This window comes from Haemaphysalis longicornis, unplaced genomic scaffold (assembly GCF_048455015.1).
Source record: "Haemaphysalis longicornis isolate Haplotype H1 unplaced genomic scaffold, Haemaphysalis longicornis Haplotype H1 scaffold_4, whole genome shotgun sequence".
NCBI lineage: Eukaryota > Metazoa > Arthropoda > Arachnida > Ixodida > Ixodidae > Haemaphysalis > Haemaphysalis longicornis.
The window spans coordinates 36,238,256-36,382,434 of NW_027526361.1; the positions used below are offsets into that span (position 1 = coordinate 36,238,256).

Consider the following 144,179-nt stretch of genomic DNA (forward strand, 5'->3'; position numbering starts at 1 on the left):
AGTACGCGTTACGTTCTAGGGCGTGACGCAAACGAGTGTCTCGGTACTTTGGTACCGCGACTACATGAGATGTTGACAGCCCGAGCCCCTAAGGGGCTTCGGCCCTAAAATCGCTAGGGTAAGGGGCAGAGGAAACGACACCGTAATTTATAAACAATTTTTTCTCGGCAAAGATACCTACCGATTAGACTTCGCCCCCCCCCCCCCCTTCCAAAGCAGAGAAAAGAATCTTATGGTGTGCGTTACAATGCAACCTTTAGCGTGACCAAATGATTACACAATGTTCGCATACTCTCTTCCGTGTCCCTCTCACTAGCCATGAAATCAAAGGAGAGCAGCGTACGCTAGCTTGAAAATAAATACATCACGCGTAAAAATGTTTTCGTGTTGTGTGTCATTATGGCTATAGCAGAAACAAAAGCAACCGCCTATGAACGAGCAGAAGCCTTAAATGCTGAATTCCCAAATCGGTCAGGGCTTCCAGAGTGTTACATTAAAGAGATTTTCTACCAATTTGCCCCATTGGAATTTAACGCATCCTTTGTTTGTATATCCGCCGATTGCGTGCGCCTTTGCGTGTTACGCTTGTCGAGTTCGTATTTTGCACTTTGAACAAACGGTAATAGTATGACAACGCTTTGAAAGGTGTCTTTCTGGAAATTTGTTTCGAGGGTCGATTAGAGACCGTATATGAGGCATCAAAAAATCAATTATGTCACTGGTGTAGAAGCACCAATTGCATGGGCTACGGCGAGGCAAAATGGTCTTCGTTGACTTCGTTTTTCGTTGTTTGTGGAGGAGGAGGGTAGCATTCACTGTTTTTAGTTCATTGTTCGTGTTCTTTATATTAGACTCCGCTACACAAAGCGTATTAGTGGCATGACCGGGACCCTCATGAGTGTCGACGCGAAGTTTCTTAGCGTGTTTACTACAGTCGCAATTGCGAATTGCGCCGTCGAGTACTGAAGCGCCAGCCGCTTGCGTTTATCCTATTTTTGTCTGCTAGTTTTGTCATCTTTTCCTGGGTCGTCTTCGGTACGAGAACAGGAGCCAGGACACCTTGAGCGAGCGTAATCGGCGGTCATGACTCGCGCAATGCGGAGAGTCCGATCGGCGAGGAGGGAGCGCTCGGACGTTGCCATACGACGCCTCGGCGCAGCAGCTGCCATCGTCCACCGCCGTCGCCGACGACGGAAGACTCCGGAAAAACAAAGCCGGCCAGCGACTTATTTTTTCTTTCTTACTTCTTGGTCTGCCCATCTCCCGCTCTGCTCCCCCAATCGGACCGGCTCTGGCGGCCTACGTCCGCCGAGGCCAATGGCGGCCGCGTGGCGCTCCGTGCCGCTCGGCGTACCTGCGCGGCCTCTCGATTCGCCGGCGTCCGCCGCGGCGGGCCAATGGAGCGAGCGGGCAGGTGGGCCGGCGCACCTTTAACGACCTTGGGGTACCGCCCGGACGCCTCCTTTCAGGCAGGTCCTTCCCCTCCCCGCAGTTCCTTACCGTTGCCACCACCTGTCTTGGCAGTCGAGACACGCCAACTTTCACTCGAGCCAGACTGCACGCCGTCGGCCAGCATGACACTCCCGGCAGGATTATGGGGCGCGTCCTCCCTCCGTGCGGCCGCTGCAGGTCTCGTGTGGTAGATCTCACGCGTGCTGTGTCGTCGCCACCTCCTCGTTGCGCGGAAACGTGAGCAAGAGACGCGGTGTGCCTCGCCGGGGCTCTGTGCGGAACGATGGAGACGTTCGTTCTGATCCCCAAGGAGCTCAGTTTGGTGCTCAGTGACAGACCGGCGTCCACGACGACCGATGACGCGACGACGCACGATCACCACCGACCGGCCAGGGAAGTGACCGCAGCCGTGTGGAGCAACAGCCGCATATCCCGCGGCACCAGGTTCCTGCCTTTCCAAGGAACCGTGCGCCTCGACAAGCTCGACATCTTCGGCACGCTCGACCGGCAGGATGTAAGTGTGCTGCTCCGTTTCGCCCCTGCTCCGCTCGCGCGTCGCGCAGGCGAGCACGTGGTTTCGCCGTGACGCTATTGACACCGGCTTCACTATTACTGATGTCTCTTTCTTGGTTGTTTTGCAATAGTTGACTTCTTGACACACCATGGTTAGGACCTGCTCTAAACGCCTGTACTGGTAACTTGTGGCCTTTTCTTGGAAAGCACAGAAGTCATGGCACTTGCGTAAGCAAGTAAGCGGAATTTTAAAGGTTTTGTATCCTATCTACGCGACACGCCATTGAGATAATAAAAGGAATTAGACAAAAAATAGAAATTGGCGTTAGTTTCCTCTGAATCCTCTCAACAGCACGAGAATTCACACATACGCATATTTTATTCGCTATCTTACGAAGCAAGCAGCTCGCCCACGTTTCACGATACAGACCTAACGGCTTGGGAAAAGCAGCTAAGCCGATATAATGTGTTATGCGTGGACGGCAGTGTAGTAAAACCATTTGTTTTCGACAAACGTTCGTCCTGTACGTAATGATAGGTAGCGGGCCTTGTTTAGGTTTTGCTCTCAACGATTTAGCGGCATATGTTTTGTTTGAAGGTTTCTGATTTGGCATTTCGTGCTGATCGTTGACAGGAACAGGGTTCACAGCTTGAATGTTGGGGTAAACTAAGTACTATCACTGTTGTACATGTACACATCTGTACATACATGCAGCCTGCCTTTATCTTTCCGTTTCTGTGAAATCCTACAACATGCAAAGGTTTGTTTAAATCACACAAGCTGACCAACTGATTTCGTACAATTACTCAAATATATACCCGACTCTATACTTCTGAAGACCGCACTATAGGCGCCGAAGTTTCCCAACACGTAAGGCCCTTGTGTGTGCACGTACTAAAAGCTGTGTTTTAGTGCGGGCGCATAAAAAAAAAAAAAGAACCAGTCCCGTGGTATTGGCTAGAAACCACTTAAAATGTAAAGTCTGCTCGGCAGACGCACCCAGTCCCATTAGATATACCTCTCACTCTCTCTCCCTCTCAACTAAGGATCAACAACACGGACGACGAGTTGGACACCGCTTTGGACAGTTTAATGTCTGCGGTGTTACGTACCACAAAGCTTCATTCATGAGTTGCAGTACTTTCATTAGACCATAGGTTGGAGCAATGTGTTCATGAGTGTGGTTATACTACTGACGTCTGAAACATTATAGCCGATACTTGAGCAACCAATTCACCGAATAATGACCAACAATAACCAACATAGGGCAAAACTGCACCAACACGTCACCCCCTACTTACAAAGCATTGTTCCACGGTGCTTATGAAGCGATCATTGATTGCTTCGGACATATGTGCATATCATAATTATAATAACTGAGAAACCGTACTGATAATTTATAAGCATTATCTTGCTTTAGCACCTTTGTATATACAGGCCTTTGTTTGACATGAATATTTGCACTCTATATGACAAGCCCTTATTCTCTACCTTCTGTTTTACCAAAGTTAGACACTTGACTATAGGTTAGTTGCATTAGGCCCGATCAATAAGCCAACTAGAAAGCAGTGCATGAAGGCTTGCTTTAAAATAACGAGATTTTGTGTGAAATTCTTTTTACATTGAATGATCAAGAGTACAGAGGGAAAAAAGCTACAAAATTATTCAATAAAATTACATCAGTCCCAATTAACAGAAAGGAAAAAAAAACCATTAATGAACATTCTTAGATCCTGTTTCACCAGGTACACTTGTATTTTTGTAACTTCCGTGCAAACTTTAAAGAGCTGTCAACAGTTCGTACCCATGCTTCCTCAACGCGGTTCATAAGCGACATAGTGTGCACTCTTGCATTGAAGAGAAGAGTCACTGGTTGCCTAAAAAGCGCGTATTTCAGTAACATTCTCGACCTGTTATAACACGAGGCCAAGCTTCACGTTTTTAGCAGCATGAACATAACACAACATAACACAAAGCGACGGTCAAACAGACGTGAAGCCGTAACAGAACAACCTAATGAACAAAGTATGAGCAGGACCTTTGCCCACCCTAAAAGCAAGCTAGAACGTCAGGCATTTGCACTGCTCTGAGCAGTGCAGCTATGTTTTCCCCGAAGTGCACGGATGCTCGGCAAGGAAGAAATACTAATCTTTTTTAAAGGGACCCTGCAACACTTTCGATAAACGCTTTAACTCTTTCCTTCGAGTCTGGAAGCACTGCGAAAGCTATAGTTATCGCCAGCACGGAGCGGCACTGAATGATTTGCTCGTCGCACCGTTTCTGCTTTGTTCTTGTGGCTTTATTTTTAAAGTTGCGATCGAAAAGCGTTCATTGCTGCAACTGAAGGAAAATCGGCCAACAGCCGCTACATGGCCCCAGTGACGTAATTCGACCGTTGAAGCACGCCAAGACCGGGAAAGAGAGAAAAATCTATTGAGCGAGTTCACAAGTTATCTGGTGGGCACCGAGCACTAATTTATGGCTGAGGTACTTTGCGACCCCCTAATCTAAGTACTGGGTGTGTTGGGTGACTACGTTCTGCAAGAATTTAAGATTTCAAGAAAAATTGAAAAAAAAAAAAATGTTGCAGGGTCCCTTTAGAATCGGAAGCAATGGAGTTTCCTCGTAGTCTTCGTTTTCGTCAGGTGGACGTGTTGGGGAGTCCTCACGACTAACCGTACGCCAGTAGGGTTAGTAGGGTTAAGAGCGAAACCAACTCTTCTATCGTCGTGAGGGTAAACTCCGGGGTTACGTCACCACACTCGGACGGAGACACTGACACGTGTCTTAAGTTCAACCCAGTAGCGGTACTCGTCAATAAAAAAGAATGCAATTGGTTTTCGAATTTGTTTCGAAGCCACTATTAAACTTAGTTTTCCCCTTCCGTGGGCCCTGATGGCTTTGCTTGCAGCCATTAGGGTCTACGGAAGAGGCAAACTAATTTTAATAGTTAGTCTGCTCCTTCATTTTGCTTTAATAGTTAGTTAGATAGCAGTTGCATATCCCTTCGTGCAAGGAAACGCCATAGGTGTCGCTTTTATGCTCTTCCTTGCATATCGATGTGAAAGGCGACCAACAACGCCTTTCAGGTAAAATTGTGGATGAGTTAAAATCTGTTCTAAATAAAACTAAAAATACTATGGGAATAGAGGAATTGCCTGGTAGCACGCCGGCAGTTTTTCCATACAGCTCGATGGGAGACGCAATACACCTCTACACTCTATTCGTGATAGTAGGAAATCCTGCCCCCCCCCCCCCCCCTCTCCATTCTTAATTTAAAAATGCTTGAGCTGGTGACGTGGCCCAACTTTTCGTAAGTGCGCGAAGTCGTTGCTCTGAAGTTAACTAATGGCATACATTGCTTGTCGCTCGTGTACACTAAAATCAACTATAGCCTGAGGTCTAGGAGTCTAGAAAGAAGCAAGACAAAGTAAAATATTTAAGCTGTTCGTCTTTTCAGATTGAGAGACGTACACAAAGAAACAATCGTTTCTCAACATTTATTAACATTGATTGTATCAGGTGTTTTATGGATCGTTCTGCCACTACGAGATTTTAAAGCAGAAAGTGTGCAAGTTGTGTTTTATGGATTGTTGAGCCACTCTGAGCTTTTATAACAGAACATGTATAAGGTGCTTTATGGGTTATTTTACTGCTGTGAGCTTTTGAAACACTCGTTGAAGCCAGAATTGGGCAGACTGCAGCAGTTATTTAGGATACGTGAAAGGTATCTAACACAAACCAACCCCGACAGCATAACCCGTTGGAAACTTCCAGCTTCTTCATGACCTAATGCCATCTGCTGCTCCAATACAATACGATTCCCTGTAAGCAATTTACGCGCTCATTTTCCATCACCCAGTGCGTTCCACCAGACTCAGTTCTTTACAGCGAAGCTGCTTACTTCTAGCCGCTGTATGCATGCCCCGCATGCAATCTCAAGGACCGTTTACCCGCGAAAACCAGCGAAATTATAGTCAACTTCCATTACTCAGCGACAGGAACTATAGCAGCGGCTCAATGTGTGTACGCGACTCGTTGAAGCCGTTCTAAAGCTATTAAGACGGATTGTAAATGATAGTGTCCCAAGCAGAAAGGTCACAAAACCTTTCTACTGCGCGAGGCGGAAGCAAGGCGTCTTAGGCGTTCAAATGGACATACGTGCTTCCCCGCCGCATAACATGCGCTTATAAGTGTCCTCGAACTTTTTGTTTCGTGAATGTGTGAAACGCATGGGATGAAACCAAAGCAGCTTTGCTCGCTAATCCGCCACCATATATGAATGGTTCGGCATTTGAATTTTTACCGCTAGGACAAAACCTGGTTGCTACCACGATTCGTCAAACTAGATCGCTAACTAGAGGTAATTGCGTTTAATTTGTTGGAGTTGTTTGGGCAGTACCCAGTTCAACATGCTCGTAAAAAGTGGAAATAATCGAATACAATCCAATCCAAAGCAGGTAAGAGATGTGTAATCTCCTACTTCCCTCCTTTTATTTGGGCTAAAAAGGATTTACTTTGGCTGCGGAAGAGAGAGAGCAAAAATGCTAACTTGCAGGGCGTAAAGTCAAGATCTATATCCAAGTCATTAACCGGAAGACGATCAACACGCCACCACCGGTTTACGACAATGCTTGGGGAGTAGCCTGATACTGGGGCTCTTTGATTTACACTCTCGCACTCACCGCGACTCCGCAAGAAGAAGTGCGGCATTCGATTTTCCCGTGTATCCTTATGGCTTACGTAAGCATTGCTCAAGAGGCTCAGGATGTTTTATAACAGTGATGTCGTCATTATGTGCCTAAAGACAGATTCAGGACCAAATACAATGCGACACGCTTTAGCCTTTTAGTATACAATGGCAGAGTGCACCATATACCAAGATATGGATTCGGCCAAAAGGGGCTTACAGTTGTTTAGTGTGAACACTAGTTTTCTACAGCTTCATCTCTGCCGATTTGGCGACTGCTTATTGAAACCGACTTCTTTTACGGTAGCAATGAGAGAAGACTTGAATTATGAACAGACGTGTTCTTCTATCTGCCCCTGTTTGGGAAGATCAGCCAAAGGTGAGGGAAGGCAATTCAAAGATTGTCCTTTGAACGATGTTAAACATATAAACTAGGAAATTCAAAGATTGCCAATGGAATGGTGTTGAGCAAGCAAACGAGGAAATTCAAAGATTTCCCTTTGAACTGTGTTACATATATAAACAAGATAATTCAAATATTTTCCTTTTAACGCTGGTAAATATATAACCAAATAAATTCAAAGATTGTCCTTTGAACGACCTTAAGTAAATAAACGAATGACTCACCTATTGTTAAAACGAGCACCCGTGAAAGCTGCCCATGCCCAGCATTTCAGGACATGGCATTATTTCACCACGAATTACTCTAAAAATTTCGAGTCTCGAGTTATATACACGCTTTGATCACACATTCAGTTTTCTCTGGAGTAGTTTGGCACAACATAACAATGCAGGACGAAACGTGCTGTGTGTTCGATACCACGCTGAAGTGGTTTTAGTATACTACGTTACATATATGAAAGCCCGCAAGCATATAACTCAGAGGACCAGGCTCTTGTGGAACTTATTAGTACAAATGCCGTGGAGGCACAAAGTTGTCACGCTAGGTTAAGTATTTCAGTTACGGTAGTATTTCAGGCGAACGGTTGTTGTGTGCAGAATACCGTCTTTACCCAATGGTTTTATAAGGATCCCTAAAGAAATACTCACGTTCAAAATTCCTCAGCGGGAAATTCTTCACTACACTTCTCAGCCCGGTAAAGCTAAGCTAATTGGGGAGGGACATTAGTATTTTGGGACTCCTCAAAAAAGCCTCAAATATATGTACCGTCACTGAGTTCTGATAATACTTGCATACTGCGTCATATGAACATTACACTTGGCAGAGAAGCCACGAAAATAAGTTTTAGTAAACCCACAGGAGTATTCACTTCTTCAATTCCAACAGTTAGCTTGCTTTGGAATTTGTAGATCCACTTCCCTTCGTTTATTTAGGAGGAAAAGAAATATTACTTTCGCCCATAAAAAAATCAGCACGTAAACAGCTCTTTTGGCTGTAGAGACAGCCATTCTGGTCGTTAAGTACACACGTTCCGAACCAGCTAACGGGCGAATACGAAACAGCTGCAGACCCGTTTACTGAGTTCGCATATGCATGCAACGCATTATCGGGCGCATTGGGGCGTGAAGGTCATTCTGAATGCCACGTCCAGCTTTATGGCATTCGAAATGGCCTTCCCGATAAGCCAGACTGCTAGGGACGTATAGTTAGGTTAATATGTAAAACAAAAACAAATACAACGGCAATCTCGCCTCAACTGCACTTTTGTTTTCGATTTGCCGCAACGGTGGGACCGTCACTATTGCTCGGCGTCACTGCAATCGAGTTCAGTTGGCTTCTGCTGAGCTATAATAGGCTATCCCATAATGGTTGAAAGGATTTCGCAGCTATGTACTCTTCACAAAGTTGACGTTGGGAAGAAGCGCTAGGTGTAAATTTGCAGCACCTGGGGATCTTTGACATGCGCCGTAATCTTTTACACACAGACGTCTTCGTTTTTCGCCTTCAACAGCAACAACAACAAAATAATAGAACAAAAAACGCTCCGCGGTAAGGTACCCCATGGTGCACGACCTCGCGCTCAGCAATGCGACGCCTTCACCACCCAGCCGCCAACTCAGTGGATTTGCAGCTACGCGTTCGCTTCATGTTGCGCTGTGCAGCTTAACATTATCCTAAAGAAGCAAAGGATATGATATAATCATAACAAATTGTGCTCCCCAAATCATGGCAACCAAATAAAACACAACGGTTGATCGAAACTTTTCGACACGGGAAAGGACACGGCACACCATTCCACAAAATAACTGTTACAACTGATATCACATTGAGTGTTGCGGAAGTTAAGTCTCTGTATATTGACTACTTCCTTTAATTTCTGTGATGTCGCTATCTGCTATTCAGATTTCCCGTAATGATGCCAGAAATAACAGCTCAGAGAGGCACTTAATTTACTATCGCTATGGTTTGGTAGGTGCTGCGAGGATAGTTGCGAAAAACCACGAACACTCCTATTCGTGCTGTCAGCCCCGACTCGAGCGCCAAGGGCACGCCGATACCCTATTAATCAATTGGTTTAATCAAATGGCAGAGGCGCGCTTAGAAAACCTACGTCAATGGGGCTGCGTCTTTTACACCCTCCTTCACCTCCCACACTGACTTAAAACAAACGCTTAACTTCCGTTCAAAAAAGCACGCATAAGACCAGCAGGGACGGCAGCATGCGTGTTTTTCGAGGTCTGGTGAGAAATATTGGCTGGTACCAGCTTGACAGCGACCTACACGTTGCGCCCCTATTTGAAATCCGTCTCCATTGTGTGTGGGCAAGCCGCAAGGAAACATAAACACAGAAGAGGGCTCCATCGTTGAGAGCAGTCAGATATGCATGTGGGTGCAACGCAGAAGCCGGCATTGAAAGCGAAGTCGGGGGTCCTTTTTACCTATGCCGCGTTTCTGGAATGCCTCGATGACGTGAGCCGGGCTCGCGACAGCCGAGTGAGCGCCACAACCTGCCAGCAGGAAGATCTCAGCGCGGCGGCATCCGCGGGACTTTGACAATGCGGTGTCGTAATGAATCGACAACGCTTCTGCTGAGTCCGAGCGTCCGCTGCGGGTCTCATTGAACAAAAACACGCGGTGGGCGTTGCTCGAGTATCATGTCAGGCAGAAAGAAGGCGTGAAATAAAGTCTGCCCGTTAAAAAATGCTCGGACATGTGTCCCGTACCTTTGATATCGAAATAATTGGCGCGAAGTACAGAAAAGAAAAGCATAGTAACATGAAAGGACGCAGTATATGTGTTGCGAGGTGCTCACTCTCCGTGTAATCACTTGTTAACTTACACTATCAACGAAATCAACAGAACAAAAACGAATTAATTGGCAAATGTTTGTGTCATCTTTGGTAATATCGCTAAAAGTTGCTGACAGCAGAGCGCGGGTTTCCGGCAGCGAAGAACTGGCATCTTGTGACAGGCAGGGGTTTATCATCTGGATCATCACAGTGGAGAGTAACGTATGGGGCTCGATCGTGCGTGGGTCATTCTTAGAGGAATTCTGCCTATTCATCCTCGGGGTGATTAACGAGAGGTGTACGAGAGTGCAGTCACCATAACGCTGCTCGTGCAGGGCAGAAGTGTAGAGACGCAAAACGCTGATTATTCGCCGCAGTTAAAGCTTGGGGGAGTTGGTGTAAATTGATCATTACGCTGAATTGTAAGTCGATCAGCCTTTCTGTTCGGAGCCTATTTCCTCCTGCCTCGTCTTTACCACGTCTGCGAGATAAAATTATTCCTTTATTTAATTGCATTTCATTCATTGGCACTTTAAGCCTAATTTCTGGATATTAGAGGACTGGGATGCGATAACACAAGAAACAATGTGGTTTCTTGCAAAACAACAACAACAATGCAAGAATAATGCCAAAAGAAGTACAATAGAGAAATACATTGATCCCAATACAAAGCCAAACGCGGCAGGTAATACAAGACCCAAGTGGTGACAGTATTGACGTTTAACCAAATCAATGTATGCGCACACGTGCGGTCTTGTTGATTTCTAGAACAGCGTTCTTAGGTGTCGTCATTGCTGTGGTGCCTGATATTAGGTTATATTCTTGTATTGCTCTCGGAAAGAAGCTATATTAGAAACAATTATTGCGAGTACTAGGAGGCTGGATAAACATGCTACGACGATGATGAAAATAATTATTAGGATAAATGCGAAAATACTCACCTTTATTAATTTGAATATGACCACGGATAATAACAAACAAAATCTTCAATCGCTGTTTCTCAGTTCTGGATTATGTGGGGAAAGGTTCGCCAAGTTTGTATAAATGGGTATGGGAGCGACAACGGCGATGTTTATTAAAAATACGTTTTGCAGCAAGTCAGTGAATTGTATTCAGTCTAGATGGATTGTAGGAAATCTGCATGAGGGTTCACAACATTTTTGCATACTCCATAATTGGCTCCAGTGAAGTTTGATGTGCTGGTCATTTTACTGCAGCATTCATTATACACGTTTGCTCTAAGCGTTCCGGGACTTGGTACATAAGTAAACGATCAGTTCATTATAATTCAGATCGTACGTAAGCTTTCAATAAAAGTATGTAGATGTTGAGACTCATTTTAACTCAATTGGATACGCATAAGTAATAATACTTCGTTTTCTAAAGACTGGCATGAGTCCCGTTTCCCGGTGTTTCATACCATTTTTCAGCTGTCAGTTTTTTTTTTTAATTTTTGGAAGCCAAAATTTAATTCGGTCTCAACGGTCTCATCGGTCGGCGTTTCAATGCATAGTCATTTGAAAAAAAAAAGTCTTATGGGAACTGCAATATTTTGCGGCATGTCATTGCTATTAATAAATATAACAGCAGACCAAACACTCTTCCCTCGGGTACACCATACCCTACAACTGACAAGGAAGTCTTGTATCTCTCACGTACAACAAATGGCCTCTATTGCTTTTATAGGGGGAAAACCGTTCGAACAAGCAGGATTTTTAACGATCTTAATTTTTAAAGGCAACTTGGGGTTTCGATACTCCATCGAGGGCCTTGGCAAACCTAGGCCTCGGCTGTTAATTGTACATGAGAGATCATGAACAGTAGAAACACTCTGACTGAACTTGTGTTGGCATTTCTGTAGGATATGATCATAATTAAGGTAGTCTAACAGTTGCTTGGGCACTTCATAACTGCCACGCGGGCGCGAACAATTGGGGGTTGTCAATGCCTATTCATCGGCGAATGCCCGGTATGCCCTTAATGGTTATGACAAACCCCATTAGACTCACCTAGCTGGGTGTTTTGCTTTAAGGTGGTAATCTTGGAAAACTTTAGCTGTCAATTTCTTCGCTTGGCAACACTGAAAACGGCCACAGACATGGCCCATGCGCCACGGACATGGCGCGGCTTAGGCCACTGCGCGCGCACGCCGAAGAAAAAAAAAAAAAAAGAACCCCAGCGTGCGTCGTCTGCCTGTTTCAATCCGATCAACGATGGTGTCAATAGAGATGTTATTAATCGCACTCACATTGGACCCAAGACAATACTGCGCGTTCGGTGAGGTAGAGTTTGTAACGTGCAACACAGTCATGTGATTAGCACGGACAAGTACCGCCATCCAGCGGAGCCCGGCGTAACGAGTGACGGCGCACTCACACCGTTACTTGCAAGCGCGCTTCGCCAGTGAATACACTGAGCTGTGCCAAAATTTCCCAGATTTGTGAGCGGCGAGGTAGACGTTGTTTTGGCTGCAAAGGCATCATTGCTTCTCCCCAGAACCACTCAACTAGTTAGCGCATGAGCAATAGGTTTGGTATGTCGCCAAAAGATTGCGCCGTCGATCCGTGGACTGAGGGGCAAAAGAACAAAACGAGAGAGCGTGTGCAGAGAGGGGTGACGTCAAGCTTAGCCCCGAGCTGGCGGTGGCACTGGCTGCAGCGGCGCCGCTTTCGCCGCCCCTACGCGCCCGTCATGCGGCTTCCCGGCGCTTCCCAAGCCAGCTTCGACGATTGATACAATAGAGTGCGAAATGTGTGCGGCACTGAGTAGGCGCCAAAAATGCCGGAATTCGAATGGCGGCTACGAAATGCTAATTCTTGTGAACAACGAAAGTAGCGACAGCTAGGCCAATACCACTCCTTAAGCGAGCAAACATGATCACTGAGACGTTAGAACGCAAAGCACCGTTGGCACGGTGTGCCAGGAAAGTGCGAGGGACGCCTTATTGCGAGCTCCTAAAGGCGGCGCAAGGCGCTCGCATCGGGCTGAGCCTTAAGCTTGCCAATGATCCACCAGAGTATCTTAATAGCAAGGGTATACCTCCTCTTCACGTGAATAACCTGAGGTTGTTTCTTGTACGGCGACAGTGTTAGTGAAGACGTACTATACAGTTAAGTCGTGCAGGTAGCGTCCATGCCGAAAACAGTCGCCACAATGCCTGTAAAATCTTTCACTGCAATCACATCCTAATGAGGAAAAGCGAACTTCATGAAAGATCAAATGCAATTCATTTCAATTTCATTTTCAGGGCTATCGCTTCGGCGCTGACATAAAGATTCTCTAACTCGTTCTAAGCCCCCATAACGGTCCTATAACAAATTGCAATTTCGTAGATACAATATGGAAGGACACCGCCCGTGTGTATACAGTTTATCCTGACACCGGAATAGTATGTAATTCCTTCTAAATTCACGAAGCTGTACTCCGTTTGTTTCTGACTACACCTGTATTCGCCGCTATTGATTGCAGGGTTTAACGCGCTGCCGCAACGCAGGCGATGAAGCGCGCCGTAGTGGAGGGCTCCTGATTAACTTTGATAACCTGTGGATCTTAAACGTGCGCCGAAATCTCTTACACACGGGAGTTTTTGCTTTTCGCCTCCATGAGAAAAGCAGCCACCGCGGTCGGGAATCGAACCCGCGTCCTTGTGCCCAGCAGACAATGCCTTAGCCACTGAGCCACCGCGGCGGGTCGTATTCGCCGATATGAAGCAGCGCTGTTTGAGCCGCAGCGCTTCACACCATGCTCGGTCTTATTAGCTGCTTCTCAAAATCCACATCCTCTGTTTGGTACCGTGTAGCCATGCCCAGCAAAGCTGCAAATCAAGGCGCTCATCATTTACTTCTCTTTGTGCTTCTTTTGGGAGGTGCAGCAATGCAGCCCCGTCGCATAAATACCGGGGACGTTACTGCTGCAAGCTTCATGCAGCGACGTTCTTGTATAACATAGCATTCCAGAGATGAGGTACATTACAACCCCTTCAAACGGGCGCCAGCAGAGCGCTGCCGCGCGAAAGCCACTGCGTCCTGCACCGTGGTCGCGTCGTGTCATGTGACTGCTGCACGACTAATTTCCATGATTAATAGGCTCCGGGCGCTAGAACAATGGGGCATATACCTTTCGTCTTCCCACGCTGGGAGGAGTTACCACAGCGACGCTTACGCGGATACTTACCTCGGCGCCTGAAACTGTCACGCACGGCTTCGAAGCGAACGGGAGCCACCACCGCAAGTGAGAGTTGGGTCTGAAGGCATCAGCGTCTCCAGGCTGGCTGCTCCGGGCAGATGTGTGAAGCGAGAAAAAAAAAAGAAAAGAAAAACAGTGCAAAGAATGACTCGGGCCGCAATCAGAGAAGAACCACCTCTTGATTGTTTTCTGTGAGCGTTCATTCCGCTGCCGGTGGGTTCTCTTTCTCTCTCTCTTCGTTCTCTGAACTTCATCGTTCCTTTTACGAAATAACCGACGGCGAGTGAGAAAACCGCAGAAGGCGTACGGTAGCTCACAACGAGCAGTTCAGGGAGCCGTTTACACCCGTCTCGGCCCCGCAACTAATTATCTGAGCCGGCGATGGGCGGAGACCTGAGGAGTCCCTCATAGAATTCCGCTGCTTCGTGTGTTGTCCTCCGTCTTTCTCTCCCGTTTCCTTCTCGCCCTCCTCTTCCATTTCCTTCGCTTTGCTTTTCGGGCGGACCTTACTTTATCGCTCGCTTCTCGTGCTGGTCTTTCTCGCCGCAATTCCGAGCTGGGAACCAGCGCGGCGAATAGGCAAAGAACAGTGACAGGGTTAATGCCGCCGATGAACTCTCGGCTCTGAGGGGCCTCGGGACGGCCGGAGCATTAGAGGAACACCCAAACGCGGGAGGGGAAAGAAGCTGCTGCCATGGACGAGCGCGCGATGCGCTTGAAAAGGAGAGAAAAAGAGCCAAAGGAAAGACAGACTATGACGAATGGCCTCTGCCTTAGGAGGAAACCGAAATTTGCTCCCCAGTTTTACGTTATGGCGCACACGCAAGTTCGCTTCGGACCTTCTTGTTCAGCGTTCTCTCCTCCCGTTCCTCTCGCCCTATCTGTATTCCCGCTTTGCCGGCCCGGGCTGCGGGTGTCTGAGGTGATTTCGTTTTCGCTAGTGCGTTGCGGCTTCTTTTTCTTTCCTTCGCATCACGGGGCAGGAGGGTGCTTTCTTGTTTGCGTTGCCCCCGAAGAGCGAACCGCGCCGCCAGAGAGGCAGCAATTGCTTTCTCGTGATCTACGCTGGATCGGGCAGGAGAACAATAGAAACCCCCCTGGCTCCGCACTCCGCCCCCCGAACGCCAAGTCCGCCCCTCGGCTTCTGCCTTTTGGGAACAGCCGCACGTGTGGGCCTGAATACGAGCTGTGCTCCGTCAACCTGGCGTTTGTTATTATTGAGAGGAATTAATCAGCCCAGCAGTAGAGACATCCCTTAATAAAGCAAGGTAATCCGTTCAGATTGGAATTTACGTTAGGGAGACGTAGGCCGCGACGTACTGGTGACTTACTCGACATGCAGAGATTTGCTTTTAATCTGTGAGTAACCAATTGCTTGCGAGTCTGGAGATCACGGTGCGTACGAGCAGTAGAAACAGCCGACCTCGGGACAGTCAACTACTTGGGGTGTATTAGCAGCACGTACATTCCGTCTGCTATGGCCCGAACGGGGCTTGGTTTTATACAGGTGTTTTTGATAGTAAGATCAGGCAGAAAAGAAGAAACATAACAAGAACCTTCCAGGCGTTTAAAATGCGCCGAGTGTAATAACTGATATTTAATACTGACTCTTCACAATAATTTTTAAAATTTCGTAATCTGATGTATTATAGTTGTGAATAGGTTCAGATATGGGGTTTCAGAATCACAACCAAAGCTCAATTCGTAAAGCAGAAAAAATCTAAATTTTCAAGTTTACTGGAACAAAAAAAAAAAAAAAAACAGTTGGCCGGAACACGATCAGCTTCCGGAATTATGGAATCCTTGGAACGCAAGCCCTTTTCATTCAAATTCCTATACCTGCCAGAAGTTTTACATCTGTTCCGCGGGGTATCCTAACAACCTACTCAACAGATGTATCAAATCCACCCGTTAATGCAGGCTTGAACCAAGCTTGAATCTTTCCGTCCTCGCTGCTGGCACACCACTCCTGCCCATTTAATGAGCGCTTCGTCGTATCCGCAGCCTGTCCTCTCGAGTTGCTCAGCGCAAGGAGCAAACCATGTCGGGCACGTGATTGCACAGGCTCAAGCGTTTTTCAGTGGACAGGAGACCGGCGCGGGTTTCGAAAGTTTCATTTTCCTTCGACGCGCCATCATAATGCACTCGCCGGAGGTGTCAACCGTGAGGCCGTCGTCTGACAGCTCAATACGCGAGGGCGCGAAATCAAGCGTTGTATCTGCGGCGCGGAGAACGAGTCACGCGTCCTCGAGGTGGTACATAATCGCCGCTGCTGCGCACCTTTCGGACGCTGCCTAGCTTTTTTATGTCCGCCACTTTATTTTGCCACTTCACTTGGCTAAGTCCGCCCCCTTTGTTGCAGCGTATCGTGCGGCGAGCCATTGTTACCACCTCGTATGCAGGCTTGCTACTTTCCAAGGTGTGGTGCGCTGGGATTGTTATCTGTATACCGGGGGCGATTTCCGGAGCACGTTTTCTTGCCTTGATTGCGAGAGGCGTTTAGGTTTCGTACTTGCTGCATGCAGCTGCATACGACGAGCTTATGCAAGAAATCCGTGTTGAAAGAAAGGAAATCAAGGGCGTGCGCAAATATATATATATATATATATATATATATATATATATATATATATATATATATATATATATATATAGTCTGGAAAGATAAGAACTCACACAGGGCGCGAAAAAATAAGGTTAGTAGAGACAGAGACACACGAGAAAGACGTAGAAAATAGAAATAAGTTTACTGACGTTTCAGGAAGAGGACTTCCTTTCTTCAGAGTACCGGTACTGAAGAAAGGAAGTCATCTTCCTGAAACGTCAGTAAACTTATTTCTATTTTCTACGTCTTTCTCGTGTGTCTCTGTCTCTACTAACCTTATATATATATATATATATATATATATATATATATATATATATATATATATATATATATATATATTCTCTGAGTTTATTAGTAGCCCTGAATTCTTTAAATAGAAGGGCATTTAAGATTTTAATGCAGTGTAGACACTGCAGCAGTGTAGTCAACATTGAGAGACGGCAGGGTATACAGGAGACGTGCTTGCATAATGCTCTTGGATGACATTTTCCAGGAATGTACGGGCACGGTAACATTCCATAAGAATAGTGGGAAGTTCCTCATAAGTATAAGCGTCAGTCAATGGAGCACTATTTCCCTAAAAAAAGAGTTTATGGCAGGTCGGGGAGTTTATGCAACGCCCGTCTGTGTATTGTGTTTGCTCCGTTTTTTCAGCGCTATACAAATTTCCTTCAAGATTATGAACCTAGTAACTCTCATAAGTGTCCTTTGGGTATTGAAGAATCTCAACTGGGAGAATTCAGTAGTACAAGTAAACGGACCGTATTTCAGTCGTCGTTAGCGGATGACATCGAGTTGTTGAGTTAATAATAATAAAAAAAGCCCCGCATTTTTTTTTTTACTGTCTGTACTCAATATTCAACTACATTAATTTAGTTTATTCGGGGCAAAAATCTGCCTGTCGGAAGCAAATACACGACAGCAGACAAGCTAGCGATCTCCGCTGCAAATTAAGGAATTGGTGACTTTACACTGGAGCTGAACGAACAGCTCTTCACCGACGCAATGCGCAAATAACTTGCAATCTTGGATGTAGCGTCAATTAAACAATATTGGTAGCAGTGCTACTCCTAGGGCAAGCTTAGCGTTACCGTCCGGGAAAGTGCCGGCAACATGATCTGCTCAGCCATCCCGTCATCACTGATATGCCAGTGGACTTGATTCTGGGGGCTTACGACCTGTAGAAGTCCTTATTAGGCACGGTCATGTCCGTATACGTCCGCCTATAGCTTAGATGAGTCGCCGACTCCCGCTACGGTGTTGCCTCTACTTGAACGTCATTGTGCGCCATTCGCTGCTGACACTGCGATGCTTCCCGCCACTTGCACCACCCTCGCAAAAACTGAGAGCAGCCACTCCACCGGGCGGGTGCCCTAACAACTGCACCTGTTGTTTTAATAAAGATTTGTTTCATTCATTCATTCAGCCACTCCGCGAGTACTCTCTCACCGTAAAAAGCGATGATAGTTGGCAACAGTTTTCTCAAGAAGATATTCTTTTTTTCCTTCCCCGGACTTTCCCGCTAACATCAGCGCTCTGACCACAGCACCGTGGATATGGCGAAGTTTGTCTTTAGACCACGACTCTGGATCAAACACGAGAGCAAGGAGAGCCACCTACCTGATAGCAGTTGCGCCAGAATTGCTCCATCAGATTTTATGCCTACTTCATGTCTTCTACGTTGAAAACCAGATTGGGCAGCGCTATAGTCTTGGATAGGGCAGGAATGCTTTTGGTGGCGGAAAATTCAAAGCCGAATTGCCGACGTAGCCAGCTGCGAGGTTTGCCGGCCCTACAACAAAGATCGTGGGAGTCAATCGTCTGGTATTTTCACCCCAGTTCCACTTCAGAAACCGAATGCGAGTGGTATGGTAGTTCCCGAGCAAGTGGAGGGGGAGGGGAGTAGCGTGCATCGCGGTTTGGTTATGCTCGGTAACAGAAGACGACGCGCTTCGAACGCTCCTGCCTGCAGCGCCACACACCGAGTATCCTGGGTATTGCCTACATCAATGTGTTTTCTTGCTCGCTTGGCATTCTTTCTTGCTATGACCTCAACTGAGAAGCTTCCCTATCCGAGCGTGTGCATTTTCTAGTCGCGCAGCATTATCTCACTCTGTGATTTTGATTGAAAGGCTTCACACCGACAGACGCGATTTTACGAGGTGGGGTGTCGAGCGCTATTGAGGTAAAATGTTTACTGTATCAAACTGCATTGATAATAACAGCTCAAACGTATGCTGCTATACGAAGCTGCGCCCTACATATAAACCTCTGTGGAAGCTGCTGTATACGGCTTTCCCGCTGTGCCAAAGTATTCGAAAGTACCACTGTACATAAATTTCTAACACGATTAGGCCAGATGTCTGGTTCCCGGTGAATTAATGAACGCCCTCTGGAGCGTTCACTCGGGGTGATTGTTCTCCCTGAGGCGCGCGCTTGAAGGGATGGGAGGCTCGGCTGAAAAATGACCACTGAGACCAATCCAGTGCTCCAGTGGGACCGGGTGGGGTGGAAAAGACAAACTCGACACGCCGACCGGAAAACAAACCGACGCCGGTATACACGGCAATGACGCCGACGACGAACGAACCCAGAAAGGGCACTGAATGGGCCTCGTTGTGAAAGGGAATGAGAAATAGAGGGAAACGCAACCCAACAGTCGCCACAGCCACCCGTCGCGAAGGCGAACACATAACTTCGGAGCTGCTCGCCCACTCCCGTATTCAAGCGCGATTGGACATATATTCGCCCTCTCGTCCGTTCCTTCGTCTCGTCCCCCTCGTTGCGTCTGCGGTGTCTCTCGGTGTGTGCTTTGCGCGAGTGTCTTCCTACGCAAGCCCGCACGTCGCGCTGTGGGCCCGTCTCGTGTGCGTGTTAAGCCACAGGTAGATGCTGCGCGGCGCCGATTGCTTCTCCGGCCAAAGTGCCCCCTCCTTTCTCTATTCTTGCTCTCTTCGGGAGCGTGCGCGCGGAAATAAGCGCTCGTGTACACAATAGCCAATATGGTCAAATGGCCCGCGGAGCCGCCGGGCGACCTCCTGCAGTTGCAGCGCAGCTGCAAGCGGCGGGCTGTTGCCACGACGGCCGGCCAAGGGTTCTCGAGACCGTGCAGAGCGCGTGCCCCTTGGCATGTGCGCCAATCCTCGCACGCATGACAGAATTATCAACACCTGCGCGGGGCCTCCACGTTTGATGGCGCAGGTATGCGGAGTGGATCTGCGCTCGGCGCCGGTAAAATAAGAGAAGTGTGGAAGAGACAAGGATGAGAGCGAGAGAGAGGATGGGGAGCGGAAGCGGAGGATGAGGAGAGGAGGCACTAGAGCAAGACGAAGGCGGCGTTTGCAGGGCGACGGAATTGCGTGGCTTCGGGGAACCTTTGTGTGTTCAAGCGCGCATGCGTTCAATAGCTCGCCAGAGGTGGAACACGCGTCGAGCGTCAAAAAAGTGTCGGGACGGCTGCGGGCTGTCGGCCACGCTCTGTGTGCCCGCAATCGCCGGCGAAGAAGATTCCGGTCGCCGCTGTGTGCCCGGTCATGTTTGTGCGGCCCCTTCAGGGCCGAAGAAGAGGCATGTTCGGCTGGTAACACTGCACGGCGGCTATAGTGCGCGTACGCGTGCATGCATGCAGATCTCGGTGCCAGGCCGTTTGAATCGAAGTTGGCCGCTAAACAAACATTTCTCGTTTCAGTGGGCGCTGTTTGTTGCCCCAATGGCACCCGATGTGCTGGCCAACTCTTTTTCCGCTCCTGCCTTCCCCTTTTTTCTTTATGACCATCACTATCTCGATCTCTCCTATTTTGTTCCTGTGTGCGTTATATTGGTGTGGCGGCGCAGTCAATCGATATGCAGTGAACTGTTGTTAATTCACAGGGCGTCAGCCTGGCATTTGAAACAATTCAATGCAAACTGAATGTCTCGTAGTCATGGCCATGCTGCTATGCTGAGCGGAGGTTATTTTAAAGGTATATAGGAAAGCCGCTACAAAATGCGAATATGGCTGATTGCGTCGATGTGAAGCTTCAGAGACGGAGGCATAATCAACAATGTTGTGGGCCGAACGAAGCCTTGCAGGGGTAGATATAAGGACGTGAAAAAAGAAGAGATACCGGTATTGTTGGAGATTCATCATCGTACGAACACACACACACACACACACACACACACACACACACACACACACATATATATATATATATATATATATATATATATATATATATATATATATATATATATATATATATATATATATATATATATATATATATATATATATATATATATATATATATATATATATATATATATGTGTGTGTGTGTGTGTGTGTGTGTGTGTGTGTGTGTGTGTGTGTGTGTGTGAATGAGGTGATAACAGACCTTTCGTCGGCGTTTTTGGATGCTCCGGGCTGATAATGGTAATTTTTGTAAGCCCTGGTTAGTCCAGATTTTAATGTAAGTGTTTTTCCTGTCCCAGCCACATATACAAAAAAAGCATATCATAGACAATTTCTAGGCCTGAGGGTGCACTTTTCTGGGCAAGTTGAGCTATCTACTAAATCAATAAAAAACTGCTGTTTGTCTCTACAGTGTGTATACATGCTGGAGCACCGTCGAAATCTAGAATTATTCTTGAGTACGTAATGCACTTGCGCTATACCGGTAACTATCACCGTCTCTTCCATGTGACGTCGGGCATACTACAACAAGAGGGGTGTCCTAAAGGGTTTCGTACTTGGCCCCTTACTTTTTAACATAGTTGTGGCTCAACTCGCGAGGGCATGGGAGAAAGGAACGTCAACGTAGTTCGCCATACACACCGACAACATTATTATTATGAACAGAAGGCTGCAACTACCACAGTAAACACGACATGATTAAAGAACTACAAGCTATGTTCAACACGCCTGCTGTCTTGCATGACTTATAGGTATAGAACTAGCCCCAGAGAAAGCAGTTATTGGTTGTAAGCGACTGCAAAGCAAGCCCACACACATGAGATGCCATAGGCGGAAAGGTCCCTGAGGGAGCGAGGGATCAGTTTGAATTCTTGGCCTCTCCTTCCGCAGTGGCAGTCCCCAAAACCTGGTCGTCCCAAATAAGACAAAAATGAAAATTCATGCTCGCACTAATTCTTCGCCTTTCCTATAAGTATCACAAAGCTAACCAACTCACATATCTGTCCATATCTCGAACTGTCGCAATTGGCACAACCACATTTGGCGCCCCTTTGAGGGCCCGAATAATATGGACCTCAAAATCTTCTTACTGTATACACAGAAAAACTTCGAGAAAAATTTCCGGGCCTTCCTGAACATGCTCGAATCGCCCGACGCCCTGGAACGTGCAGTCCTGGAGACGAGCTTTCAAATACAACGTGCAGCGGGCAAAAGGCGCCCAGCTACGGCAGCGCACCATCCGACATGGGGCCATTACGACATTCCACATTTTTGAGGCCCCTTCCCAGATAGAATGCAGGTGCGGTGCGTATAGTTGAACTGTTTGCAAAGATCCGTCAACTGCGTTGTGCGCGCCGCGAACGCGTGGTTGTCTTTTCTGAAGCGACAGCGGCATTCCCCACTGTTTTGCCATTCTACCTTCCTTCCTCCCAGCCGTGGTGCGGAGAGCATCGATGCGGTACCTGTCGTCACTTCGCGCCACCATAGGCGCATGCCCGGCCAGCAACATTCCGCAGAGAACGACCCGAACAAAATTGAGGGAGAAGGGAGAGAAAAAGAGCGCGTACGCCAGAGAGGAGGTGTCGCGCCGCATTGCAAGAAAGTAGCAATATAGTGGATGACAGGAGCGAACCGTATACACGTCAGGTGTATTCATCACTGCATGAGGAACTGTTCTCCGAGGGAACCCTGCAGATGCCCCTCGCGCGGGGGGATATGGATGAACGACAGGTGACACTCAGCACGACATCGAGCCCCCGGTGTATACACGCGATGGAATGTCGCAGTTTGACGTGCTCTACGACGACGTTGACGAGGGGACTCACGCGTGGCTGGAAATCGTGCTCAATCGCATGCGTGGTAAAGTTCGAACCCGGTTTGTTTGGTGGATAAGGTAGAAGACGCTTGCAGTAAAACACCGACAGAAATAAGAGAAGTGAGTTGCTCTCTTTGTTTCTTTATTGCACCTCCTTCATGTTACAGGACTCCGTTTGTCGATGAAACGTACATACATGACACCTGCCAGGATGATTTATATCTTCTTTTGCGCACGAGGTACAAAAGGTTTCCGGCCTATATCGGAAGCAAAGGCAAAATGGATATAAAACAACACACGATGGGTAACGTCTTTCTCTGTATGTATGTATGTATGTATGTATGTATGTATGTATGTATGTATGTATGTATGTATGTATGTATGTATGTATGTATGTGTGTGTGTATGTATGTATGTATGTATGTATGTATGTATGTATGTATGTATGTATGTATGTATGTATGTATGTATGTATGTATGTATGTATGTACGACGCGTGGTGTAATTGTCTGGAAGCGAAGTGTGCACAAATAGGCAGCATTACACTTGGCAAATCAGCACGTAAGATTAAGGATACCTCATTTTAGCGGAACGCATAACGCTGAGCAGGAAATTGAGCCTCTATAGCGAAACATCAGACGTGTGCATGTTGTGCTCTTGAACACCGCCTCTACAACGGCATGTACTGTCATGGGCATGCGACCGGGAAAAGAAAGGTGTGCCTCTCAGTTTGGCCACATCTGTACATATACATAAACCCGTCATCTGGCCTTCCTGTCCACTGTATTAAAAAAAGCGCACTCAAGAAACCATAGCTTCCCCATCCATATCACACACGTGGGAATTCTTCACGACGTGTCGTTTCTCACTTAAAAGGGGCGCAACTGAAGAAGAAGTGACCGAGAGCGAGAAAAGCCAATTACAATTGCTTCTGCGCCGAAGAGCTCTGGAATGAGCATCGCCATGCATTGGTTATAGACGGACGGACAGCGGCGCTCCCATAGTTCCCAATTAAGCAGGAGCCATATTTCTTTACAGAGCGGCCACCATACGAACCCAGCAAGCGCGCGGCATTCTTCCCCCTTGCCCGCGCTTGCAAGCGGTAACGAAGGCTCTCGATTCCTCCACGCGCAAAGCAATTACAAACCCATGGCACCGGTGTACATACATCTCGCACCGAGCCGGCCGGTGCGTACACGCCCCTCCCGTACAGACCTCGCTCCCAGCAGTCGTACACACACTCGCGGTCAGCCCGAACCACTTTCTCGTTTCAATGGGAAACCACATTTCAAAAAGAGTGCACGCCTGTGTGAATGCGCCCGTGAGACGATCGTCTTGGTGTACGTATGCGAGTGCAACAGAAACGTATACACGCTCTCTTGGGGAGCCAGCCGAGCCACCGCTCGACGACCCCTGCGTTGTAGGGGGCGAGGTCGGTTGTGTGCTATAGTCTTGTTCAATACCCGCGCTCATGGGGGCATCGACTAGAACTGCGCGCACCTTTCCCGGTTACCGAGAATGATGTTGCCGCTCGGCGGGCGCGCGCATACGGAACAAAACATTACCGTCTTGCTTTGTTCGTTTTTTTTTATTGGTCTATTTTTCGATCGCAGAGACTGCGGCGAAAGCGTGGGGGACGTGATGACGCCACGCTGACTGAGCAATTCAGAGCCGCGCGAAATGAGAGGCGGACTTCCAAGAAAAAAGCGCGGGTCTCGTGTATCCGTGAACGGAAACCGGACGACGCGACCGGTGGCAGACTCGAAAGGTAAAAAAGAAATCCGCAAAGAGTGATTGAGAGCAGCGGCGGAAACCAATATCGTCCCTTCCGCAGAGGCGCGAGACAAACGATGTGATCGCACTATTATTTGGGCTTGTAGAGCGGCTTGACCTTGACATGTTCCGCCCCGACAACCGCATTGAAGTCACTGCCGGAGATTGTGGGAAAGCAGGTCCTCTTGGCTGATTTATGGCCAGCCCGTTTTCCAGAACTGCACTATTGCAGCATAATCGGTTAGAGAGGGAGAGGGGGTATTAATTAATGCACGGCTGTTGTTTCGAAGTCAGGTCAGCAGTGATATGCCCAACAAGTTACTATTAATTATTCTTTTTTAATGAAACAGCCACTGCTGAGTTGTCCTTAATTGCTTGATATGTTTAACGTAGGCAGTGTCCAACTCAGACAGCATATGGGAACGGACTGCCGGTAGAATATCGGAAAAATTATTCTGCCGGCACCAGAAGAATATACACTGTTTATAACATGGCATGTGTATTTTTCCGATACAACGAATTCGGTAAAGTAACTTATCTGCGTAGACATTCACTCAATATTTGCCGCATGACGCGAGCAGCAAAGCAAGCTCTGGCGTTTGGGAGGAACTACGCATCAAAATGTCCCAACCCTTCGTAAAAAAAAAAAAAAAAGAAAAGAAAGAAAGAAACAGCGGACATGCTCAAATTGCAAAACTTGGTGCTTATGTAATAGTGCGTTCCGATTTCCTCTTAGCTTGTTGAGGGCGCCGGGCCATCTCTCTACATAGGGTGTCAAACACGAAGTAACACCAAAGATAAAAAGCCTCCTCCCGACCAAAGTGGTGGCATAGCACGCTATACTCGGATTCACTCTGAGAAAGGAAAGCCGACGATCGCGGCATTCCCTCATCTTTCGCGGTGGTAAAGCCACCAGACGTCGGCGGGACCAGTGAGCACCACAGCCAGCGGCGGTTAATTCGAAGGCGCCTCCAGCGCGTGCATTCTCGCCGTTTGCAGGGGCGGAGATGATGGCGGAGGCGGGGGGAGAAAAGCCTTGCTGGTGCCCTTGTCTGAGTTCGCGCAGAGCGAAGATTCCAGGCTAGAAAGCGGCGGCGGCGGGCATCGCACAAAAGAGCCGCGAATCGATAGAAGCCACTTTGCGTCCGGCCGTGTTTGCCGGCCGTGCGGCATTTGCGCGGGCGCCCGCCCCCTTCAAGTTGTGACCCCCGCCGAGAATATGCGCAAATATGTCTGGGGTGACCACCTCGTGGCGTCTGAAGCACTGCACTCCCCGTTCCACCATCCCTGTCGCGGAGCTTGCCCTGTGGCTCGACGGAGGGAGGTGCGCGCCAACGGAGAGGCCGTCTCGTCAAAGTTCACACTGCTGAAAAGAATAAGAAGTCGTTTTAGAGTCGCAACTTCACAAGAGAATTTGACAAATTGCGGTTTTGAAATCGCTATCTCAAGTATGCGATGATGAACATTCAAGGGGCTGGTGCCGCAAGTATGAAACCGCAGTACATGAGGGAAAAAAACGGCTTGAAGAAGGATAATCTTGCATCGCAAGATGTTTACACCGTTTATTGTTCCTTACTAAGAAAATGCTTTGGATACAAGTTAGGTAAACTTTATTGCTGTCATTTGCTTGGCTTTTGTGTCGTGCAATCCGTGGGTGACAATGTTAACATTAGCCAAGGTGATTTGAGGTAGCATTGTATAAGAAGAGAGCGGAGTGGGTCAGGGAACAAACGCGCGTTAAGGACCGATTAGTATAAATTAAGACGAAGAAGAAGAAGAAATGGGTGTGGGCAGGGCATATAATTAGAAGGCAAGATAACCGTCGGTCATTAACCGATAGCCGTTGGTTGGGATAAAGTGGTCGCAGTTAGCGCAGGACCGGAATAATTGGAGATCTATGGGAGAGGCCTTTGCACGGCAGGGGGCGTAGGTAGGATGATGATGATGATGGTTATGCATAAAACAAAACAAAGTGACCTCGAAGTAGTGTTTTAACAACAACGCCTGGCAATTTTCACTTCAAAACGGAGCCATCTGCACTGCCTTGCGTGAGGAGTTGCACCAACGTCGAGGGAAGTCAACTCCGGAGACGCGTGCATAACAGGCCGTCTTCTGACGCATGCCGCCGCCGCTGTGCCTCTCACAGAGCGATTGTTGTTCTTCGATACGGCGCGCAGGACACTCGAACACCTGTTTCCAACGTGAGACATCGGTACTTACAAGTGCGGTGCGGACTGACAAGATGACGCTGACGAAAATTCGAGCTTAAGCGCTGAGGTTTAGAGGCATGTCACGTTAAGGGCAAGCAGCTGCGTATGTCCTGCGTGCCGAATTCCTTTGCCCTGGTGAGTCAACAAATTTCAGCTATTCACATCCCTGTATGTCCGTATTTGGGAGATAGGTAACTTTGAATCGGCTATTTCTCAGCATTAGTCAGTATGAATTTAGCATGGGGGCAGTTGGTATCACGTGAACATGTATACTGCAAGAATAAAGTAACGTAATAACATAAACAAGGATAAAATAATGCGTTTTTTCACGCCCGTTTTAGCGTCACGGGGACTGTGTACGGTAACTTGTTCGTGCAAGGATGTTATTGCGGCATAAGATGGTCATGGGCTGCTGCATAAGATGGTCATGAACCCCCGCCTTCACCCCGTTATCAAACACCCATATAGCGTCGGTCACATTTGCAACCATCTTGCTAAGAAACGGAGGACTAGATATCGTTCTTTTTCGTAATTTGAGCTATCATATTTTTGGCTGTCTTCTTGTTGGGTGTAAATTTACTGATGCAGTCACGTTCTAGTACGCGACACCTCTGATCATAACACGTGCCAATATACATAGAAAGCGCTTTATTTGAAAGGGAACTGCTATAGTTGTGTCGCCAGGCCGCTGCACACATATTTTACGGCCCGTCTGCATGCACAGAGGTTGGCCTAAAAATTTAAGCGGCAAACACGTTGCAGTAGTTATAACCTCGCTCGTTATCGCCCCGAGTACCCGCCTCACGTATAGAGATATATGCTTGCAAAGTTGTTCACAGCTTGGCCACGACGAGCTGTAAAAAGCTCTGCGCGCCAATAATCCTCTCGCTTGCGCTCCTTGTTCCTGGGCTGTTTTATGTCCGCTTCTGTACTTCCTATCGAGCGTGAGATCAAAGGCACACGAGCCTGAATGCAACATCCGTTTCCTTATGGCTCCTTTCCGCGCCACCACTTGTATTGAGAGCACACACCCTCAAAAAACAACTCGGCAGCTGTTTGCGCTGATCCTGCGTCGATATGAGTTTAAACAATGCATTTGCAAGCATCTCTGACAGAATGTTTTTTTTCGGTGGCAGCGCGCAAGCAGCCACCAGAGAGGAAGACAAAGGGTTAATATTTCGCGTACGGTGTACGTGGTGCTGCAGCGTCTATCTGTAAGCCTTGCGCTCCCTCCTACAGACATATTTACCTGCAGGATAGCGATCACTACATGCACGCTTAGTAAAGTGCCAGATAACGTCCCATTTATAGGCGGTACGCATGTCTCTATTCCTTGATGCAAGAGGCTCTGACAGGCACATTATCCATGAAAATAACCTTAGTGTACCCGCTCAGCTTCTTCGGGTTCGGGTATTTAAACCATTGTAAAAGACTATGTGCTGCAAGTATTTCTCGCTCATACTGTATCCAGTTATCAAAATACCCTACCCGCCACTTTGTTCTTCTTCAACCTTTCAAAAATATTTGCGAGGATAAATTGGTCGCAGTTAGCACAGGACCGGGATAATTGAAGATGTATGGGAGAGGCCTTTGCCCTGCAGTGGGCGTAGACAGGATTACGGCGACGACGACGACGAAGACAAAGATGAAGAAGAAGAACCTTGGCGATGGAGTGAAAAGCGGTTCTTGTGCGTGTGCTTGCGTGCGTGAATGTGTGGGTGTCTGTGTGTGGAGAGTGGGGGGGGGGGGGGGGTGCTGTGGCACATAGCACGTCCTCGATAACGTCTAAATATTAGCCACCTCGCGTCTGCCCCACTGCAGTGCGTGGGGCGACCTCTTGAACCATGAAACGTCGCAAGCTGAGCGCAATCCATGTTTCTAAGCCTGCATATCGAGCACAGCATCATTACCTCGTGTGCGCTGCGTAAATGCAGCAACCGCCTTTTCGGCTCGAGCTGCAAGGAGGGCCTTTCCGTCACGCACATCGAACATTACCGTCCCGACCACCACCCATCTCTACCCAACACCTTTCAGTGTTGAACACGGTAGGATCTCCTCATTGCGTGGTCTTGGCCGGAATTTGGTGTCGATGACCTGGGGGCTACTTCTGCAACCTATATGCTGCATTTTTTTCTCTCACCGGGAGTGGGTGGGATGGTAAGAAGCGTCCGCTCCACACCTGCGCTCACCATGCGATCTTCAGGACGCGCCTCGCAAATGGTTCGCGTGCCCGGTGGCTCCAAGTTGTCCCGCCTATTTCGCGCACCCTAATTTCTGCTCTAATTCTGAGCCAACTCGCGGACACGCACAGGGACACACGAAGAAGGAGTCACCATATACGCAGGCAAGAAAGAGGGTGGAGCACCGCATCACGCAACTTTGTTTTGCCGCACTCTGCCGGCAAGAGGCGAGTGGCGCAAGAAACATTCGCTGCGCCGCTCACACCTGAAGCGCTGCAAGGAAAGCAGCGTACAGATTGAAATCCAGCGGAGACAACTGACATCGCCCGCCTACGGCTGTGGTTGGGTACCGGAAAGGGCTGTTGGGCTGACCTTGCTTGCTTACGCTTACGTGGGACTGTGACGAAGCGACAATGTATATACAACGAGTGCCGGCCACGCCCTTATCTCTTCGAAACACCGGAATGTCAAGCGCTAATTGCTGAGCGCTTTTTTAGGGTAAAACAAGGACAGACAAACGTGGCACGCAGAACGCAGCCCCTTTTTTCATCTTGAGTGATAATTTCTTAGTGTGGAAGCATGGCCAACGGGCACAGACCATAAGAATACTCCCGTAACTGGCCGGACCAACCCCCCCCCCCCCTCAAAAAAATAAATAAAAGGAAACTGGCCGACAGGAGAAAAAAGAAAAAAAGAAGAAAATAATTACGGCTGCTCTAACCTGAAGTTACAAGTTTTTAGAGCGAGAGGATGATCTTCGCGGTATATACTAACTGTGGGTAAAGACCACTCCAAACCATTAAGAAATATCGGGTGAAGGTACGGACGCGTTTTCTAACGAGTACATTTAGGTACATACTGCTAGTGTTTAGCCCCACAGGTGTTAAACGCATGCAAGGCGCATTCTATTATAACATTTGGTTCATTACAAGCAGACATCCCATTTTCATATACCAGCCGCGGTGGCTCAGTGGCTAAGGCGTTGTGTTGCTGAGCACGAGGATGCGGGTTTAATTCCCGGCCGTGGCGGCCGCCTTTCTGATGGAGGCGAAAAGCAAAAACGCCCGTGTGTACGAGATTTCGGCGCACGTACGTTAAAGATCCCCAGGCGGTTAAAATAAATCCGGAGCCCTCCACTACGGCGTGCATCATCGCCTTCGTTGCGTTGGCGCGTTCAACCCTGCAATCAATCAACCCTATTTTCATATATTTTTTAAGCGCATGCAAGAAGGCTAAGGCGAGCAGCACTTGTTACTTTTTCCGATGGCAATTATAACCCTCATGCAGCCCTATGAAATTGCAGTCTCGAATCTAACCATGATTTGAGAGAGACTGAGCTTGCCACTGCCTTAACTGCTGAGCACAGGGTCACTAAACTAAGTTATATATAGCGACATTAGTCAGATCTATCAGCGTAACAAAGCTATCCAACTACACCGTGCCCCGCCCCGTTCATGTATACATTTGCCGGCGACTAGCAGTTATGAAGACCGCGTTTCGCTGATAAATAGTCGCACTTAGAGGCGTGTCGTTTCTTCTGCGATTATTATTGACCCCAAAACGAGGAAACGTTCGCTAACAGAGCACGCTACGTAGTCCCTACACGGCATTCGACGGCACGGATTTGCCTCAGCCGGCCATTGCAACCAGTCTCGTCACATTTGAGAATTGAGACCTTACCTGGGAACATTTTATCTTTACGATCGCACTCGTCTGAACGCGACAAGATAGGCCGCAGGAGCAGCTCGAAGGCAGCGACGAACACAGGAGCTCTGTTGGGCACGATGCGTAAATTACGGGCGCCAGAAGAAACTTGACACTCAGTGGCCTAATTGCGTAATTACGCGTTAGTTGTGTAATGGCTCCCTCAGGTTCCGCGCGTATGCGTTTATAGCGAATTGCGCTGGCGCATGCGATAAAGAGATGAAACCCTGACGTTTATACGGGATCACCGGGCCGGAAAAATGCGCAGGGTGGGGTTCGCTGGTGAGAAGCGCCCCAAATTGCTCTGACCTCGCACAGAAGTGAGTCGCGCGGCGTCATTTGCAGTAAGAGAAACGCACGAAGAGCCTTGGTTGCGTTACTGTTATTGCTTCTCATTGTTAGTGTCTGCTAAAACTGCGCGCAAAAATAATGAAGAAATGAATGCACATTACAAGGGGATATATCCCATCTGCTCGTGGTGGTGTAGTTTGGTAACCAGGGCTGCCTCGATATCGAACTTCTTATGCCAGACTTCAGTCACACCGCGGAAGGAATTCTAATGCAAAAGCATTAGGTGTCTCATCATCCGCGAAAAGTGAGCGTAGTCGTCGGCAATACGAATGGTGCAATGACCACCGCTGTAAAGTGAAAATAAATTGGGTTCGGGGGGGATTCCAACCTCGGTCGCTAAAGCAGCAGCCAGGTGTTCTAACAACAGCGCTGACCCGGCACTCCGCCAAAATGAAACAAAGAATGGACCTTTTTCCAGTGGCGTAGCCCTCTTGCGGCGGCCGCCCGGACCACACTTACACCTGAAGGGATTATAGAAGAACGCGCTCCCTGCCCTGCGCAGTCGAGGAAGCCGTCCCAGGCGCCACGCATGGTTTTGGTGGCAGAGTAATTTTTCGATGGAAGCCGTATAGCGCCTACCTGTCGGCCGCTTTCAGGGCTCAGAAAACAGAGCAGCACTTGGCTGGCTCGGCGTTCGCAACTGGCTAATCCAATATGGCGTCGTTTTGTTCACATTTTGCCCCCAATAATGCGGATCGGTCGCTGGGAGCGAGAGTAGCGCATGCACAGAGGGCTACTGAAAAAAGGTCCATTAGCCCGGTGCGTGCGCCGCTTCAGGTTCACGTGGCGGCACGTGCGTAGAACGGGTGCACGCGGAGGTGAGCCCTGACTGTGGGGAAGTCGCAGCGTGAACTGTGGCCAGTCGGCCTCTCGGTGTAACTCGCGTCAAAGGAAGAACAAACAAAAGCGAAGAAAGAGACGCAAACATAATGTAGCATAAAGAAGTCTATGGTAATCGCTAGGCTTTCGCTTTTAAAGCCCGTAAACAAACTTAAGTGTCCGAGAAATTTTTAAAGACGATAGTCTTTCTTGGGCTCCTTAAACCCAGAAATTTTGGTCTGTCTGTATGTCTGTATGTCTGTCCGTCTGTCTGTCTGTGACTCGATTCAGCCACCCGGCCAAAGCAAAACAATGCCTGCCCATTAGTCTTATATAGTCACAGCTGAATCTACCCGTCTATGTCCGGTGTAAGGTTCATACTTGTCAACATTGTTGAAGAAGAACGAGACATTACGCAAATATGAGACAGCAAATCAATACAGAAGTGATATTTGCAGTGTTCCTTTATAAAAAAATCAAACATGCTTGCTTTTGCGAAATTAAATACTTCATCAACTGCAGAAAAAGAATTCACTTCGCCGTCGCCTACTGTCGCCCGCGCCACTATAGCTTCTTGCGCCATTTTAAGAAATCAACCGGCAACAGTTACGCAAGGTTCCACTAGATAGGTTGCACGTTCTGCTTGCAACGCACGTGGAGTAGGGAAACGCGGTTCTATAAACGTTGAAGTAGGGCGCCTCGATTAACGCGCGTCTCCGCCGTACAGCAGCGTTCGCATCGAGACACCCGGTTTGGAGCAGTGGAACGCGGGAAATTTAAAATGATTTATACAAACCTTTGGCGTCTTTACCTGGGGAGGAGCGCGACGCAAGAGGAACAACATGAGAGGTGAGCGGCAAAGCGAAGGGAGGCATTTAATTCGCAATAGCCGATAAAGACTATCGTCTTTTGACGACATTTGCAACGAAAGGAGCAGATACGCGTTTGCTTGCTTTTTGCCTCAGCGCTTTCAGTAACGGCGAGCGCCATTTTCAAAAGCAGCTGCGGTCATAGGTCACGTCTCGATTCCAGACGACCCGGTGCATGGCCACAGATGACGTCAGGGAGGAGCAATTTCCTGGCGCCGTCCAGCATGCGGGGCTGGTTTATTTCGCCCGGCGCGTTTCTTTCGCCAGCTCGCGCCGGACGTCGAGACGACCGAGTAGAACGACACGAGGCGGGGAGGTCATTTCGAGCGCATCCCATCCGCTGCTCCCGCGGACTTCCTGGAGGCGAACACGGCGCTCTGAAGAGCGACGCGATTGGGGTGTGTGCTCTGACATGCACGGTCGTGACAGCGCGCTGCTAAGACGGCTACGGCTTCGAAACATGGGACCTGAAAAGGGAGCGAGTGGTTCTGAGGAAAGCCGATACGACAAAAGGCATTCGAAACTATAAAGCCGTTCCTTCCAACCGTTCCATATACGATTGGCTGAACACGGTGTATTTTTTGTCCTCTTAGGACGCTGACGTTACTGAAGCCCTTTTTTTATGCCTCCCCAGTTCCCATTCTTCGTCGCATCAAAACCGGGAAAAAAGTATTCATTGCAAATAAAAGGCAACTTTAGGCGAAAGGCAAGTTAGGCGAAGCCAACTTTACAGGCATATCTTTGTGGAGTCATGGACAAATTGAATGCTAACACGAAAATATAAACCAGAACACACAAATAGCGCGATTTCTTTCCATGCAAGTCATATTGACGCATCTATTTTAATTACAGTAATAGTACCGTAAGTTGGGAAATGTCGCTTTGCAAATACGCCAAAGTATGCCCTTACTGAGCCTCTATTAAGCGTATTTTTTTTTAATTTTCGTATTTCGGTTCAGATTTCCGTGGTCGCATTTCATTTGTTTATGACTGTACGTTCGTCCCGTCACCAACGTGCTCATGTAGTGCCATTCATTAGAAAAGAAAATTTTCATAACAGCCAAATTTACGGGTTGCCAAACTTGAGCTAAGGAAAGCCAACCTTACAGGGATGCCTGTGTGCTGTCGTCCCTAACCGATATGCACCTGATTTTTGCTGCTTATTATTTTTCAATGTAACGTAAATGTCGAAGAAGCATGTTTAACTCAGGTCCTCGCCTCGGTGGAGCGGATGCAAAATTATGATATTCTTTTTTAGGCTACCTCTATATATGGGAAGGTTTCCTCCCCTTTTTTTAGGGGTGACCAAAACACGTGGATAGTTAACTTTGCTCGTCACTCCACTATCACTGGCGGGAAAATTCAAATTTGCCTTCCTTAGAGATGATATTCAAAGACTCAAATTAAGCTAGAAAGAAGAAGAAATTATGTAAGGTACAAATCACTATGGGGTTCTTTTTTAATAAATACGACTCCGCATTTCTGAGTTCAGTGACTTCATGTGCAGCGGTATCTACTACAATACCCGCTCTATGCCGAACATACGCGCCGTATGCCTCAAACTGGATAAAGATAATAGAGAGGGTCGATTAGCCATACAAGTGTCTTGTATTGTACCGCGTGTAATCAGACACCTCAAAAGAAAGAAAAGGCATATACAGAGCCAGGCACGAGGCCTCAAGGAATTCCAAGAGGGCGGCGTCGATTGATGCCTGGGCTGCAACAAACAGCTGCGCTTTATTAATTCGCCGGACATGTCGACGCAGTCCCCGCAAGATGTTTGGCTCGCCCCATTAGGTCACGAACGTTTCTTTCCCAGTCAGATTGCAGCAGTCACCTTGCGCGAAATAACACACCGCGAAAGGTGCTGCGATGGCAGCTCCTTCTTATTTCTACGTGCGCTTTACGCGACCGGTCGTACGGAGATGACGACCCTCAGACGCTTCTATCTGCCACGATGGAACGCTAAGTATAGAGTCGCCGAGTCGCCGATCGGTCCGGCTCTCGTCAGCGGCGCATCCTTCAAGGCATCGGCAGCGCCTCGTCTTCTTGTACACGGGAACGCATTACACACGGCTCGGCGGAGAGCCACTGAAGCATGATTAACGAATCGGACGCCGGCGCACAACTTGCGTAATGGTTCCGTTGTGCGCGCCGTTATATATGCAGCGAATCTTCGTCGCGTGCTCCTCACGTTGGTGCTCAGGGCCGCACTTCGCTTCTGTAAGCGATTACAAGCTTTTCTTCGCTGTTCTTGGACCAAGAAGAGAAATGTGACATCAGGGTTGGCATTGGTCAGCGTTCTCGCGACCCAGCAAAGATATATATATATATAGTAGAAGTAAAGAGTAAAGAGTCGGATGCACAGCAAGAAGAATAACTGTACTCTGATGAAGGCAAGTCCCGTTGCCGCTACGTAAGTAAACGTTCTTTGTTATCGTTCATGCTGTGTACTCTTAACTTATACTCTTTCTGCGCGCTTTGTGAGTTTTATCTTCTTTTCTCTCTCTCTCTCTCTCTCTCTCTCTCTCTCTCTCTCTCTCTCTCTCTCTCTCTCTCTCCCTCTCTCTCTCTCTCTCTCTCTCTCTATATATATATATATATATATATATATATATATATATATATATATATATATATATATATATATATATATATATATATATATATTTCCGCTCCCGGAAAAACGGCGGATTTTTTCTCGACTTATATTTTCGCCTTTTAGCACTATATTAAAAAAAAAAAAGAAAACATGACAAACGCACGTCATTCGGCACTACCAAATATCTCGAAAACAGCCGAATAGCACTGGCAATGACGACTGCAACCTTGATATGTGTCCTTACTGAGTCCCTCGTCCCATATCTTTCTGTTCAGCTATATATATATATATATATATATATATATATATATATATATATATATATATATATATATATGAATATATATATATATATATAAATCTAGAGCAAGATAAATTCACAAAGCGCGCAGAAATAGTATAAGTAAAGTGTCGGATACACAGCAAGAACAATAACAATGTTTACTTACGTAGCGGCAACGGGACTTGCCTTCATCAGAGTAAAGTTACATGAAATTTATACTATATATATATATATATATATATATATAGATAAAGGGTCGGCAGCCAAGAATGCCAAGGAAAGCAAAGGGGAGAATGCGGTAGGTAATTAAATCAGATGAAGAATTTTGAAAGACAGAAAGAAAGTGGAGAGAAAATGCCTGCCGGGTGGGATCCTAACTAACTCGAAGAAGGTTCACTTCACCCCGAGTAGACCGAGTGGTGCTGGCTACCACCCCCAAGCGTAGGAAACAATAAATACCTTAACTTAAATATCTGAGAACCTGTCGGGGATACAGCCCCACCGGTAGGGTAGTGGTTATCGCACCAGGCGCGTATTCTGGAGGTCGTGAGTTCGGATCCTACACGGCGGGCATTTTTTCTCCACTTTCTGTTGGTCTTTCAGAATTCTTCATCAGTTTCAATAACCTACCGCATGCATATATAGATATTCTAGAAGCAAACGGAAATTCCAAAGAGCGGACGGGAAAATAGGATTAATAAACAATCGGACACACGGGAAATACAATAACAACGATGTTTACCGACGCACCGACTAGTGGACTAGATGTCATTTTACTCTTATGAACGCTACTCCGCTGGTAGATACACACGCAGCAATCATTTTCATGTGTTCCGCTCTTGACGCCTCCTATGCGTGCGTGCGTCTGCGTGTGTGTTTGTGCGCGTGACTACCCGAAGCGAGCTTTACTGCACAGTGAGGTGGCCATCCACACCTCCCTTCCCTGATGCGCTGAGTGGCGGGGCTCAGAACAGAAGAATATACGGGAAGCAAAACGTGAAAATGGTGCGTCCGTATACGCCGGCCAGCGGGCGAGCGCGCATTCCCCGGTTTTAGCGCTTTCCGCGAAAATGGGAGCGCCGCGGACGCCGAGCAACGCGAGCGGTCGAATAGTTCGCAGAACTGGCGTTGTTTGCTGCGCACGCCTATATAGCGGAGTACGCATGAGCGTGCGCGGCAGGCAAGCGCCGGTGCATGTATCCGAGATTTGTATTACATGCGCCTCATCGGTGAAGCCTCCCTGCGGAGACTAATCAGTGTGCGCGCCCGGAATGCGCCGGCTCGTTAAACTGGCCCAGTTTATGCTTACGTTGCCTTAATATAACTCCGAAAGCCAATTAACGAAAGCAGCGGTATCGCCCAAAGAGTTTCGTTATGTTGCACCAATGCCCCGAGCCTACTCGGTCGGAGCTAACAAGCGATCATTACCTATTTACTGCTGCATACGACAGCAGAGCATGGGTGCTTTTGGATTAATAACCGCTGAGAAGACAGTGTTTATATTCTTTATTCTAATAAACCGTGTTCCTTAAATCCGTTGCGCTTCATTACTCTTGGCCCTGAACATGTTTAACGACCAAGAGTTTATGCGCTCGCTCGGGCTGTGTGGCCTAAGTGAGCACGTATCTTGTAGGGACACGCATACACTCTAAAATCTGCACTACCGATGCTATCGGGGTCATACCTATTTCGTTCCCATAATCTCGTCAATGCTGCAGGCTAACCCAAGTATTTTTTTTTAGCCGACGATGGACCTCCACATTTTCAATCTCTACCGTTTGCAAGGCGCTTTGAATTCTAGTCCTAGCGTTTCTCCCGCATTTTACGTGTAATGCTTGCTTTGTGGATCATTACAGGGTGAATTTACTGGCCTTGTCTATGGGCAGTAACAAGCACACTACCCACTGGCGCCGCACTGTCCAAGCGATAGCAGTGCGGCGTACACCTATTGGCAATCCTCGCGACTGCGGTGCCATATGACCCGCCCCATCTATATTGTTCCCATAATCTCGGATACAAGCTCACAGCCGCGTGCTTCTCGGTATACGCACGCGTCAGCCGAGAACGGAACATTCATTTCGACTCTCCCCCGCACTTTCGCTCTTCCCTTCCGCTGTTTCTCTCAATTCTTATCAGTATATGAGCAGGGCACTCGCCCACGTGACGTCCCACGCTAACAAACAGGACACGATGGGTGCGCTATTCACTTTTTTACAGCACCTACTGTTTGCCCCCTCACTGCTGTCGCGCTCAGACAGTCCCTTATCGCTAATCGCTGCCTAAACTCCCGTGCGCGTACGGCCACACTTTCTTCCGAAGCAAATCCGCGAGGTGCCGTGCAGGCGAGAACCATAAAGCTCTAGCACGACTCGCCGCTCCCCGTTGACCGCTCGAAAGTGTCACAAGACGACGCCGGCTGCTGCGCCCCGATTCGTCATCCTTTACGACAGGTCCTCGGGTTCACGTCGGATCCACTGTCTGTATTTAAAATCCAGTGGGTGCTAAAGACTGCGTATAGCAGGACGTGCGTGTACCCCTTCCGTCGGCAGACACAACCACGCGATTAGCATTCCGTTAACGACGCAGTCTCGTGGTCTCTCCTCGCGTCGGAGGTGACGCCTCAAGCCGGCTCGCAAGAAGAGAAAATAAAGAACTAGGCACCCTTGTCTCGAAGAACCACCCGGAGACCCTAAAACCCGGGTCATCGCGCCCGGCTCGCGATGTGCGACCGACTCTCTGCTTTGCGGAGCGACGAGTATGATTTATGGAAACCAGGCGCGCGGCAACCACATCTTGCTTTAGGAATAGCGCTGATAATGGCTCTCCCCTGGTCCTCTCTCGCGAGAAGGGCTCTGCATACATCGACTATATCAATGCTCGCACCGGCTGGACGCAGTGTGTCTTGGTCCGTATTTCAACTTGACTGGCTTCCTTTAGTCGCCCCGCTGCTCGACTTGTACACGGGTTCGCTTTTGAGCAATATTGTAAACCTCGGTGTCTTTTCACCGAAGGCGGGTTGTTTTTCTCGTGCGCCCAAAGCTTTTCGATAATTCTGTGTGCGTGCATGGAATCGACGCCCGCGAGCCTGCGACAGAAAAGGGAGCTCGTGTGCTCAAAGCTTCGTGTTGTACAGCTTGCTCGGGTCGAGAGATGGCGGACTTATCCGGCCACACACAGAATCAAAACCGCGGCTCAGGTTCGCTTTCCGGAGATGTAAATCATCCAAAGACGCACGCCACGCGTCCTTCCTCACCCTTTCACCATCTTGGCGATGTTGTTGAGTTTATTAATAAGCAGGTTCTACGATGCTTTTTTTTTTTATACATCCCGCAATTGGGTGCTAGTAAATGATCCTCGGGATGTTGCCATAATCTGCTGACCTGAACAGCTGAAAACTCGCTTGCACTCCAGCGAAAGTTATCACAGTCTGGCGGTTATAACACAATTTCTTTGTAGCATAAATACACGCTAAAAATTTATTATCGACAGAAGGGGGTGTTCTCTAGCTGTTCGCAGCATTTGACGACTTATCGATACTGTCCAAAATTAAATAATCTTAGAATATCTTGCCGTTTGAGAACCAGTTGAACTAAATATATTTTTTGTTGTCTTTGAGCGCGCTGTCTCTGACATTTCAAGCTATGGCGTCTGTTGGGATTTTATCTTTGAAACAAATAAATCAGGCATCCACGAAACGTGCTCTGGGAGTTTGAAGTGTTGCACGTCAGTATGTCAATTGTGACTTAGCAACAATATATATATATATAAGGCAGCGAGGTTCTGCTGCGCAACGTCACTTCGCGACGACAGCTCAGCGCGGTTAGGCGTCAGAGGTTTCGCGCCCCACTAAGCGAGTGCCAATTAAAATGCACGAGCCGCTACGCGTTTCGTGGCCGCTTCCGAAGAAATGTTCAAGGCCGAATGTCACCAAGCTGTCTGTCAGCCTGCCAACGTTCAGACACCGGCAATGGCACGTCGCAAAATTGGGTGTTTCTTCATTAGCGCAGTTACATGCTTTGCCGAAATCAACACCTGCCTCTGCAGCTCCTGCCACCGACCGTTACATTAATTGTGGTCGTTAAGATTGGGGCTTGTACAGCAGTAATTTGCGGCTGCAGCAGAAGGATACGTTGTGAAACTGTTGCAAATATTCTCAGTGTAGGCTAAGGCATTGTGGGCTGAGCCCAAGGACGCGGATTCAATACCGACCGAGCGGCCGTTTCTGTGAATGAAGCGAAAAACAAAAAATGTCCGTATGTCGAGATTTCGGCGCGCGTTAAAGATCCACGGGTGACAGATTGCATAATTTATTCCATGGCCTTCTACTACGGCGCATCTTATAGAAGAGATGTAGCTTCGGTTCATTAAACCCCGAAGATAGATTTTAAATTAGTTGAAGATACACCTTCAATTCTAATATTGCGTGCACACACTCTTATATTTGACGTTTGTGTTTCATATTCGAGAACTTAGCATCACATCAATATAAAGTAAACATGACAAAAACTGCAGCATGTGGTTTAAGCACAATACTTAGGCACATCCTTTTCTCAACTTTCAGCCAATCACGACGGGGTACGTGCACGGTTGCCAACCGTTGCTTGCGTGCACAACACGGCGAAACTTGCCTCTATTTTTGCAAATTGCATAAATGTAACACGTAGTTCATGCATTCAGCGCGATGTCTTTTTTCGCCTTTACCTGATACCCGCCATGTGTCTGAGAAAGCTGGCTTACGCATGTTTTAAACTCACAAGTACTCAATAAACAACAACAACAACAACAAAAAACACGGACAGAAACTCCATGCAACACATCTTTATTCGCTGGTTTCTACGGCCTGCCGTGATTCCCACGCTACACCCGCTTCGTGAGGCTGTGAGATGGTCCGAACAAAACCGAACAAAAAAATAAAAAAAGCTCTAAAGCTACCACGGGAACCATAAGATCACGCAATTCGGTTTTCGCGAACTCGTCGTAATCGTCGTCCGTATACGAGCATCACTGCGCCCAGACGCGATGCTATAAACTCCCGCTGCAGCTGAAACGTTTGTCGACTGCACGCATTCAGCATCGCACGCCGGCTTGCCAACAGCCAGCGCACGAAGAGAAGCGTCTTCCGCGTGTGTGTGTGTCGTGCGTGACCGAACTCTTAGTGGCATAAAGTCGATCCCAAAGCGGATAGCGTAGGCCCAATATGGCATATGATCGGCGTGGACCGATCCCTCACGACTCCTCCATCGCCCTCCTCTCGCGAGCTCCACATTTTCTTCGTCGATGCGCCACGCATCTCGCGGGCACGTTTTTCTTTCGGTAGCCAGATTTTATTCGGCACGACGTCGCGGGATCCGTTCTACGCGCCGAGCACGGCACACACTGACGCTGTGCTTAATACGCTCCGACGGTGGCGGCCTTTTTTTTCTTTCTTCGCTCCGATCCCGACCCCGTAGTTCGTGTTTCCGCGGCTTTTGATGCGGCCGGCTCCAACGTGCGAACAAAGCGCCTGGGAGTTGCGGCAGACAGCAAAAAACAACGCATGTGAGGATCCCGAAAGCGACGTGGAATACGTATCGTGAGCGGCGCTTTTTGGGTGCACGGGGTGAGGCCGCAGTGCGACCCGATAATACAATGGCACTGACCACCGTACGACCGATGCAAGACACGACTTGAACCATGCCGTGGGCCTGAGCAGCCACCACAACCGATGACCGGCCGTCTCTATTTCGGCCTGCAGCTGAAGGTTGCTAGACGTGACGCACTGGATAGAAGTGTTCATCACGTGTGACGGTTTCCCATCGGCAATGCCAGTTGGTAATTCCAGGCTGTAGGGCAGGCAAAGGACGCGCAATGCGCGCACGGCTCCTTCGTGGCCGGCGGAGAAACTCGTCGGTCGAAGGAGCGAGAGTGCGAGGAATCTTCCCTGATGCCTATTGTTCCCAGCAGGCGCGGTTTGCTTTCGCAATTCGATACGCCCAGGCATAGACACCCCACCTATTGACGGCACACAAGGATTGCACGGGTATGCAACAGAGTCACTCGCTCGTCCGGCTCGCTTTCGGAGTCGCATTTAGAGGATCGTTATCAATTGTTCTCTGTAACAGGGACACGTAATGCAGTGCTGACGAGATCGGATGTCTTCAGGCGCAGTGGGTGCAATTACTTTGCGCGGTGTCATCCCGCCCATCTTTGAGCTTCATTTAGCGGGGACCGAAGAGGGCACGGGTGAATTCACGATACCATATCGGAGGAAATTGGGGTAAGTGGTAAAGGTGAATTTCGTTTCTGGGAACAATAAATTATTTAAACAAAATTAAGCAAGCCCTAATACTAAAATAAATCTGAACCGTGTTTTAAATCTGTATGCGTCGCCTTTTTTTACTGCTCAGTGCGATTCAAGCACTTTGAAACAAGAAGCATCACAGAACCAATATGTGAATGCAGCTTCAGAGGAGTCCTCAAAAAAATCCCCCCAGAGATTTTTTGTCTGCTGTGGTCGTGAAAAGATCAGTGGCTTTCATGCTGCCTGTTCGTTGTGTTGCAGTAGATGTCGGACATCTTAGTCATCGGATAACCTCATTGCTTACTTTAAACTATACGCCAAGCGCTATACCATGCAACAAATCATCCTCTTAGCCTGGTAGAGACTACGGTCAGCAGTCTTCGCGCACCTAAGGGGGACTCAGCTTTTAACATTCCAATGGAACTTCATGACCAGAACGCTTAAAAGCCATCGTGCAGCAATAAGAAACGCTTTACAATTACATATGAATGTTCACAGCGGACTAGTTTGCTTATGTTAGAGATATATGTCACTTCTGTACTGAAAAAAATAAATAAAACTTGTGCTTGCTAGACAGCTACCGCCATCTAGTGAAAACTGGATAAACCAAACTGCATGTCTTGTTCATTTTTGATCTCAGTAAAGCAATGCTATATTTCTAACAGAAGCAAACTAGGCCGTTAGGAACGTCGCTATGAATTGGTAAGACCTTTCACATCGGCACACGATGCTTTTTAAACCCGTGGGTCATGAACTAGGAAGTCCTATAGGACTATGATCAGACGAGTCCCCCTTAAGCCATTTGGATTGGTGTTGTTTGTGCACATCGGTGTATTTTCTAATATGTATGTTCTTTCTTTGAAGGTCTATATATAGGTGGCGTCATTTTTGGCATTACGTATTTAAAACTCGCTTCTGGTCAAAAGGTTTAGCGTTTTGCGTGCTCGGACGCAGAATGCTTCGTAGGTTGTATACTCTTAAATGGATAATATTTACTCTTCTAGACTAAGTATTCATTGCTCGCCAGATCAGCAGTGTACACACTAACATTTGTTTAAATACGCAAATAAACAGCCATAGCTTCATACGCAAATTCGTCGCGGTAGGGAGGCTTTGTAGTTCCGCGGGCCAGCCCTCGCCATGCTCGTGCATTCGTCACGGTGCGGTGCGCCTCCTCTCCCTTCCCGCGCGCGCAGGCGCAGTTGGGTCCCGGTCAACACGGTAACTACGTAAACGACGGAACAGACGGACTGCTAAAACTCTGTGTCTCTGTCTTGGCCATCGCAGGTACGGCACCGGTTCGGCTGCTACGACGAGATCCAGCAGGAGAAGAGCAAGCAGGTGCGCCACTGCAACTGGGTGCGCTTCGTGCGCCACTCGCCGCAGTTCAGCGCCGAAGTGAACCTGCTCGGGTCGCTGGTGAAGGGAGAGCCCGTGTACGAGACCATCCGCACCGTGGCCTCGAACACGGAGCTGGTGGTCTTTTACGAGGACCCCGACGACGACGCGGCCGCCGCCGACCGGGCGCCCCTCACCTTGGTCGTGGCCAGGGACCTCTCGCTGGCGCAGTACCGCAGCGCCATGGGCATGATCCTCGAAGGTGAGCACGCCTTCGACGCTATCATCACATCGAGCGGTAGCTAGGCGGAGTCAGTAAGGCTTGTCTTTCGGCCATTGGTAACGGTGATGCGTTGCCGGGAACGGCTTCCGACACGCGCTAGAGGGCCGTTTGCTTCATAGAAAGGGTTGATTACAAATGCACCATATAAAATTCCTAACACTATAAGTGTGCACAGGGTAAGTAAGTGCATTATATGAGACCCCAGTTCAACCTAGACTCCAACCTCAACCTCAATAGACGTTAAACTCTGGCTGGCAGCAGTTTTCTCTGCTCCTGATTCTGACCTCAACTCCACCTCGGGCGGTGAGGCTGAGGACGACATAAACTTATGAGATGCATTCTAAATCGAACAAGAGCCCTTGTGTGCGTGCTTGTGTGTGCGGATGTGTGTATTAAAGCCATGTGTGTATTAAAGGATGTGTGTATTAAAGTTGGCGCATTTGATTTTCTCTGTCAGCAGTGCTCGCAGTATACAGTCCGCGGAAAAAGTTAAGGCTCGTACCTTGATCATCAGAATATACTTACGAAGCAACTGAAGTATTGCTTGTTTGCTAAGATTGGAATGAACGCAAAGTCCATACATTAAGAGGCGTTGCCTCAGCGCGCAGCCAGCGAAAACAGATCCAAGCCCTGCGGCGACTGATAGAGCGATGGCATTTTAAATAATTTTTAACACGCAAGCATTGTGCCTAATTTTTGTTGTGCTTGCATCCAACGCGAGCTTGAAAAATTACAGATACGCGGAAGCTCCGGCGAGTGCTCTAATGGCCTTTCAGCGTGTAGCAGGAGGCAAGGGTGGGAGCGCTATTTGACGCAGGGTGTCCACGGAAGGTGGCGGGCCTATAACGGAAGTGAATGACGTCGCACCACTTGACTCCGCAGCTCCACCCACTTCGGGGCTTCCACGAAGCCCAGCGCTTGGCACCCGCGATGCGACCAGCTAAAAAAAGAGAAAGCGCTACGGACGCTGCTCCCATTGTTAGTGCCAGCAGCGGTCGGTCCCTTCTTTTGACCTCACACGCGCGCGGTGGAGTGATGGATCTTTCTCTTGCTTGCTTGGTAGCGGCGAGGCTGCTTTTCTATCAGCCGCCGCCGGCGGAGTGAACAGCTTTCAAAAGTGGTGCGCCCCAATCGGCTTCCGTCGGACCGCAGTTGTCGATACAGCATCCCGCAATAGCAGACATCGCGGAAGTCCTGAGGGATCTCCGGCTCGCGTGTTGCCCGCTCGAAGAGCACGGGTCCGGAGCTGTCGAGACCGTCAGGGGCTCCGCGGCTTTGAATGATGACCGTTCGTAATTATTTCGGCCGCTCATTGTATTAGCAGTCAACGCAGCAGACACGCACACACAGACTTGCACGAGCGAGCCGCTAAGATCTTTTCTTAGCCTTCGTTTGCGCCCGAGGCGTATGTGCTTCCGTGGACAGGGGAGAAATTAACCGGCGCTCAGGTAAACTCGTTTCCTTTGTACGTCTCCGTGAAGAGGGCGAGTGGAAGGGGACGAAAGTGGGGTCTTAAGCGGCGGGATACCTCTGTTTTACGCCGGGGAAACTTGGGGAAACAAAAAAGGTCGGCTCGTTTCTTTTTTAAAACAATTAGACCGATAGCTTATAAGTGACGCTCTCCGCTCAAGTCATTTCCGGCCGCTAAGCGTATTCGTCAAGAAAACTGCCGAATGGCTAGAAATCGAGAATGATGGAAAGCAGTTTGGGGGCCACAGATGCATGGGAGAAGAAATGCTTAGCTTCGAGAAACGAATTCTTAGTGAGAGGGTTTTTTTTTTACATTATTTTACTTTGTTTCTTGAATCTGGACGTCAATGCAACAAAAGTGGACGTGATTCTTGAGAGAAATGGCGCATATCGTGTCGAAAGCTAAGGGTCAACTTTTCCCATTTTAGTTCTAAGTCCACAAGATGCATTGAACTCAACAGGATTGTAAGTGGCAGTGGTCTATGATCATGGTCAATATTTTGGTTGCCATCGAAACGGTCATGTAAAATATAGATACCAGTGTCAGAGGTACTTGGGCTCGCTTAGCAATTTGAAAAGCGTAGGTTCCCCCGAAAGGTGTTGATTGATAGCCACATTTTGATTCGCAGTTACGAGTGAACCAAAACTGTATGATTTATTATCTTGTTTATGCTAGCAGCTACTTCGACTCTGAGCTGTCTAAATACCCCAACTAAAAAGTTCCTAGCTGAATGTATACGTCCTAAATCCCGTAACCAAATACCCTACAACTGTATACGTTGATAAAAAAACGCGAACAAAACCAATGTAGAAGTGCAGGCTGACATTGGCTCCATGCATGCATCCGAGTCATCCTCCGAGACGGGGCTTCGCATTTTAGGGCAGGTACGCAACCCGATCGCTTTCAAACGCCAGCGAACTTCCCAGAAAGCGCAAAAAATAGATCAGTTGACAAGCATGCAGGAGATGACCGCGGATGACTCAAACGACACCTCGTGCAGTGGCTCCTGTTTTCCTTCTTTAGAAAGCCATAGAGGTGGACGATTGCACGCGAGGGGAGGCTCAAGATTACGCTCTTTTTTATGTACCTGCATGGTGTGAGACACAGCCGGACTATTTGAAGCTTACTCAGTAGACACGTTTGCCATGAATAGGTCCGGTCATGAGGCTGAAAGTAAACACTGCAACACATGATGCTGGCGCCTCTCCCCGGCCGTTTCTCTGGTATTCATTGTGCTTCGTAATAAAATACGCGCACGGAAACATTATAAAGACAAGGAGAGCTCAAAAACACAGAATTCATGCTACCGGAGGTACTCAGTACGCCTTTTAAATAGCTGACATTACGCTATGCTCCCAAATGTCCCGCCCATTAAACGAATAAACGCGGATATCCCGCTGCCCCATATTACCCAATGAAAACCAAAAAATGTATGATCAGCAATCTGGAATGGATTACTTGCTCCACAAAGCGCAGACTTAAAAGTCAAGAATGAATAGCAGCATTTGATAGGGATAATCCGTGCAAGCTGAAACGCAATGGTGGCAAGCGCAAAACCGAAACGCAAAGATGGCAAGCAGCCGGCAGCATCATCCCTGGCTTAAATTCTACCTAGGCTGGAGAAGTTTCCTTTACCTCTGATAAATTTAATAATTCCATTCAAGCGTATTCCGCAGGATAGACAAGTACAACTTTTAATACCGTGCTGCTGCTGGTAATATATGCAAATGTGCAGTGCCGCTGGCGTGGCTACGCGGAATATTGTTGCTTAAATCTCATAAGAAAGCCTGTGCATTTCAGTGCAAACACCGTCGTGCGCTTTTTAATTGGAGAGTAGTTCAAGTACTTCATTGAGGCTCCAATGAGCTATATATAACACCCCGCATGTAATGGCGCGGCCACCTATACTGGAAGAGCAATCTCCCGAGTTCGTTTTCGTGAACCTGGCAGCTGTATTTTGATGGTGCTGGAGATGGAAAAACTCCCATATACTGTGGTCTTTAAGATCACGTGAAAGAGATACCAGGCCTCGAAGCGCATGCGCGTGTTTCAAACGCACAATTTCAAAATTCCAAGAGTAAATCAACTATACACGACTGGAGCACCTAACTAATACCAGCTGACCTATTTCGCTCACGCGTAGGGCACGAGAGGTCGCAGTAGAGACGGAATTACGGCCGTGTCATCTGCACATTCACATCCAATATGCTATTCTAGATTTTCCTTGCCGTGGGGTTCTTGGTCGAATGCCCGACACTATATAATACAGGCCGAAATTTAGAGCTGAGTTAAAAATTGTAACGTGCCATTGCTTTAAGTGCCAACAAGGGGGGCGACAAATGACGAAAGGACCCAACGATCTCCCCCTTTCAAAAGAAACAGAAATCATCGGAGCTTGCGCTTTGGGCAAGCCACCGCCCAACTAAAGCCCACTCACTCATGCGAAATAGCTCTGAACGGCCAACTTCCCCTGAGAGGCAGTTGGTCCACTTAAAACGGGGACATTAGTAATGAGACACCTAGCACGCTGCGGCAGCCTATAGAAAAGGAACGAGTCGTTACAGCGACCAGTTGAGTGTATCAGCTCAGCAACCTTTCAAATCTGAACAGCCCTCTACGACGCATAACAAGCTAGACCTAGTTAGTTTCTTTTTTTCCTTTCGTGACCGATTCCCGCCCTTCTTCCATTCTCTGTGCTCACTCCTCCACCAAAAAAAGAAAATAAGAACGACCAAAAGAAAGAACTCGAAAGATTAAAAGCATTCGCTGTTCCCAATAACGTTAATTATAACCTGGTCATCATCGGCAGTGCAGGTGATACCGAAAAGCGCGCTGACATGTTGATTACACGGAGCGTAGACGCGCGTCAACGCGAGGAATGTCCGGGGTCCTTGCGGACGTCAACGTCGCAGCGTCGCAGCGCAGTTTTGAAAGCATAGTGTTACATGAAACGGGCGGAGTTGCAGACTCCCGTCGTCAAGACTGTCAAGGTCCGGAGATCCGTATCCTGTGGAGAGAGGAGGTGGTCTGGAAAGAATCGTTCTGTTCTGCGACTAATTTGAATGCGACCGATGCCGCGACTCTTTCAAAGCGCATATTCCAATGGGAAGTCTTCACAAAAGCGGCGCGTGGCTTGATGCGAACGTAGCCCGAAGTTTGCGGCGCACACAAAAGGACTAATTTTTTCCAGGCTGGAAGCTGCGGCCCTTTTCGCGTAGGGGACTATTGTAAAGCACACCACGTAGGAAGTGACCGGTATACCGGCGACGAACGTAGCGGAAAAGAAACAAAGTAAATCGCGCACAAGGGCGCGTTTTGTACGCGCGACGCTCATTTTCGCGAAGAGGTATAGTGTTGAAGAAATTGGCATAATTTCAGAGTCGCCGCATGGAAGCTGGGATTGATAGCCTGTCCAACCCAAGGTGAAATACCACTGGCATTCCCCTTTACGCCTTGTGTGGACAATGCTCTGAATATTCAAGGTCTGAGGCTTTGACAAAGGCTCTCGCCGTTCTGGGCCAGAAAAAAAGAAAAGAAAAACCTCGCGATGAGATCGTATAATGGTCCCAATCATACGAAGGTAGACGTCATTCACCTATGGCGAACGCATTCGGACATTCATTTGGGCGCCGTATTGTGACCTAAATGCGGCTGCATATCTAAGGGAATAAAGGCAAAGCGAAACTACGTAATATATTGTTGTGACATGGCTTGCGAAGACGTAGGTTTGAGAAGGAGCAGGGGAGGCACAGTTACAAAAAAGAGCACGTTGTAGAAGAAATGCGGCTTAATAAAACTTGCTGCTCGGCTAGTAAATTCATAGTGTTCGCAATAAAAGCAATTGCGCTAACTTTTATTGCGAATACTGTTAACCAACTGAGTGAGTGAGGAGTGAGTGAGTGAGTTGAAAGTTAAGAAACTTGGCTAAGAATGAGCAGAGTCTCATTTGAGTGAATTCAACAGCGAAGTTTCCCTAATTACTTTCAATTTCCTCTTTTGTCTCCTTTTACTTTTCTAGACACGCCTCTGGACCTGTCCCAGTCCTTAATAGCGCCTCCCGTGTCACCGTCATCACCCATGACTCCTCAACTACCTCGAGTTCTCATGACACCGCCGTCTGAACCCGAAGAAAGGCGGTCGGTGTCCAGTGAAGGAACAGGGACGGAAGAAGTGAGTACCTCTCTTGGAGTCATGAATCACTCATTAAGTTACTCTTGGCTGGCATTTGGCATTTACTGTAACAAATGATCGAGATGAAAGGGTGTAACGACTTAGAGCAGTTTCTTGCGTAACGCTACCTTGTTCGCCTCGCAAAGAGCACTCACAACGGAAATTTCCCATTTGTTTCCAGGCCGTGCCAATGGAGACACCGAGGCATTTGATGGTTAAGAAAGGACGAGAAAGAACACTCCTTCCATGTGAAGTCTGCGGAAAGGCCTTCGACCGACCATCGCTCTTACGCAGGCACATGCGGACGCACACAGGTAATGCAAGCTCCACGCCTCCCCTGCTTTTCTCTCTCTTTCTCTCTCTCTCTCTTTATATATATATATATATATATATATATATATATATATATATATATATATATATATATATATATATATATATATATATATATATATATATATATATATATATATATATATATATATATATAGAAGCTTAGTGCTTCTCTTGCATTCTCAATTCCTTATACCACGATGGGTTACGCCGTGCGACTTGCATAACGTATCTTCCCAACAAACTGAAATTTGGTAATGCCGCAATAACCATTTGTTTGCAATAACACGCCGCTGGGGCTCCGGTGCTTGCGGCGATAAGGATGGCGCCACCGACCGCTTCGCTACGTATACATCTAAAGCTGTATTAATGACACTGCCGGCTTCAATATCGCTGCGCGTTTCATCGCACTGAACTTTCGTCATATCTTAACCAACGAGGATCCATGCGCCGCCGTGAATCTTACCGGCGGCAGTTTGTGGGCCACATTCGCAATGCCCGTGCGTTATAGATATGTCCACGGAATGTTTGCTTTCGTTTTTCGTTAAACCCTTGAGCGCAGGTTCATCGAGATCGCTTGTGATAAAATGGCTCTTTTATAACTCACGCGAAACATGTTTCGCGTGAGTTATCAACGTCCTCAATAGTTAAAGCACGCACCGACCGAAACTTTCGTTGATACGATATAAAGGATTAGTTTTCTCTCTTATTCACCTACTATAGAAACCACGACCAGCCAAAGGCCACCCCGATAGTGTCAGCTCCAGAAGAATGGTTTCAATCAGTTCAAAAAAAAAAAAAAAAACTTACCGCTCGATACTTGGCGGCGATCACGCTTTGTGCTCCTTGACACTTTAAAAAACTGTAGGATGTTTGTCGAGTTCTCCCCCCCCCCCCCCCCCTTTCCTCACAAACAACCGATCATGCGATGAGCTTCTACGGGGGAGAGATATTTTTATGCTTAGCAGAACTCGTGCTTCTACACTCAGAGACATTTCGAAATTGCCTGTCGAAATGGATGGAAACCTCTCTGGATACACCAAAAAACCATTTATCGCCCCTCGGAATGTCTCCATGCTTCTTAGCGCAAATTACCTTCACGGACGTTCCACGTCCGCTTGTGCGGCGAAAACAATGTCGAAAGTTCACTGTTGAGACGCTCCCGTGATAGTTAGTAAGCTTGCATCCTGCAATGGATTGGAAAGAACCGACGGCGTTTTCTTTTGCTTGCCATATTTTGCGTTAGGGATCGTTAGTCTTTAGTCATATCTGTTTGTTTTGTCATTTTATATAATTTAACATTCATGCGTTACTCAGTCGTAGAATGCATCTGAGCTTCTTCAAGATCGCTTCGTCAAATTAGGAGAGTCGGTTTTAATACATATGCGCACTTCGGAAACGCAGGAAATCCCCGTCTGAGCATTACCCAATGGGTGTGATTTTCCGACGCGGTAGTTATATATCTCGACGAAACCGAACGCAGAAACATTCACGGTCACGAATGGGGTTCAGTGTTCGTAAATCACCCCAGTTTACGTAAATATGATCTGTACTCGTTATCTACCGTGCGCCTCGGAAAGTCAAAACCTAGGTGTTGCTTCGCCACATTAGGCGCTGAATATGAATTTATTTTTACCCGTCGCTGTGGCTCAGTGGCTCTGGCGTTGTTCTGCTGAACCCTAGGACATGGGTTCGTTTCCAGGCCGCGGCGCTCGCATTTCTAACGGCGTCGAAAAGAGAAAGCGCCTGTGTGTTCGAGATTTCGGTGCACGTTAAAGACCCCCAGGTGGTCAAAATTATACCGGAGCCCTCCACTACGGCGGACCTCATCGCGTCGGCGCGTTAAACCCCACAATCAATCAATCAATTTATTTTTCGCGCGCTGACCTGTCGCTTCCCAGACGCAAACTAGGATTCGAAGTGCAACGAAAAACACGGACGAAGAAACAGAGTAGACGAGACAGGCGCTAACTTTCAACTATTTTATTCGGCTACGCATGTGCTTAATTTCCCAGAGAAAGAAAGATCGTACACATACACTGATGATAATACAGAGGATTTGTTATCAACTTTGCATGTGTACGATCCTCCTTTCTCTCTTTTCCTAGGGAATATAAGCACATGCGTAGCCGAATAAAATAGTCAAAAGTTAGCGTCTGCCTCGTCTACTCTGTTTCTTCGTCCGTGCTTTTATTGCGCTTCAAATCATGGCAACTATTAAACAACTAGCCCAGCAAGAAGATCTTCTCGTTAACTAGGATGTTAGACGCTTCTTGAGAACACGCCCCGTTTCATTACACTCATCGAGTTCCTGGTTAACATTTCTCGTTGTCCGCTCTTTTAGCGGCCATCTTTTTATCTTCGCCGGTTCCACATCCAGGAGCAGTTATACAACCCATGCCATCTCTGTCACAACAACGGTACGCGTATGTTCCCAGGGGACGCCAGTAGTCAGATCTCGCTCGCACATCTTTACAGGAGCAAGGCTCGGCGTGAGAAGTCCCGTATGCTAATCCGGCAAATGCTCGAGGAAGGCTTCATCATAACAATCTGCGCCACGGACAGGAAGCAACACGCAAATGAGGCAGGCGCCTGTGCGACGAGCGACGCATTATCGCGCAACCAGACGACTTGGTTAAAAGCACTCGGCCGCTTGGGAACCGCGGTATAGATAAAGGTCCTGCCGTAGACGACGCCGCTTCTGCGTCAATAACGTGCAGCTCTTCGTTCCCGGAATTCGAACATGCGCGTAGTTTGACGATAACCACTAAAAAAAAAAAGGGGGGGGGGGGGGACGGAAATAAAAGCGCCGGTGGAGGAAAAGCGGAGGAGCCAGATCTGAGCCCTAGAGTGTGGGTTGTAACGGGGAATCTCGGAATTCTGCCGGCATCATGATCGCACCGGCACTCGCGTCGGGATTTTGCTTTTAATTCCCGCATAGACCTACCTTACTGCTTTACTATAAATGGCGGTCCTTAAGCGTTAGTGTAGATAACAAGCAAAACTAAAATGGGGAGGTCGGAAGACGGACGCAAAACGAACTGTTTAGTACTGGCATATTCTGTGTCGACGACAAAGCAAGTCTGCTGATATTTCCAACTAAGCGGGAAGCGGCTTCATTTCTCTGAAAACTTCCCACACACGGCCACCTCATCACGGTTTAATAATAACTGAGCGCCAATTACTGCGATATCTTAGCCCTATTAAATACCTTCAAAGCCAATTCTGACAAGTTCCTTGTGTAGAGGGGCAAAGAAATAAGGCAGGATGGGCACCTGCCAACAGCCAGAATTTTTCGGTGCGCATCCGTTTCGCAACTCCGGCCGAGTCGCACTGGGATGCCGATATCCGCTTGAATATATGATCAGATACTCACAGCCAGGAACAAAAGTTTGCGGACCAGGAAAATGGCAATTTTAGGTGTTTTCTCTTCCGGTAGCAGCCCGACAAACTTCCGTGTGCATGCGAGATGTCGTATAGTTTTTTGAAGTAATGGGAAATACCGCACATAGAACCCGGGCTGCCGTGTGGCAGAGAAATAACCCAAGAAATTGCCGCTTTCATGGTCGGTAAACTTTTGCTCTTGGGTGTACAGTCCGCCATATTTTGTTCCCACAAGTTCACTTCTTCGTGACTAGCAACACGGTTATTCTACTGATGTGTAATCGCTTGAGATTGGGCGAGTGCGTTCATAGTCTTCGGAAGTTTCAGCTTAAACGTAAAAAAACGAAGTATGCTAGAGAAGAAAACATGGACACAATGCTGACTATCAACTGTACTTACAAGTTGATAATCAGCAATGTGTCCGTGTTTTCTTCTTCGGTGTCTTTTGCTTATTTTTACGTTCAACCTATAACTTTCTGTATTCTATTGATACTCGGAGTCAACGTCTAACATACCGCGATCAGTTTGGTTACTGTGGTTGTTCCAACGTGCAATAAAAAAAAATAATACTGATATCGTCGTTGCCACCCCCATCCCACTCCTTTTTTTCTCTTTTTCTGCCATGCAGGCGAGAAGCCACACGTGTGCGACGTGTGCGGCAAAGGTTTCAGCACATCTAGTTCGCTCAACACACATCGGCGTATTCACTCGGGTGAAAAGCCTCATCAATGCCACGTTTGTGGCAAGCGCTTCACGGCCTCATCCAATCTGTACTATCATCGCATGACACACTCCAAGGTGAGCAGAAATACTATTTCGCTAAATAAACTAGGCCAGAGACCCGGAGCGCGAAATAAAGTGGGAAACATAACACTGCCCCATCATCCTGCATCAAGGTCCGGCATTCACTATAGTTAGGGTTAAAATGATCGATGTGACTGTTATCACTAACTCATGAGTGTAGTAGAAACCGTACGGGACAAAGGACTGAGAATATCGAGTAATTTGCAATCGCCACCTAAATACTTTCAAACTGCATAACTACTTAAACGTACAATACTTTATCATGTTAATGGAATACCAACTCGCACAAACCCGCTCCATATTAATTTCTATCATAGAGAGCAAACTAGAGTCTGAAGCGGGGTCTGCTTGAACTAAATTAACAAAAAGAGCCTAGAGTGAGCATGGATTGTAATGCAATTGGCGAAAGACAGGTCAAATCAAGTAACAGGGAATGAAGAACGTTAATGTCCCATTGTACAGAGTGTCCTCGCATCTTATGAAGTTTAATGTAATGTAATGTAAAGCAAATAGGTTACAGCGAATGTCTGTTTAGCCTGACGTTAGTGTACAGTTGAACATTGCTGAAGGTTATTAATTATCTTATGGTGTTGGATGTATACTCCAATTCACCAGTTAGTTTGGCCGCAATCAAAAAAAAAATGTTGAAGTGCAAGACAGTTTCTACCACTGTGTACCAAGTTCCATAGTTATTTACGTTGCGTGATGTCTTCAAAAAACTGTAGCATAGGTCGTGATTGGGGAGAGAAACGCTTAGTGCGATGTGGGCGACCAAGGATGACGTCCGCAGTCAGGTTTGTTGTAAAGTCGCGTATGGCGCTGAGTTTTTACACCGAGGCGTAATCAATTTTACGGACGCTGCTGCGAATGCTCATCATTTGCCTTCATTTCACGCACTCTCACACCTTTGTCGAATCATTAAAGGGCGTTGAAGGGGATCTTCAATGTGCACGGCGTTAATACCCCTCAGCCGTGCGTCTAATTTCGAAACACTGAAAGAACGAGTCTAAAAGGGCAAAATGTTGCAGTTCTGCGCGGTTGAATTAACCCCGCATCCATGGGCACGGCTTGTTCACCAAGCGAGCAAAGCCATGTGATGGAGCCGCGCCCAGTCACCATCTGGCATCTCGCGCACCGAAACCTGGCGCGAGCGCTCTTGTAGGCAGGCAACTGGCTTTCCGTACCAGACCGTGAGAGAGTTTCGAAAACTAACCACGGCAACAGGTGTTTCATCGCTTCGTGGAGAAGAGAGGTAGGCACAGAAGTTGCTGCCTGCTCCGAGACGACGCAACCCGAAGTTGGGAGCCAATTCTTTCATGAAGGGGAAGTTGCTTTTATTGCTGCGTAACAACACTGCTAAAAGCACCAGACACTCCCCGCTGTTATTAACTTAATTGTTTTACACTGAATTCAGCGAAGGTGCTTCGAGGTATACATTTCCTGTGAACAATCGGACGCATCTAACCTTTTCCCGGCGTATTGCCTTCTCAACACAGTGCACAACTGCAGCTTTTGTATTTATATTATCCTCAAAGAGAGGTTGACTTACCCACCTATTCCCAGCAAGCAAACAGGGGCACACGCGTCGAATAAATAAATATTAACAACTCCCAGTGCAAGAGCAGATGCGCACGTCACCGTTTATGCGTACAAACTCTGTTAACGACTGCACGAAAGGCTACCAACCAAAGACAAACCTTCCAGAATGACCATTACATCCCCTACTCCTCTCGCCGCTGTCAGTTGAACCAACAGTGGGCAACGTTTTGTGGATACGAACAGTGTTGCAGAAAGAAAAGAGGAACTGTTTCTCACGTGCGCCACCGGAAATGCTCGCATTTGAAGTTGGCCCTGACTTGAACCTCGCACGTCGTCGTAGTTATAGAGGAAAACTCTCGTGACAAAAACACAAGACCTCTCTTTCAGAGAGAGTGGTGCCATCTGAGAGAGAAAGCTTCGCATTCCGTTAATCCCACCTTCGTTATTGGATCACTGTCTTCTGTGGCATGCGCAACCGCCTCCTGAAGCAACAATAAACAGCTCAGGCTGGCGAGCCGTTGTCGACGGCAGCTGCAGGCAGAGAGGTGCTAGGCACCAGGCTGGCGCCGTCGCCACTGTTCCCATCAGCATCGTCGGCACTTCGACTTATAGAGGGACGCACTCAGAAGGGACCGGGCAGCAGCCGCAACATCACCGACGTCATCATCAAAGTCGTGGCCAGCCGCCCTGGCCGCAGCGGTAGCAGCAGGCATGCTTCGCGCGTACGCGCCTGATCGATATAAGATGCTGAACGCGCTCGTGTACGGCAGCGGATCGAAAGTGGTTCGCACGACATTCCAAAGCGAGCGGTCGCCTGATAAAGTGCGCACGCGTGAGGGGACGCTCGTGCGCCGCTCGGTTGTTCTTTCTAGGAAGAACCGAGGAGGGGGCCCCGCCAGCAAGAAAGGCGGAGCGATTGAAAACGTGCGCTTTCCCGCTGAGCTCGTCGCGCGGACCCGTCGATGCCGGCACACCGGGTAAAGGAGGGCGGGCGCCACCGCCGCCGCTGAACGCAGTTTTCTCTGATCCCTGACATACAATTAGTAGTTTCTTATCTATCTACTTGGCGGCCGGCTGCAGCTAGACGAGATGGGGGGCGGGCTTGTTGCGCGCGGCCACATAAATGGGAAGCGGTGGTGGCGTCCGTCCCCGAACGCGATAGCGGTACAGTAGCGCCACTGGTCAGAAGAGCTTTTTCTTTCTAGCACGCCGGGCGCTGTCTCGCGTGCGTGGCCGTTGACCGCGACTCTTAACCGCTAATGTCAGCCGGCCGGCGGTTGTGCTCTGCCACGCCTCCTCTGACGCCGCCGTGTCGCTCCTCACGACGGCCGCGCGACCGCGCGCTTGATCGATGCCTTTTCCTCCAGCCCCGCGTAGCGCGGTAGCTCTGCTGGCTTGCGCCCAACAAGCCTTCAACGACGAAGATGTGAAGTCCGGGTACGCGGACCTGAGGCTGTTTGCTCGTTCTTTCTTTTGGTCATTACCCAGCGGCCATCTCCCACTCGGTGTTGGACGTTGAAGATGCGGAAGCGATAATGGTAATGAGACTCGGGTGTAGGCAGTGCCATTCCGGCGTCCGGCCAGAAAAGCGTCAGCGGTTCTGTCGCCCCTATGACTACGTTCCCTTAATTTGAGTCTTGTTATGCGGGTCGTAAAATCTAGCCATCCTTCGCGTTTGCCCATAAACGCTTTTCTGTCAACATCTTTACAGGAAGACTTCACTTGCACGTACATCTAAGATAAACGTTAGGTGCCCAATCAGCACGATATTGCAACCGATGTAAATAAATCTCGCTTGAATCAACTTATTTGCACGAAACCTCAGTTATCGAATTTTCTTTGACAGATCAACTGTACAACTTCCTTCATTCATCATTTTAAACCAACAATGCTCTATTTTCCCCATAATTAATTTTTCCCGTCATGTGATCTTCGTTGGTTTTTTCTCGCTTTTTTTGCACCATCCTGCCTCAAATAACGAATCTACAACTTTCCTGATTGAATTTTTTTACAAACTAAAGATAGCCTACACGATTGGTTGAAAACAAGGTAGAATGTCCCAATGTAACAATCGCAGGCCAGACCCAAAGATGATAGGGATAGAAAAAAAAAGTAAAGCAGCCGTATACTAATTCACTCCGATAGAGTTCCTCGCGTCTCCTCCGGAACGTCCCCCATCCACCGAAGTCTTCCCCAGTAAACGCTGTGCAAAAGCCAGCGACACATTGAGAAGACGGTACGTCCCTCTATTAACGCCTAAATGCCCTCACTGCCACAATGCCGCCAAATCAGATCACCACCTCATCTGGTCTTGACCCTAATTCATGCGTTACTGCACATCACACCCGCTGCAAATGACCCGTCAACCGCTATAGGTCCTGATACTGTCGACGTCCCTGGCTTAAAAGTGACTGCTATATTCTCCATAGAAAGCGGTCTTACACGAGCAATCTGGAGCTACGAGTGTGTTCCCCCCGCCCAACCAGCCACCCCATCCGGCCCACAGCCTTATGGGGGCATGCATCCAGATCTTTTGTCTTTATGCCACCACACAGCTTCCCTCCTTCCTGTCCCCCTCTCTCCCCAAACGGGCCTACAGCATTCTTTGTCAATAAAAGAGCCCCTGTTTGTTAAACAACTGCATACTCTTACTAGTCCTCCCGCAACTTTTGTTGTTCAAGACATTGACAGTGTTTGTGCACCCCCTCTTTGCTCGGCTGCTTGCAGGAGAAGCCCCACAAGTGCACGCTCTGCTCCAAGTCATTCCCGACGCCCGGGGACCTCAAGAGCCACATGTACGTGCACAGCGGCTCGTGGCCCTTCAAGTGTCACATATGCAACAGGGGCTTCAGCAAGCAGACAAACCTCAAGAACCACCTGTTCCTACACACGGGTGAGTGCCGCCGCCAGGCGCACTTTTTTTTTCTTTTTTTTGCTTCTCCGCAGTGCTCTCTTTTTCTCCAGCGCTCGAAGGTAGCCTATGCGCGGCTGGCGAACACATAAATGTGATTGATTGATTGATTGATTGATTGATTGATTGATTGATTGATTGATTGATTGATTGATTGATTGATTGATTGATTGATTGATTGATTGATTGTAGGGTTTAACGCGCCGACGCAATGCAGGCGATGAGGCGCGCCGTAGTGGAGGGCTCCGGATTAATTTTAGACCCCCTGGGTATCTTTAACGTGCGCTAAAATCTCGTACACACGGACGTTTTTGCTTTTCGCCTCCATCAGACAAGCGGCCGCTGCGTCCGGGAATCGAACCCGCGACCTCGTGCTCAGCAGCGCAACGCCTTAGCCACTGATCCACCGCGGCGGGTGAGAACGGATAAACGTACCTATGAGGGAAATGGCTCAACACAAACAGTACCAGACGCAGCCACTGAGAGGTTCTGTTTGCATAGCTATCAGCGCAGAAAGCCACCCATAACCTCCGTGTATTTCTCTTTCAGGCCCTCTTACTTTTTTTTCCTTTTTTACAGCGAAGCTGTTAATGGCTAGGGTTCCGTGGATTTTTAATGTGCTTAAGTGAAAGCTCCTGAGATGCGCGAGGTGTTCCGTATACTGCGATTCATTCGTGTGGGTGCCTTTGTTTGTTTGTCTGCCTGTTTGATTTTACTTGGGTCTGCACTTACTGATTTAACTTGAAAGACATCTCAGAGGTTTTCTGCTGTGTGACCAGCGTCGGATGTGTCTACGCTCGCACAGCCCTCACTTTGTCGTCGTTCCAAGCGCGGCGTGCATAGTTTTCTTTCCTTGTTCTACCCAGTGGCGCCGGTTACGTCGCACGTGTCTGTTTTCCGCCGCGTGGCGGGCAGGTCGAAACGTCGCGCGTGTCTAGCTTTGTCCGGTTCGTTGTGGTGACGGTAGTCATCCACATTACATAAAACCATAAAGACGAGACAATAAACGTTTGTGCGCACCTTTCGTCAAGATGGCAACCAATGAAGCGAATAAATGAGTTTGTACCTTTGTTGAAAATATGCGCCACATCGGCTGCGCTGGTCGCCCATCTTCACTCACTGGAAAGACTCGTGATTGGTTCACTATCTCTACACGATGTTCCGTTACAAGGTGCCTTCTGGTAAGCTCAGAAACTGCAGATTTTGTAGGTTTAGGTAGACACAAATCGTAGTTTTTTTGGCGCTCGTTTACGACAACCAGCGTTAAAGTGGTAATGCATCACGCTTTCACATTGAATACAGTAGCCGAGCGATTTTTTGGACCTGGAGGGGAACGAAAAGTAGTCTGAATAAAAGAGCAGCCCGAAAAATTCGTGAGTCATTACTCCTACGGGACAACTGGTGGTTCCTCGGGAAAGTCCGAATTATCCAGCAAGTCCGAATTTCCGGAGTACGAAAAAAAACGCTAGGCTACCGTATTTCCGGTCGACCAACATTTACTTGGCGGTAGCCAACAATAATATCGCAAGGGCATTGGACTGGGCCAGTTGGTACATGTTTATGATTGGATGAAAAACCAGCGGTAAACTCAGGACACAGTTAGAAGAAAACGGCGGGACAAGCTGGCAACTTGTCAGCTTGTCCCGCCGTTTTCTTCTGACTGTGTCCCGTGTTTACCGCTGGTTTTTCATCGAATCAATACTATCACAGATCAATATCACAGATCAGTACCTGTATCCCAGAGTGGACACGTTAGCATCATTACCTCAATAATTCTTCTCTATTAAAAATTGCCAGCAAATATCGCCCCCCCCCCCCGCCTTCGCCCCCCAATTAATATCAGTAGCGTACGTCAGGCGATTCCCTTGCCCCGCTGGAGCAACGCAGCCATCCCTTCTAGAGCAGCCCAGGAACATCCATACGGGCAGTCCCGTGAATTACCTGCTTCCCTGGCGTACTACGGACTTTAAAAGAACAACAAAAAACAAAATGTCAGCGAGCTCGAAAAACGAACCAGAACGAGCCGGTGCACGCGGCCGCACCGGGTGAGTCAAAACGTAGCAGGAGCCAGCGGGAAGGCCAAGCCTGCACATGCTTTCGCGTTGCGTGCTTTACGGGGAAGATGGGTAATTACTCTCTAAACTGCGGCCGCCGTGCGCTATTCGGAGGCGGCGAGCCGAGTGCGCTACACGTGAACGGTTCCCAGCCCCGCACCCTGCTGCTGCCGCTGTTGGCCGCCACTCCGAACCCTGCTGCTGCTGCTGCTGCTGGCAGCGGCGGTGGCGTGCAGTCAAGCGTGCGGCCAGCCTCCACGGGGCGGACAGGTGTTGTCTTCGGGCTATCCCATTTTGTGTTTCCGCCGACGCTGCTCCCGCGTGTGCGCCTTCCCGCCAGGCGCGCCATATGGAGCTAGCTTTACGACGTCACCCCCGACTTCAAAGCAGGCCCTAAACCCTTTTCCCTCCTCGAACGCTGGACTAAATCGTCATTCAGTTATCGAGCGGCGCGCTTCGCAGCAAAAGTAAAAGTGGTCGCTCGCACCGGCTTGGGAACTCTCGCGTTAACTTGACATGGCCGAAAACAGTGGCGTAGCGTTTTCCAAGGCTGGCTTTCGACTCGAAGGTGGTTGCCGAGCGCGCATACGCGCTTCCGTGGGCGCGGCGTGATTTCTCAAACTTGGCGCGCTTCTCAGGCGGGAGAAAAGAGCCTTGGGTCCGAAGAGAGCTCATTTTGCGTGTGCCGCTCCGTTGTTGTATGTGCTGCTGCGGCTGCTGCCTGTTGGACGGCCACGCTTTCTGAGCAGAGATTGAAATATATACGCCAGCCTGGTCGTAAATATGGGACTCGGAAATGAGGCACTTTGGCTTCTCTTTAAATTACTCAACCCGTGACTTCAGCGGTGCTCTTAACAAGGTATCTCTGCGCATGCATATGCGCAAAGTCAAGGACCGGGGAGAAATGCAGCGGGAAGGACGTAATTCTGTGTGACTGCGAGTGATTACTAGGGGGAGGAGAGAGCTGAGTGGATGGGGGAAAATTAGCGTCATATTTCTTGTTGCTGTACCGCAGCGTTCAGGGGTCAAAGATACTTTAGCTTAGCGAACCCAACGTAGAATTAGTCTGATTAGCTGAGTCAACAATGCTACACTAAACTTAACTAAGCGGTACTACTTAACTGCGTGTTCATTAAATTGTTCATTGTTTTACTAATTACGATGACAGCTAAGCGCCACTGTACATCCAAGAAGTTTGAACTTCAATGAAGAGAGAGAGATAACTCTTTAATGTGGGCTGGAGAGGTCAGCTCTGCTAGCGGCAGTGCTTGCTACGCCAGATGGGGGTGATTACAATGCAGTGACGGGAATATGAGAGATTGGGAAAGCAACAATAGAGAGAAAACAAAAGTTAAATAAAAGAATGGGCACATAATGAAATTCAAGAAAAAAACTCTAAATAAAGTTAAGTAAAGAAAAAAAATAGAGCGAATGGAGCCGAGGAAGCGAAGAGCGCCTAACAAGAAAAAGGAGTCAAAGCGTACATGACGATGCAAACGCGTACAGATGTAGCCATGCGCACAATGGAAGAATTACAAAGTTTTGTCTAGTCCAGAATCTCGAAAAAGACGGAGATGAATTTTTGACCCTAAAGATGAGTCATTGTTGTTGGCCTAGGGTCCAAGAAAGTGACACAACTGAAGGCTTGCTCAACGTCCTACACGAGACAGGCAGGTCGCCGCTGTTACTCGCGCAGCGGAAAATCGCGGGCGTATACACAACAAGGGCTCGGTAGTCTCTCGCACAGCGCACGTGGGGCACAGTGGTGAATCCTCCCACCCTATCTTGAGCTTGATGCTTCGGGTGTAAGCCACGTTGAGACGCAAACGATGCAGTACACCCTCAGACGCTTTAGTTAGGTCGGGTGGAACACGGAATTTACAGAAAGGGTCAATTCCATGCAGAGGTGGATATCCGCTGCGAGGGTGCGAGGGTTCGATAGATAAGGGCGTAACCATCCTCTCGAGAGAAAGGAAGCTGCGTCATGTTACGCAGAGAGTGGCCAGCGCTGGCGGCTGCATCAGATATAGTATTTCCTTCTATTTCGGAATGACCAGGCAGCCATTGAAGCACGATGTGATGGCCCGCGCGCACTACCGCTGTGTTGATTTCACTGATTTCACACACAAGCTGACTGCAGTGGTTGGAGCCTTCTTAGAGCTTGCAAAGCACCCCGTGAGTCTAAGAAGACCACCCATCGCCGAGCATGATGTGCACCAATGAAATGAAGGGCAGCCCTTACAGCCGCTAGCTCAGTAGCGGTGGATGATGTTTTGTGGCTCAGTTTTTTTCCTGGTTGTGCACTGGACCGACGGAATCCACACGCCAATGGCAGATGATTTTGCGGTCACTGAGCCGTCCGCATAAACGTGCGTGTGGCCTGCGTACGTGGTAAATATACATTCAAGTGTGAAAAACTTCAGTGCAGGTCCGGGCATGGGCGACTTTTTGCTTATTGCGGAAATTTTCGTTATTATATTCCATGGTGCGAGTATCCACGGTGGCAATGCTGGCTTGACAGGTCACCGAAAATTTGCTGGAAGCAAGTCTTTTACATGCGATGCAGTGATGGCTGCCAGATGATGCTCATGGCACCGATGTGCATTTGGGAAGACCCAGGCACACGCGTAGAGCTCTCGCCAGCACCGAATCTATGACTCACTGTCACCTCGCAAAAAAATGGCGCAAGTTCAATGAACTTTTGCGAGGTGACAGTGGCCAGGCAGTATTAAAGGGACCCTGCAACGCTTTCTTTAACTTTTTTTTTTTGAAATCTTTAATGCGCCCAGAACGTAGTCACCCAACACACCCAGCACTTAGATTGGAGGGTCGCAAAGTACCTCAGCCAAAAATTACTGCTCTATGCTCATCAGATAACTTGGAAACTCGCTCAAAAGATTGTTCTCTTTCCCGGTCTTCACGTTCTTCGACGGCCCGAATTACGTCACTGAGGTCATGTCGCGGCTGTTGGCCGGTTTTCCTTCAGTTGCAGCAATGAACGCTTTTCGATAGCAACTTTAAAATAAAGCCACAAAAACAAAGCAGAAACGAAAGGCGTATATGGTGCGGCGAGCAAATCATGCAGTGCTGCTCCGTGCTGGCGATAACTGCAGCTTTCGCAGTGCTTTCAGACGCGAAGGAAAGAGTGAACGCGCTTATCGAAAGTGTTGCAGAGTCCCTTTATATTTATTATAAATTCCCGTCGTCCTAACAAAACGAATTAACACTAGAAAAGTTACTTTGCTACCTGCGCTGCCGCGCTGAATTTATAAAGAATGAAAATTTAGATCGTCTGAGGAGCTTCTGTGACTTGTCATCACTCGTTTGTTTGTTTGTTTGTTTGTTTTTGTGCTTAAAAAGAGCATGGGGGCCCAACGGAACGATTTGGGGTTATCTAGTAAACGCACTACTTGGATTATTTGGATTAGCGATGGGTCAATTTTTAGTCAATTTTTGCTGTCTTTTGCTATCGAGCTAGAGAGCCACACAATCGCAAGATAAAGCTTGAACCGCCTGTTATGGACATGACCTGGAACTAATGACATTCGAAGGAAATTTCTGATGGAAGCAGGCCTAAATTTGGTGCAAGACACGCATTAGCATCGGTGGCTCCATGGTCCTGCTTATACCGTTTCTTGCTGGATTATATCCGGGAGGCCAACCAAGTTTCCTGGATATAGATCGGACTGCCTACTAAGCCTTGAGGCGATTAAATAAATGAAGACACAACAACTAATTATGTTTCATCTACCACAAAATCAGACGCACCATGTAAATGGTAGTACAGTCGAACCTCCTTATAACTAACTAGCATTGGAACAGCAAATTAGTTCGTTATATGCGGTATTCTTTATAACAGTAGAAGTAAAGATTGGCTATAACAGATCAACAATCTGGCTTGCGCAAAAATACTTCACACAAAAAATTCCCCGCATTTCCCCGAGGGGAAGAATGTGTAAGTGCGAATGCACGAGTTGAATTTGCGCGGTTCGGTAATGTTCGCGAAAGAGAGATCACACACACACACACACAACTACAAAGAAAGAAAGATGCATTTATTCACAGACACCTATTTGTGTTGTCGTTGTACTTGATTGCTAGAGCGGATCTCAGCTTTGAAATTTCGTGTCAGTACTCCTTTAATCGGGTGCATTAGCCCTTCTCACGCCCGATTCCTGGCCAATCCCCCACGTGGGTATGTGCCATGTCAGCGGCCAGGCAGCGCGCGCCCATCTCCCCCCGTTGCCAAGGAAGACGAGGAGATTCCTGGCCAATCCCCCACGTGGGTATGTGCCATGTCAGCGGCCAGACAGCGCGCGCCCATCTCCCCCCGTTGCCAAGGAAGACGAGGAGCGCGCGCACCCGCAGCTGTTGCTATGCGGACGGCGGCGGACGCTTCAGGCTCGCTTAAGAAGTGCATTCGCACTTAAAATGCATTTTTTAGGCTTCCACCCCACTATAAACAAGGTAACCCTTACCTTTCTTCTTGAGCATTTAAAGCTGACTGAGCCGGAACATAAGTACGTGAAATTACAACAAAACAAGGTTCACTTGACAAAACAGGCCTGCGTCTTTATTTATTTGATGAAGGATGCGATCTTCATGTGGTGGCTACTCACAGCACTGAGCAGGACGGAGCTTTCCACAATGTCCACGAACAAAAGGGCCTTTATACTTCTGCAGTTTTTGATGCCGAAGGGGGTTTTTCCCAAGTATCTTCTCAGCCTCCTAGTCAAGTATTTCTTCGTTATATCCGATATCGCGCGCGGTTCACGGTTTCAGTTTCGTTATAAAAGAATAAGTGCTATTGAAATAAAACGTGACCAACTAAAGATCGTATTTAGTTCACTATAGCCGATAATTCGCTAGACCAGTGTTCATTAAAACGAGGTTCGACTGTAACTTGTGAGAAACCTTGTTTTCCCTCATGGCGCATTGATTAGTTATTTCCTTTTTTAATTTTATTTGATTCTTTATGTATTTAGTTATTTATTTGTATTTCATCCCCATTCAGAGCTGTAGCTGATATCAATACGACGAAGCATGTCTATATATACGATTCCGGACCACTGAAGAAAAAGTGTAATGGTTTAGTTTGGCAGTGCCCGGTGAAACAATGGAGGAAAAACGCAACAAGTAGGCTCCAACTGAGTGGTGAAGTTGAAGCCAAAAAGCTCTTACCATCCGTCGTTATCGTGCACCGACCGCACGATTTGATTGTCCTAGAAAACGGTGAAGAGATTGTTGCGTGTGTCGCTCTTACTGTTAAGCATTGAAAAAACGCAGTCTCGTGGCAGCGTTATATTTAGATCCGTCAGGTAGAAACGCTGCAATGCAGTCGTCTTCATTATCCGACGCTGCGCAGCGTGTCGGAAAATTGACCCGTTTTCTTGAAACGAGCCCAGAAAGAATCCACCCGTTCGGCAAATCGCCGCCACTATCGCGTTGACCGACTAATTCCCCCGTCTGCCGCGGGGTGTGCAATTTAAATGAGTGAGACGGCAGCCCATTGAAATGTAGCGCGTGCTGGTCGCGTGCCTTGAATCAACCTGGCCGCGAAGCTTTGGGCTTCTCGTTGTATTCGGGCTTCTAAGGCGTGTTCCTCTCGAATTATCTGTACTTTAATATGGCGGAGTTTTTGCTTCCTTTCGGGAAGCGTGGAGATAATCAGAACGGCCAGGAGAGTTGGATGATGGAAGAGGGAAACAGCATCGAGGCGAAAATGAAACGCGAGAAGCGATGAATATTACCCGTCTCCGTTCGCGCGCGGCGGTGCCGTATACCTTACAATCGGCGCCACTTTCAGTGCCTGTTGTCTTCGCCCTAATAGATGGAAAAGAGTAGGCAAAGATAACCGCGCCAAGATAAAGGCACGTGGGAAGGGGGGGGGGGGAGGGGGGGATGAGTTGTAGCATAATAATAATAATAATAATAATCTTTATTTTGCGGAAACGAATTGCCGTAGAGAGGACCACGTCTTGAAGCGGCATACGGAGGAAAGCTTGCACCCGTTCTCTGCAGGAAATCCAGATTCCAGGAATGAAACAGTCGTCCCAATACACGCTGGAGATGACCCGGCTCCAACTGCCGCATATAGCTTCCACTCGCGCTTGTAGTCTCATGGAAGGCAAAACTAGGAAGTCTTCTCGGTGGCGATAAATATTCCTGCTGGTGAATTCATTCGCACTTGCCCGAACAGATGTACGTCCCGAAAGCTTGTTTCCATGCATTCTTCTCCCGTTACTTTCATTGCACTGCTACAAAAGTACAGTTGATGCGTTAAGAGCACGACGACTGCATCGGGAGAAAATTTAGTGGAAGCGTAAAGTCCTCACATCGTTTCGAAAGCTATTACCTTCGACCGATACTAGACTTCAATGGAAGCACCTGAAGATAAGCCCCCAGGGCAAATATGTTCCCTCGAAGGAAATCCTCAGGGCTCGGCTATTTATAACAGCCAGGTGCAGTTTTCCAGCCCGCCGCAGTTCTTTCAGAAGTGATATAGCTCCAGAACTATGCAGTTCATCGAATTTTTGCGCAACTCAAACTGAGGGCGAGAGCTTACTTTGTGCGCAATTTCAAGCCTATACATTGTTCTACCAGATTTTAGAGCCATAAAAAGCATTGCGTTGAAATGTATGGTCCGTCGCTTTTGACAACGAATTACACAAAAACCATTCAGATTTCTGCAAAGTACTTTCACAGTGTTCGTGTTATGCGAAATATTGTTCGAATTTTGAGCAGCAAAGCTGCTAGTGAAAACTCAATCTGCAGTTACTGACGGTTTACACAACACATGTCGCACAGTAACGTGTTGCGCCTACCCGCTTAAAACCACTAATCCCTCTTGACCCATTCAAATGTACGGGCTGTCACTCATTGAACCGTTAGAGTTCCATAGAAGAGCCGCGGACCTTGATCCTGCACTGGGCGTCTCTACATTCGTGATGGTCCCCGCTTCTCCAGTACCTGCCGCATATAGCCATGGGCAAGGTCCCCGCCTGAGGCGTCCGACTACGCGCTTTCTTAGATCAGCTGCGGCAGTGGCGGCTCCGACCGGCAGCTCGGCGGCGTCGCCTCCTCCCCGTCTTCGCGTGTTGGGCCGGCGCGAATCGCTGCGGTCATTACGGGAGATGGCTTCGGCGGCGGCGGGCGCGGCGGCGACGTTTCGGCGATACCTATGGGATGCAGGCACGCGATGCTCTCTTCTCCACTGCTCAGACGTGCTGCTCTGCTTCTTCGCCTTTTCTCCTGCGCGCGAGATGATGCGACGCGCGCGCTCATACAAAGAGACAGCGGCGGAATGGAAGAGGGGGGCGCCAATCTTCCCCTCCCTTTTTCCTTCGAACTACGCGTCAGCCTGCGGCGGCACATCTACTACACGGCGCAGACACATAACCTGCCCGCGTTCACTTCGGGCGTTGCGTTTTCCGAGGTGTGCTTCGCATCGAGCGCCTTCCACGTGAATTATGCCCCGCCGTGGAGTTCTCCCTCGAGTCGCCGCCGCACCTCTCTGGCCACACCGCACATCCTGTGTATGTGTGTGTGCGAGCTTGACCGCCGCCTCGTCTGTACGGCGCCGTGTACATACTGGTGGCGGTGGCCTTGCCTTTGTGATGACGACGGCATTTCGGCGAGTGTGCGTGCGCGCGCGCCCTCGAGTTTTGTGCGGCGCCGACGTGTTCTGTGCGGTGCGAGGCGCGGTGGGCTGTCTGTCAGCGGATTAATGCTGAGGGGCAGTTGTGTACCGGGAATGGGCAATGGTTCTCGCGTGAGATGCGGGCTTGCATGTATGTACGCACACCCGGTCGTTTCGCGCCGCCGGTCGGCGCGATGACGTTCACGACGTGTCTTCGGGGTAGCTCTGTGAAAGACCTGTTGTCGACTGCTGGCGGAGAAGTGTTCGCCCACGTGAGGGAGAAGTTCTGAGTGGTGTGTTATTCTTGTGATAAGAAGAGCAATAGAGGCTGCTGGGTCACTAACCGAGCAAATATTAACGTACGGGGACAGTTGAGCTTCCTCTTGTGGAGTGAGAATGCGCAAGCATTACTTCTCGTTGAGTGTCGAAAGGATATGTGTAAGTGAGAGTGTTGATGGCGCTACTAATTAGATATGGTTAATCGGCCATGCACCTCTGGCAGCGGCTATCATCGTCAGTGGGCAATCCCCTTTATGGGTATATCAGAACAATGGGCTGGTGTTGACGCTGCAGGGAAATGTACAGTGTGGATTGGAAGGTAACATTCTCAGGGCAGCTGTCACTAGCGGTGGCCAATCCCCTTGAATGTGTACGAGAGAAATGAGTTAGGTATACGCCTCGAGCTTCGCGATCGCTGCGCCGCCTGCCGCCGCTTCTCCGCTGCGTTGACGGGATTTGCGCTGCGTGACTGATAGGGGCTAGTGCAGTGTTTTGGTTCTATTTCGCTTCTTTTCGCCTTTCCGCGCCGTAAAAAAACTTGTTATGGTGACGACTATAGGCAAACAGTACGTTTAGGTCACTTAAAAAGCAGCTGCGTCTTCGTAGAGTACGCGATCGCCTGCAAGAGCTACCCGGGGACGCGGTTCTGCGCGCTTCGTCGCCGCTCTTCCGGGCGCCGGCGACGGCAGCAACATATCACCCATGTCACCTCCAAAACATCAGGCACAAATGAATTCGACTGACGCTTCTTTTAGATCTGATACTGGCACAATGAGAGGTTGGCGTCATTTTGCAGCGTGGACAACGAATGCGGCATCGTTTCGCATATATACGCCGCAGACAAATATGTTTCGGGGATGTGATTACCCAATCCCGGACAATAACGTATGCTTTTTATAAGAATATAAACCATGCGAGAATGTAAAGTATATTCCAAGCCTGTGCGTTGTTAAATATGTGCCCACACACGCCATATAGCAAGAACCAAGGAAATGAAACCACAGAAAAATAAATGCTGTGCCAATGCGGAATTTAGAAACGTAATAGCTCTAACGGAAATGAAAAAAAAAAAAAAACAATGCAGCTTCTGGCATGCTAAAGACGTTCGTCTAAACTTACGCCAGGTAGGTTTCACTAGACCAACTATACGCGAAATGCACTGCTATTTCGCGAGAAATCAGGGGGGGGGGCGGGGGGGGCGGGGGGGGGATGCCGTGTACAAATGCGGAGCGGAATCAAGCAATGAACGTTTTAGTAATCCCACACATAAATCTCGCGTTCACTTTCCTTTTGTTTTTCTACTTCAACGAAGAGCTGATCATACGGCGGGCGCATTTTTGGAAGTATACAGGGTAGGCTGTTCAACAAGCGATGAAATGTGTCGTTGGAAGAGTGTGGTATGTGATAAGGCCCTGTGATTTCAGTTTCTGGTTTATTCTGCAGGCCTCCTGTGTCATATGACGATATTTCGAAGAAGCATTTAGTCGCGGACGCGGATTATATTGTAAGCCCGTCTCCGCGCTGCTCGCAGAGGATATATGTAGCAGATGAAGGTCTGCGGGCGCGCACCTCACGACAAGACGACTCTGTCGTGTGCTGATCCCCGAGTATAATTCTGCATTGTCCATCGTACTTTTGTTGAATATTTGCGAAATTAACACAGACTGGCTTGTAAATGGTGGTGATCAATATCTGAGGTATAATATTGGCAAAGGTAACTGGTGTGCTGTCAGGTATGAGTGCTCCGCTGATTATGTAAGCGCACAAAACCGATTTAAATCGTAGTGTATAGCCGTAGCATGAACATCTGAGGAACCGGTGGTTACCGAGACACGGATAGTAAATTCAGGTCAGTGTAACTACAATCGGCTCCATCATACGCCGATTCCGCGACGCTGGCCTGTGACGTACACCTGGCGCTTATACAGACCGAAAATACCACACTAAGATCGCGTCGGAAACATTTACACTCTCGTAAACACACCCCATTTGCGAGCAGAGTGACTGCTCCACACAAACATGAATTTCAAACGCTCACAAACGGTAAATCTCAGTCGTGAACGTGCCGCAAAAGCAGCGGCGGCACTGGGGAGCGGGGCGCGGACTCCCGCGCCTGCTTTTGAAACGGGCCGCTAGGGGGATTTCAGTGGCGCCCCTACAGGCCGCGCTCGAGGCGTATATGGACGTCGCACCAAACGGGAACGGGTGAACCAGCCGTGAACTTCTGAGGGCCGCTGCCAGCGTCACTGGCTAAATCATCCAGTATAAGTATGTTATATATGGGCCATAAACACGAAATACAAGTTCGGTTCATTAGAAAGACCCCTTTGTGCTTATAACAATGGTACCAATTTTATCGCAAACGCGCGAAAAATAATGCAGATATTAAAGAAAACATGTGAAGCAGTGGCGACCCCCTAGCCGCTTTCCGGCAACTTTTCTACACGTCACAGAATCTTGTTTTGGCGATTGGGGGTGGCCGAACTAACCCATCGCTAAGACACATGGCGGGAAGGTTGTAGTAGGACCTCTAGACCAGTTTGAGCGCATCACCTGAATGCTAACGTTCGCTTACACACTGAAAATTAAATATTCCATGAGGGCCCGTGTGACGCCACTCTTGCCCTTAACACGTCACTGTAGCGCGAAATTTGGAAGTTTTTCAACACTTCTCGCGTTTTCTCGGTTAAAACGCGCCGTTCAGTGGCTGGCATGGAGCTGAGTGAGGTACTGAAGCCCAGTTCTTTCGTATTAAACAATGTTCTATTTCGTATTCATGGCCCCATCAAGGCCTATACTTTGCTTTAATGTTAGGCGACCTTAACTTTGGGCCTAAAGTCGTGCCAAGCGACGTCAAGCTCCTCGTACTCCAAACTGCAGGTATGGGCTGACGCTTAAACGATGCTGCGCAGCACAAGTTGAGGTGGGTATACGCGAAGTTTAAGGTTTGAGAAAAACTGCTTTCGGCTCGTCACAGCAGACAGTGAAGTCACGCTTTCCCTAGAATCTATAGGAACAAACTTGACGATCCGCCATTACGAACCCGAGTGTCCATACTCTCCCCACCATCCTGACCACCTTGCCTCCGTTGCCTCCGAAGTAGCATATAAGGGCCCCGGGGGTATTGGGTAGTCTGTACTGTAGCAAACCACACCATGTAATAGAAATTCCGCGCTGTTCGAGGGGCCGCCCAAATTCATTAGCGGAATGATAGGTTCACGCACCCAAACGGCATTGCCCGCGAGGGAAGGCGAACCCCGCAGGTCCCGGCACTAAACGAGCGCACGGGTCAGTGGAACTACATACTCATACCTATGATCTTCTTGTTCTATGTTAGTCATCTCTACAGTAGTCTTCGGCATACTTGGTTGGGAATTTTGTTGTGGCTGTCGCTCATGTCTTGTGCTTGAAGCCACTCCACATTCTGGGTAGCGACATTTATTTATGCGGTTGATGTTTACCTGAATTCCTGTAAGAGGTACAAAATGTGCGGACGGCCACAAATCCGACGTATTTTGAAACTCGATTGTGAGCTTAATATTTGACTTGTTTTACTATTAAGCGTGCGTACGAACGTATCAGCAATTTTCATCCCGAAACTGTTCAGTTTCTAGCCGATGCCGTGCTCGACTTTCGGCGTTCTTTTAATTGAACGATTTGGCGCGAAATTCAAACGCATAACTCCCAGCATGCACTTGCATTGCGTTTCTTCATTTCGTGTCCATAGCCACGGAGAATGAGCAGATGTTCAAATGCAAGTTACGGAGAGCTGGGTATTGGGAAGAAGGCCGTCATGAGCTCGTTCGTTCAGAGCCGCATGCCCTTGTCGTAACCATCCTTTAGCCCTCGTTTTAACGTCTCCTTCGGCCATCACGGCATTGCGTGCTCCGCTAAGGGAGAGCACGAATGTATGGTACTATTATACGTACCCAGGGTGTATGATATATCTGGCACGCGTACTGAAAAGCAGCACTGGCTCTTCTGTCACGGTTTCTTACAGCGTTCAGTGGCTCCGCAGTCCGGCCGCCCACTGTTGCCCGCGTGATACAGAGTATTGACTTTGCAGTGAAGCAAGCAATAACAGCAAATTTTCAAGTTCGCCTCGGGCGATTAACGTGAGACAGTTAATCGTCTAAGACGCACTCTTAAAAATAAATCTAAATGAACTAGGTTCGTAATTAAATTAAATGAATTCCACAATGATTGAACGAAGTATTCCGGGGCTTTCCTGAACAATTACAGATGGCGGAGTCGGCAATACCGACCGGAGACAGCAGCACGATTATTTGCGGAATAATTCATCCAGTCAGGAACATCTATGTCGGCTTCTACCTGGAAAGGGGGAAAACTAATTGCGCCTGCGGTGTCCCACAGATGGAACGGCAAAGAAATTTAATATATTCACGAGCATAAAACTACATTAAAGACGAATTTGGGGACGTGTGTGTTAATGCTAGATATATAAAAAAAGAGCACGCAGTTAACCCCGTTGCTGATTTTTACTGTTGAAGTTAAGCTCATTTCCCTCCAACAGATACGCCGTACTAGGGTGGGGGACAGCTGTTTTCCTTCGCCCTTTCCGCTACAGCCGGTAACCACGGTAGTTACGAATTCACGCGAGAAGCAGCCATTTGCGAATCTCGCCGTGAAAAGCTGCTCGCGGGAGAAAACACAGTGAGAGGAGAAAACAGAGGGTGGAAGATGCCCCCTTCTCCACAGTGCAGTGTTGCGCGAGAGACAAAAGCAGTAGGCGGTGGCGGCGGCGGCGGCGGCGGTGTGTAGTACAAGGAGCGGTTTCGCCCCTTCAAAGTTGACCCCGTCGGCGGCCCCGGGGAGAGGTGAGCGACGGTAGTGGCGGCCGCAGCGCTGCCGAGCCGAGAGCCAAATTGCCCCGCGATCGCCCCGGGAGGATCGTGCGCGAGCCATCGGAGGACGGCCGCCGCTTCCCCCCTCCGGGCTCAGATCGCCACACCTCCCGTCTATTATCCGCGCGCCGCCGCCGCACTGGCGCCCGCTCCGCCAGCCAAACACAACCAGGGCAAAACCAAAATTGAGACTGGCCGCTCCAGACTCCATCTTCTTCTTCCTCCTCCTCGCTGAGCCGAGGCTTGTTCGCCGGCCGGCCGCCGCTACTGCACGCAGTTTGGCCCGACCGTCGTTCCTCCCGAGCCAGATTCCGCGCTGCGGAAACCTTTCCATTCGAACGTCGCCCGAGGCGCTGCTGCCGCGTTTCAGCTGGCTGCTGCTGCGTCGCAGTGGCTGCTCTTTACACATCGCAGCGCCTTCGAGCACGGCGAGCCGGTTCGCTCGTCCAGCGCGACGCTCTCGCAGGCCCGCGAGCGGGCATGACCGGTAGCTGATCGAGGCAGACAGTTTTGCGTTACAGGAATGGGAAGAGGAGGGGAGGCGAAGCTCGGGCGACCCTTGCCGGGTCAAAGGTGGCCGGCCAGCCTATCCATACGGCCTCGCTAATCGCCCTGCCGCCAACACCGGTCACTCGCCGCGCCACCTCTGCCATCGGCGTCGCTCGGGCGCGTCTTCTGGGTCTGTGTGTCGCTCGCGGTTCCTGCTGGGTCTGGCGCCACGGGGGCGCGGCGCTTAGCGGCTCAGCTGATGCTAATCCGGAGCACGGCTCGCATGCACGGGGCCAGCGGCGCGTGACTGCGAGACTTTGTGCAACTGCCATACGGCCCGTCCCGCGGCTTCGTTCCGCGGGCCTCCGGAAATGGCTCCTTTAACCGGTTGCCGAAATGCGACTGTTCCTCTGGGGCTTACCGATCCGAGGCAGTGGGCACAAAGGACCCTTTGTGTGCACGGATTGTTGGTCTTCATTCCAGAGCACCTTGCGCACTCTCCGGCAATAGAAGAGGGAAAGCGAGCACTGTTCCGGCTGTGGCTTTTAAATGCCAAAGATTTCTATGGCAAGCCCTCAGTTCCTTCTCCTTCCAAGAAATTTGTGGGGTTATGCCTCACATGTGACCGGATCATGCAGTGAAGTCGCTAAACTTATGAAGGCTTCCCGTTTAATGGAAAACGAACACAGCGATAAGCGTCCGAATTTCTTTACTGATTTTGTGACGCCTTCAATAAAAAGACGTAAGCACATATAAAGGCCAGTCCAGTGGTATTGTTTTCCTTTCAACAAAATAGGACTTCGGGTTGAAGCATTCTTGCTTTTCTTTCGAACCAAATGAAGCCATCCGCCCAGGCTATGAAATTACCAAACATATATAGTAGCCATTTTAGAGTCGAAGCCCCTTAGAGGCTCGGGCTGTCGGCGTCTATTGGCGTCGTCGTAACTGCCGTCTCATGCAGTCATGGTACTAAAAAAACACCGGGACACTAGTTTACGCCTCGCACTGGAACGCTTCGTAACGCGTACGAAGAAACCACCGGGACACATGTTTACGCCTCGTGCTATAACGCTTCGTGCTTCAAAGACGCGATAATTTTACAGCAAAAATGTGTACCTACCCCCCCCCCCCCAAAGTTTCATCTCCGTTGGCAGAAACGCCAAGGCCCCAAGATTGCACTTACACACGGCAGGCTTCGCTCCTCCCCAGGTTTCACCTTATTGGAAATGGCCCGGGATGTTTTGTTAGTTCGCTTTCACTTTTCTGCTCTACATTTTTAACGTAATCGACACCGAACGACATACGCAAAAAGACAAGCACTTGCTGCTTACAGCGCGCTAGTATATAGAAGTGTCATATTAAAATGTACTTACGATTTTTTTTTAAAGCTGAGCGTTAAACCAACACTGAGCCACAGCTTAAGCATATGTAGGTCCTAATCCTAATCTTGCAGACACTGTAGTATTCCCTTTTTCCTCAAACGCAGCGATGTATTTGAGCTTATATGCTAGTACGCTAGGAAACGGTGCCGCACAACACTGCGTCTGTTTCTCCTCTACCTCCTCGACAACGGTATGAGGAAACGCCAACGCCGGCCTATAAAGCCGCCGCACCGATCAATTTGCGGGTGCCTCGCACCTCCGATGATTAAACGCACGGCCGTCAATATTTCCCAACGCCTATATGGGCCCGCGCAGCGGTCTCCTTGGACAATCCTTTTAAGCCGGCACGAGTGCGCGTCGGCGCAGCTGATCTGAGCGCAGCGTGGCCGCAGTCTGCCGTACAGTACACGGGGTAGTACGTCCTCGCCGCGTCGCAACAGGCTCGTTCGATTTCTGACCGCACTCAGCAGCCTTGGGAAAACGACGACGACGCGATAATATGCCACACCTGCGCCTATTCCTTACGTGAGCGCGGCTCGTTGGGAGCGTTATTGCGTGTTCGCTTCCATATGTCATGGCGCTGGACATTCTCCAATAGTGTCGCGTGAATTTGACGCGAACGTGGGTTTAGCTCGAGGCGGGCCATTTTGCAACTGCCGCGCATGCCTTCTCCTGCTACTACTCTTCGGCGAGCTAATTACTTTTGGCCAGGCCCGCTGAGCCAGGTACCGTCTTTATGACGATATAGTCAGCACGAATTTCGTCGTGCGTGCGATTGGCGTATACAACTGGGCCCGGATGGGGAGTTTTGGGCATGGATGCTATTGGATGGGTTTCCGAATCATTTTTGCGTCCTCGGCTGCAAGTTTGATGCGTGCAAATGCGCTAGAGAAGTTATTACAGTCCAAGCAGGCCGAGCTTGTATTCGCATGGCCATATTCGAATGCTTACGGCCGTATATTCGTGAAACTTAAGTGTTTTGTACACGAAATGACGCATAGTACATGATACCACACCTACTCTTCCTTCTCGGGTGGCTACCCTCTCCATCCTCCGTAACTTCCGATTGCATGATGATTCGTCGTGACTAATGGGCGTACGTATACATCGGACAAACTTTTGTTTATTAGAGGCAGAGATACGTCACATTCAGTGAAGGAATGCGAATGAAAAAAAAAAAAGAAGCAGTGGCTTAGCTCCGCTATGGCACATATACGTAGCGTGAGCTAAGGTTCAGCTGGTTATTCTTGGTTTTACTGGTTGTCTAGGATTAGCTGATTATCATGCTTACTTCTGCTAAAACGATTTCCAATCCATTTTAATCCAATCCAATTCAATCGAGTCCAATCAAATCCAATCCAGTCACGGTGGCGGCGGCTCCGGCGCGCCAGCTGTGTGTCGTCAGACGTCAGTGCTCCTCGCGCATGCGCAGCACGTCTCTCCAGGAGCCACTCGAAACTACTCAAACTCGGCCAGTGTAGCTCACGCTACAAAAACACGAGCCGTGGAGAGCGACATGGGCCCACAGTGGAGCTATATGCAGCGCCCAAGAGGAGCTTGCCAGTCTTTACAGGTCTGTATGTTGGTACGCTCTGGATGCGTGCGCGAGACGAGGGTGGTTTCGAGGCGGTGTGCGTGCCACACGCCATGCGTTCCGCAAGAGTCAGCAGGCGCATTGGTTTCACAGTGGCAAGTCTCCTTTTCCTAGCCCCAAGAACCAGCTGCTCCCTTATAGGCACGGCTCCTTCACCGGATCGCTGGCTTTTATTACGTGAGGTCTGGCTGCGTGGAAGATGGAGGAAGAGAACTGACGACGCTGCCGTTGCTGCTACTCGCTTTCTTCCTTTCTTCCCTTTTTTCCGGACCGGGCTTGATTTGTTTTCAAATTGCCCGATCTTTCTCTCTCCCTCTATTTTTTTTCTTCCTTTGGTTCGGGCTGACACGGTGGCCGGAGAAACCGCCTCTCTACGGCTGTAAACTGCCGAGAATGCTCGGGAACACGCGATGGCGCTTTAAAGCTGTCTCATTTCCGTTTAAAGCCGCACACTCGGCCGGGTGGTCAGTGCGCGCGTCGCTGGGTCATTATTTGGAGGTAGAAAAGTGTGCGCTGCTTTTACACTTGTATTTCGCGGCTCCAAACAACTGTTCAACACGCTCGCTGCCTTTTATGAAATATTTGTTTTCTGTGGGAGCGTTTACAGGGAGGAGAAATAAAGATTGAAAAAAACAACATGGACTCGAAACGAGGATGAACATTTAGGCGAACAAAAAAGTCACGATTGTTTTACCCCTACGCTTTTGAATTGGCAATAAGATATCAGTGTATCTGTCCGTCGGTGTTTTTGGTGGAGTGTTTGGTTTTATTGCCAGACACAATTGAAAAGCGGTGCCACACGTCCCACTTTGACTTTACAAAACAAATTCCGAAGGTATGGAATCCGCAAAGGGGCAGGAGGCAGGAGAGAAGAATATAGAGTGAACAATAAAGAGAGAGGTCGATTTCAAGCCATCTCAGTGGGCTTGTTCCTAACGGCCTTCGAACAACCAAAAGAAAAAAAGAAGCTGCGGGATTTTTTTTTTTTTTTGCCGTCGGGTGAACGTTCTCGTCAGCCGAGGTTGCCAGTATGTCCCGTTCATTTCCAATAAGCACGCATTCGCCTGTTCAACGAGACGTGCGTTCCGATTGAGGGCCAGGGAAAAGAGCTGAAGAAACCGAGGCGAGCCAAGTAAGAAGAATTGGCGAAAGGAGGAGGGGAGTGTTGCGTGAGCGGGAAGGCAGCAGCCGCAAGGCCACATGAAGAATGGCGGGGGCTTTTCGATGACCAAGTGCGCTATCCAGCGGCGTTCGCCCTTTTAGACCGCTACCTGCCTTACGCGGTAGCCGGCTGCCTTAATAACGACACACCTTCGCCGCCGGTGCGGTCTCGGCGGGATCGGCCTGGGCCTCGCCCTATTAGCATTCTACTTCCCCGGCCGTCCAAAACCGCGCCTCTGACTGCTCGGCTGAGCAGCAGACGCGGATAAACCCGTCTCGCTCTCCGTCTGTCTTTCTCCGACTCGCTGCGTCCGAGTTAAGTGGCCGCGAAGCGTTCCGAGCCACTCCAGCGGAAAACCTCATATGACAATTGTTCAAAAATTTGTGTACCCGTAAATTGTATATATTGTACGTAGCCTGCGCGTCACGAGTATTTTGACTAAAAGCCCTGTCACTTTTATGGCTGAAACAAGATCGATGCTCTCGAGAATAGCACCTCTGAGCTCGTTCCTCCCTGGAGGCGGTCAATCCGTGTTTACACGCTGACCGCGAGCAATGGCAGCACGGTTAGTTGGGCTACCGCACTGCGGGTTCCTGCAGGGTCTCTTTATTGTTGCATGTTTGTTCCTATAGCTTCAATTAATTGCAGTCTGCTCGAGGATTATCGGCAGAACTGGACGCAGAATTAAGGAAGCTTGCCTCCGCCAATCAAGAATCGCAGTCTCATGCAGAGATGGAAGATGGAGAATGCAAAGCTGTGCTTCGGCATAGAAGCTTGTAGTCCCTCCGGCATGCGCCAATCCATAAGTTCTAGTCGACAGTCGTCACAGCTCTAACGAGGCAGCCGGTTAGAAGGATGGTACGGTGTCTTTATTTCTGTAGCGCTTTCACGAAAAAAATCGTTGTTATGGGGCAGCCAGGGGAGATAATAGGCCCCTTGGCGAGCTCTTCACCTGCTCTCGGGCTTTCCGGCGGGCGTGTCTGTACGGCGGTGACCCCCCCTGTCTGTGCCCAGCGCCAGACGTGGCAATCCCCCTGTTCCTGCAGAACGGTACTTTGCTGCGATGATGTTTAGTTTGTTTTCGCATAGTGGTTGTCGCAATGGACTAGCTAAATGAAAACTAGGCGTTTGGCCCGCCTTCGAAAGACCCGCGCCGATGTGAACTATAAACAGAGATCATTCAGCAGTTCATGTAACAAACAACGGATTTCAGCGATGTCAATTACTGCACGGGTAGCTTTAGTTTGAAACTGTTACCTTGATGCAGAATGTTCCCAGACCGAAAACCGTATTTCCATTTTCTGAACTTGTGCCGCGGGCAACAATCAGCCAGAGAAGTTCGGGAATTATATGCGGAGCATATCAGCATATTTACTCTGCCCTGGTCCTAGCAGCCCGGCGTGATCCTCACGCGCGTGTAAGGACTTCTCCCCCTTCAAAAACATCCTATAGGCTATAGCCCCGTACCCCCCCCTTAAAACAAGGATTCGTGGCCACAAAAGGCCGTAGTAGTTAGGCTGCCGCTCACTTCTAGCAAACTGCTGCGAGCGAACGTGCAGCTCGATTTTCTTATTTATTTTAGAGGGTCCGTGGTACTGGGGCCTACTTTCATCTACAGTTTCGTGCATGCGGTGTTACCGCTGCAGCGTTACGCAATAAATTCACCCCGTGTTGGGGCGAGGATATGACTGAACGCGATGGTGTGAACTTGATTATCCTTTAATCGGGCTTTCGCGGCGCGTGCTACAACGGTGGCACGGCAGCCTTCTCCTATTGTATTCGTCTGTGCGATCAAGCTTGTTAAAACGAAGGCGCGGCTTTGGCGCCGTTTTCCGCTCTCGTAATTCGTACAGACTGAATGCACGGGCGTTCATCGATGACGACGTGCGCGGTGGATCCGTGCGCACGCGTGCGCCTGCACTCACGCGGCCGGGCGGCGGATACACGGCAGCCATCGTTCCACCCGAGCGCGCCGCCAACATCAGCAACATGGCCAGCGTAGACGACGGCGCATTTCGTTAATCCCAGCCCATAAAGCGTGTATAAAAACAGCGCTCTTCTACCCCGGGGGCCGAAGCGGCCGGGTGGAATGAAGCGACGCTACGGACTGTAAACTAGAGTATGCGGATTGTTCGGCGATAAGGCGCTATCCCAGCCATCGTGTAATTGTCTTCTTTCGCGGCCTGCGGCTTAAAAGCTTCTCCGTCGCCGCCTCCGCCTGCGGCCGGCCCGGGCGGTATCAGCACGAACACGGCGTCCGCAAAGTGCGGCAGTTTACCGTTCCAAGCACACAAATATAGTACGCGGCCGGCCCATTGGCAGCAATTAGGCGCAATCTGAAGATAGACCCTGTAGCACGGCGGCGCTGCGAGCTGTTTCCCACCAAAGTCGCCCCCCTCCCCCCGTCTTTTTCGACCCTCCGGTCCCGTTAGCCGGCCCCGTCACTCGCGGCTAATAAAGGGATTTAGCAGATTGCCACGTCCGCCAGTCTGTCGCCCGCCGCCGAGGCGTCGAACAGTCGTGGCGTTATTTGCGACCGAGACGAGCATGGACGTGCCTGCACTGTGCACAGTGACGTACGACGATCGGGCGCTGCGTGTACGGCGTTGCGGGCACTCGCTTGGCGTTGCACGCGTGTTCTTCAGAAGCTGTTCCCCCTCAGAACAATAAAAAAATTAGAGGAAATAGCTGCGGAGAAGCTTATCTCGGCCGCCACCACGACGTGAGTGCGCTTAGCGCCGGTGCGCGCTTAGCTTGGTGGAGGCGACGATGCGTTACCCGGCGCGTGAAACGCGCACTTGTGGAAAAGAAAAAGGCGGGCAATTTCCCCCCCCCCCCCCCCCCCGCGCCGCTAATTGCTTTATGCCACCGCCTAGACTGCAGCTGCAGAGCCGGCGGTTTTTCGGGCTTTTGAACCGAGGGCGTCGTGCCACTATTCACGCGCACACGCACCGCCGTCGGCGACGTCCTCGTCAGTGGCGGTGACTTGTGGGCGTACTGCTGCCGCTCGTGCTCTCTCCCCTCCTTTTTTTTCTGTTTAACGCAAAAATAAGGTTTGGTTGTCAACGTGGGTGACGCGTGAATGCGTGGCACCTTGCATACGAACCTGTCCTGGCGGGCCTGATGCAATGAGGTTTGAAATCAAGCGGTTTTAGTACAAGTTCGGCGTCTGTATAGCATTTCCACGGTAAAGGAAACTAGCCCAAGTAGTTTAGCAGAAACATAGATTTCGGTATGTAAAAGCATTCCGAAAAACGCGTAAACGCAGCGTGTATACTGTTTTGAAACGATGGATTATGGCAGGCGGAGGAGGGGGGGGGGGAGTGCGGAAATGGGGTGTACTGCCAAAATTCGTTATTCAGGTTGTTTATTTTACGATGTTCACTGTAGAACTTTCATGTTGAATTGGAAGCGTTCTGCGTGCGTTAAATCACAGCTAGCAGGACGGAGAACGAGATTTTTATATACCACATTGCGATTGGCGACGTGATGGGCTGGCGTACGGTATTTTTTTATCCGGTGCATGCATCTAATGTATCTAAAAAAGAAACATCAAAGAAGCAAGTTGGTCTTTGTGGCATCAGGTAGTTATAACCGGGAAAAACCAAAACGGCCGTGGTAACAATGCCTTGTCAGTTAGCTACGGATGTCCACAAAGTGGCACTACGGCAACCCGAACCCTTTCTTTTCAAACTCGCCTGAATAACCTAGAGCTGCACTTTATTTCAGTAAGTACCCGCTCGCGAATGCGTGAAGTTAGACGGGTATGCACACGGCTATGATGCTTGTCATTCAAATCCGAAAAGAACCCGTTCAAAGTTGTGCTCGCGAGTTGCGTCATGTAGTAAACACAGTCTAATGAGACCCATTCGTCAGGCGCACGACATTCCGAATCGACAGGTGAGCAAGCCTTTGTCGCGCCCAAAAATGCACCACGTGCGCCACGATACACTGCGAGGTACACTGGCGAGTCTTTCGACATTGACCGGTGCGGTGCCCACAAAGAAAACGAATTCTACCGGCAGCCAGCCTCCAAGGCGATCCAGCGACACACATTGAACTTCGAGCGAGACTGGCAGAAACCTTCACGAAGTCAATGATACACAGCCACCGACGAACAGTCAACCCTTCACAGCCTGATCTGCCCGAACGAAATCAAATGCCTTTGCGCGGACTGCCATGTAATTTTGCCTCCCTCCTCGCAAACTCGCCCGGTCGCGTACAGCCTCAAACGTCGCGAAGAGAACACGGGTAGGAGACTCAGCTGTATCGCCGTGCTGCTGCTGCTTGCTAGCGGCGACGCGTATCCTTGCCGGTCTGAAAACACATTATTGTAAGGTGACAAGTTAAGTGTGCGTATACGTAACACTCGGTAGGGAGACACTCGCAATTACCCGCGGGAAGGGGGAGGCTCTCTCGCAAGGACACAATCCTTCTTCTCCGCTGTCGTCTTTGGGTCAAAGTGCTTTGTGCCGTATAGGCGACTCCAGGCGTTGGCGGCACCCACTGCACGGGAGAAGGCGCTGCTGTGGCGAGAGGGGAAACCAGTTGCACGCCGCGTGCGATTCTACGTGAATACATTACACGCGCCGGTGCTGCATCAAGCGAGCGCGAAGGCACGTTTTTCCTTTCATGTATGGCAATTTCGCTCGCGCCTGTACCAGCGCACGTGCGCGCTTGTATAGCTGCGTTTTAGCTTCTCGCTTTCTGTTCTACCTACCTCCTCCGTCCAATATTTTCATTACGTACAAACCTTACTGCCGGTCCTCTAATCATTTTGCTGTGTCCTCCTTGCTGCTTCTTAAGGATGTAAAGCCACAGGTTACGGGGCCAGTACGGACATTGTTTCTTTCAGAAGAATTGTGCATTGTTGTGAAGCAGCGAAGCAAAGCCTCGGGCAAAGGGTGGTTGCAAAACTCCGGCAGGCTCTCACTCTTTCGCAAGGTCTTGGTTAAACAGCGGGTACGCACTGGCAAGGAGCAAGCATTCGCTCGCATTGCTTTCCCTCTGTGGTGCTATGCTTAAAACCAGTTGCTGGGATAGAAGACAAGGAGGAAAAACAATTCCGCAAAAGGAAGAGCTTGGAAGGTAACAAAACTGTGCTTGATTCCTCTGTCACAGGAATCGGTAAAACACGAAAGTGAAATGTGCAGCGAAATCTGCAGCTGAGCATGATTTGCGTGTCGACGGCTGTCTTGTGAGTGTGCTTGGCGAGCGACGTTCAGCTCGGTGGTCGCTTCGACAAATGTGTACTGGCGTCATTTCCGTGACGGATATGACGTCAGTGAAATCTTGGTGTATACCGGAACAAAACACATTCGTGTTAAAATATAAAACCCGAACACGAACAACCCTAAGTGTAACGTACTCTTTAGTACTAAAGGTTGCTTCCCCGCAAGAAGACCCTGTGTGCAAGGGTGCACCCTTTACAGGACGCTTGCTTCGTTGTACTGGCGTCACTTCCGTGACGGATATGACGTCAGCGAATTTTCGTGTAACCGGGAATAAAACACTTTCGTGTTAATATCTACGTTGTGAGCAGTTAAGTTGGACTATTTTTTTTTTTACATCAAAGGCGTTTCTTCACAGAACGACTCAGCGTAAATGCTCCCCAGTCTCGACGTCATGTTCTTCAATAGGGCATCTCTTAAAACATTATTCTAAGCAAAAAGAAAATAAGAAAATTCAGCGCCGTTATGCTCTGTGAAAGTGGATGACCAGAAGAGACATTTGCGAGTTATTGCTTGACCCCAAACTCCCGCTCAAACCTTGCCGTCGTGACGTGGAAGCGTTGCGCGGTATTGCAAGCAGGATTCACTGTGAAGCGCACAGTCTGAGAAGGTCAGCAGCTTACAAAGACTAAGACACACCTTTTTTTTAAAAGTCGGCTTCACTCTGAAACACACATCCATTGCTAGAAAGACATATCTTGGGAAGACATATTCGCCACCTTATATTAAAGTATGGAGCGCAGGAGGCGAACAAGTGGCGGAAGGGAAATGTGCGGAGGTGAGGGGGAGGGGAATGGTTTTTCTCGTCAAGCGAAATACGGGAAATAAGTTGGCCTATAACAGATCCGCTGTAAAAAACACAGCCTTTTAAGATAGAATTAGGTCCGCCTGCAACTGAAGCATCGACTGTGCAACGGAGTTCACTCAACAGTCTGTTCAGATGGGAGAGACTTCTTTCAGGCTTTCTCAGGTTTTTTTTTGGCACCTATTTCCTCTCTGATAAGAGCTTTAACACATGGAGCGCACAAAGCAAGACACCTGCCCAAACAAAAAGTGTGTTAACAGTGGGGAGTGTTTTTAAAGCAAAGATTTAGCGTTCTCACTGATGGCGTTTGTAACGTTAAACCAACCTGACGAAAAAAAGGCAACTTTGTCTGACGATGAGGATGAATGATCGTGGGTGAAGTGAAATAAAAAAAAATGCTTAAGTGCCGCAATCATACCTGGTTTCCTCGCGTTATGAAGCCGACGTCTTCCCGATTGTTCCATTTCGACATGGTCGAAGCGGTTTGAAAAACTCAGACGACAACTTAAGAATCCGTCATGAGAAAACCTCGAGTTGAACCATCGTCGTCGTTAGACGGAGGGGTGCATCATTTTTTTTAACAGTATTTTTTTTTTTGTTTTCTTTCCACCGTCATCTGCTCGCAGATGCGACCCATTCGGGGCGAAGCGGGCATACCGATGATGCCACACTCGCGAGGCTCTCTCGACCAGACGCCTCCATGACGGTTGTAGAATGGGCTCTTTCAATGTAAAAATAACACGATTTATCTTTTCAACCGCACGTCATGTTACTCCACCTCAAAAACGGCCGTCCACGAGGCAAATAGGGTGTTTTCCGCAAACACAACGCGATCTATTGGCAGGAGAGCGGTAGAATGAATACCGTCGTCGACGACGTCTGCGCTGCAATACTGCGCGTGAGATGTCGGCGATAAGCGAGGCCCCGAGCGCGGGCCGAAAATTGCAGGGTCCGCCTGTCGCGAGACAACGCGTCTCCGAACGCACAACTGCGCCGTGGCGTTTGCGAAGCAGCGCAGGTGATTTCAGTCCCCGAGACTCCCTCGTTCGCAGGTGTTCCCGCACGGCTTCCGTGCGCGGCAGAGGAGGCTGCGTGCTGTCGCCGACACCAGCGTGTACCATAACCTGGCATTAGCGACCTGTTGGCTCACTTGTGTGATCGTATGGCTCTTGCGGCCTTTTCCTTACTCTCCCTCGGTTTCGTGAGAGTGCGACAGCGCACAGCGGCGCTTGGTGATTACGCCTCAAACCCAACTTGTGTGGAACGTATACCCGGGTTGGCCCCGGGGTCAATTGCCGCGTTTAAGTAGTTGACAGTGCCTAAGGAAGTCACCAGCACCCCAATAATCACTCCAACACATATTCGACCTTTTGGTCTTCTTTCTCAATTGAGCGTGAAGAAAGTAGTCGAAGTGGATGCGGAATAAAACCTACTTAGATACAGAACGATGCTACTGGGGCTACTAGCTGTACAGACAGATTTGCCGATATGAGTGTTATTTTTGTTAGTCTAGAAATTGCGAACATCGTACTGACGTTTGGGGGAATCCTGGGGGCTTTTATTCAACTGAAATAAAACTTGTTAGGTCAAGGTAAAATTGTTTTAAATAGCATAGAACAAAAGAAAACGAAATAGCAAATCAGGGAAGCCCCAACATGTGATCATCTACCGCGTTCGTTGCCGCCGTTTCTTTTCAATTCAGCGTTTCCGTAAAACTCACCTAATACATCCTTAACTCACCAACAGCGGGAGTTTTATCTGGTGAGGTGTATTCTTCATGACCGTCTTAACCGCGTTACACGTGTTCCAGAGCTCCTCGCGTTAATCACCCTGCTCGTCTGCCGGACGTCGTTTCCAGTGATACAATTAGCTACACTCCTTAGGCACCCGCTCCGTCAACTACAACCACCAGAGCTTGTTTCATAAAGCTTGCATATTTACTTACGAGACACGTGCGAGTCTCGATAACCGGTTGTTATCCCTAAACGTCACGCGGAGGCGCGTTATCGTACGCGCTGGCCGCAAGACGAACACACGCCTGTCTCGCTTTCAGGCGACGCGCCCGCGACCTCAGGGCGTCACCGTGGCGGGTCGCGTTGCGAGGCTGCGAAATTGAGCCTGCGAGGAGAAGGCCGCCCCGGGCAACGACTCGCGTCTGGCCCGGTCCCGCCACCACGGCGCATGCCTGATGAGCGGGCGCGGCCGCGACATAACCATAGAGCTCCGCCAAATGTGTCCCCTCTCCTGCCATTTTGTCCTTTTCCCCTTCGCCGCTTAATTGGCGCGCGGGCTGGGCCGAGCGCTCCGAGCGACGTGGACGAGGAGCGATGCGACACCGACTCCATGGGCGACCGACCGAGAGGCAGGGAGGGTCTCGCCCCGGCGGCGCTGCCGCGTCGCCCGCTGCTGCTCTTCGATGATGATCGACGGTGATTTCGGGGACCAGACGGGCCGCGGTCGTCGCCGAGATGTCGCCTCGATAGCGGCGTGGCGCCGGCAGAAGCAGCACGCGCGTGCGCATACATGCAGGGCGCAAATTTCCACCGGCGTCGCCAGCCTGTCGCCGCCCTTCCCCCTTTATGCGTGCGCGTTCTGTGTGTAACACGGGCGGCCCTTGCACCTTGCCACGACGCGGTGTGCCGGTTGATCTTTTTTCTCCCTCCCCCTCCCCGGCTTGGGGCACCTCTCGGCGCCTCACTCCGATTACAATAAATGAGGCACTCGCGTGCTCCATCGTGGCTACTGACGCTACGGAAGAAACAGCGGATGAGAAGAGCACGAGAGGCAGCGGGCGCACAGCGTCGGAACGTCGGGCCGTTGCGCTCCAGCGATTGCCGGGCATGCGCCGGACGGCACCGGTGGACGGGCGCGTATGCTCCCGAGAGCACACACTGCTCTTGCCTGCCATCACGGGCAGCGATAGCCGTGAACACGCGCGGTACCGAACAGGAGGAGGGGGCAACCGTGCGGTCATCACGGCTCAACCTTGATATTACGTGCTTCGTGGATGTGACTACCACTCGCCGAAAGTGGGTCCGGTCTTAGAATTGCTATGATAACAAGATTGTTCTCGTTGTTGGACACGAGGGATAAGTGAGGGTGCGTTTCAGAAACGCAGAAACAGCAGATCTTAAACTCGCCCACTAAAGGCACCAGCGGTCTTCTGGGTAATGAAGTGCACTTAAGTTTCTGCCTTGACTGCTTTCAATTTGGATATTTCAGCTGGCTTGAGGATGTTTGCCCGAGAACAGCACACAAATGCAGGCCTTTACGTCTAACTGGCTAATTGAAAGGCAGTGTTTTTCGCAGAATGTACGTCATTAGCGTAAACAAGGTTCTAACGTTAAATTCCTGAACGCGCTGTGGTGTTTTCTGTACCGGCCCCGTATACATATGAACAGAGGCACTAGACTTCTGCTAAACGGTTGTATTATAGGCTACAGTGCTCAAGCGCCCCATGCAGCCACAAATAAGGTTTCGGAAGGCGTAATATTTGAGGGGCTCATTGTACTTGAGAACGATAGAGTTTTCTCGAAACGTTTTAGAGAGGCGTAAGAGTAACTAGAATCGCTGAACGTTAGCGAAAAGCTGTGCTGTCTAGGGCAACAAATTGTGCTGTGGTTTCCACACTGCGAAGCAATCGGAAAGCAGGGTCCAGCGAGACGGTCGCCATTGGCTTATGCCAAGATCCTCACCGACACCTACCTATAAGCACTGCGGGAGGCCTCAAAGGATGTCGCAAACATACCTGACGTTCCGTAAATAGACATTGAAAAGCGTGGGCGCGATCTACTGTTTGCGCCCGAAAGGCTGCCGCTTCGGTCAACCCATCTTAAGCCGTACAGAATGCAACCTCTGAACTTGTGTCCACTGTTACGGTACCAACTCTTTTTGAGGCCGAGTGCCTCGCGTCCCGTGACCTGATTCAAGACGCCCGCATTATTTCCAACAGTTTTCTCAAATGATGCGTCCGTCCTATCGAAATCGCCGCAAAATACGGCCTTCGCAATGTTCTCGTGGATTGTCCGCGATCAATGGGCATTTTCCAGAGGCACCGCAATCTTGAGCAAAAAGGAAATTCGCATCGTCTCCGTCGTCGAGTGTGGTCTTCTTCTGCTTACTGCCACACGGAGCGTGCGGCTCCCGAGGTCGCACGCGCGCGCAGCATCTCGGAGGCCCCCACCCCCGGAAGTGGAATGCGCGCCCCGCAGTCCGTCACGGTTAAATCGCCCATCTGCTCGCGGCTTTGTTTCTCCAGAGGCACGCGTCATCCGTGGCGGCGTTCCGCTTGCACGGGGGCGTGAGCCGCTCCGCACGCAGCAGGCGTGCAACGAAGGGAGTCGTCGCCGCATGTTCGGGGCCTTGACGTCGTCGTCGCCCGCTTCTCGAGCAACCACAGAGGCGCGTGCCGCGAGACGAACGTGGAGTGCAAGGGTCGACGTCGTCGTCGTCGTCACCCCGCTCTTTTGCCGCTCGCTGCCTGGCTAACCCTGCCTCCCACGCGGCACGAGTCGTTTGTTTGCACGAACGATTGCTCAGTGCTTGAGCCAATTTCGGATTGACGATCCAACTGCCACAGGCGGCCTCTTTTGTTCAAAGCAGCTTACGTGCTTGAATATCCAGGCTAATTTTGCCGGGAAATCTTACGTGTTTTTAAAGCCACGTGTTCCCAACGTACTGCGGGTGTTACGAATCGCCGAGTGATACGCTTTGTTTTGAAGTTTTCTTGGGGAAGTTTTGGTAGACCTTACATGGTCTGTTTATTTTTCACCAAAAGAGAGGGGGCAAAATAGTTATCTGAACTGAAGGCTGGAGAGGCCAGCCTCTCCATCAGCGCCATGGTTCCGAAATATTAGATTACGCAATGAGCACTGAGTTCTATAAAAACTTTTAAGTGACTCTCGCGAACTATGTATGTGACATGGCCGGGAATGTTTTTTTCGCTCTCCTACCTTTGCCGCTTGAGGTTTTCCGGACTTTTTTTTTTTTTTGTAACCTCCCTTTTCCGCTTTTTGCTTGGCGCAGGGGATAAGCCTCACATATGCGAGTACTGCCAAAAGAGGTTCGCCTTGGCCTGCAATTTGCGAGCACACCTGAAAACCCACGAAGGTAAGAAACGACGCTCCCACTTAGAGGCGTGCATTTATGTCACGCCCGCGTAGAGGCTGTCACAACTTCGCGATGAATTGGAAGGCACGCAAGCTGTTGTCGACTGTCTCTGGAAGGGCTGCAAAAAGACATGTGACATTAAGCTGGAACATTGAACAACTTAGCGCGGGCTGTTTAAAGTCTTCATATAACGCGACGCACAAGTGGGTCAGAGGTGAAAACAGGAGTTGAGCCGGCAGAACCAACAAATTAGAAAAGGAATCCAAGGAGGTGTGGATAACAGCCACAAACGCCTGTAGAACGGCACCTCTTTATATCTCTCTCTTTGTTTGCACGCGCTGGGCCCGGACCACAAGAAAATATTCAGTATAAAAAGGGTGATTTCTGAGTATTCTGGCCTAAAGTGTAAGAAAAAAAAAAAAACAGGGCTACCCAGGTCCGCCTGCAGCCGAAGGCTGTACAAGAATATTTTACGCCTAAAGTACGATACGGTCCATCTGCACGCGCGTCAAACATTTGACAGTGGCAGCCGTACCTACCACGTTTCACGCCCGCTCTGATTCAGGGCACTCTTGTAAAGCATGCGTGTAAAGCACGCTTCGCTGGAAGCACACACTCTGCGAGAGAAAGCCAGCTTCAGAAAAGAGAATTTGTTAGACAAATGGTAATCACAGGACAGCCTCACAATGCCGTCTATGAATATTTTACCAAGCAATTGTCAGCGTTATTTGTAAGAGGAGCACTTTAATGGCTCGCATACCCTACAGGTGGGCTGTTCTATAAAGTGAGTTTAAAACAAATAAAAAAAAACACATTTCCGAAGATTAAAGCTTATTTGTCAGTTTCCAACACGGCACCCGGAGCTAGAAACGTGCCCGAGAAAATAAAAACAGCCGCAATGAAGGATCAGAGCAAGGAAGAAAGAAATACATTCAGTGGGCCGGTGCTTTCCGCAGAGCAGTGCTTTCACGCTTCACTGGCAGCACAACATTACAGACGCCGGTGAAAGTTTTCTTTGAAACGTTCAGAGCCATCCAGCGGTCATTCAGCCGGGTGTGACGAGGACTTTCGATGTACAAGAAGGTAGTTCACCTGACGTTTTACGAGGTTTCCAGGATGGGACAGAAAGTTTACGGAAAGAATTACAAAGAAACAGAAATGAGTAACGCGGAGAAGCACCAAGTTTATCGGAACGAACACACCTAGAGAGCAGGCTGGCAGCCCGACGGCGACCCTCGTCGGTGTAAAAGCAACAGCGTCAGCTTGGCAAATGTCTCCGTGCGTGCATGCGACACCCTGCTGACATTTACGGCACATCAAAAGGGGTCTTAAAGTAGGCAAGAGGCGTGTGATCCCGATAGTCTGTTCTTTCGCACTTATTTATCGCACGACGAGAAGGACCCATTGGCGACATCGAGAGCTCGCAAGGACTCTTGTTTTTATACCGGATTCTTTCGACGTGTCACGAAGTCGGTTTAAAAGCGAGATCCTCACGGGTCGCTTGTAGTTATTTTTTATTCCCAACGCCACAAGCTCGCAACGACATATTAGTCACCAAGCTTGACCTCATCCTTTCAGTTGGCCCATTCGGACATCTTGCTTCGTTGTTTGTATCGTTTCCATTTTTTTTCCGCTTGTGTTCCGTGAAGCGTTTCGCGTAGTAACACGTGCAGTGTTCCGTTTAGCGTCTCACTTATGCGGAGAAAAACAACAAATGTACCCGTTCCGTTTGACGAAACTATTTTCGTAAGGTGTCAATAAAGAAAATGACTCCGAGAACATTGTTCCGTTTTGGCCATTTCCGCCCAGCGAGATTCTGCTGCACATCATTCGGCTTACAAAACAGGGCGATTGACTTCGCACCAGAACAGTCCTCAATCCTCGCGCGCACTGCTTCTCCTCATACTAGGCTCACGTTAGGCTAATCGTCGAGGGCCGGATGAAGACGACGACGACGACACCGTTCCCAATCGGCTTCGCGGAATCACGTCGCCCTAGGCAGCACCCGATTCGAACGCGGATCCGAAATATAAGGCGCGGAAAAACAGAAAGAGAAGAGCCGAACCCAACCAATATGTACGGCGTCGGCTCCCGTACACGCCCCACTCAGTGTGTATATACGTGGTTATACGCGTGCGTGCCTATCTGCCCGGAGCGATAGGCGCGTACACGCACACGCGTACAAAGCACTCTGTCCTGCGGCGTTCAGGGAGAGGTGACTTTTCCCACCGCCGTGCACCAGCCGTGGCTGCTGTGTATGTGCTATGCTGTGCCTGCCTAGAATCCACGCGACTGACTTGTATCTCTGCGGCTGCTGCTGCGGCCTACTTATAGCGGACACGGGCTAAAAGCAAGGGTGGGGCAGCACGCCGTCTCGTCGGGTTGTGCGTACAACTGTGCACCAGATTACACCCCGATTCGCGTCGTACATGGACGCGACGCCGTGGCTCCGAATCTTTGCGACGCCTTCTCTGTTTTATCCTGTCATTTTTAGGGGACGACAGTGAAATTTGACGTTTCCCGTACAGCGTGGTTGTTCCTGTGGTGTTGCCTACTGAAGTCCTCGGGTACTTTTGTTGTTTCTTAGTCATCCTGAGCTGAGATTTTTAAAGTGCAGAGCACTTTATGGACTCGCCTTGTCGTCGTAGCTTGCTAACGGTCGACGTCAAGCGTCTGCCGGAATCAGGCGGCGCAGCGAGATAACGGACCCAAGTAGAGCCTGGTGTACCGCCGTCGGGGAGTCAGGCTGAGGCTTCGAAAACCACGTGGTTTAAATAGTCATAACCGTTCAAACCTCCTGAACCACGGGCGCTTGTCATACATTTCCCGTTCTTTCGCCCAAAGAAAACTGCAGGTGCATTTCAGGCAAAATATGTGTATATAACCGGCAGCCCCCGCGTTCATTTAGTTAGGAACGCTCGTTCGGTTGGTTTTTATGATAGTAAGAAAAAAAAAGCGGCCGCGCAAGAAAAAAATGGCGTGTTCGAAATGACGCAGAAAGGCCCTAGCCGCGAAGAAAAGAATGGCGCGTTCGAAATGACGCAGAAAGGCCCCAGCCCCACACGAAAACAATTACGCATTCTAAATTGCGCAAAGCAGCTCGAGCATACGAAATTAAAGCAAGAACAAAAAGAAGAGAACTCCCGCTGGTGCAGTTTCAGGCAAGGCGGGAAATTTGAACTGCATATTCATCAAGAGAGGAGTGAGACAGGGCGGCGAAGAGCGTTATGGGGGGTAGCAGTGAGCGAACGTGGAATACTACCATTACCGAATAACACAAAAATATTCAACATGTTAGGCATAAGACCTGCGCTTGTGTTACGGGAAAATATAAGGTTAAGCAGGGTGACACAACCTCTCACTGGCGTCATCCGGCGCATTTTGTAGATAAGGGAGAATAATTTATACTACCCGACGGAGAACTCACTTTGCTTCTGATGCATGCGACTAATTCGAGCTGCGTTCAATCGAGTCAAGCTGGTCACGCATTTACCTTTGAATAACCAATAGATCGGTGCAGAAAGGAAGCGGTGAAGTTTCGTCAAAGCGTGGGCTTTGACGACGGTTAGAGTGCTATGCCCGTGACGCTACGTCAGCATCACATGCACATGTCGCTGACGAATAGCACCATGTAACCATAAAGACACTTGAATACCGAGTTTACTACGACGCAATTATCCCATTGGGCTTGCATTGGCGATGACCGCTACTTCGAAGGCTCACCCTAACAAAAACTCGTGCAGTGAGGCAACCTTAAAGAAGCAAGAGCTCGTGCTAAGTGCTTAAGTACTTAGCCGCGTTGGAGAATAATGCTACACTAGTTCTCGCAAGCGTGTGCTACCGAGCTCTTCTCATGATGCAACAAAAGATCATGTACACATCCCAATTTTCTCAAGTCCGAACTATCTGTTTACTAACGCACGCTGCTTGGCCGTCGGCCAGACGGGATTCTTCGTCTCTCCAAGAACTACTCAGCCGTGAGCGCAGAGGTCTAGCCGGTATATCCGCTCATTTGCACAGTCGCTCGCACGGCCGGGCGTGGTGTATGTATACACACACATCTCCGCACAAACTTGCTCGCACAGTCGGCGTGGAAACCCAGCCGTCACTATCTCGTTCCGCCATCGCCGCCAAATAGACGCGGCGCTCAATTACTGGCGAAGGAAACAGCCTGTTCGCTCAAGCGCGGAAAAGGCGCTGACCAGGCTATGGCGCGACCGAAAAGCTGGATACCGCCAGTGGCGCAGATTGGATACGCGACGCGGACGACTCGTGGCGTGAGCGACGACGTCGTGGCAGTCGGTCGTCGTATAGTTTTGGAAAGAAAAAAAAATGCAGCCGATAAGATCGAGACCAGGCCCACGCGGGGCTGGTGTGTCGGGATACCCCGAGGATTCCCGAGCGAACACCGTCTTGCAGCGTTGATCAGAAAGGGAAGGGGGTTGAGGGGATGCGAGCGTAGAACAGTATACAAGAGGAGGAAGCAAAAGACGCGGGCGGTGGCGCGTCGGGTGCAGCTGTGTATCGCGCTCATCTAATGAGGGCCTTGAATCGGCGATCAGAAGGGGACGATAAAAATGACCAGAGGCAGCGAAGGCGCGGACGATTCGAGGCGTCGCCACGCGTCCATGCGATGTGTCACCTCGGCCAATTTGGAAGGTTTCCGCGCGAATCATATGCCGCGCCGAGGCTCGATTTGGGCTCGCTGCTGCTGGTTGCCCGCTGCCGCAGCCATAAACGCAATAGTCTTCCACGCCTGTAAAGCCCGCGCGCGGCTGGCTCAAGGGCGTTTTGCGACATGTGCGCATACTTTTTCGAATTGCGCGCGTTATCTCTCTTGGCTGTGGTTTGGAGCAAGAGGCCGGCCGACGCAAGGGCGCTGTTAAGTGACGTCCGCCCGAGCGCACTTTGCTTAGGGCCTTCCCGAGAGCCGAGCTTCCTGGGGATTTTCTGAGGCTTGTTAGTTTTCGCTTGGCCTAGGGGCGCATTGTTTTGTGAGCTCATAGATTTATTTCGCTTCGCTGTTTTGCTCTTTGGGCTTGAGCAGTCGTACGGACCTGCACCTGGAAGGATGTAATGGCGGTCGAGAGTCGGTAGAAAGGGCATGGGCATGATGCTGTCCATAAAACAAATGAGCGAGATTCAAAACTTTAACAGCGCAACCACAAACAAGTGCAAAAACAGCTGTGCATGAAGCCTTCATATTTGCCAGTGTCAGGTAAAATCCCAAGTTTACATAAGCATCATCATCGTCATGTAAAGGAGTGCATGTCCAGTGAATGAAGAGGCTTTGTAGAATGATAGGACACCATTGAAATCGCCATCAACCTCGAATCAACTCTTTGTCCGTAGCTGCGTCTTATCTCTTCCCTCAACCTTTCTTCTCCCACTGGCGGTCACCTTGTCCCTTGGAGTTTATTTCGTCATTAGTTTCGTCAACCTGTTGAGTCCACGATTCACATTTTATGTCTAAATTCTATCTCTTGGTCTCACCTGAGCCTTCCCCTCACAAGTGTATTCTTTAACACAAGGTGATTGATGATTGATTGATTATGAGGTTTAACGTGCCGACGCTACGCAAGCGATGAGGTGCGCTGTAGGTGAGGGCTCCAGATCAATTTTGACCACCTGAGGATCCTTAGTGTGCGCGGAAAGAACCTAACACAAGATGCTCGCTTATTGCCAAACCACTGAACGATATCTTGGTGAGAAGCAGCGTAATGACTCTTTGTGTAACAGCTCGCGCTAGAGATGCATTGCTCGCACTGTATCATACACCGTACATGCACTGTGTTATGGATTCGTATACGCTCTTCACCGCCAAGCTGATTTCTGGAAGCAAGACTCGTTTATCCCTCGGCATATATTCCTCCTGCTATTACTGTCTCAACCAGCGACGTCGCTTCTATAATGACACTGCAGTGCGAACCACGCGACATCTCTCACGATAGTTTTCCGTGCCCACGCGTCATTTAGGCGCCGGCACGTATCTCTACGATCCGTATACTCTAATCAGTATAGGCAAACGCCGCAGAAATGGTGGTCGCTAGTCTATACAGCTCATGGGGGCCAGTGTGGCCTGCGGCTTTGCATGTGCACATACGGAAGCACCACTCAGGACGTCCCGAATGCGTGGTTCTCCAGAGGCTATCCGCTTCCTTGAGAGCCGAGCACTCGCTTGCCTTTGATTGCTTACATTGCACTAGAAAACGGCCATGCCACGGCATTCTCTTTCCCTCTTGCTTTATTATCATCTCCATTCATTAGCGGCGGGTGCTAATTGCTAACGCCGCAGATGTGTCCCCTATTACACGCTGGTGCGTACTTGCGGATCGGCCGTGCTTTATAGCGGACACCATAAGAGCGCAATTACAAGCTGGTTGCGAACGCGATAAATACCGAAACCGTGTGACGGCGCTTACCGTACCGAAAAGAAGTCCGACTTCTTCGAGCAGGATAGCACGTTGACCTAGTTTATTTATGTGTTGGCAAGAGATTCTGTATTAGTTGTCTCTAATGATCATGGCCATTTTGATTCCGTCCGAGATTATGGGTGGAAATTCAAGGGCATAAACAGGTTTAAGCGCTGGGGACGCGTAATTAGCTACAGAAAAATAAAATACAAGAAATCGTCGGCACACCGAACGATGCTCTGTGTCCTGCGCGCTCAATCGAGCACAGGCGTATCGTGTTTGCGGCTAAAGCCAGCGTGATGTCTGGAACTTTATTTTTGGACAGGCATTTATTTTGTGTGTGTGTGTGGTGCTGAGAAAGTTACAAAGCAATATTTCCAGCCGAATACTTGGGCAATTAAGAAGAAACTCGAACAAGAAACGGCAGTTAGAGCCACACGACGCCATCTATCTGGACGGGCTTTGGTGGATTAATTGTCCAAAACGAAGATTGAGCGAGCAGGCGAACCTGTATGAGAGGGTGTATAATGAGCGCTCATCAATTTTCAGTGACATTTGAAGCGTCCTAATTTCTAATTGGCTAGTCTTTTTTAATATATTGCATCACTTGCCGTTAATCAGCTACTTCAGGGAAAATCGAACTCGTGTAGCAACCGTTCGGACGGAAGATTAAGAAATACGTACAGAATCTATTTTCATTTCTCTTATATCACAGAATGGCTGTAGAGGTGCGCACAGATTCTGGCTATTAACAGAGCAAACTACATCTTATTGCCACACCAAGCAAGGTGGTTGCCAGTGTTATTTTTTATGTTAACAACATTAACGTCTTTACATTTACTCATTTGTCGCACAAAAACACATTTGCGAATAATTACTCACAAACAACTGTTCTAAGTAAACCAGTTACCATTCGCAAACTGTTCCGTAAGACCCAACCTTCGATGGGCGGAATAGAGTGTAGCGGTGCTTTCGAGCTAAGCTAAATGGGTATATACGAATGTCGTCTTGCTCCTGCGTCTTTGTGGGCTGACATGCTGTTCATTTGGACGAATTTAAATGTCTGGAGAGGTGTACATGTGAAACGAGGTGGACGCGTAACTGGACGAGAAGCGATCCCAGGAGCAGAATAGGAGTCAGAGAAGAACAGCAATATCTGAGAAGCATCCAGAGAATGTTTCCACCATTCTAGGAAAATCTTGACACTAAAGCAGCCGCTTGATTCAGACACAAAGAAAATACGATTCTCGCGGTATTTATCTGTCAGGTCATACGGCAACGAAGCTCAATTAAGGAGTTGCGCATTGCGGATGCGAGGTCGTCCAGACGTGATTCGCGCAAGTCCACATTTGTAACACGAAAAAAGAAAGAAGGGAAGGGCGCCATGGCGGAGGAAAATTGTTTCGTCGAGCGTCATGTGCAGCTAGCAGCCATTACCTATTTAGGGCGGCTGTATACTCGTCGCTGCATTCCAGAGTGCAGCCGATGCGCTATATGTAATGACCCTGTCTCGCGTCCGGTAATGGACGAACGCCTTCCGGCAACCGGTCAATTGCTGCCCTGTCGGGTTCCTGCCTCGATCCAAAGGGTCGCCCAAGGCGCAGGCAGGTCGCCTCCCGGACTGTGTCATTGCGCAGGCCCAGCCGACCTCCTCCGCACGCACGAGTCGCTCACCTGTGCCCTAAATGTGCAGGCTTAGAGAACGCCGGTAATCTTGCCTCCTCGTATGAAATAAGTATGAAAGATACGAAGGATAATACCAGCGGCGTTAGGCGTGGACGCTGCTTCCACAAAACAATAAGAAAACGCTTAACAGCCGAGCAGAATTTTTTAAAGTTTTGATTTACTGGTTAAATTACGGTGTTTACCGCGCCGAAGCTATACCTGGGTATGGGGCGCACCGTAGTCGAGGGGTACAGATTGATTCGGACCACTTGGGGCGGAATCGATCCGGACCCCTAAGCGTGCGGCAAAATCTCCACTCACGGACGTTTTCGCTTTTCGCCTCCACGTGAAAATTACCCACGGCGGCCGGGATCAAACCCGCGTCCTTGGCCTCAGCAGCGCAGGAACATAGCCACTGAGCCACCTGGGCGGGTATTTTTGAAAATTTACGACAGCTATAGGAGATGTTACGCTGTAATTAGCACCAAAACTAAGTACCAAATTTATGTAAAACTATTCGGCCGGTAGAAGTACATGTCCGGGCGGAATCATGATAAAACGGAAGTCAGGAATGTGCCCTTATTTGAAGCAAGAGATTCGTGAACTACACCACAAGATGTCGAGACAAGGGTGACAAAACGCTGCTTATCCTTTCGTCATTGTCGCGACTGCCTGCACTGTGGTTCAACACGCATGAACAGCTCGCGCAAATTTTCACGTTGTTGAGTACGAAGTTGTACGCGTACCAAGCTATACCTTGCGAGTAACAACCGCTTTGGAGGAGGGCGTCTGAATTATTCAGGCCGCCTGAGGTTCTTTAATGTGCATCGAAATTTTGTACAGATGAGCGTTTTTGTTTTCCGCCTCGACCTGAAAAACAGCCTTCGCGTCCTGGGGTCAATCCTTCTAGGCTCTCTTAAAGCTATTTTATTCCACAAACCGTTTCCCCTTTCCTATTCTGTCTAAAACAATTATGTTACAAGATTTACGTCTATGAAGTCCTCCTAGTGGGACTTTTTCTGCATAGTTCGGCCACAAAGATGAAACGCCTGAGAACATCAAGTACTGCGCCTAGAATGTCCGGTTATGCTAGAGCCCGACAATCAGCACCAACAATAATAATTGGCCGCAGTATTGAGGCGATCAACTGCGCGCACTTTAACAGGGTTAACGACTGAGTGTATGCACCAACACTACCTAGCGAGGTGAGATAGTCGATCGCCACTTCCGGCACTAGTTTTACCGTCTCCGTGAGTCCTTTATGCCGTATGCGGCCATATTTTGGCACTGTTTTTGTCGTGAGCTGCTTTTACGGCTTTCGAGAGTTGAGGCATAACATTGTCATGTCTGGGAACAGACTTGGCTCTCCCACTGCGTGCCTCATGGTTTCCAGCGAAACGACCACGAGCGGCAAAGGAATTATCGCTACCGAGATTTAGGTCCGCCACGTATCCACCCGACAGGTTACTGCCTAATTCTTATCGCCCATAGTTTATGAACTCCTGCCCACGCTCACCTCAACGCCCTGACAACATCTGTTGGCTCCGGTTGCGGCGCCAATTAAAACTGAACTCAAACCTTCCGCCTCAATCGTGCATGGTTAGAGCCAAGTGCTAGGTTTTACGCCTTTCGTTATTTCCTCTCACAACCGCGCCAAACAAAAAGGTTGGTCCGCAAATGAAGAAGCCGGACGGTAGCGAACGTCATATAATACGAACGACTATAAAACAGGTGTCTTCTGGATGACGTCGAGAGAGAGCAGCCCTGGTGTCCACGGACGCAGCTATAAAAAGCGGGGCAGGATCTCACGGCTCACAGGCGACGAGGATTGATAAAGGCGCCGAAGACTGCCGCGTGTCCGTGCGCATGCATAGATAGGCCAGAAAGTAGGCCATAAATACGGCCCGCACCGGTCAGCGCGGCTTTCTCGCCGCGAGCGAGCATACCGGGCACGGGCCGGCGTCATCCCGGGCAGAGTCGTCCGCACGGCCACGCCCATCCCGCAGGAGTACCCCGTTTCGCGCATGTGTACGTTTTCGTGCCCTCGCGGTTCCAGGAGCGCCACCGGAGAGACGCGGGTAGCCCCGGTGATCGATCACATTTCGTAAGAAAGACTCTATCAGCCCTGCGCTACTCACCTCCGAATCTCTCGGCGTGGGACCAACACCGACTCCCGCAGCCGAGGCTTAATGCCGGACCCCGCGGTGCGCCACGAAAATGGGTCCGGCGACGTCACGCTCAACGGTTGCCGTACTGGGGACTCGTTGTTTCAGGGTGGGTGTGCGCCAGGGTTTTTTCGATGGAAATGGGGACCGACGATTACTCACGGCGCTCACGTCTTGCTCACTCCTTGCGCGGAGTGATCATTTTGGGGCTCTACGAGCCCTATGTATCACTATACTCGGCGTTTCCGATGGCAGATTTGTTCGGTACTGTATTTGAAGCAGCTTAGGGAACGGACACAGCTTCCTTCTGCTCTGATCTAAGGTTGCTTTTGAATTTTTAGTCATCATAATATGTTTATGCCTTGAACACTGGACGTTAAAACTTTATGCGTCGGGCACAATACAAAAATTAAAGCCTCCTACGCCATCTGCATGGAATGGAGTCAAATAATTGGGGAGGGGGGGGGGGGGAGGGTCTCTTGATTGAAGTCAGCGATATCATATTATGTCTTAGGACATATAAACGCCCACTCCTCCTAAGCGTGAGGAGGGGTTACAGAGACGACGGATGACTCCAGACGCCGGCTTCGCTTAATTTGCAGTTTAATGCTTTCATATTTAGAAAGAGGGGGGGGGGTCGCATGAAATAAATGTTCTAAAGGATGGTAGACCATAAGAAGACAACCTGGAGATGGTTAATTCCTGCTTACCCGTCCTGCCCTTACATTATCCACCTTTGTTTTGTTCTTACATAACTAGCAAAATACCCAATGTTTGGTTTAACACTCTACGGCAGTTGTTTTCAAATATACCGAAATCTCAATTTTCCTCCAACCCTTTTTGGCGAAATATACAGACCTTCCTTTGTCTAATTTATGTAGCGGAAGCTCTGAAAACGTCATTAACACTCCTCATTGTATGAACTGTTCAACATCACTTACACCATTTAGATAGTGCAGTTACTCGTAAGAGTTGAATGCTTTTAACGGCAATATTCCCGGCTCTCATTTTCACACAAGAACACCGATCAGCTGCTTGTTTGTGGTGTACTGAGTACGTCAGCGTGCCCGCGTTTCGGTGGCGGTCCTCGTTCAAAGCCCGCAATAAGAACCCCTTCGAAGCTGCCGCTACTAAGAAGAAGAAAGGCGTCCTCCGCACGGCACAGCGACAAGACTCTCTTGCCCTGGGCGGGAAACACAAGGAAGCACTTTTTCGCTCGCCGACAGCTAATTGCCGCGTGGAGCAATCGACAACCCGTTCTGCTCAGGCATCGTTTGTTTCCTAGGAAGCGCCCGTATAGAAGGCAAGTTCAAGACACTTGCGCGCAGTCCCGCCTGCGGCTGCAACTCGCTCAATAATTCGGCTTGCTTTCGGTTTTGATTTGCTTCGCCGCTCTCTTCAGAGACGAGCTGTTCGTTGAGGCGGATCACACAAAGGCGGTGGTGCGGCTGTGCTCACGAACGGGCGTGATTTTGCCGCGAGACAACCGAGGCCAGTGGCCCCTTCCGGGGCTTCCGAGTGAATCTGCCGCGCTGGTACGACACCGAGGTTCCGCAGCGTGAACGGGGGCCATTTGTATTCCGGCTGGGAGGACTGGCCACTCGCCCACACTAAAGAAACCGGAGATGTGTCCGGGGCAGCGCCGGTGTCGAACGCGATAACGCGTGGCGGTCACCGCTTGCGACTGGCCGGGTCTTCATCATTCGCAATTTGCATTTTGCGTGACCCTTTGTCTTCCGTTTGCTTTTTTTCCGCTCTTCTCGCGTCTTGTTGATTGCGCTTGTCGGTGGATCACTTTTCGGCGGTCCCAGCTCGGTTACCCCAAGTCCATAGCTCTCACGGCGCGGAACTTAGGTAGCCATCAAAGCGGATTTTTATGGCTTGGGAGTTGGTTGGCGGTTTGTTGCCGTCTTTATTTGGAGCGAGTAGGTAGCTTGATGTAGGCGTCTCATTCTGCGGTGAGCTATTCGCGATACGGTGTATACGGAACCGCGTTTGTCGGTAATGTTAGGGTGCGCTGTTCCTGCCGCTTCCGTCTTTGATTTGTCGCTTATTATTTGTTGTTCGCCTTCGGCATAGTGTTCGATCCGCAGCTGGTATCAATGGAAATTAATGCTCTCAGATAGAGCTGCGTCGTCTCGGCCTGATTGTGCTAATGCACCACTGATGACCAGTTGCCCACGGTAGATTTCTTGTTGGAACGTTGAGTTCAAAAACGGAACCACCAAATTTCGAAAAAGAAGGAGGCCATAAGAGGAGCACAAAATACCCTTTAAAAGACAAAAAACAGACGAAATTTGAGCGTCATTTCAAGTTATGCCCACTCTGCTGCCGTGCGCCACACACCGGATGGTTGACCACTTGCGTAGGCGTTCGAAATTAGTGATTTTATTTCTTTAATGCGATGCGCACGAACTCGACTGTTATCTTGCCCTGTTCCGGTGAAGATTTGGGATGTCTGTTATAGTAGGCATACTAGGTGTTCAGCCGAGAACTTAAGTACAAGATAAAACCTTGGTGATCGTTCTGGACGTTGCTCACTTAGCGAAGCGAAACCGGCAGTAGAACGTTAGTCGAATGTGCGTTCAACGGGGAGGGCGGCGGAGGGTACGTGGGCAGAAGAGGAAACGGTAGCTGCATTCAATGTGCAAATGCAGGTCCCAGGTATACACAGGAAAAACAAAACTGCCACGACAAGACCACACATCACTTTCGTAAATTTATTGCGCAACGTCTCTGCTTCCCTTAAATATATCTGGGTTTTTGGAAGCAGAGTACTTGAGTGAAGTTTGAGGGAAGGTTTGAGTGAAGTTCGTTGCCGTTGACAATACCGAAGAGGACTTGTTAAAGAGCTGCGGATACCATTAAGATTTCGAGCCTAAGTTGTGTACGCTATCCATTTTACAGCGACAGCTGCCAATAGTTCAACATGGGGTTCATTACTCACGGATGCGCACACTGCACAAGCCCACACCCGAGATTAATGTTCTTTCTCGTTGTAAAGCGACAACTGCAGGACGTACTTACTCGATTACGTGTCCTCGGGGAATCATCATAATCGCATATCCACACGACAACTGCACGTCGGATCAGGTTTGAATGATTTCCTGTAAATATCTGCTTTCTTTCGGTGTTAGAATTTTCTCATCTGCATCAGATTCATTTTTGCACGATACTGGAACAATTTTTTGTTTCTAAAACGTCTTAAGAAAGGCATTTATATTGTACCTTTGCGAAGAACTGCGTACGGCATTCCCACAACCTTCCCAACATTTTCCATCTTCTCACCGGGTTAAGCTCCCCATGTACGCGTCTATGAGCTCTAGCCAGCTATAATAAACCGTATTTACTTGATCCTAAGCACCCCCTTTTTTTCAAGATCGGGATTCCCAAATGCAGGGGGTGCTTAGATTCGAAAAACCTAAATTACCCCCCCCCCCCCCCCCCCCCCCGTTGCCTTGCCATATTTTTCCAGGGCGTATCTCGGCGAGACGAACGCAAGAAATAAAGTTCTATTTGGCAAACATTTAAAAAAAAATAGGCACAGACAGAGAACAGACCGCTTACGTCTGATCCTCAGCAACCCTCACTACCATTCGAGCCCGTTGTGGCGATTGGGCAGCCGCTCTCAGCAGCCCCAACAGGTCCTCTTCTGTTCCGTTGAAGTGGTTTGTAATTGAAAACATCATAAATGACTTGGCCGCAACGTCAACTCGGGCCTGCTTCCACGCGTCTCAAATCCACCTTGCGATGGTTGCTTAGAACAGGGGGTGCTTAGATTCGCATGCAAACTTTTTCGCATGCAAAAGATTTCGCTGACATCATATCCGTCACGGAAGTGACGCCAGTACAGCGGAGCAAGCGGCCTGTAAATGGTGCGCCCCAGCACAGAGGGTCTATTTGCGGGGAAGCAAACTTTAGTACTAAAGAGTACGTTACATAAGGTTGTTCATTTTCGGGTTTTATATTTTACCACGACAGTGTTTTATGCCGGTATACACTAAAATATCACTGACGTCATATCCGTCACGGAAATGACGCCAGTACACCTTTGCAGAAGCTACCCGGCAGCAGTACGTCGCTCGCCAAGCACACACACAAGACAGCCGCCTGAACGCAAATCAGGCCCAGCTGCAGATTTCGCTGCACATTTCACTTCCATGTTTTACCGATTCCTATGACAGAGAAATCAACCATAGTTTTTTTTTTCAAGTTTTTTTCCCTATAGTAGGGGAGGGTGCTTAGATCGGGGGGTGCTTAGAATCGCGAAAATACGGTATATATCTCCGTACAAACTGCGGCCCGTACAGCGCGCGCGTGCAATTCGCACTTGTCGCCAGCTCCTATCGGCAGCAGGATAGCGGTCTCCCGTGCGCTTCCAGACTGCAGATCAGCGACGACGGCAGCAGCAGACAGCCGTCTCCCGTGCACGCAAAGTACGTGCGTCTTACTAAGCGATAAGGCACGCAGACGGCGAGGCGGTGGCGGCGCGCGCGTTGTGCGAGCGCGCACGGATTACAAATTGAGAGGGCGTAAAACGCGCACGCCACGCCAGGGATGCCCGCATGACGAGCGAGCGAGCACAAAAGGGGCGCAGTGCGCGGCCGTGTGCCATTCGGGAGGAAGAAAGGCGGCGGAATGGCGCGCTTTTGTTTGACTCCGTCCGTATTTTCTTGCTTTCGCCTTCATCTCACCGCACTGCTCTTCCACTTTAATTTTTCCTAGGCTGCTCTGCCATCTAGTCGCGGGTGTAACCGCTCGAGAAGCGTGCCGTACCGTGGTTCCCGAGGCGCACGCGCATATGCGACACTCCCAGCGCAGCCCGCCCTGTCGGCGTCCGAAAAAAAAAAGAAAAAGAACGCGAGCGCAGTTTCAAGCTGTAAGCGCGCGCATTCGCTTCTCCGGCACGCCTTGTTTTTGTTTTTGTCGTTATTTCTGTTGCTCTTGCTGTTCCGTCTCTCTTGCTCTCCTTTTCGTCCTCTGGTGATTTGCCCGCCGTGTTTGTGTGCTTTGAGCGACACGCTTAGGTGAGGTCGTGCGCCGGTTCTCGACGTTTCACCGGCAAGTTTGAATTTACCGCGATTTCTCGCGCGCAGCGCGGCCTGCTGAGCCCTCGAAGTCGCCGTTGCGTTGTACACGGAAAAGTTTCTGTTAAACAGACGGAATGCGACGCTAAGGAACGGCGGAAATAGATATTGTTCAATTCGTAATTAAAGCAGCGTGTATAGCAGTGCTGTCATCTGCGAGGTTTAGCACACTGGCGTAACGGATTTAAACTTGCAGGTGGGAAAATTTTTCCAACACATTTTTCATTTTTTTAAACATGGAAGTGTTTTATTCCCGGATACACAAAGATTTCACCGACGTAATATCCGTCATGGAAATGACGTCAGTACAACGGAGCAAGCGGCCTGTAAAGAATGCACTCCTGCACACAGGGTCTTCTTGCGGTGAAGCAACCTTTAGTACTAAAGAGTATGTTATACTTAGGGACATTCGTTTTCGGGCTTTATATTTTAACACGAAAGTGTTTTACGCTGGTATACACCAAGATTTCGTTGACGTGAAATAGATGACGAAAGTACACCTTTGCCGAAGCGACCCGTCAGCAGGACGTCGCTCGCCAAGCACACCCACAAGACAGCCGCCGACCCGCAAATCATGCCCAGCTTCAGATTTCGCTGCACATTTCACTTTCGTGTTTTGCCGATTCCTATGACAGAGAAATCAACCAAGGTTTTTTTTTCTTTCTTTTGTCTGGCCGTCATTCTCACAGCTTCAATCCCCACATTCTGTCGCCCTGGAGGCAACTGGGATTTTTCGCTATGGAGTATGAGTTCAGTGTAATTCTCTGCCCCCATGGAGCGGCCACCTTATAGGGTGCACGTTATATGGCGATAAAGACGGCAGTCGCTCGCAAATGTTCTCCTCAACGTTCTGCACGAGCGCAGCCTTGTTTCATTTTCTACGGACCCCCTAAAGCGCATTTCAACCACCTTTTGTGCGTGCGCGTGTACCCGCCTTCTCGATGTTTGTTTATTCGTCCTCTTTCCACTTCTTCGGTCGGGAAGCCATAGCAGTTCACCTCGGGCGTTAGTAAAGCTCAAGGGGCGGCCGATCGCACACGTGGCAAACGCGTGGGCGTTGGTCGTCTGCGCGCTCCTTCGAGGTGCGCTCCCTTTAAACTTTGTGCGGACGCTGTTCTGTTGTTTGAGAGGTCTTTGTCGGATGCTCTCAACAGGTCTCGTGCCGGGACTCGCCGTGGTTAATGGTCGGCTTTTGCACTGTACCGCACGACCGATACGCCCCTAATGTCGCCTTCTGCTCGTCACACAGCTCTCTTTCTCTCCGCGACGCGCAGTGCAGCATCCGAAAAAAGAAAAAAGGAAGACGGAATTGTCTCCATGAAGGAGGCGTGGTCTTTCGAGTTTGACTGGTTTCCTCTGAGTGGGATGCTTTTATTTGCTCGCTATCGTCAATTCGTAAAATCTGCGCAAAGCCTCCCCGAAGTGGTGGGCACGTTATAAAACATGACGCGCTTTGAAAAATGAACGAGAGCTTAAACATTTTTTATAGTGATGGCATCCGGAACTGCAAACGAGGAGGATTAGTAGCAGCGAAAGGAAAGTGTCAGAAATCAAGTTAATCACAACCCATTAACGTTATCATCTCCCTACTGGATCAATTAGTTTTCGTAATGACTCCTAATGACCATAATTTTGCAACGCCCTGATGATGAGATTGGCTCAGCTTGAGCCAGCTACGTAACCGGCCCGCACTAATGGCTTCGTGGCGCATACATACCAGACAAGAGGCGCTTTCTATGCTCCCGCAAAATAAATGCATGCTCACAACGCTCAATCACATTCGCCGATCGGCAAGGACTGCACGGGCTCTTATAACTGCCGATTGGAACTCCTTTATAGCCGTTGTATCTATTGTTAGCACTACCGACAGTTACACTCGTTTATACTTTGTGTCATAAGTTATTATTTCCAAATCTTGCGCGTTGTATATTTTTTACGAGTCCTACGTAATGGTACTTTTGCTAAAAATACAAGCGGTCAATAGTTGTCTGTAGAGTCCACTCCAGGAGAATTCAAAGAACACCTACTGTACCTATGTTTTCCACTTGCTCCCAAGTAGCGTTCGAAATAACTCACTTCCAGTTTTTGTTCTGCTTCTTCCCCCCAGGAGAGCATCAGGAAAAGTGCTCGGGCTGCGGCAAGTCCTACCCGACCGGCGGCGGCCGCCTGCTGACCCGGGGCTACTGCCCAGCATGCCTCGGCACCCTGGCCGGCAATGGGCTCTCGGCCAAGACGAGCCACTACGAAGCCGAGCCGCCAACGTCGCCTACCCTCGACTCGAATGAAGACAGCAAGGGCAGCTCGCGCTCAAACCCCGACCTCGGAGCCTCGCCGACCACACCGCCGCCTCCTCCGCGGCTGCTCTTCGGCGTGCTCGACCAGATGATGATGCGCTACCGGCAGTCGGCGCAGGCGTTCCTACCACCCTCCTTATCGGCCATGAAGTTTCTCGAAGGAGCCTCCATGCTCACGCCATGACGACACGCCTCGGGCTGCGCCTGACAAGCTGCGGAGCGAACTCTCACGACTGTGCCTTAGGTTCCCTCGGCCGTGAAAATCCCGGCGGAGTCACAACAGTGGCGTGATCTCGGTGTGCTGTGGAGCGGTGGCATTTTTCGGATGAACGCCTGAATGACTTTGCGTGGTGTTCGACACTTACTTGGAGTGAAGGACTGCTGGCGCTGTCACGTGCTTCCAAATCAAAGATGAATGCCAGAAGCGCGGTGATGTGCTCACAGATAACCCCCACAAAGCGTGTCTGTGGCCTGGCTTGTATCATACCAAGTGTGAAGTGGTACTACATTTCAACACCAAGAGTTCGTTTAATTTTCCTTTTTAGCGAATAGTTTTCTTCTCTTCATTCGCTGGAGAAGTTGTCGCTTTTGACGACACAAGTTCCCGCTCGAAGGCGCCATGAAACCTTTGTTCAAGTAACACCATGTAGAACTTATTCCCTGTAGACAAAAGACCGCATGTCTTGCTGCTGTCAACTGAGGTGCATGAGGCCAATTTATCGCCAGTTTTTCTGCTGATAGGACATAATCATGTTGTGTGCCCATAATGCTGTCCGTGGTGTGAGTTATCTATACTTTCATTCATTCCCGGTGATAATGTCACAACAGCTGACCTCAGTTAATGTGTAATGCCCCACAAGCAGTGAACACAGTGAGAGACTGCGAAGTACACTCCAAGACCGTGAAGAAGGTAAAATGTCTGCTTTCATTGCAGTCGAGAAATTCTTTACACGCCGACCACTTTGTTTCCTCAAAAACAAGGAAGTTAACCTAAGATCAATGGCGTTTTTTTTTTTCCGACAGAACGAATCCAAGCGTTGAGTCGCGAGTCAATCTTCATTATGAACACTAGAATGTTGAGCTCTCCTTTGTGCACGCAAGATGAACAGGAGGCAGTTGCATCAAGCGCGTCCCATTATATTTTTGAAATGTGAAAGACTTTCATGTGCCTTATATTTGACTTGTATACAACTGCTGTGAATGACTCGAGCGAATGTGGTTCCCGCCAGTAACTTACTACGTGCCTTGTCCTTATACGTGTGACCAAACTTGTGCCCCTGCGCCCAGAATGCTGTACAGAAGACGTTTATGACAAGGTGGTCATTGAATACATTTATTTTGCTAGCACAATTTACGGAACGTCCCGCCAGAACGGGATCAAGTAGCCATAGCTGTCTTTCTTAATTCTGTGACTGGCATTGCTGGAACACACATGACCAAGCACTAACACTTTTCAAGACAAGAGATCATCCTACTTAGTTTAGGTTAAGCAACAAACGATAGCAAAACGAAGTGCTCCGTGCTATGATACCTACTTCACCCACTTCCTACTTACCCAGCGGGTGGAAATGCGGCATCTTGCTAACTTAAAATAGCGATGACATAAACTCATTCCCGACAAGACATTGGCATAACGTCGTCCGTCACGTGCAATAGAAGAGACTAGCCGTGAAGATCAGAGCAGAATTCAGTGACAGTGCCATCGGCAAACAATGCCCAAAGCGACACCGGTCAACACTGCACCTTTAACATGAGCGGTTTTTAAAGCTACCTGCAAATGGAAAGTTTGCGGGGCGTTATTTCTTTGGTCTGGCTCAAGAAACCGCCCTCCTCTCCCATAAATAACAAAGTTACTTATCGTGACACGGAATTTTCGCGTAGCCCGTTTTCTTTATATTGACCTGCTGTGATACCAATTTCACAAAGTTGCCTTACAAAGTGCGTAGAATTGCATTTTTTACATGCACAAAGTAAAATGGTTGGGTTTGCAGAAATAATGGTACGTCATCGTGGTCGTGCCTGTAACATTACAATGGTATTACAAGCTGCAAAGCTTGTGATAATGTTTACCAGTTATTACTTATACCTGAGGTGATATGGAGAGCTCGCTATACACGGGAAACCAATTTCGGCCACCTAACATTAAAGTTGTGATTGTGCCCCAGGTACAAAAAAATGCAAACAAACACATGTTTCCGGGTTCGTAACATTAGCCCATATCGTATCCCTTCAGCCCTATAAAAACCACCCATCCCGTCAAACGCTCATCCCAGCAAACAGTACATCCTACCCGCCAGTGTTCGTACTGGAAGCCAAACAGCAGCGGCCAATGATACTTTGTACTATATGTTTTATAACCCTCCAACATAAAAAGTGCCTTAATTAAGAGGGTCTTTTCAGGAAGTACAATGAAATGCAAGTTACGCGAGTGAAGCCTTGCTTGCACCAGAATGCCTCAGCTAGGTCACTGTCCTCACGCAAGCGCTTGTATTGATATATTAGAGGTGCTTCGTGTAGCAGCGAACGTGCGTGTCACGATGGATAAAAGGCTATACAGTGTTCAATAACGGGCAAAGCTCAAAGCGGAGATCGAAGGAGTTGTTTGCGAATATCTAGTCTATGACCTATGTGCCTTGTCTTCCTGTTGCGTGTATTTAGTACTTTTGGGATGGAAATAAAGATTGAGACAATCAAAAGAAATGACCTGCATCAGTTGGCCTTTCTCGCACGCCTCCATCGTCATCACCATCATCATCGTCGCCGTCGTCCTCTCTGTCTTCATCTAAGAAGCCCATCATCTCGCCCATCAAGTCTCTGCTTATTTTCTACTATAGCGTATACAAAGACAGCAAGAACTTACTAAGGGACTAAGTTGGGCTTGTGGGTTTAAACTGAACATACTGGAAAAGCTGTGCGAAAACAGGGGCGGTGAAAACGACAAACAGCGCTCGTGACTTTTTTAATTTTTTCTCACGTTCCTCCTCTCCGCACTTTTTTCCTGCATGGACAGTAGAAACACTTGCATGTCTGAGAACGTCAACTGCTTGGGAGCTTAAGGAAGAAACTGGTGCAGCCCTGTAGGCGTTCGAAAATGTTCAAACTTCATCGTCGAATATTTTTAGGAATCTAGTGATGCGAGTTCCCAAGACGTTGCTATTAGGGATTGACTGTCTTTGCTGGTAGTCAATACGCCTTAAAATGTCTGGGTGTGTGTGCGCGCGTGCTGGAACATCATTCGTATATCGGTTTAAAATTACAACTGATGCCAGTTAAGTTACAACGAAAGTCTTACGAGAAAATTGCAGAAGATGTTATACCAGGGTAGTTTCAGTGCGTGCCCCTCCACTAGCTTCCAGATAAAAAGGAAACGCCCTTGGGCCACAAACTAGTTCCACACATCTTTTGTTCGTGGGACATTTTTTAAAGATATTATTGGCCTAAATATTAGCCTAAAGGCGCCACAGGGGTCGCGCAAAAAAATGGACATTATGGGAAAACGAAAGAAAAAATGCAAGAGAAAAGATGTTCAATTAATTTCTCACGGTCCTCTTGTGTAAGTTTGGAAGAAAAAAAAAAACATTGCTATACGAACACAATGTCGGTATATATAGTAGGTGCAGTCCCCTCGACGTTTGTCAAAAGTACGTCAACTGTGTGTTCAAAAGCATGGTGATGACATCAACCGGTGACTCGCGGGCCCTAGCTATCCTTGTGCTGAGCAAGCGCGAGCATGTGTGGAGAGAGCCTGGAACCATTTAATGCTAATGCCCTTGATCTCTAGGTTTCACGGAACGAATGAGGTACAGAAAATTGTTGTAAGGAACGCAGAATCCCACAGAAAATCAGAAACCACACCTGGAGAGGGAAGCAGCCGCGATAGAGGATGGTTGCCAGAAAGCGCGACGAATCACGCGCGGAGAGAGACGGTGCTGCCGAACGTGCAAGATCAGCCGCTTTGAGAGGGGTACGTATTCCGACGTGGGCGAACATGAGGCTCGGTGATGGCGAACGAGCGGAACGAACTTCGAAGGGTTCTGTCCACGTGGTGTTCGCGATATGGGGCGGGCACGGCCGCAAAGTTCAGCTAAAGTTCAACGGCAGGTCAACAGAAGGTCCAACTAGCCTGCCGTCTTTACAATCTTAGAAAGTTCCAAGCATACCCCAAAATTTCTGTTTCTTGGTGTACACTTGATCAGCTTTCACTGTTTCAATCATTTTATTTAATGCTAGAGCCGTAGCTAATGTCGGCGAGCTTCAAAGATGATGTCGTCGCTGCGGTGAGTGGATAGCCTAATCAGCGAGCAGTTTTAACGCGAAAGCGTTACTTGGCTATAGCTAGCGAGCGCTGCATAAAAAAGCGTCCAAAAGACACCTGACCCAAGGTTCGCGCTCAATTCCCGTTAGCTGCAACGCATTCCAAAACACGTGCATTTGAAAAATAAAGCGCGCACACACACACACACACACACACATACACACAAAAATCACGCCATATCCACGGAATGAATGATGATAAGTGGGGCGAAGCTCGAGAGGGGGAGATCATCGGTAACCGTAACTCTCCCGTGAAAGTTCGCCCATTATATCATTAAGAAAGACGTAAGACTGTGTGCGTACATTGTACAAATCAACTTTTATTTTCGGAGTCAATGCTCCCAGGCCCAGACCTGGTGAAAGACCCCGCGCCATCGAGGACTACCCCGCACCTCCACCACAATTTGTCACGTAGGATGGGACACAACGGTAAAGAAAGAACTTTTATTTAGGGCGAACTTGTGCCCGAACAAGACGAGAGGAAACGAGCAAAGGTCCTTGCGTCTCGTTCGATCTCCGAGAACGAGGGGGGCGCTGCGAGCGGCCGAGGCGAGCGAACGTGTCTCACTTCGGCTCCGTGGATTACGCGGATTTTCGGCGGACCATCGCACCCCAGTGAGTCCTTTTCATTACGATCGTGTTGAGTTCAGTGCCCGGAACCCGTGGATACCTCATTTTGGAAAATCCGAGCGAGTTTACGGATTTTACGAGGACTTCAAGTTCCGAAGCGAAGCGGCGCCGGCATGCTAAGCCTAACCGAGGCCTAGCACAAGGTCGGCCACGCCCGGCTGCTGCGGCGGCGGGGACGGATGATGGACGCGGCCCAAGGCTTCGGGGCGCCGGAGGGCGACCCGGAGGCGGAAATGGACGTGATGGAGCCACGAGACGACGACTCGCAAGCCCGCCTGGACTTGCGGGAGGGACGCACGGCGGTAGTAGTGCCGGGAGAGGATCTCTCGCCGGACGACCACGCGGGCTGGACGCTCCAGTCGAGGAAGCACTACCGAGGCCGGGAAGAGGGATTGCAGCCCCTCGTGAGCACCGGTAAGCCCGCCGCAACGGCGCTGAAGTCTCAGCCCACGAGGGCGCAGTTTGCCCGTAAGGTTAATGCCACGCTGGCGAGAATGGCGCGTATGCCGCGCAGCATTCCGCGGGAGGACTACAAGATAGTGGTGCGCCCGAGGGGCGGTCTGCAGGTCGGTAGGGCGAGAGCAGCAGACATAATGCGAGCCGTGGTGAAGGCGGCGGGTTTCGAGATGGCGGCGGCGAGGAGTGACACCGTCTGCCCGAACCCGGCGCAAAATATTTTAGTGATCAGTACGCCCGACGAGAGCCGAGCCAGGGCATACGCCCAAATGCGCTCCGTCACTTTGAACGGGCAGGAGCACGAGGTGTACGCGTACAACGCGGCACCGGACGATACGGCAAAGGGGGTGATCCGCAACATCTCGGCGGAGGACTCACCCGAGGAAATCAGGGCAAACATAGTGAACGAATTCAATCCCCTAGCGATCGACGCCCACAGGATCGGCAAGTCTACGACGATTATAGTGTTGTTTCAAGGGAATCGAGTCCCTTCTACGGTGAAATACGGACTGGTGCTCACGAGGTGCAGCCTGTACAGGCAACACCACGAGGTGTGCAGAACGTGCGCACAAGTGGGTCATCGCAGAGACGTGTGCCCCCGACCGCAGACGAGGGTGTGTTTCGCGTGCGGGAAGTCCAACCCGAGCGAGACGCACGGAGAAGAATGTCGACCAAAGTGCAAGTTGTGTGGGGGACCGCACCCCACCGGAGCGAGTCGCTGTAAGAACAGATTCAAAACGCCATATTTGGTGAAGAAGAGACAATGGGAAAGGAAGTGCGCGACGCCAGCGCACGGCCAGACATTGCAACAGGGGGAGCAATTCGGCGAACGCAACTTCCCGCCGCTATTGCATCAGCCACGAGATAGCAGCCGCGGCGGCGGGCGGAGCCAGCGTCACGCCAGCCGCTCCGCGAGCGCGGGAAAGCGCGGGAAGAGCGCCGATAGCGTGTCGTGGGCGGCGGCGGTGGCCGGAGCACCTGCGTCGCGGCGCGGCCGCTCGAAGACACCGCAGCGGAAACGAGAAGCGTCGCGCCAGCGAGACGACGCGATGGAAAGACTACGGCAGGAGAACGCGTCGCTCAAAGCGAAGATGTCGAGAATGGAGGACACGATTCAGCGGCTGATCGCCCAATCCGAGCGGCCCCGCAGGGAGCCGCCAACGACCACAGTACCCGAAGCCAGGAGAGATCGCCCGAGGGAGCCCACCACCCAGGCGCCCCGAGCGGTCCCCGAACACCGTAGCCCACGACCCGAAGATGCACCCCGGCCGGCCCAGCAGTCCGCCAGGGTTAACAAGGCTGCCACCCCACGCCCTAATCCCCCGACCATGACGGGGGGCCGGGATCGATCGCACAGCGAGGTCGAGGAGGAATTCCTGGAAGAAAGTCTAGAAGTTTCCGACAACGAGAACCGCCACAGGGAAGGAGTAAGCGTGGCGGTGCGCCTGCGCAGGACCACGGAGCGTATTGACAGACTCGAGAAGAGAGTCGACGCGATGGAGCACAGACTGAGTGCACGGATAACGGCAATAGAGCGGCGACTCGACGCCCTGCAGGAGTTCCTGTACGAGAAGCTAGGAGGCAGCGGCAAGGCCGCGCACGATAATTACAGCCCCTCACACGCGGACGCCCCAACATGGCCGGATCGATCGCCCAGTCAGGACTAAGGGTCTGGCACTGGAACGCGAACGGGTTCCAGTGCCGGCGCGCGATACTACAACAACACCTGAAAACGGTGGACCGCACGCCGGATGTAATAATGATACAGGAAACGCACATGGAAACTCCCCCCACGCTGCCGGGCTACAGGACGCACAGCGCCCCGCCCAGTGCGCGCGACTATGGAAAAGGGGAAGCGCAGGGAGTGTGCACGTTCGTCAGGAAGGGTCTGACTTTTGTGCCGCGCGAGGGGTTCCTCGGACGCAGCACGATCGAGTACTGTGCAACGGAAGTGGTGACGGGCAGGAAGCGCAAGGAGACGCTGCTCCTCGTCAACGTGTATAGCAATCCGACCCACAGGCAGCAGCGGTTTAGGGCGCTCCTGCACAAGGCCGTCAGGGAAGCACAAGGCGGCACGGTTGCCGTGTGCGGAGACTTTAACGCGCCGCACAAAGAGCTGGGATACACCCGCACTACAGTCAAGGGCCGGTGCCTCCTCGAGGACGCGGCCGAAGCAGGCTTCACCCTTCACACGGACCCGGCGGACCCGACGAGGGTGGGCACGTCCGTATCAAGAGACTCAAACCCGGACCTGACCTTCGTTCGACAGTCGCCGTCGGCGCGGGCAGGGGCCACGTGGAGAAACACGGGGCACAATCTGGGGAGTGACCACTTCATACTGGAGCTGGACCTGCCCACGTCGGTGCCGGCGGGGGGAGAAGCCAAGCGGAAGCACAAATTCACGGACTGGAGCAAGTTCCGCGAGGGGCTGAGGGAGCCGAAGAAAGAAGTGGACGATATCGAGCAGTGGACGGCCGCGATCGTGAGGGCGGCTGAAGAGGCCACCTCGGAGGTCGAAACCGACGAGGAAACGCAGAGCGTGGATAGTCGGCTGGCGCACCTGATCGAGGCGCGGCAGTCCCTGCAACGCAGATGGCGACGTCAACGTCACAATCGCAAGTTACGCAAACGCATAGCGATGTTGGGACGCGAAATTGAGAAATACAGCCGCGAGCTCTGCGCCCAGCAGTGGCACGCGGCGTGCAGCGAGGCGGACGGGCAGTTACACCGGGGTCGCACCTGGGCGCTGCTTCGCCACCTCCTCGACGAGACGAAGACGAGAGGGTATCAGCGCCATCGGCTGGCGCAGACCATGCACACCACCGTCAAGGAATTGGGAGAAGAGGAGACTCGCAAGAGACTCAACGAACGGTACCTACCGCAAACCCCGGAGGAAGTGTTCCCAGAGTACTGCGGCAACGAGAATCCGTGGCTCGACCGCGACATCGAGGTGGGAGAGGTGCGCGCCGCCCTGCAGACGCTCAACTGCAAGTCCGCCGCGGGTCCCGACAAGATCACGAACAAGGCCCTCAAGAATCTGAGTGACGAGGCGCTGATGGCCCTCACCGCGTATTACAACAAGTGCTGGCGGACGGGTAGGCTGCCGAAACAATGGAAAAGTGCGAGGACGATCCTCATACCCAAGCCGGGCAAGCCGCCGAGCATCGAGCACATGCGACCGATCTCCCTGACCTCCTGTGCGGGAAAGGTCCTGGAGCACGTGATCAACAGCCGGTGGCAGCGGTACTTGGAAGAGGAGGGCCTTTATCCGAACACCATGCTCGGTTTCAGGGAGAGGCTCAGCACGCAAGACGCAATGTTGCTGTTACAACACGACATCCTCGACACGTCGATACCGACGCAGGACAACAAGGCGGTGCTGGGCCTCGACCTGCAGAGCGCATTTGATAAGGTCCGCCACTCGGCCATACTGAGACAGGTCTCCAACCTCAACATGGGGAAGAGGACGTACGAGTACATTCGAGACTTCCTGACGGGCAGGACGGTGGAAATACAGGCGGGGGACCTCTGCCTGGACCCGAAGAGACTGGGCAGCGTGGGCACCCCTCAGGGCTCGGTGATCTCGCCGGTGCTCTTTAATTTGGTGATGATCGGGGTGGCCCGGCGACTCTCGGCGGACCCGCGGGTGTGTTACACGATATACGCAGACGACATTACCCTGTGGGTCCCCGGGGGAAGTAACGGCCACATCGAGGAAGTGCTGCAAACGGCGGTATACGCCATCGAAGACTACCTGACGGACACCGGCCTGAGGTGCTCACCGCAGAAGTCGGAACTCCTGCTAGTCCCGCCCCCGGGAAGGTATCGCAAGAAAGGAGAGGAGGATTCTCGAGTGATTACGGTGCGCACGCGGGACGGCACCGTCATTCCGAGAGTCACCACCCTGCGGGTGCTGGGGATGTATCTGGAGGCCAGTCGTTGCAACGGCACGTCGGCCGACCGTATAGTTACGAAACTCGGCATTGCCACGAGGCTCATCAAGCGCCTCGCCACGAAGCACAGCGGCATGAAGGAGGCCAGCCTCCTGAGGCTCATACAGTCGTTTGCAATGTGCCACGTGGCGTACACCGGAGCCTTCCACCCCTGGAAGCGGTCGGAGCGTGACAAGATCAATGCGGCCATCAGGAAAACATACAAGACGGCGCTGGGCCTGCTGGCCAGCACCAGCACGGAGAGATTGCTGGAGCTGGGCCTCCATAACACCTTGGAGGAGGTCAGCGAGGCCCAGAGGACGGCGCAACTCGAACGTCTGTCAACGACGGTGGCAGGGAGGGAGATCCTCGCGAGAGTCGGCTACAACCTACGAGAAGAGCAGGAGTCATCGAAGACGCCGCGGCTGCCGCAACCGGTGCGGGAGCGCCTGCGCATCCTGCCGCTTCCCCACAACATCCACCCGGACCACAACCGTGGTAGGAGGGAGGCCAGGGCGCGCGCGCTGACCGAGACGCACGCGAACGACACGGGGGCGCTCTACGTGGATGCGGCCCAGTACCCCGACAGAAAGGACACCTACGTAGCCGTGGCGGTGAAGGCCACCACGGGAGAACTGTACAGCGCCTGCAGCGTGCGAGCGAAGAGGACCTGCCAAGCCGAAGAGGCGGCGATCGCCCTGGCGCTCACGGGTGCCGGGTGCACGACGATCCTCAGCGATTCGCGCACGGCCATCACGAACTTCCTCAAGGACTCAGTGTGCGCGAGTGCAGTGAGAATGTTACAGTGCAGTGCGGGGTCCTCGGCCCCGAAGACCGTCACGACAGTTCGCTGGTTCCCGGCACACGCGGGTGCGGGGGCGAGCGGAAGCGGCTTCCCAAACCGCAACGAGACTGCGGACGCCGTCGCGCGCGAACTCACGGGCCGCGCGGCGCCTCCCCGCGACTCGCAGGCGGCAGAGAGACGGCCGGAGGAACTAGAGATAGAACCCTTGGTGGCTTACGGAGACATCCTGCAGTGGTACCGTGCGGGGCGCCGGCTTCGGCCGCCCCCACATCCCCGCCTCAGCAGGGAAGACGCGGTACTGTACCGGCAGCTCCAAACGAACTCGGTGCTGACGCCGATGCTGGCGCGGCACGTGTGCCCGGAAGTGTACGAGTCGGTGTTGTGCAGTGTGTGCAACGTGTCATGTGCGACTTTGGCCCACCTACTGTGGGACTGTGAACACAACCCGGTGGAGGCGAGTGCCTCGAAGGACTTGCCCGCTCGAACCACTAGTGCCATGAACACTTATGACCCCGACGTGCAAGCACAAGAGATCCAGCGGCTCAAGGCCGCCCTTGCTCGGCAGAGGCGCAGGGAGGTCCCGGCGCGCGCTCTTGGGGCTTCCACCCCGAGAGCCCGCGGGAACCGACCGCGCGGAAGCCAGCGGGCCCTTGCTTTGAGGACGACCTAAGTCGCGGGGGGAGGAAGGACCTGCATGGCCCTTACCTCTCCTCGTTCGCAGGACACCAATAAAGTCTTTCTCTCTCTCTCCGAGAACGACTGCCTGCGTTCGTGGCGTGATCTCTTGCGTGACCTCCCCCTCGCAGTGCACGTGCGCTCGCGCCTCCGTTGGCGAACACAGACAAGCTTGCGCTCCCGGTGCCGAGTTTGCGCTGCCGGTTGCAGCCGGTTCTTGCACGTGCGACGCGGCCCACTTTGCGACATCTCCGAAAGCATGCGGCGGTCACGTAGCACGAGACACAAGGGATGGACAGACCCATGGCTTTAGGAGCTTCGCCCCTAAAACTCTCGGCTCTCACTCAATTCCCACTGGCTGCGACGTGTTCTGAAACGCGTTCATAAAAAAGCGAAACACAAAAAGAAGCCCGGGCATCAGAAATTTCACCCGAAGTCTCAGTTGGCCTTCAGCTTCTGTAGAGGCGGTGTCGCAGCAATATGGATAGCAATTCTGTAACAAGTAGCTGCGGTGAGCCCGATGTTGAGGTTGTAGAATTAACGTTTACATCGGCATAAGACTCGTCGATGAACTTAGGCAGAACGTGGTCGATAAACCTAGCTTCGGGAAGCCACTTAACGCTCCCACTTAAACGGCTCTTTCCACCAGCCGAAGTTGGTAGTGGGGACCAGAGCTGGACAGCTTATCCTTCTTCTACCCATGGGAAGGGATTCTGCCAACCTTTGGATTTATCGGAAACTGCATAACATGTGGCACCGTTACACGGTGTCTGGGGCACCGCAGAACCTACGGGGCGGGCTCAACAGCCAATAAGAACGACCACGTGAAATGTTTTCAGGTGGGAAAAGGTGTTAGCTTGAAGAAGCTATTCCTAGCTGTTGGTTAGGGAATCGTGTGCAGGGGGATAGGCTCTCATTTCAAACTTGTAATCCTGCGTACGGTATTGATAAGTAAGCGAAGGATGTGCGGTTTCTACCCAGGAACCTCCGGCCGATACATCTCGGGCTTTTTCGCGGGATGTCTGTCGTGTTGACCTGGCAGGTTCGAGGGCGCCGGCGTTCAAACAATCTGCAGCTTTCTTTTCTCCAGTATTCAGACGTCCTGGAACATTATAGGCTTAGCAGAAGGAAATTCCCACCCGTTCATCCTCGGTTAACCAGAGTAGAAGCCACCACTCTTCGGCGATTGCAGACAAATTCCCAGCCCGACAGCACCCTCCTCCATTCTATCTATCCCACTCAGTATCCCTTCCTTTGCAATTTATGTCCAACGCCCCACACCCTGTACCACCAGGTATGGGAGTGCCAACAAACGTCCAACCTACCCCCTATCCCCTTCCCATCTTTTGAGCAGTGGACGGCTCGTCTGGCCGATTCCCACCTTGGACACCAGCAAGAACTGGTCAAGAGGGCCTGGACGGCAAGTCGCAGCCTGGGTATCCCGGAATAAGGATGCCCTCTACCCGGCGAGTGCACTGCCAACAGCCCTTACGCTCAATAAATTTTTATTTATCGAGTGGCTTCCGGAGCAGGACGTCCACAAATGTTTTTTTTTTTTTTTTTTTTTTTTAAATTCTCCCACAAAGAAAGTTCCGACAAGCCTGACTCGAGTCTGTTATAACGGTATCCGCGATCATCCGAGAGTTTTCAGTGAAGCAAGCACAGGCGTTGTCGGTGTTTCAGGCAGCTGCTTTCAGGACGAGTATTCAAGCGCTGGTACATTTCTTAGTTGGCTACCACTCGGCGTCCAGCGCAGAGCGTCGCATCTCGTGTCGGGGGAGATAAACCCCTCTAGACTTAGCAACTCTGAAATAGAATAAGCAGCTCAACATGACAGTACTGGAGGCCTGAGAGGCAGAGTGATTTTGAGGTGGGTTGTACTGTGGCTTGCGAAGATGCTTCCAAATCCTGGCTGGATAATTACAAAACGTCCGAAGAATGACGGAGGACGAGTGTTCTGGACTTTCCAGTGCGACATTGGTAGGATAAAATAGCAGCAACCGCAGTGTGGGCATGTAGACATTTTTTTATCAGATCTGCATATTGGGGTGTATACGCCTTCAGGTACCTATCTCCCTGCCCTGACCAAGTTTGGCATTGAAACATTCTTTGGAGTACTGAATTCCTGTTTTTAATTTTTTACACTGGTTTTCAACAGCGAAGCACTTAATCAAATCGTTATTTTTTTGTGCCCACAGTTAAACATATCAAGAAAATATCGAGCGTACCCACTGCGGGATATTGGCCAAGAATGCCGAGCATACCCACTAAGGGAGATTGGCGACGATTGACCATAATGACCATGCCCATATATTTGGAGAACTTGGCCACGATTGGCCAAAAGAACAAATCCGGTGTTCGCCGTAATCGTGGCTACACTTGCTCGGAACGAGAAAGACACGTCATAGCGTACGCCGCTCGAAGGTGATGTCCAATGATTATCCCTTGAAAAAATGAAGGAAGCTCATACTTAAGCAACAATAATGGAGTAAATGTCATTGCGGCAGCGAAGAAGAAGCAAATCGGTTGAAATCGTGAAATTAAACCCTCGTCATGGTCGTGAAAGTTACGTACAGCTTCGCTGCCTTCACGTCTTACGCGTTATTGTGAGCTTCCATCATTTTTTTTACCTATTTTTGCTTTCTGACTTTATGTTGTCTGAATAAGCCTTCACAGTTACTTTAGAAGGGTGTGAAGTAGCGTTGTCCACTCACTTGTCGCTGATTGGTGTGCCGCCTGCCCGCTGTGGTTGCGCGAGCAGTAGAATAAGCGAACCGTATTGCTATGTCACCCTAATTTTGAACTTTACATGGTGTTGTGGAACGACATCGTCCACATAAAATTAATAAGCGGCATTTGTTGGGTGAGTTTCTAAGGGGTTACTCAATTGCCTTAGTCCCTTTTTTACAGATCCTTCAAGGGATACTAGCCACTGTACACAAAAGTAGGTCGAACGCTTGTGCTTGCAACATTTTTACTTTTGGGGCGTTTGGACTATTTAGGTTCTGCTACAAAGAACTAACCAAATAAAGAATATTTTTAGCTAGCCTTTCCCAGACGTTAAAAAAAGTGTTGACCGAGGGTGTTCACCAAGGATGACCACCATAAATCCCCCGCTCCTTTCTTCTCATTCTGTTGTAGCAATAAACGTTTATTCCTCCTTCTCCTGACCGAAGGTATTCGCCCACAGCTTTCTGAAATAAGAAAAGCTCACTCTACTGTATCCTCTCGTTGTTATTCGTCATCATTGTTATTCTATTTTATATATTTCTCGGCTTCAATAAATTTTACAACAACACCACCACCAACAACAACGACAACAACAAACAACAACAGCAACAGCCGCAGCAGCAACAGCAACAACAACAACTGCGTGGACGAAAATGGAACTTAGCGCTTCGGGGCGTCTCCCTCCCAAGTGGTGAATGCTGCTCTACTCTGTCTAACCTGTGGCACAGCACGACAGGTGACTGCACCGTCACCAAATATACACCCGAAACGCGGTTTCGACTGAGGGTCTGGAACGGCAAAGTAGACAATATGCCAAGCGCCACGCTTTGGGCGCATAATGGAACGCATGAGTGGCTCCAGCGGAAAATTTTGGCCACCCTTATCATCGCTTATAATGCATCATCATCATTATCGTAATATATTTTTTTTTATTTTTATTACGCAAGTACGCCCTTCGGCATAAACTAGATGTAGTCCAGCAGTCCCGTCTCAACAATAAAGTCGAGGAGGGGCCGGTATTGGGGACCGTGCGTCCAGCGGCGGAGGTCAGGTGGTCGTCCTGGGTGGTACCCAAGGGCCCTCATGTGACGAACTCGTGCTGCCTGGAGGCCCGAGCATGAACCCAGGAGGTGGTCCAGGGTCGCTTCAGTGGCAGGGGTTTTACAGAAGGGGCATGTTTCTGGGGGAACTTGCGTCCTCCATGAGGCCTTTATCGCCGGGGTCAAAGCTGCGCCAACGCGGATTCTCCGAAGCGCCACCTCCTCGCGGCGGGTTAAACCGCCAGGAAGGTCCGACCCACGCGGGGGAAGAAGGGCACGCGTGGAGCGCCGGAGAAACTGCTTATGAATGATGAGGGTGTCACTCTGCGACAACTGGAGCAGGGGTAGCGGCCCAGTTACCCTCTGGGGATGGCAGGCCGCGTCAGCGTACCACCCACCACCACCATCTTCTTCTTCTTAATCATCATCACCAACAACGTTGTCGTTGTCGTCGTCGTCATGACGCCTGGATCGAAATAAAAATTTCTTCGCACGTACGTAAGGAGGAATCGTTTTCATCCTTAAATGTTGTCATTGGTTGTGCCCAAACCTAAAGCGACTTAAAACCTACCAAATCACTATTATTGACAAGAACAACACGTAGATTTGTGTTTAGAAAAAATTAAATGTCAAAAAAAAGTCAGCAATGGAAAGAAAATAAGTGACAGACATTCTGGGGCTTGAACGCACGCCGTCAGCGAACGTACTCAGTACTCTAAATCGAGGCCACAGAGCCCGAACGTTCAGCTCGATTTAGCAGGCGCTCAAAAGAATAGCGCGTGCAGTGACATCACACATGTCACGTGGGTGCTCTGTGCCGCGAAGCGTTTGGAAACACGCGGGGGCATCCGGGGGCGGATGGTGAGTAGGATGACGATCTCGCTCCGTAAGGAACAACTTTGGGTCATCCCACATCTCACGTTAGGGAGGAGGGGGAAAACATGGAGTAATCCCGCTTCACTTCATGAGATGCAGGCGGGGAGTTCGGGCGGGCACTAAAGCAGAATAACACACCGATGTCCCTTTTGAGAGTCATGAATCTTCTTCGGTAAGGAACAGTGATTTGTCTAGCCGCGTGAAGACGAGCGAATATTCATGCCCCTCGTCAGTAGTTACGCAAGCACATCTGCTTCGGGGTGTACCTTGAAACGACACGGCTCTTCATAGCTGCAGGAACCGACGCCACTGCAGCATCTGAAAGAAAGTTGACGTCACTGCAGCGACACAAGCCCGAACGCCCGGATGTCTGGTTCGACGTGTAGCCAGCGCCGTCAATCTGCTGAAGCGTAAGGTATGCGCCACTCTTGACCTGGAAGAAAGTTTCACGCATGCCATATGAGATTTCGGTGGCCCCTCCGGAACCCAAGAACCCGCAGGAACTCGGAGTGTCCCGCAGTTCCACGAGCGGGCACGCTGTTCTTATCTCAGACACAGAAAGTAAGAGAGCCGGAAGAATAAAAGAGAAAAGACGTAAAAAAGAGAAGAAGGCGAGAGTATAGCCTGTACGGCGCTCGGGTGACATGGGAATCAAGAACCCTCCCGGCCGCCCTCCACCTCCCCCATGCCAGCCGCAGCTTGACGCCAGACGCGACCACTTGGTATTCCTGGCAAAGAGTGTCAGATGCGGCCATTAAACAAGCTCGGCTTCGTCGCGCCGTAAGTGCCGCGCGCGAAGACTTCCGAAGGCATGGGCCGTACCGGCCACCGCGCTCGTAGAGATAAGCCGGTCAACCGCGTGCCCCGGTCTCTACGCCGTGTGTGTCCGCGCCATACCTCTGCCCCGCGCGCCGCCTACCGGAGTGGCAGCGCCAGCGGCGGCGGACTTTGTAGTCAGCTTCACCTTGTTGCTTCGATGATTTACTGGTGAATCGTGAAGAAACTGAGACTGAGAAACGGACCCGTCGTGTTCTACAAATTCGCCGCACTGGTGCTCCACTTTTTTTGTTCTTGTTACTCTCTTTGGCTTCGCACGCTCCTTATCGCCCCGTCTCCCTTTCCGTTTTGCCCGTTTTTACAACTCGGTCGTAAAGCGGGGCTGCCAGTGGAAACGAGTATACAACAGGGGGCAACAAGCACATTGTGCACCGCGCATGCTGATGGAGCGCCGGGTCCTGAGTGTTTGCCACAAAACCTTCGCTTTCGGGAAGGGCCACTTGGTTTTATTTTGTCCTGACCGCGCGAGACTTGACCGACTGGTGTGGTGCGTTCGCTGTTTCCTGCAACTGTGCCCCAGAAGATAAACCTCGGTGGAAAAAGTATCCTACAAAAAGCAAAATAATTTTGCGAAGTAGATGCAATTTTAGCAGAAACGCTGATTTTGCGAACTGACAGCAGCGAACTGATAACTTTATAACGCTGCATTGGAGACATCCTTGGAGATTCATAATCGCGTAGCTACATCTTAACAGATGCAGCTGAAGGTCGTATTGGAGTTATAGCGCTTGAATTCTTTTTGTGTGTGTGCGTGTGCGTACGCACGTGCACGTAACCGCTTCCTCATAACGGAGGAAGCGGCTACGGAAGAAGCTGCGGCTGCAGCCCGACGAGAGAAACACGAAAGCTCAACATCAGATGAACAGAAGGTCCAACTCAGGCTTTCGCAATACATTGTGAGAGGGTTCTAAGTATCCCCCGTAATTTTTTACGAATATAACATAAAACTGCAGCAATGTTTAAAAAAGTGTAAAAAAGAGAATCTCGCCGGCTCTTTTAATGTAGAGAGAGAGAGAGAGAGAGAGAGAGAGAGAGAGAGAGAGAGAACCTCTTCAACCTACGTATGCCCGCACAGTGGCGATTTGGTTAATTTGGTTTCAGCGGTGGAGTACGGACAAGGACGTTCGAGGGCGCCACTGGTACGGGGCATGCGCCTGCCGGTATGACACAAGTGTTCTGTTTTTTTTTTTTTTTTTTCGTTCCACGAGTCAGTGCCATGGTGACACCGGAAGGTTTGCAGGTGGAGTGACCCTGCTTCCCAGGAGTAGAGGACGTTGTCGGTAGTGTCGAATGTGAGGTAGTGTGGTCATTGAGCGGTTTGGTACCAAGACGTAATGTACGGAGGGGTAAAGATCCCGCACATGCCAGCATGGAATCCTGGACGGTCAATTGAGTATGCGTTGTTGGGAGAGGTACTTATGCATAGGAGCATAGGAGAAAAAATAACTGAACTCCCTGAAACTGGCAGGGCGTTATATACGAGGTCTTGTGGTGCGTGGGAAATATTTTGTTCCTTGAGCTTCTGTCGTCTGTATTTGCGGTAGTTACCGCGCGCTCCTCAGAGATCCCCTAGCTCAGGTTAAGTAATCTTATCTTAACTGCGCAATAAGGTCAGATGAGAGAGAGGGAGAATGACTGTCTCGCCCAGGCGTTTCCTTCTCCACATCATTGGGCTCACGGTACGGATGCCGACTATTGTGGCTCACCGGTGGGGGGTTTCGGACGCTATAGTTCTGTTACCTGCTTGACTGTTTGCTACTCCCGAACGTGTCCTAAATCACTCGAATAAACGATGCCGCCTCGTTATCAGTTAAGGCTAATATAAATAAACCCATACTCTTAATTTTAACTAGCCTAACTTTATCAAGCGACGGAACCTATGAGTAACCAGGAGCGACTCCACGCGACTGAAAAAAAAAACTCACACCTTAAGGTGCACCAAGTGTACTTAGGCGCTCTGTAGCCGAAATCCTGGGAAGCTGTTTTACTCCCATACCATCACATTCAGGCGGCACGCAGCACGTATCATTCGACAACTTTTACCATGGCGATTCATGGTTTTGTGCATTTTGTGAAGCGGGCACATTAGCCTCTCAAAGCTCCTAAAAGTTCTACAACTACTCAAACCACCCGATTCCTGGACAACCCTTAAGTAGGCATGTGCCACGAATAAAGGCAACGTGCGTGGGAGAAATTGCTTCCGTAACATGTAAGCTTCCGCAGTTTGATGCGCACCGGTGTACGTGTTCGGTCCCGGAACAATCGTGCTATGAACTGTGAGAATTCGACGCGCCGGGTTTTACCTGACCAGCGCCACCACGCTACCGCTAAGTTCATGCCGGATATAAATTCAAAGCGTGTTCTTTTAACTAGCATTGAAGAGATAATATCCGAATTTGAAAATTATTATAAGGAACTATGCAGCGGTGCTTTTGAACCCATTGATGGTGACCTTTTGAAACATTGTGTCTCCCTCGTCGGGAATTGACACACGACGACAGTTCTTTATTCTTTATTCTTTATTCAACATATACCTGCAGCGCCCGAAGGCGTTATAGCAGGGGGGTTACAGGTTCGAAAAAAACAAGTTTTCATTCACAGCAGACACTTGTACATTTGAGAGCCCATTCCACTCATGTATCGTTTTGACAAAAAATGAATTTGCAAAAATTGCAGTCCTGGGACGGTATTCCCTCAGTTTAAAGGAATGATCAATTCGATTTGACAAATAATATGGCGCCTGTAAATACATGTCCTTGTTGATTCCAGTTTTATTATTAAATATTAAATATAAAAGTTTTAATCGCAAGTTCCATTATTAGTGGTCGTATTACCCAGAACAGATAGAGACCGCAGTCGATCAACCTCCGGTCTCTGAAACCCCTGGCCCCGATGGACTTTCAGGAGAGTTTTATGCTTTTAAAGACGATAGTCTTTCTTGGGCTACTTGAACGCGAAAATTTTGGTCTGTCTGTCTGTCTGTCTGTCTGTCTGTCTGTCTGTCTGTCTGTTCGTCCGTCTGTCTGTCTGTCTGTTCGTCCATCCGTCAATCCGTCCGTCCGTCCGTCCGTCCGTCCATCTGTCTGTCTGTTCGTCCGTCTGTCTGTCTGTCTGTTCGTCCATCCGTCAATCCGTCCGTCCGTCCGTCCGTCCGTCCGTCCATCCGTCCGTCCGTCCGTCCATCTGTCTGTCTGTCTGTCTGTCTGTCTGTCTGTCTGTCTGTTCGTCCGTCTGTCTGTCTGTCTGTCTGTTCGTCCGTCCATCCGTCCGTCCGTCTGTGCGTCCATCCTTCCGTCCGTCCGTCCGTCTGTGCGTCCATCCTTCCGTCCGTCTGTCTGTCTGTCTGTTCGTCTGTCTGTCTGTCTGTCTGTCTGTCTGTCTGTCTGTCCCTCGATTCCGCCACCTTGACAAAGTTGAACAGGCGCTGCACAATAGGTTTATATACCCACAGCCAAATCTAAACGGCTAAGCCCGGTGGAAACGTTCATACTTACAGACATTGTTGAACCAAAACAAATTATTTCGCTTATCTAGAGCAATACATCAATACCTAAGGGATATTTGCTGTGTTTTCTTTATTAACAAGACACGGATGGTTGATACAATGGAAGATACGTCAAAATTAATACAAAAGCGGTCACCCGCGGCTTCCCTATAGCGGCATTAATAAAAAAATCAAACGTCAGCAGTAACGAAAGGTTCCACTAGATAGTTTTCGCGTACCGCTCGGAACGCACGTGGAGTAAGTAGGGTGCCTCGATTCACGCATGTGTCCGTCGTACGGCAGCGCTGGCATCGAGGCACCCGACTGAGAGCAGTGGAACGCGGTAAATTTAAATTAACTTGAGCAAATACGGCTGGTTACCGTGGGAGAAGCGAGACAGGCGAGGAACACCATGAGGGGTGAGCGGGGAAGAGAAGGGAGACATTTACTTGGCAGGGGCGCCAGATGACTATCGTCTTTCGTCGACATTTGCAACAGAGTGAGCAGATGTGCTGCCAATTTTTGAAGTCTCTTTTATGTCCAGTACTGTTTGGAGTTTTTAAATGCTGTGTGGATGTAAATTCTTTTCCGGCGTCACTCACGAAAAGACATACAGTAGTAATTCCCATAAGTAAACACCGTGAAAGATTGCGATATATGGATAGCTACAGACACTGACAAATGTTGATTACAAAATTTCCGCCATTATCAAATCATCTGTAGTTTGCCGTGTCCATTCTTACTGGCGAGCATCAAACGTGTGGACTGCGCGACCGATCAATACAGACTAATTTACACAATAATAGAACATCCCCTCAGTTCTGTAAAGAGTCCAATGACCAGCTCGCGTTACTGCAGATAGATCTTTCAAAAGTGTTTGATCGTGTTTCCCACTTACTTTTTGCTTTATTTGTGACAGCGGGCTAACGTTGGTTCGGTCGTTTTCAAGGGAGTTCGTCTCTGTCATAGCAACTGCTCTATCCGCCTAATTGTTAATGGTCACGTTTCTGAATCCCGTGACTATACATTCGTCATTAAAGGAAGGTTGCCCGCTGTCACCGTTACTTTTTGCACTCTACGTAGAGCCTTTACGTCGCAGTGTGCTCCAATGCAGTAGCATTCGGGGTTTTAATATGCTCGGAATCGAACTCAAACTACTCATGTGTGCTGACGACTTTGCCTTTTTCTGTAGTGATAAACCAATTATCGATAAAGTTATTTCTATGACAAATGAATTCGGGTTAGCCTTTGGTGATAAGGTTAACCTTTTGAAGAGCTCTGGACTTTGGTTCGGCTCATGGGACCTAACACCAACCGAGTATGCCGGCCGCCGATGGTTCTGTGTACCCCCTAAATATCCTGGCGTTCCGCTGGACTCTACCGACAAAGCGCCAGCTATTGGCGGGGGCGCACTGAGGCCCTTCGTAATTATTCCCAGGCTTTCGTTCCGCGTAACCTGTCGATTTTTGGAAGGGCCCAGGCAAGTAATTTGTTCTGGCATCAAAATTGGTTTATGTTTTCAAATTCTTCGTCGAACTCGGAGTCACATACAGCGGTTTCACCAGGTTTCTGCCAGCCATCACTTATGCAGCACCGGCAAGGTGGGGTGACCGGCAGAATCATTTGCTTAAGGCCAGGATTCACTCCTTGATGCACTCTCCGCTTTATGTAGTGACCGGTGCTTACAAGACCACCCGTGCTGCAGCGCTGGAGGTGCTGGCCAATTCACTTCCTTTGTCCGTCCTTTTGGACAATGAAACGAGCCTTTTCGTTTGGTTTCACCTTAAGGGCACAGGGTAAGCCCTATACTTCCTATCCATTTTTGGCCATTTTGGGGTACATTTTTCTCGGCATCTAATAATGGTATTCACATAACGTATATATCATTTTCTTTCAAATCTTGTGCTCTTTTAACTGAACTAGAAATATGACCATCCTTTAAAAATTGAGTTTTTTGTAATTTTTTGTTTGTTAGTACCTAAAATTTTGCATTATTTTAATATTAAAAGTTGTGTATCAAAAAACCTGTTGCGTGCATATCTTCAATTCTAGTACAGCAGGTGTGACAAGTTGTGTGGATGACAGTAAAAAAAATCAGCTCGTTGTCCTAGAATAGGAAATAATGGTACCTATATAATAAAAAACATTGTTTTGAGATAATTGAGTTTAAATTAAAAAATAGAGGTGAAAAACAATACTTGTTGCCAGAAACACCACTGGAGCCTTTTATTTAAAAGGCACCAGTTTTGTAATCATCGTCGAAGTCATTTTTTTGCTTTTCAGCCCCTCGTCTGTCCTTCCTTGACTATTGTTGTGCCCCATCGTACAGATCTGTTCACAAAGTATTTCGCTTGTGGTCAACCTCTTTCAGCCACTTGATGCCGTGTTCCCGTTTCACGTTACTGGACACTAGGGGGTGTGGCGAAACGAGCTTGCCGACTTCGTTGCCAAAGCTGCGGCGACCGTGGGCAAAGATGTGGGAGCGCGTGCTTCAAAGCACATCGCAAGGGAGAGGCTTTTGAGGGCTGGTCGGTTAGAGTGGTAGCAGCGATGGAACACCGTCAACGCTGACACTGAGTTGTTTCGCTGGGTTCCCAGCGTGCTCGCTATACCGCGCTGCTTTTCTCCGCCCAGACGACTCGCCCACATCGTTACCAAACATGGTCGTTTCCCACATTATTTCCAAAGGATTGACTTGCTCCCCGAAAACAGGTGTTTTTGTGGACGGCTTGCCTCTTCAGTGAGCCACTACCTCCAGGATTGTTCTATAGGGCAGCCAGGACTATAACACGACTTCAACATGTCGTCCGCTTGCCCCTATAACCTCCACATCTTAGACTAGCCTTGCACATTTCTCGGGCCGTGCAAATACTCATCGAGCTCGTCGACTTTGTGAGCAAGAAGATGCCGGACGTTTCGCGCTCATGAAATGGGCTCCGAAGTGATGTGTGGTGTTTGGGGGTGTAGTTCACGTCTCCGTGATTGTCGGGCCCCATTTGCGGCCTCTTCTAAAGGAATTTAAGGTGATGTGGGTGATTGCTACTTGTGATGAAGTTGACAGCTTCTGCTCATCCTCAGTTCTGAGCGGAGGTGCTGTTTTTCGGGGTGTGCTTCCCTGTAGCCGGACTGTGTAGTGGAGACAGATTGTGGGAATTTGGAAATACGGATACTGTCTTTAGCACGCAGCTGTGAGGGTTCGAGTTTAGGACCTCTTCAAACTGCAGTGTTATGCTCCTGTGCTGTTTTCGGGTTGTGATTTTCATGTATTTCGGTTTTTAAATTATCGAAGAATGGGTTTTTTCTGAAATTTACATTTTGGGCGAGTGCCCCTGTTCATAGTTTTACTCGTGTGGGTGTTGTTTTCCACTTTTTCATCCTTTTGGCAGGGCGGGGACACGGAAAGGAATTGGAATTGGTCGTCTACCATGGAGCCAATGAGGCGTGACAACCTTTTTAGAACGGTCTGCGCAGGCGAGCTGGGCTTAACCCATCTCGTTGTGCAGCAATTATATTTGCTAAAAAAAAAGAACCGTGCAACTATAGTTGCACGGTTCTTGTTTTTTCGGAACTTCCTCCACCTTGTTATTCGCGCTTATTTGCCAGTTAACCTCGCCGATGTTTTGCCTAATCTTGTTGTCTCATCATTGTTTTCGACCAGACCTTGTGTGTGAGGGTTTATACAGGGAATGTACACTTCCATACGTTTTTTGTTGGTTCGTTTTTCGCCAGATTATATGTTCACTGTGTCTTGCGTAGAACTATACAAGGACATAATCTCCATGCTTTTCCCAGCACCACTGTGTAGAACTTTATTCTAACTTCTCTGGACAAGATGTGCTTTTACGTGTCCGTAAAACGTCGCTTTCATCCTCAACAATAACGTTCTTCTTCAAACTGCACAGCGAAACCTTGCCTATTACGAGGTGGCTGCACAACCGGAACATTTTTGCGTCTTTTGTGAACTGTTGCCTGTGCGATGGACCAGAAACAATTGATAACTGCTTCATAACTAGTAAAGATGCCATGCTCTTTTGGGATGTCCTCCAAAGGACTCTTAAGAAGGATTTTGAATTGACTCCACATAGTATACGGTATCTTGTATCACCCGCAGACGGTGACGCGCCATATAGTTGTTTTTTTAATCGTGATGCATATTTTATGAAATTCTTCCAGGTCGCATTTCTGCCAAATGATCATTAACCTTAAAGATGTCTTCGACCAAAATTATTCTCACCTTGATTGGTATCCCTTGCTTTAGTTGTTCACTGTTGCCCCTTTTTAAGCCAAATGTACGCAATTGTTTATTGTGTTTAGTTTTGTTTTTTAACACGAAAGTGTTTTATTCCCGGATACACCAAGATTTCGCTGACGTCATATCCGTCATGGAAATGACGCGAGTACAACGAATAAAGAGGCCTGTAAAGGGTGCACCCCTGCACATAGGGTCTACTTGCGGGGAAGAAACCTTTAGTACTAAAGACTGCGTTATACTTGGGTTGTTCGTTTTGGGGTTTTATATTTTAGCCCCAAAGTGTTTTATTCGGGATACACCAAGATGTCACTGGCGTTATATCCGTCACGGGTATAACGCCACTACACCTTTGTCGAAGCGACCCGGCAGCAGGACGTCGCTCGCCAAGCACACCCACAAGACAGCCGCTGACCCGGAAATCATGCTCAGCTGCAGATTTCGCTGCACATTTCACTTTTATGTTTTACCGATTCCTATGCCAGAGAAATCAACCACAGTTTTTATCTCGTAACCAACGCATTTGTTATGTGTACATTATTTGTAATATGTGCTGTAAATGTCACTTCCTACATTGACCTGTGGTGCAATAAATACCGTGTCTCCAAACGTCGTCTCCAGACTTGTTTATATTCTGCAGGTCCTTAGGTGCGCACGAAAAAACGTTCAAGCATTTCACAGAGTGTTGGCTACCTTCGTATGGCGATCCAAGTGGGAGCCCATGCGCCGCGATAACCTCTTCCTCCCGTTGAGGTCTGGTGGTGTTGGATTGGTGCATTTGTTTGTACACCAGCTCGTTTCGCGGTTCTTTTTTATCAGAACGGCTGATCATCCGTTTTTAAAATTTTTATTCAGCATAAATTGAGTGCTCATTTGCCTTTTTTATTTGCTTCAACTCACCCCGCGAATCCTAGGCCGCTTTGGGGCTTTCTGAAAGAGGTTGCTGACACTTTCAAGTTTCTTATTGTGCGTTTTTCTCTTTAGTATTTGTACGGTCTCTCAAGGAAAGAATTGACGGGGATTTTAATTGAAAGTTTATTTCTAGTGCCCATTTACCGTCAACCATATCTGATGTTTTTAGATGACAGTGTGTTGAAGCGGGTCAAGAAACTGTGCATCCAAGCGGCTGCAAAAACTTTCTTTTATAAGTTGCACACATCAACGTTGCCTGTTAAAACATGGCTCGATAGTAAAGGTGTATATGTGCCTTGGTCTGTTAACTGTCGCTTGTGTAACGAGCCGGAGACAATTGATCACTGCTTTGTTTTATGTCGGGATGCTGTGTTTTTTGGGGATGTTCTGCAGCGGACTCTTAAAAAGGACATAGACATCACCCCTTACAGTATACGATTCCTGCCAGTGATGAAGAACTGTTCCGTGCCATATGACCTTTTCGGGCTGATAGGATTGTTTAGCCTATGGAAGTGTCGCATGATTGACCGCCATGCCGAGGAACCTCATGGAACTAAGTCAATTTTTCGCGAAGAATGTGCGCTTGTGTACAGTGTCTATGCGGCGCAACCGCAGCCGCCGGACTGGTTGCATCTTCTTGAAGCGTGTGTGCGCCTGCCTGACTTTTAAAATGTATTAGTGAATGTACCGTTATTGTAGTTAGGGTGGGACTTTAAACTATTCGGGCTAGTTTCCCATGCAATAAACAATAAAGAAAAAAAATACCGCGTGGGAAAAAAAAATGCGGCGATGGCACAGAGGTGGTGCATCGGGCTGGTACTGTGGAGACCCGGGTTCAAATCCCATCCGACCACACTTTTTTTTTTTCTTATTTACGTAGGCCTACTGTTTGCAGTGGTGACGATCTTCTTGACCGGACAACGACGACGTTTTTTCGCATATTGGGGCACATAAAACGGTAACCTTAATTTTATACCCTCCGGATGGATTTGGCATGTTTTAATTGCGGAGAGTAAAAAAGAGCCCAAAATGTGCAAGCTGTGTAATTTTGATAAGAATTCTTTAAAGCAACGAGGTTTTACTTCGTTAAAATTATCCAGTGAAATTGCGAAGCAGCCATAGACCGGGGAATCAAGCCCGCTCTCATAGAAATACCCCACCGTATGTGATTGACGCTACACTACAGTGTCCAGTGCTGTGCCCAATCCAATGTCCAGTACAGAAACATACGCGTGAGAAACTGACTGAATGATAGCATGTTTCACTGAACAGTAACTGACTTGCCCGGCTAACCGCTAGCCGTGAAGCCTCAAGTTGAAGCTTGGAGCTTGTTGAATGTGCGGTACTGGTGGCGGTCAACTACCGTAATACGATAACAATAGCAACCGTTTAACTATGGCTTCTTGGAAAATCCCCTCGGTCGACGAAACCGGTTATGACGTTGAGTAGTCTGACCGCTGACTGCCAAGTGGACGCGTCGGCGGAAGGCACAGTTATTGCGGCTAAGCATAAGCTTATTTGTCACTCTCTGGCGTCCACGGAGATGGGAATGAAATTTATCATGATGGTTAGGGTGAAATTTTGTACAACAATGAAATCTCTTTCAGTTTTCCAAGAAAAAAAAAAAGAAGAAGAATGACCACATAAAAGTTCTGAAACTTTCGGCATCAAGTGGGCTTATTCGAAAACCTTGGTTTACACATATATATTGGTTGCCTGGCTCATTAGTTGACAGAATAAGTATTTTGTTGATCTCAATGACTGAGCAACTGAACGATTGGTTTACATGATAATTGATTGATTTGTTGGTAGGTTGATATGCCGACAATTTATAAAATTTTATTGAACTTCTCACTTCATCAAACCTTGGCAACCCCTTTTTCTTGGCGCGTGCTGTTCCATAGATACGTCTTTCCACGAGCGTCAACAGCCTGTACATCAACTCTTCTGCCAACATAAAGCCCGCCATACATCACGAATACAGCAATCACGGTCTTGCAAGCTGCCGCCGTAAAAATTATTGCGGCATATTTCACGCACAAATTAAAGCGGCGGCAGTGGCAGCATCAGACCGACCGCCTCATTCACGGCGCATTGAACTGCAGCCACAAGGGAAGGCAGCCTTCGCAACGCGAAGATTCAACGTGACGAATGGAAGCAATAAATTCTCACGTCGGGGCGGCTGCCTCCTAGCCGGCGTTGTATCCTCTGCTTAAGCGGGGCGTGAAACGGATTAATTATATATAAGGGCCAATATATTGAGTCGTGACCAAGATGTTTCCGATCCCATTTGTTAACCGTTTAAATGCGCCCGGTTTTAGAAAGGCCGCGGGGCTCGTAATACGGTCTTCGCAACTGAAGGATATATCAGCTAATTTCAGGGCTGGTGAACTTGACATCCGCGCTTAAGGGCACAGGGTAAGCCCTATACTTCCCATGCATTTTTGGCCATATTGAGGTACATTTTTCTCGGCATCTAAGAAAGGTATCTACATAACGTATATATCATTTTCTTTCAAATTTCGTGCTCTTTTAACTGTACTAGAATTATAAACATTCGTTAAAAAATCAGTTTTTTATAATTTTTTGTTCGTTAGTACCTAAATTTTGGCATTATTTTAGTATTAAAAGTTGTGTACCAAAAAAACTGTTACGTGCATATTTTTAATTCTAGTACAGAAGGTGTGACAAGTTATGTAGATGACAGGGGGGAAAAATCAGCTCGTTGTCTTGGAAGATATAGGAAATAATGGTACCTATGTAAGAAAAAACATTGTTTTGAGATAATCGAGTTTAAAGTAAAAAAAGAGGTGAAAGACAATACTTTTTTGCCATAAACACCACTGGAGCCATTTATTTAAAAAGCACCAGCTTCATAATCACTGTCAAAGTCATTTTACTTGCTTTTCACCCGGTCGTCTGTCCTTCCTTGACTATTTTGTGCACCATCGTACAGATCTGTTCACAAAGTATTTTGCTTGTGGTCAACCTCTTTAAGCCACTTGATGGTGGTGCTGCGCCCAGATTTTGGTCTGAATGATTTCAAAATGCTGGCTCATGCATTGCTTTATCATTTAATGAAAGAACAGCATCCAATGTTGCAATCATTAGAGTTTGAAGCCCAAAAAAGATGTTTTTTGTGCGCAGCTTCAAAGGGCAAATGTGGAAAAAACCTGCAACAGGTTCTTTGGATTTCCCTCACTGAAAAATCAGCTATGCAATGGTTGCCAAGCAATTTCCTAATAGAGCTGGTTCCAGAAAAGCATTTTGATCTGAAACTGTAAGTTTTTTTATGAAAAAAAATGACAATAAACCCTGAGAACATTCTTAAGACGATGTGGGCACTTGCTACTTGCTTACGGGAAAACTGCTTTTTAGCGAGAAATAAGACTATTTAAGGCAAGTGTGAATATGAAAAATGTGCACAAGGAATTGAACTTCCCTAATTGCGAAGAAAAACAAAAAGTCATTTTTTCAAAATTTCGCCTTACCCTGTGCCCTTAAAAAAGCCTCGACGTTCTACAGCAGTAGCGCATTAAAAGGGAACGGGCGACGCAAGGAGTAATCGTGGAAGAACAATCATATCTTTTAGCGGACGCCACTAGCCGCTACGTAGCTTTCGTACGGTATAGCAACATGCTGCGGCCACATTATAGCAGCGCTCTTCTATTTGCAGATGCAATCAGGGTGCGCGCCAAGTGCATTTTCGTTCCGAAGCTCCGACAAAAAGCCGAGGTAAGAAGACGGAGGCATAAATGGTGATCCAAGAGCAAATTTGTCATCTTACGGGCAGACAAGTTGGTCTCTGAACTCCTCGGTGCGCACAACCCTTTGGAAATTAGCATTACTTGTAACTCCTCGTGTGCCCGCTTATCTGAAGAATGTAGGCATCGCTTCTTCTGTGCATTCAAAATGCGCGCGCGAGCTCGAAGCGAGATACGCCGTCAACAGCCCTAGTGTATAGCGCTTGTTGTCATGGCTCCTCTTCCCGGCGAGGTTAGATGCGAGACATGCGGGGAAAAGTTTCGGCATTTTGTTCGCACTGAAGTTGTTTTTCTTTGGTTTCGTTGTTTTTCTTCGGGAAGGCATTAATCATCTTCGGGGGCGAGGTCGGTGTGAGAAGGGCGAGCTTGTCGCCGAGAAACTTATAGGCACTATGCTGATTACTGTCGAAAGGTATATACGAGTGATGGGCGCCTTTCAAACAGAGGAGCGGTAGACCTATTTCGGCACAGTAACTGGCAGCCGTAGGCAAACTTCTAAATCGTATTAAGTTCTGCCCAAGGTCAACTGAGATGTGAGAGCATGAATACGTACGCATTGGAGGATTTCTTAGCGACAGCAACATCAACAAAAGGAAGGAAGTTCACACATAACGCGTAAGACTTGAAGGTAGCGAAGCTGTACGCAACCTTCACGGCCATCACAAAGGTTTAAGTCCAAAATAGACCTTTTCAGACGAGTACAAGCGCTTCTAGCGGCGAATACGGAAAGCACAATTGGTGGCTCTTTCAGCCGTGGTTGCTGGCGATGTTGTTTTGCAATATTGATAATCACGGAGCACGCCCTTGGTGATAGGAAAGAGGCATTCTTTGCATGCACAACGCGCTCCGTTTTTTTTTTACTTCATGCGCGAAGGTTGCTCTTAGAGTGAACTGTTGACGAACTTTCGGACATTTTCTTATGCCAGTGATTGATTGTTCGATGACTTAGCGCTTTTGCAGGCGGCTCCGATTGCGAACCAGTATCTATTTGTAGTTAGGACCGACGTCCCTGTCACATCCGTCAGAAGCGTTATCTGCGATAAGAGCGAGCCACCAAAAGTCATGGCGGCGCCTTTAAGCGCATGTGCAGATAAAGGCCGTGGAAAAAGTCCATTGCAGCCGATTTGCTTCTTCTTCGCTGCCGCAACGACCTTTGCTCCATCATTGTTGCTACAAACGTGAGCTTCTTTAATTTCTTTGCAAGTAATAATCATTGGACATAACGTTGGAGGGGCGTACACTACGACGTGACTTTCTCGTCCCGAGCAAGCGTTGCCACGATTACGGCGAACGCTGGAGCTTTTTGGCCAGCTTTGGCCAATATCTCCCTAAGTAGGTACGCTTGGCTTGACGAACGTGCGCAGGGGATGCTGGGTGGTCGTCGCGAGGCCCGCACACATAAGCGTTAGGCATTTTCTTGGTTTTGTTAACTGCCGGGTGGTGGCCGCGAGGCCCGTGCACGCTCACGTGCGTCAGCTCGGCAATTTCTCGGTATGATAACTGCGGACCCAAAAAATTGCGATTTTCTAAACAGCTTCGCTGTTAAAATAGGACGCACTGGAGGGATTAGGAAATCCAGGATTATACGAGCATAAGAAGAAAATTATGGCCCACAACAAGAGGCAATGACGGCACACCGCAATTTGTTCTAGATACATTTGAATAACAAACCTTAAGGGAACCGTTTTGTCATAATATCTTGTAGAACACGTTCAACGAATGGTCTCAAAAGACGATATTTTCCGTACGTAGATGCCCGCCCGTCGCGGCAGCCACATGCCACAGTGATCACTGTCATTCATCACTAACGCGATGATCGAAATGGCGAGTAGCGTAACAATCTGCAGTGCAAAGAGTGGAACGAGCAGCGAGGCCGGAATTGTTTTGTAATTAGAACAAACGCCTTGTGGCGTAAATGAAGGGGCTTATGAAATAATTACAGGTTTGCTTCCGTATCTCCGAAGGGAGCAAGAAGGAATTGATCCCCATGAAATGTAGGAGCTGGTGAGTAGGGAGCACAGACGGCGCGCCGTTGTTGAATTCGCTGACAGAGATGATCTCGTCATGGGGGCCAGTCATGGACACCACGACCGTTCTCTTCAAGATGAGTGATTTATCATTTTTCATCGCGAGTGAGCAGCGGGTCGAGTGAAGCTGTGTGCGTGTACAAGTGTGTGTCTGCAGGCTTTCGTCTACATGAATACACCCATAACCCGCCACCATAGCCCGTGTTCTCACCAATTGCTTCGAAAAAAGAATTCACATTTGCTGTTTTACCAGCGGAGCTGTTGTAGTTGGCCGTAATGTGTGGTGCGCAACACGTAACGCGTTAAAGAAACAAATAAAATGCCGAGCACTTCTGAGCGCATGCCTCGCGGCGACCGCCGAGCGTCCCTGGCACGCGCAGTTTTGATGTGTCCTTCCCTGCTCTCGTAAAGAGAAAGAGGTACATACGTATTTGCACCACCGGCCTAGGGGACCACCACCACCACTTGTGCCCGGGCGACCAGTACCCGTCCGAGCGGCCCAGTGCCTCCGTCCAGTAGTAAGGGGAGGTTATGGTGGGGTATTGGGTCAGAGTGGCAGGCCCACATGTGGTGTTGCATTGTGTATTTAGCGCCACAGTGTGGGCAGAGGGGAGATGGGTGGGCGGATGGGTGGATGTTATGAAGGAGGGCTTGGTTTGAGAGCGCTTGAGTCTGGAGGAGGGGGCAAAGCCGTTCCACCGAGGGGGTTAGGGATGGGTGACCCGGGGGTAGCCTGTTGCGGGAGAGGCTGTAGTAGTCAATAACCTCTCGATAAACGGTAAGGGTCTTTCTAGCGAAGTAACCTCCTCGACGGGAAGTTGTCTCGGAAGCGCACTGGTGACAAATGCTCGTGCCTCCTTATGAGCCCACTCCGCGCGGTCTCAGTCCCGTGTGTGCCGGTAACCAGAGGAGCACGGTAGGATGCTGAGGTCTGATTTTGATGAAGAATATTGCAGGCTAGCGTGGAGACAGCTCCGCTAGCAAAATTTTTGATGGCCATTTTTTTTAATCGGATGATATTAGATCAGGGGAAGGCCATTGTGAGGGCCGAGGGCTAGGGCTATGGCCACGGGTTCCGCAACATGTGGAATTGTGGTAGAAATAAATGCGGCTGCTTCACCTATTCCCGACATGGGGCGACAGCGAATAAACAATTTCAAGCTCCCACAAATGCGTGGTGATGCGTCCTTCACTGCTTACGTAGAAAGAAATCCTGCAGCGTCGCTACGGTTCAAGCCTTGCGTGACTTGGTGCAAGCTTCCCCAGTTTTTTAAAATTGTATCGTCATTTTTACTTACGCAGATTTTGCGGCTCGAGGTAAATGCGAAAAATATTGATAGCGTAAGATTGTAACTGTGGTGTGGGCCTTCAACAAAGGCTACCAGATTTCTGCAATGACTAAAATGTCGTAAATATAGCGAAGTATTTCTTCCGTCAGCCGGTATACTCATGCCTCTTATTGCATGCTTTAGGAACTTCAATAGAGACAGGAAAAAAATTACGCATGAAGCTCGTTACGGCTTTCTAGTGGCTTATTACCTTCAAGCAAATATGAAGGAGGAAAAGAGACAGGAGGGTTACCCAGGTTATAGCTATGGTCACCACCCCAGCCACCATCACCGCCAACAACATCATCATCACAGTCATTCCAATGTGATTCTTTGTCATCATCCACGTAATTATAAACATTATGAACATTGACGACGTCCTCATTATCTCCATCATCTACTGAAATCTTATTACAAAGTTAAGTTGTTTAGCAGAGACTCAGCGGCTCACTACAGTCTTGCGTCAGCTGAGTTCATTGTTCACCCCAAAATTTTTATCTGTCTCTTCTCGCATATTCTCACCATACCCCAATGTGCCGACAAAGCGGCTCATTATGCCCATGGAAGTGCCCAATTGGCCGACACCCCGTTATCGCGGCATGTTGCTGCAAGGTCACTGTGCTCCATCGCCCGAAAACTCCCGCTTACTCTTTGGAATACGCCGGAGTTTTCAAACTCCCGCCTGTACTTGCTCGACCCCCACCTGCAGCACCACTTACTCATTAACATGCCGCGCTCGGATGCCATTCTACTCTGCCGCCTGTGGATAGGAGTTTCTTTCACCAAAGCTTACTCAACTACCGGCATGACTGACAGCCCTGCTTGTGATGTGTGTGCCACGGACGAGACAATAGAACACCTCTTGTATCACTGTGCCCGGTTTGCAACGCAGAGGCTGCACCTGTCAACCACACTCCGGAAACTCGACAACCAGCCATTAACTGCGCAGACTGTTCTGTGCCACGGGCGTTGCCCATCACAGTCCCAAGAGGCCACAAAAACATTGCTTCAATTTTTAAAGGACACAGGCTTGTCTGAACGATTGTAGGGACACCGTGTACCATTGTTCATTCGTCATTTGGTTAGTTTACCTGTTCAGTTAAAGCCTTATTTTCGCCCATTGTTTTGTTTTTGTAGTTACCTTTCATTTTTCTTTTCTTGCTCCTCAAGCTCTATTCCCCGTCTTTTCAATACCATTTCTTTCTCTTTAAATCCCTCCTTTCCCACTTCCCATGCGTAGGGTAGCCAACCGGACTGTAACCTGGTTAACCTCCCTGCCTTTCGTTTACTGTATTATCCTTCCTTCCTTCCAGATAGCGGAGGCTAGATTTCACTGCGTACACATTTTTTTTCTGGTCTAGTACTCGAATATCAGCTAGCGCATTGTTGACGCCTGCAGCAGGTTGCTTTTTCATTACGGAGGTTGGACAGCAAGCGTGTACGCAGACACTGCCGTTCCATGTCACACTTACGTCCCACCTCCAGATGCGACTGCCTTGCCATCTGTCGGAACGAGACACCAAGCTGAACGACGAAGTGCAGCATCATTCTGGTCACGTACGCTCTACCTCGCGCGATGACGGGACCTGGCAGTCGCTGCTGACGGCGACCACGAGACAACATAGGCACCGGCCACACCCCGTGTGCTTCCGTCGTCCCGAGAGGCGATAAAACCACCATTGGCCCTTAACATCCAACAAGCAAGATAAAGGGAAGCTCGAGAAGGCAAGGGTCCCATAAGTCTTCGTTAATGGAAAAATCCAAATTGTTCGGTTCAGATTGGTTCTGCCTATGAAGAGTCCAATGTTTCCGGTTAGTATTCCCAGAAGAAAACTTCAGTGTACGCAAGTTTCCCAATGATTTCAGATGTCGTTGCTCAACGGTTTGCTTTCAAAAAGGTATAAAAAAGTATAAGTTTAAAAAGTATAAGTATAAGTATAAAAAAGGTATAAAATGTATAAAATAAAACCCGGGGGATCAACTCTCCGTGGTTTAAACATTGTTCCGTCAAAGCTGCTAATTTTTGCACTTGTATACGTGTGCGGCCGATGGAACACTTTCAGCGCCTTAGGCCTTTCGCGCTAAAATAATTGCCTGAAGATGCAATGCGACCTCCGCGTGATTAATAATAACGCCCAAATGCGACGTGCAAGCTTTCATTTCGCAGCAATCACTCATCACGGCCACAAAACGCCGGATATTAGCATACTATGTGCCTTGTGACCTTGATGAATGATTGTGACGTCGTGCGACGTAGTTTGTCTTCTCTGTGTGGAAAGCGGCTCGATTGTTGCGCCACATGATACATAAGCTGAAAAATGTAACGTAGCCGTAATATCGCGACTGGCGATAATGTTGCCGCGTTTAAGGCTCATTTATACTTTCTGTTGGATAGTTTCAGAACCTATCAAAAAAGAAATAAACAAACCAGTAAGAAGTTTTCAAGATAACGTCTAATTACATTCAACATTGTATGAACGCAACTGGTTGAAAAACGCTTATGCGGTAACTTTACGCTTCTAAAATTCACTGCACGAGAGCTCTATTGCAGTGAATTTTAGGGGCAGAGCCCCTTAGGGGCTGAGGCTGTTGGCGGCTCCTGTCGACGTCGTCGTAATTGTCGTCTCGTGTAGTCACGGTACCAAAACACCGGGAAACTCGTTCACGCCTCGTGCTTGAACGTAACGCGTAGTAAAAAAACACCGGGACACTCGTTTACGCCTCGCTCTGGCGCGCTTCGTAGCGCGTACTAAAAAAACACCACCGGGAAACTCGATTACGCCTCGCTCTAGAGGGCTTCGTGTTTCAAGACAAGAGGCTTTTACCGCAAAGCTGTACACCTCGACCCCCAATGGTTTCATTTCTGTTGGCAAAAACACCAAGGCGCGAAGAATGCGCTTATACACTGCATGCTTCGTCCCGCCCCAGATTTCACGTTAGTGGAGATAGTCCAGGATCTTTTTGTATCATCTGAAGCTTATTGCGTCCTTTACGAAGGTGAGAGGATTACGTAGGCAGTGTCGTTACGATTTAACGATTTGTTATTCGATGACAGACATTGCATTTAATGGTGCACGCAAGTGAATCACGTCGGAAGAAACTGAATGCGTATAGGCTTGCTTCGCTGCAAATGTCGTTGAAAGACCATAAACTCCTGCCACCCCTTCCACGTAACACCCTCTCCTCTCTGGCCTTCCACCCCTCACACTCTACCCATCCCACAGCACTCCCCCATAATGAATGCAGAGAAGGTTTTCTCAATTTAATTCAATTATACCGCGTTCGAAATGCTTGCACGCCATCTGTTGGAATATTTTTCTGGAAGGGGGGAATTGGCGCAGCTCGAGCTCGAGCTCTTTTAATTTCTACTGCATTATTTTATCTCGCCTCTCATCCACAGTGCTTCAACGCACTGTTTTTTTTTTTCATTTCATAACGTAAAATCCAATAGAACTCGTATTTTGTTAATTTGAATAATGCAATACTCTATGTTACGTACTTACATTTTATCTCAAATGTGCCTGAGGTGCTTTGCGCTGACTAATGTGGACACGTATGAGTCATGCCTTCGGTTTTAGTAGTTTTTAACCGCCCCGCCTTAATATACTTTGTGTTCAAGCGTTCTTACCCATTGCCCTGGCGGCTGAATCGAGTGACAGACCGGCACTCACAGACATACAGAGCAGATTTTTCGCAAGTAAGTAGCCGAAAAAATATTATCATTTTTAACAGAAACCGAGATCGTATACAGAAGAGTGTAAGGGGCGAGCTCACGCAAACTTACACGCGCGATTGACAATCCTACAGCCCCAATGCCTACATTTAAGGATATGGAGCAACTGAAAGGGACGTAGGCTATAGCCTACGTCCCTTTCAGTTGCTTTATATTACTTGACGATGAAAGTAACGTAGCGTGCATAAGATATATCTTATGCACGCTACGTTACTTTCATCGCCAAGTGATTTTTGTTTTGTTGTGTCAGAGGCGGCGTTCCAATTCGCGGAGAGCTTGGTAGACAGGTTACAAAGCAATCTAATTAGACGTCTAAAGGAAGCGCAATTGGAACGATGCAGCGGTCACCAACGAAGACGACAACTTTGTAGCAGAGATGTTGATAACGCAAGCCGCAAGTTTCGTAAATAGTACTACCGTTATTATTACAAACATTATGTGATTTAAAAATTACACAAAAGCATCTTCCCCACCAGTAAATTATAACAAGTGTTTCAATAAAACAACAAGTTAATTTTTCGCAATATTAGCATACAGAAAGGTGGCGCTGGCGTTACTTAGCAGTTTAGGCTGACTGTCAGTGAAGACGGGAACGAAGCCGTCTAAAAGGGAAATTGGAACGCACCCTTAGTTTGGTTAATGCCGCTTACGTTTGATGTTTAACGTGGGTGTTTTTGTTGTTTGAACAGTCAGTACGATATCAGCGCAGCAAGACTTTTGTGATGTTACGCTGTAAATTAAAGAGATCTAGAGGACAGACGAATTTCATAAAACGCCAGAGGAACCAACGTCCGCCTTGCTTGTTTTACGTCACATCCCTCTCATCTGCTTTCAGCCAATAAAGGCTGGCTTTGAAGCGGACAAAGCTCAGAATTTCGCTCCTCGTCTGATTACCGCCACAAATGGCAATGCACTGCCCTCAAAAACTGCACAAGGCGTGAATGGGCGTTGCGGCAAAGAACGCGAGTGCTGAGAACTCACCGGATCCACCAGTTTTTCGAACGTCAGTCTGCAGAGTTTATATAACCCAAGCCTTTCAACTATACCGGAAAAAATAAGCTCTATGTGAGCTACATTCACTATGTACCATGTTCTCGCACCTCTTTAATAAATGCTGTCCGTAATGGCTATACTTTACTAGATCCACCGTGGTGGCTCAGTGGCTAAGGCGTTGTGCTGCTGAGCATGAGGACGCGGGTTCGATTTTCGGCCGCGGCGGCCGATTTTCTGATGGAGGCGAAAAGCGAAAGCGCCCATGGGTACGAGATTTCTGCGCACGTTAAAGACACCCAGGTGATCAAAATTCATCCGGAGCCATCCACTACGGCGCGCCTTATCGCCTGCGTTGCGTCGGCGCGTTAAACCCTACAATCAATCAAATAACTATACTTTACTAGACGCAGTTTCTGACGTATGAGGTTTTAGATTTTTTATTTTAAATTTATTCTTGGAGACGTGATACGGAGTAATTTCGTATGCTCTGAGGAGCTGCAGAAAATCACTCGTTTTGTTTCAACAACTAATTACGCAAGAATGTCAAATGTGGCAGCAGCGTTTCAATACTTTCCTGCTTTTTTTCGAGAAATACAGATACCTGTTGGGAACCTTTTTTTTTTGTTCTTGTAACCATTTGCGAACGTTTTGTTCAGTGATGTTTCGATTTACACGGTGCGGCGCGTCTTTCTCTCTCTTTCTTTCTCTAAGCTTTTGTGAACCTTTTAGTTTGTTCTTGTTAACACTTTGGGAGCCTTTAGTTCACAGATGTTTCGATTTACACGGTGCTGTGCCGTGAGCACGGACGCCGGACGGACAAGACTTAAGATGCTTCGCCCCTAATAGTTTTAACTTTACTCTGAGGTATCTGGTAATTTCATTTCACCTTATAAGCACAGCCATCGTCTTTCTTTTATCTGTGTGTGAGTGAGTGTCAACAGGACTGGGAACCGGTTAAGAGGGTAAAAACTTCCTTCAGGGTTTTGTTTTGTCTTGTCTAGCCTATCGTAGGGTTCCTGATAGTAAAGCGGGTGACACTGCTACATCCTCGCTCATTTTCTCGCCCTTGACGGAGATCAAAGAGCGGGGAAGTAATCCATCTCAACACAAGCGCAAGCTACCATGGCAAAATTGCTTGTTTGCCTCACCTGTTGGCTGGCGAAAAGGTGGAGATGTAATAACCAGTTGGCAGCCGCCGAGACTGACTGTATACGCCTTGATTGAT

General features: G+C 49.3%; 1 protein-coding gene and 1 pseudogene across 2 annotated transcripts; both read left to right on the top strand.

Moving 5' to 3' along the window:
• Positions 1 to 1,490: 1,490 nt before the first annotated feature.
• On the top strand, positions 1,491 to 108,869 carry LOC144178501 (uncharacterized). Of its 2 annotated transcripts, XM_077706413.1 has the most exons (8): positions 1,492 to 1,966; positions 42,991 to 43,303; positions 48,814 to 48,965; positions 49,147 to 49,279; positions 53,311 to 53,480; positions 57,753 to 57,918; positions 88,462 to 88,545; positions 105,983 to 108,869. In XM_077706413.1, exons 1-8 carry the CDS (start codon positions 1,736 to 1,738, stop codon positions 106,351 to 106,353), a joined length of 1,620 nt encoding a protein of 539 aa, XP_077562539.1. In that variant the 5' UTR covers positions 1,492 to 1,735; the 3' UTR covers positions 106,354 to 108,869. The 2 variants fall into 2 exon arrangements, with proteins under 2 accessions (XP_077562540.1, XP_077562539.1); XM_077706414.1 differs by lacking the exon at positions 88,462 to 88,545 and having other exon boundaries at positions 1,491 to 1,966.
• Positions 108,870 to 130,756: 21,887 nt separating this feature from the next.
• LOC144179712 (uncharacterized) lies at positions 130,757 to 131,778 on the top strand (annotated as a pseudogene).
• Positions 131,779 to 144,179: the final 12,401 nt, after the last annotated feature.

Coding starts and splice junctions, on each gene's coding strand:
- LOC144178501 (XM_077706413.1), top strand. CDS start 1,736: ATGGAGACGTTCGTTCTGATCCCCAAGGAGCTCAGTTTGGTGCTCAGT. Junction 43,304..48,813: donor CATGGGCATGATCCTCGAAG/GTGAGCACGCCT, acceptor TTACTTTTCTAG/ACACGCCTCTGGACCTGTCC. Junction 88,546..105,982: donor ACACCTGAAAACCCACGAAG/GTAAGAAACGAC, acceptor TCTTCCCCCCAG/GAGAGCATCAGGAAAAGTGC.